At 43.3% G+C, this 144,179-nt stretch overlaps 1 protein-coding gene across 4 annotated transcripts; it reads left to right on the top strand.

The window, feature by feature from the left end:
• The first annotated feature begins 91,314 nt into the window (after positions 1-91,314).
• On the top strand, positions 91,315-121,365 carry SFSWAP (splicing factor SWAP). Of its 4 annotated transcripts, none has more exons than XM_082066067.1 (18): positions 91,315-91,703; positions 94,159-94,328; positions 94,861-94,998; positions 96,384-96,469; positions 97,323-97,548; positions 98,029-98,144; positions 99,022-99,157; positions 99,752-99,989; positions 100,326-100,457; positions 100,800-100,893; positions 103,157-103,331; positions 105,354-105,587; positions 106,972-107,159; positions 114,564-114,829; positions 116,808-116,933; positions 118,703-118,873; positions 119,034-119,106; positions 120,938-121,365. In XM_082066067.1, the coding sequence occupies exons 1-18, from the start codon at positions 91,444-91,446 to the stop codon at positions 121,001-121,003; spliced, it is 2,895 nt and encodes a 964-aa protein (XP_081922193.1). In that variant the 5' UTR covers positions 91,315-91,443; the 3' UTR covers positions 121,004-121,365. The 4 variants fall into 4 exon arrangements, with proteins under 4 accessions (XP_081922193.1, XP_081922195.1, XP_081922194.1 ...); XM_082066069.1 differs by having other exon boundaries at positions 91,563-93,778; positions 94,159-94,281; XM_082066070.1 differs by having other exon boundaries at positions 91,577-91,703; positions 93,642-94,281.
• The last annotated feature ends 22,814 nt before the right edge of the window (positions 121,366-144,179 follow it).

Raw genomic sequence — 144,179 nt, 5'->3', positions numbered from 1 at the left:
GCTGCAATATTCATGTGACTATAGAGCTGTATAACATGCGTTTCAAGAGACCTGAATTGCTGAGAGCATTCACACAGGACTTGGGAGATGTTGAAAGTCATGCAGAAACAGCATGTACTACAAGAACTTACAGTTCACAGCTAAAGAGCAAAATTATTCAGCTGACTTTCTAATCAAGCCATTTAACAAACCTTGATCCAGAACTACAAGTACTGACTTTCTCCGTGAGCACAAGCAATGTAGATTTGATCTGAATATGTTCCTTCATGTATTACTTACTTTTAATAGTGAACTATGAACTTCATTTGTTTTCTTATGGACCTGAATGTTCCTCAGTTTTCACCGCATCTGACTTCCCCTAAATTCACTTTTAAAATCTGGGTTTGAAATTCCAGTACCTGCCTTAGTGTCCAAGCAAAGAGAAACGTCACTGCAGACCTTTAGGAGCAGTTCTGTCATTGTCATAGAACTAAACTAACTTGTCACCAGTAGGATTCCTGTGAGTAACCAACTGTATTCCATATGTTTCTAGTGTTTCCAGCTCTCTGATCTCTCACGCTCATTGTACCGATTTGTTGGCATGTTTAGGTTAAATAATCACAAAGCTCTGACTGTGGTTTCTTACAGGTAATTCAGGGCGTGTGAAGTGACTTGGGCATTTAACCTGTGCCTCTCAGTTGCTGAGCCATCTTTCTATTTCAGCTCCGGCTTTTATTTGTAGCCAACAAACCTGGTACAACTCAATTGAAAGTGTGAGGAAGAAGCACTTTACCCTCCTGCACAGCACAGGCCCGTATGTGCACACAGACAGGATGTTTTCCATACGCACGGCTGTATTTTTGAAGTGCATAGGCACTACAGAACTCCGCCAATATACTATAATTCTTTTCTCACTTCAGAAAATACAAAGTACAACTCTTTAATGCACACTACTAGCATAACTTTTAATGACATCAAATACTAAAAATATTTTAAAGAATGCCTGCTGCAGCTGTTCCTGTTACTTCCCATTGCTATATAATTTTGCTGTAATAGATTAGAGCTCAGTACCTTTTGTGCAGGAAGTGAATTATTCACCGAAACGCTGACAGTATAAGAACGGAAAATAACGTACATTACATCCAAGGCATAAACTAACTATGAAGTTTCCCTTTTTGCCATAGACCCAGAATTGACAGTAAGAAGCACAAAGATAAAAGAGACATAAAGATAAAGTGCGTTTTCCCAAATAACTCTTCTACAAGTACTGACAGTTTTGATGTTTCTTCCAAGCTCTAACGTTCTTTATTTACTATTGCATTTCATTTTATGGATTTTGTTTTCCACGTTGAATTCAAACAGAATAAACAGAAGTTTGAGTTATAGGATATAACACAGACAGGAAGGGACTTTATAGAATTAGATCAATTCTTGTTTCCTATCCACCTGGACTCATAAAGCATTCCCATTGACTCCCTGGCACTATCATCTTTGTATTTGGTTGCTCGTGCTTCACAATCCATTACAAGCTAAAGGAAGAGCTTTTTATGAGAAAACTAGAAGTCTGCATGGTATTTTTTTGAAGTATTGTAAGAAGATTCTCAAACTCTCATTTCTGCTGTGTATGCATGTATTAGATAAAACTCTTCAATGAAATCCAATAAATATATATTTCACAATCAGAAAGTCAGTGGAAATACTTTATAACGCAAGAAATATATTTCCAAAGCAAGCATGGGGAAAATGGATCAATTGTAGAGGTGAGGTGCGACGGAAAGGCAGCGAACGGGTGCAGAGTCCTGCTCTGCCCACTTCGAGAGAGCTGCAAAGGGTTTCTGGTGAGATCCTTAAAGATCTCTTTATAGTTGTATCTTCTAGATTCCTAGAATAATCTACTGTCATTACCTTCCTTTACTTTTCTTAGGAACCTTACACAGCAGTGCCTTGAAATACAGTCTAAAAGGTGAAATTTCTCACTTCTTTTAGTATTTCGGGCAAAACCGAAGCTGCTTGGATTACTTCCAGTCTGGCTCTCAATATAGATGAAGGAAGAAACAACGGTGCCTGTGATTTAATAAAAGTGATTATCTGTAATGAAAAGCTGTGACTCCTCTGTAATTCATCTAAATGAGATCTGCACAATAAAAGGGGAAATTTCTTCTTCCTTGGCTGTGCCATCCTGAGAGCATCATCATCCCAGGGACCTGCCCAGAGAAGCCCAAAAGCTACAGACTGTTACTAAGCACGAAGGTCCAGCTTGAATTCTGACTTCATTCTCTATGTAAAACTCAATATTTTCCCAATTGGAGTAGGATTACCCCCTAACTATGAAGTTCGCTTGTACACCATGTGTCTATCAGTGAAATAAATAAACCAAGCCAAGCAAGTCGTGGGAGTTGGGTGCATAAATCATGGGGGCATTTCAGATGCTGGAAATGTTGTGGGGTTTTTAAAAGTTGTAAAGCTCTTACCTTCCAATCTTTCTATATTTTCTTGTGTTAGAAATCTGCCATAGTTGTCTTTTCTCTGAGTACTGAAAGTCTCCAGAGAAATGCCAGGAGAGCATTAGAGAATATTGGATCAGCTTGAAACGGAGAGGGTTTTACTTTAAGCATACAGAAGAAACTATAAAGCCTTTAGTCAATATAAGATTTCTTTATTATTATTTCTGTGAAAATGCGCTTTATATCTATCTCTATCTATTTCCTCAGAAGTTATTGGTAAGTCACCTATTATTTTCTTTTCTCTTAACTTTAGGTTTGTCTGTTATTATGAAAACTTCTCAGAATGTTACTGCTTCTTCAAGAAAGTTCAGGAAACTTAAATTCATTGCTTTTTTACCACACTATTGTCATGTCAAGGTTTTGGAAGATAAGGATGCACTAAGCAGTTTACTTAAACTTTAATATCTTCTTTAAAAATTTACATCTTATGCCACAGAAAATATAAATCAGAGTTTTAACACAGCACAGTCTCCAAGTCAGCTATTTAAATACGCTGAATAAGCAGAAAAGGTATCGGGCTGGGGGGAAATTCTCAATGTTAACAAATGAAAATCCAAAATGTAATTCGCTTTTAGGGGAATACTGTAAAAATCCTAAAAATAATTTATGAATACTGATAGTCTTGTCAATGAAGACAGACACTTTTAGAAACCCTTCTTAGACATGGCAAGACTGCACTCGGAGGAAATCAAATGACATCTGCAGCATTTGCAATGGATGTCCAGGTTGCCTGACTGCTCCCTAACCCAGTCCCCACCAACCCAGGCAACTCCTCATTGTCCTGCCCTCCCCTGGGCCCTCAGCGGTGCGGGATCCTCAGGACAGAGACAAAGCAGCGTTCAGTGACTCTGCCTTCTCTGTATCTTGTGTCACAGGGCACCCACCTCGTTCCTCAGTGGCCTACATCACCTCTGCTGTTAGTTTTATCTGCCACGGATTGGAAAAAGCTCTTCCTGTCGTCCTTGACCCCTCATCCCTCAGCTGCTGAACTTCCTGACCGAATTGCTAAAAGCCAACGAATTGAGTCCTTCCATTGATCAGAGGTTTGGGATCAGGACACGACCCCGAACAAGATCTGCTCAGTCTGAGCACTGAGCGGGTCTGGGCACAAAGGGCACCGAGGGCTCAGAAGTCCCCGAGCAGAACCACCCTCGATGGTGCTGGAACCCCTGGAGAGGACACTCGTGTCGGACGCCAGCGGGACGTGCTGCTCCAAACCGGCCAGCAGAGGGGTCGGGTCAGGTCAGGTCCCCTGACGCTCTGGGAACGCTGGACGCACCGAACTGATTTCCCACTTTCACTGACTTGTGCTGTATCGAAAAATCATAGGATATCCCAAGTTGGAAGTGACCCGCAAGGTTCATCGAGTCCAGCTCCTGTCCCTGCATATGACAATCCCTAAATTCACACTATAAATGTATATTCATGTATAAAGGTATATTCACGTATATTGAACCCCCCATGTCGTGCCTCCACCAGGCTGCACACGAGCAATGCCCCGTGTTTCATAGCTCCATCTGACTCCTGCGGGTAACCAGGCTGTTCCATGACATCTCTTGCTTTCTACTTAACGGACCTGACACCCTGAAACTTCATTTCTAGCAGCGTCACCTGACGCCTAGAGGGTACACTTAAAAACCTGCATCTTGTTACGCTCACTGAATTAGCATTTATAGCGATAAAATGCCTTTTCGGAGTGTTTGCTTAAGCCTAAATAGCTTTTTTTCACAGACATCTTCGTAATAAAACCTACGTAACCTACCTAAGGGTGCCAGGTGCACCTAATATTGTGCAATTTGGGCATAATTGAGCCCCCTGTTGCTACCCTCCTGCTCCTTGCCGTCAGCAGCTGCTTGTTTTCATCTGTAGCAGAACCACACATGCTGATGGCTCCGGGAGCAAAGAGCTCTTGGATAGAGCAGCATCTCACAACCGCGGATCTCACCACCGACTTTCTGTTTGAAAAATGCAGAAATGCTAAATCCCGCTCTGAGAGCAGCTCGGGCAGAAGAGCACTTCATGGAGATGAGCACGGCCAGAAACCGCTGGCACAGCCTCGCAATCCAGGACATCAATCAATACTCAATCACTGGCACTATTGAAAGTTTTCAGTTCTATAAAAAGCATCGGAAACAACAAAAGTCTTCTAATCCAGACCATAAATTACAACTGCTCCAGTTATCCCTCCGGGAAAAAGACATTTCTGTTTAAAGATCGATATGGAAACCTTTCTCGAACATCAAAATATTATAAAGCTGTATAAATATTGATCTCTCATTTGAAGTTTCGGTTTCATCACCCTGTTTATTAATAAGATTTCCCATTTTTAGAAATTTCCCACTCACACTTTTTAAAATGATGATATTTAGAATGTGTTTCACCAGAGAAGCCATCGCTGAGGGCTGGGCCACCCGCTCCATGTCCCTCTTGGCCCTTTGCTGCCTGTTGCTGGTTTTCTACTCAACTGTACCACCTAAACTAATGTAGTGGTTTGATTCAATTTTCATTACCCGTGACAACAACAACCCTTCTGTTGGCAGCTCTGAGACAGGCAACGTTTGTCCCTCCCTTGGTGTCACTTTCTGAAATTCTCTTTCATTAGACTTTTAAAATACTCGGTGTCTCATGTTGGTCAAACTTAAAGGTTGAAAATCTTCCTGTAGCATTAACACTAGGTCAGCAAGACAGGGATTAATTATGTTAAAAGCAATATGCATCTCATTGCTGCAAATAGAAGAAAGTGACATAACAAAAAGCTAGCAGGGAGTTACAACAGAGTATCTCTGGGTCTAAACCAACAGACGGCTGCTGAGCAGGCGGACACTATTGACCCTCCCCAAACAAGCGCTGGGAAATGTATTGGGTGAGGAAACTAGGGAGATTTCAAAACCAACAGAAAATGGCATATCATTATTTTGAACAGAAGCATTTTCTGGAGCGAAAAAAGGAAGAAATGTTTTATAAGAATGGAGGGTATGGGATGCAGTAGGATTTACTTAGACACTGAATAATTTAGCTGTCTTATCTGCTTTTCTGTAGTTTGTACATCTGTTTTCTGGTAGACATCTGGGCTCACATCTTGAAGCAGACACCTGACTGACAAAAGAGATGTGCTATTATTTCCTGATTGTAGATATTGTCACAAAAATGACACCGAGCTGGAAGAAGTACGTGTTTTTACAGACTAAAAATGTTACCTAGGACCACTTTCTTCCACAATTATAGTTTATCATTGCTTTCCTGCAGCACTCCGGCAAGAAGAACACCAATAATGAAAGAAAAAGACTAAAAGAAGAAGGGAACTTTCCTTTGTTGTCTTTTACATCCAGCAGTTTCTCTGTGTTTTCTGAACTGTATGGTGGAGTAAATAAGCAAAGAAATGCACTCATCACAAATACCTTCTAGGGAAAAAAAAAGCTTGGGCTGGACAAGAAAAACCCCCAAACCAGACAAGAGTACAACAGTAAAGCAACATTGGCCAAACCACTGATCTCGACATCCAGTCTTCACCCAGTCCTGAGCCGGTCTCAGGACAGATAACAAAACCTAGAGCCAAATACCTGGCTGTTGGTGAAACCAGCACAGCGTAACTGAAGTCACTGACACACGGTAGTTCAAACCACCTGAGAATTTGGCCTCTAACGTGATGTTTTGCATCGTGTTCATGTTTTAAATCCTCCACCAGTTTTAATTATTTTATCCATGGCTCAAAGAGTTTTAAATAAAGAGCAGGACTCAAAGAGGAGGAGGATGTTTTACTCCAGACTCAGCCAGCTTTAACAATTCTTGCTAAAGGGCAGTTCCAGGGCACTGAATATTCTCAATATTGTTGTGTGTTTTGTTTTACTGTCAGGATTCTGTAGTGGATTATGCTCCATACGGGTATTCTGATGCCTTACATCTCAAGCTTTGGATTGCCCAAATTTTGAGTCTCCTTTCAGCAAACATGTCAAGGGAAAAGCAGCTCAAAGCCTAAGTGCCAATCTGATCAAAACTCTGTGCAGAACTCTGAAATCACATAAGGAAAGGACTGTACAACTGTCCTGTGCAGAATAGCAGCGCTCTTTCTTTATGGCATATTATACAATCCATATTGCATCGATAGGCTTCACTTCAGCGCTGAGCTGGGCTCTCACTCCCGCCCAGACACAAAAACCCCATCACTGAGCACCGAGGGAATTTTCTGTCGGGTTAATCCGAGTGGTCCGGGAATATAAATGAAAACAAGAACGCTGCTTTCATTCCAGAGAGTAGCTTAGTGCAAGTACTTATCATGTGCCTTCCCTATAATTCATCGCATGTTCAGAGGCCAAACAAATTGTCCCATAATCCAGTGGCAAAGGATCAAAGCTGATTGTTTCTGCCTCATTGCATTTGCTTCCAGAAGTCAGAGAGGACACATCTGTGCTAAGAGCACAGAGCAAACGCTCACACAGTGACTCCAGTAGAGCTTTGAAGCCGGGATAATCACAGCAGAGCTCAGTTAAGCGGGAGGCTGATTCCTTTTTCAAGGAAGATCATAGTGAGTAGTTGGGAGCCGTGTGTCCCGCTGGATGGCCAGAGCAGCACGGGGGCTCTGGGCACCATTGACAACTGGGCTGCGCTCAGGGCCCTGCTGGGCGGGTTTTAAACCGGGCAGAGTGCGAAGAAAAGCTCCGAACTCATATGGGGCGTCCACCTTCCTCTGTGGTGTGACCGTGTGGGGTTTGATTGTGGTTTATGTTTGTTTGTTGAGGCTTTGATTGTTTGATTGGTTTGTTTTGTGGTTTGTTTTGGTTTGTTGGTTTGTTTTGTTATGAAATTAACTTCTGAGGTATTGCTAACACAGCTAATATACAGTTTTGTTACCAAGATGACTACAGAACAGTTGCTGACACTCAGATTCTCTGGTGAAGCTCAACTAAATTGTAGAACTATGGACATATTGAACTACATTTTATAAGTTTTTGAATCCTACTTGCACATGGTATGATTTCATAGGCAGAAAGTAGAGTTACATTTTTAAATCCCCATAATTTCCTGGGGAACTGGCTGGGTGCTGCTCTGCCCATGGGAGGTGGTGAATGATTGCTTTTTCATCAGTTATTTTGTTGTTTTCTTCTCTCTTCTTCCACTCATCCTTCACTTATTAAACTAGTTTTACTTTATCTTGCCCCCCAAGTTTTCTTGCTTTTCTTTCTCCTTTCCCCTTCTTGTGTCTCCGTGGGGGCAGCAGGTGAGCAGCTGTGGGTGAGCAGCTGTGGGTGAGCAGCTGTGGGTGAGCAGCTGTGGGTGAGCAGCTGTGGGTGAGCAGCTGTGGGTGAGCAGCTGTGGGTGACCAGCTGTGGGTGAGCAGCTGCGTGGTGCTGAGCTCCCCACGCGGGTCAACCCAAAACAGCAATCACTGAATAAAGAATAACTAAGGAATGACCCAAAGGGCTTAAACAGGTAGATTTGATGCCAGCTGCTCTTGTCTAATGACAGTGAAAGACCATAGCAACATTCCAAAGAGCCATGAGTAACAAAAACACATTAGGAGAGAAGGCAAAAAAAAAATTGGAATGAAAAATGTGTCAAGGTAGATTGGTTACTGATGTATTCGGGAGGTAGCTTGTTAGTGTGGGGTTATGATAATAAATACGTAATGCTATAATACTATACTACATTTATGCAGTGCCCTTCAGTGACAGACCAAGGTGCTTTTCCAGGTGAAACACAGACAACAGCAGCAAAGCACTGCTGCCACATCAATGCATTTCCAACACCGATGTAAAAATGCTGCATTAGAACTGATTTAATTTTAAAACTACTAAAAAAAATAAGCCATTATCATGGGAAATAAACAGAACCCGCTCTTGACAACTGCAAATTAACACGAAAAAACATACAAGGGAAAAAAGGCTTGTAGGAGTCAGTAGCAGTAACAGCCGAGACCAGAGGTGATCAAAGCAAGGACCCAAACGGATGTTTATGCAGTTATACATGTAATACTGCAACGAACTAATTGAACGTAACAGTTTTCATGCTCCAGGTGTTTCCTAAGGAGTAGATGCAATAGCTTTAATTCATTTTAAATACAAAGAGAGGGCCAAGAGACATGCAACAGCGTAGCAGAGAGTACAAAGGCAGTTGAAACCATACAATATAACATGTCCACTCCCATTAACATTTAATTGTTATAAAACGTGCCTTGGAGTAGGAGTTCAGAGTCCAGGCTCAACTCAAGTGGTTTACTGATACTGTCCAGTTTCAGACACTAGAACCCTTGATACAACTGGAGAAAGGATTATAATAAAGAATCCACAATGGTTGACTTAAGCAGTGTACTCATAACTATTTGTGAAATTTCAAAATTCAAATCAGCCTAATGTAACAGAAGTATAAGCACACAAATCCAGATATCCCACACTCCGGTTTGGGCTCATTCCACTCATCTGACAAGCTAAAGCGAGACGGTCACTTCAGCTCCCCCCACAGCCGATGGAGACAGAGAATTCCAGAGGGCAACTGGGTCCATTGGGGACCAGACTTGGCCTGTGCCTCCAGTACAAATGGCACACTAACCTTACTGCAATGTAGCTTCACATAACGATTACCCTCTTTTCACATTACAATTTAATTGAAAAAACATATGCTCCATCAAGTTAATGACAAAAGACTGATAAGATATTGCATACAAATCTCAGCCTTGCAGTTTGGATTTCAGGAAAGCTGCGGAGCTGCCCCTTGGGCGGGAGGTGAACCCTGTGCAGGGCTTTGCGCCAGGTACACATGGGCTGAATTCTGTGGGAAAACAACTGCGTGCTGAGATCTGACACACTCTGCCCAGGTCGCACCCCGTATTTCAACAGTGAAAAGACTTGGGAGGGATCCACTCCAACTGGGAATGTTTATAGGAGCCTCGGGGCTCTCCTGGGAAGCCAAAACAGACCCGGCTCCCAATGGAAGATACAGCCCAATGACTTTTACACTAATGCTCCCTTCATGCGTTGTCTTTTCGAAATCCTCCCCAGCTGGCAATGAGTGGCAGCCCAGTCTGATTTGCCGAGGGCACTAGGTGGCACTGTGCTCTGTCTTTTGTGCTGCTGCTCACCCTCCATTTGCTAAAATCTGCCCAGGTTTCACCAGTCCGTGTTCCCTTCCAATCGCTGCTCGCACGGTAGCAAAAGGAGATTCTTCAGCACTCATCGTTATGCGTCGCCATCCATCTCTGAGCTTTTTCCATCCATCAAAATGGCCAGCGCTATTGGACTCAACTTCATGCTTATTTTTAAAATGACGTTTGCCTGCCTGAAAACAGGGCTTTGCTCCAGTTCCATTCAGAATAGGAAAGTTCATAGTTTCCATTTAGAATGGAAAATGGAAAAAAATGCATTTCTTATTGGTCAAAATGACAACAAAGAAAGCACAAACAGCCCAGCCCTATATAAAGATTCATTGGCCGTCTTTTCTTCTTAGGCTGCACCAAGAGTGTTATTAGAACACAGGATTGAAGGTTAGAACTGTAAATCTACACTTTTAGCTCTTTACTTTCACCCTTACCGTGCAGTTTGTGCCTAAAAGCTTACACAAGCCTTCCTGTCTTTTGTTGTTACTGTAATGGCCGGATCAACAGGCCGTAAGCAAAAAGTTGATGAACACATAATGTGTATTTATACACACAAATACAAAGACTGAGGGAGGTTTTGTTCAGGAGAGCTTTTAAGCCATTAAACTGTCTGCTCAACAATGGAGCAAGCAGATCAGAATGAAATGCAAGTCTCCTGATTTCCCCCCATTACCCTCCCTTGGTGGCCACATACAGATTTAGGACAGCAGAACTGCGTTGGTAACTGTACCCTATTACTCTTTTTTGAGGTGTATCTGCACTGAACTTTGCTTTGCTTACATACTTGTTTATTATCTTAGCAGAAGGCTAAAAGCCTTTGCAAGCTATACTGATATGTAAATATTTAATCAAAGAAAGCTTTAGTCTCTGAAAAGAACAGCACTTCTGTATAGCTTGCATGATTCATAGACAGTAAAATTAATTATAAATTGAGTTTACTTCTGACAGATAATTTATGTTCAACCTGTGGGCATTTATCACTAAGTTTTCCTATTTATTTATTCCCATGTATGTTGTTAAAGAACGATTTTCAATCAAATGAGTATTCAGTCCTTAGGTACGAGGGCAACACCTCCTCAAACACACACACACACACACACACACTCTCAATGCGAGTTGCACGCCCAGCAAACCTGCCCAGCATGTTGTTACCGCATCATTTCCAGGTCCAGAAGGACCAGGCAGAGTGAGAACACTCTGAAACAGCTACTGCTCGAACCAAGACCCCGTCTGGAATCGCGTGGTGCGCCCATCGGGGTACGGGAGTGCAGACCAAATGGTCTGGATGCTGCTCCATCTCAGCAAATCCTTGCTCCTGGCCAGTCCATCCAAATTACAGCTGGAATTACATTTCCTGAAGCGTATCTACAACATGCAACATCAAAAAGGTTGTAATAATAGTAAGGACTCCCTAGGTACTATTCTAGCTATTAATATGTTAATGTGCCTAAAACAACTTTGCATACTGATCACAATTCTAGAACACATCTGCTTGCTTTCTACTCACTCCTAACATATCTTTCAGCATTTAGTCCAGGTTTAAGGCTTGTAGTTTTACATACCAGTCATGGTTTCAGCAGTTTCGAGTTAGTTATTTCTAGCATTAACAAGATTCTGAAGCCAATATACCCTGAAATCTGGACATGACAGCCAAAGGAAATTAACCCAATGAAGCATAAAGAAAAAAAATCATATAGTATTTCTCATTTCAAGTCAGTCATGAAAGTTCATTAGGGGTGTAAAATAGCAGGAAAGTTTCAGAACTGAAATGGCTTCCTTAGAGCAACATGCTCACTGCTTCCATTGTACTGTTTGTTAAATCCAGAGAGACAAAACCCCCGTGACACAACATAACAGCCAAAGGCATCTTCGCTTTACAGATACAGAACGTGACCAGATACGAAATGGTGCTTCTGGAGCGCAACATCTGAAATTGCATTTTGGAAGGAGATGAAGTTCAAAGAGGAACCATATTTCACAATTTAAGGAAAGTATTTGAGTTCAATTTTTCTACTTTCTTGAAATTATCGAGAAATTAAAAGCTATATTACTAATAAACCCGTATCACATTTCAACACCCTACCTATATGTGGGGACAGATTTTTTTTGTCTTGAAGCAAATGCTTGTTGTGCCTGCTATAGGGATTACAGACTATTGAGCACATACAATAGAACGAGTGGGAACGCCTACGATGCTGGAATTTCGAATATATCCAGCCAGCCCGTGGCTTTCTGCACAGAAAACCGCAGGAATCTGCTCTGGGAAGCCTTGGCACCCGGCATCCTCATTAACAGATTTACCAATCTGCCACTCCTCAATAGGAATATTTTTTGGCACTTCTCTCTCTCATATAAATTATTCCTAATTAATTAAAATGAAATTCTTAAGATGTGTGAGTTCATTAACTCCTTTAATGAGAAAGAACATTTTGGACCTTATTATTAGACTGTCATCAGTATCTGTTAGACAGTTAAATTAATAAAGTGATTATATTCAAATAACTCAGGCATTTGCATTTTATTTTTAACATGATGCGTCTCTCTCGCTTGCTCTGAGACGGGAAATGTTTGTGGTCCCGTGTTAGTACAGTCTGGATGGGTTTCAGTGCATTGCATGCCTGGACCTGTATTCAGGGGTCAGAATAGCTGTGCTCTGGGACGGGGCAGATTTTCTGGAGCCTCAAGGAATTATTCAGACAAGCAAGTACAGTACAGACATCCCCTAAAAATAAAGATATTATGGTGCCTTTATTGTTAGAAAGCAAAAAGCCTGAAAGAGAAGTAGAGAGAATGGACGTTTTGTATCCTGAAAGCACGGGGATAAAGCAGCGCACAGCACTAATTTGGTCCCGTCCTGCACTCTGTGCGCTCCTGACAGGCTGTGAAAAATACCCAGCGGCTCCCAGCAATAGAGCAGGTGGAGCCGGAGCTGCAGACGGCTCCTGGTGGCGTGAAGAGCCATAGGGGTTCCGCAGTGATCTCCTCGCGCAGGGATGCTCAGCTCTGATAGCCCGTTAATGATCTTCTGGGCACTGATTCAGTTGTGGCGGACAGACACACCACCTGCGCTCAAACGGGAAATGGGGCTACTTGGAAAACCACAAGACAGGTGAAAAAGAAAACCTGGTACCCGTTAAAACACTAATTCAAAGATCATCTTAACTCACAAAGTCTAGATTTGGTTTTTGCTAACAGGTGTCTGCCTCATACATATCCCTGCAAATTGAAATGTCAGAACAAAACAATTTCGCTCCTAACCATTATCCGATAGGCAACACAACCATCTGTTTTCCCCCGCCGCCTCAGCGCTAAAGGAAGAAAGTCATGACTTTTCTTCCCTTTCTCGTGTTTACCAAGTCATAAACTTCACAGCAATCGATAACAATGAAAAATGAAAAAGATGTATCCGGTCTGGCTCCTGCTTCAACTGAATTATATTTTAAATTTTGTAATCTTTAGAGCCAAACAAGATAAACTGCTGCTTCTTAAGAGGCTGTTAGATTTCCCATAGCCACGTGGAAAGAAAATACATGAGTGAGATTTGTTGCTCAACAGACGAGCACAAAAGAGGAAAGTGCAAGATTTTTTTCAATTTAATTAAGCAATGGGCTGTGTCTCAGGCTCTGACACCTTCTAGACAAGTACCGCTGAGAAGGAATTTAAAGCACAGGTTCTTCAACTACTCCTGCTTCAGTTACACAGCTTGGACACTTCCAAAGAGAAATTTAACAGAAGAAATAGTGTAACACCGGTACAACCGTTTAAATATTTATACCACGGTTTACTTCTTTCTTTGAGGCTTCAGTTAGCTGCACAACTGAATGCCACACATTGAGATTCAACCCAGAGATAACGATTGAAAGTGTTTCCTCACCCCTTCCTCTAATGTTCAAGTACTCACACTGTATCGCAATCACGTCTTGTCATAAAGCACCTAAAGATGAAGGCATGAGGTCAACGCAAAGAGCACAGATCATGACGTGATGAAGCAGGATGGTAGTAGGACACTTACAAGCACGTGCTATACAAGTGTTTCTATGAGAGAAGGAGCTTCAAAAAGCTAAACTTGGGCATTCACTGCAGCACAGCTGCCATTCTGCAATCTATCCGGCTTATATTGTGCAGCAGTTACCCGTGCAGGAGAAAACTAGTACATCCTAGCTTTTACACTGATTTCACATCCAAAACAATTCTCTCTGAAATAGCTTAGAGGGATTATAAATATGCACTTCAGCAGGCAGGAGACTTAACACTGAATAAAAGGAAGATGCTGAACCGTCTTTTTTCAGTTCTGAACTGTATTCCAGAAGTGTAAAGTGAAGAGTTAAATAACTATGAATAGAGCACAGAGATCACTTTGCTTAGCAGGAGTCAACAATTCTCTATCTGCATTACGAGCCGTTAACTGGGCAGCAGTCTTGGAGGTTCACAAAGATGTTAATGGAACAGCTGCCAGGTAATAGGATGGCTGCAGAAATACGCGTTTTGCCGTTTGTGGTGTTGGTGCTGCGGTGAACATCCGCCTGCAGAGCCGCCAGAGCGCACGGCGATCTTCTCACTGACTTCTGTAGCAGCAGTGTTGGCTCTAGACAAATTCAGATCAAGACTGGTAACCTCTGGATAGATGCTGCTAAATCCTGTTAAAATAGATCAATTAGGCTTAATAACTCAAATTTGTCCTTAATGTGTTAGATAAGTTGTGCTTTTCAGAGTTCACCATGGTCGTTTAATACTGCGGTGGCTTAATATTGTAGTATTATAGCTTTCTCCTCTGCTTAGCGCAATGCCATAATCCTTCACTAAGATCATTGTCATGGCTGTACGTCAAAGACATAATGGTTATATATTATCAGACAAAGTCTTGCCTAATGTTAGATTTGGCAAAAGTAGTTTGCAGTGCTTAAGTAAAGAGGTTCAGCCATATACTTCATCAATTAATTCCTGGCATCAAGCTTTGTGTAAAAATATTTTTCATTTATTTGCAGTTCCTTTAAATTCATTTGATTAAGTGTTTATTATTCGGTAAGCAAAGAGCAATTAGAAGAGCACTTTAGCTGTCTTGTGGGCTATTAAATATCGAGAAACAATGCTATACAGGCATCTCTACCCAAGTTGTCACCATCTTTGTGCTACGTGCTTTATCCTGGCAACATCATCTTTCCAGTTTTAATCTTTTAAGTCCATGTTTTAACTTGCTAACATCTCTTCTCCTCCCAGTGCCGCACTGTGTACCACTGGATACAGCTGCTGCATCCTCTCTGTTGTTATTACCTCTGATAGCACAGGTAATGTCACTGTCCAACAATGGGCAATAAAAGGTAAATAACGAGTAACAATACCCTCCTGTGGATGTGATACACATCAACTATTACTGCTGTGCATACCTTTTTCCTAAATAGATGAGTAATCTGACAACCATGAGCAGTGTACTGACAAAGATCCTATTTTCTCGCTGCCAGAAGTTGTTTACAGGGAATGATAATACGGGGATATCAGCTGCACGAGGAAACGTGAGAGCAGTGAGGATGCCCGGCTGATGCCCCGGGGATGAGCAAAGGGACGGAGCCTGCACTGGGGTAGAAAATCCACCGTGAAAATGAAACCCAGGACAGCACTGAGGACAGCGCGAGCATCCACGTCCTGTTCGTTCAGAGAGACAAATCAGATCTCGTTAGATCTTATTACACAAACCATCTTCCATATCATGTTGCGAGCGCCTGTCACGGATGAGTGGAACGTGCCTCACTCAGGAAAGAAGCAGCAATATGATGTATTGAGGGAAAATGAGTTCAATGGAATCTATCAAAGTTTAACAGGGGTTTACCAAGGATCAATAAGTTTGATGGCAAGGTTCACTTTATTAATATTATATTTCTATACATACTAGAAACAATTTTGTTGAAAATCAACAGGAAGTGATACCTCATATGGAATTCTAAGCTCCACAGAAACCAAATGAAAGAGTATTCTACAGAACACAGTAAGTGCATTCTACAGAACGCTATAAATTGGACAGCCATACTGGATTTTATCTCTCTATATTTTGTAATTCTTTATAATTTAATTTTTACAGCATAATATTACAATATACATAAATTATTATATATCTGCTATATATTTTATCTACAATTATCTAATTTACATAAAATAGCTAAATTATAAAGAATCATAATCTCATTCTTTTTAAGACATGCAGAATGACTGTATATAAATGTAGAAAGTATCTGGCACAAGACTTCTTTTTACAAAATTCACTGTCCTACCTATAGGACTCCACTAGTGATGAGACTCAATCAGTCCAGCCCCAGGGAAAATTAATTAGGCCCCACTGGAGATGGTACCAGCACCCTGTTCAGACCCACACACGGCCCTATTGTACCATCCCTTGCTGTTTATTCAATGTTGTATCTATTCTGGCAGTTATAATAATGATTATAATGATAGAAAATTCTTATCACATGGAGAGTACAAAGAGAAATTGCAATTGAGAGAAAAGGAGCTTAACAGGATGGGAGAAAATGCGTACTGCATCAGTGAAAATTTCTGGGTTTAAGTCACTAAAAATAACTTTAAGCAAGTTCAAATTATGTTGCTAAAGTCAAGACGCACTGAAGCTGACTTTGGTCTTTTAATTGGTCACTTTCCTTCCAATGACAGCAAAAGACACACTCCTAAGCGGTCCTTCCCATGGCTCCCATACAGTCACTATACCACGTACTCCATACATCCATATTGTACAGACTGCAACAGTCTTATCTTCCAGACTAAAAGGCGACTTGTGCTAATAAGCAGGCACTGAAATGGTGTATTGCAACAGCTCCAGATGTCTCTATGCCCAGACACCAAATGCAAATCAAGGCTCCTGTGGAAGCCACAAAAAGTTAATGCTTTAAAAATAGCTATCAACATTACAAAATGCTTAGATATTAAGAGAGATTTACACAGCCAGATTAGGACTTTAAACATTCCAAAGAGATCGTTTGCTTTCTATGTATTAAAATCCTATTAGAAAGGAAATTAACAGGAAAGTACTAAGAATGCTAAATCTCAAAGGCAAAGTGTTGCAAAGCATACGAATCAGCAGGAATTTCGGAGGAGCTGCTGCATCATGGACAGAAGGAGCTGGTGGTTTCCCCAGCGAGCTGGAACAGCCGGGAAGGCTGGACCGGAGCAGAACAGACCTGGGAAAACCCTGCTCAGCACCACTCACCACTCTCAAGTTCCACTTACTGGCTGAGCCAGAATAAGGCAGATCCCCAGAGCTCATCCTCCCTAGTGCAGCGAATAGCTTGTAGTCTTTTGACAGCCACGGATAAAGCAATCTTTAGCATCCCTTTATTTTCTCAGTGGTTCTCGGAGCAGGAGCTCCTGCGGAACGTGCTTTCCCCTGAATTCAAAGATTCCAGAGCAGCCTGAGGATCAGCCTGTCCCTGGGGGAATGAGTGAGAAGTATACAGGGAACAGAATCTAACAGCAGATAACAGTGTGAAAACAAATGCTTTAATTCCCTTTTTGATCTGATAAAATGACTACAGCGAGCCGTGTTAACCACAAAAGAACAAAGAACTCAAACTGCAGCGGGCAAACCATTGGAAATAGGGGACTTAGACAAGGTGCAGTGACCTCTATGGATTTTAAACAGTAAAAGCCAAAGGAGCTAAATATCTAAAATCTAGACAAAGTGCTAAATATTATACTCATAATAACACTGCCAAGCAATGAAAACCTGTCTTCCATATGACTGCTGAAGTTGTCAAACAGATGGTAAAACCAAGGAAAAGATCTTTATAAATCTACCAATCCCTCAATATAAGGTGAAGAAAAGAGGGAATAGGGTGTGCTGCTGCATTAAGGCCCCAGTACTGCCCCCTGAGGCTCTGTGCTAGATACAGACCTCCAGCTGGACTCTGCCCATTGACCACGACTCTCTGGCTCCTTCCCTCCAGCCAGTTCTCAGTCACCTCACTCCCCGCTCATCCAGCCCGCACTCCCTCAGTCCAGCTGTGAGGATGCTGTGGGAGACTGTGTCAATGTCTTAAGTCAAGGGAGATCACCCCTGAACTTTCAGAGTGATCAAATAAAAATAAGAAACTATAGTCTGAGGAGTATCAGGGGTCTTGGTGACATCAATAATGCCACATGAGAGGAACTGCAGACTCAAGGATCCATTTTGTTATGATAGTGCTGGAGTGTGGTCCTTCACCCGTCCCTACTCAATAACCGGCTTCTCAAGAGATCTGGAGAGAGTAGTTTTCAATAGACCAAGACAGTCCTGTGAAAGTCTCCATACTCTTCCTTTGTCACGGAAAACCTACAAATTCCGCAAGGTTAGAGCTTCATCTGACTCACTATCTACTTACTAAGCCTCTTGATCACCTCTTCTGCTATTTTTCTTTTGTGAAATCAAATTACAGGGAAATGCTGTTGCATAAGAACTCTTCTGAAAAATTTGGTAACATAGGGAGTGTTGTTCCATGTAGAGTCTCAGCTCCAGCAGTTTATCTCTTTCAATTGTTCAGAGTTTTACTTTAGAATCCAACACAACAGTTTTTTTATCAGTGTGTGTGGTGCTTAACTTGGAATATAGTGTGGTTTTATAGTAGTTTTAATAGCTTAGAACAATGTTTGGCAGAGGCACTAATTATAATTAGATGGCGTTTTCAGGCAATCATTGAGTACAACTGTGTGCACAGAATGTTTAGTCCAACTGAGTCCTCATTTCAGACGGGACCTGTTCTGTAAGAGAAACACGCACGTTTTCTGGCTCACAACCCCAGGACCGCAGAGCGAGCAATTACCTGCACCACGTACAGCAAAAACCAGCTGGCATGAAGTCACATCAAGGCCAGTTCAGAAAATACAGACCCAATTTTAACAAGATATGGAAGCCTTGTACACGGAGTCATAGCTTTTTAAATATGAACCAATTATTAAGTTGAAATGCTTGTCCTACATATTTTTGGGTGAAAGGAAGAAGACAAAAATATTAGAGCCCTAAAGCTGCAGTATCTTCAAAGTTCTTAGATATTCCCTCCATTAGACTTCTTATATTAAACTATGAACACGACGTTTCTTGCTTTGATTGCCTTAAATATAATAAAAAGAATAATTACCACTTGAAGACTTTCAGTAATTCTCATTTCAGTGTAATTAGATGCAGTGATTAGGATATCTTTTCCATTGCACTGCAGTTCTTCCTTAGCACCAAAGAACAGTTACACAAGTTATTTACGTAATTATCTTCAACGAAAGGAGGAGCACAACTTCACACAAGAGTTGCCTTTGCTTCCGCTAGAGGTTCTACCAGCTCACGCATAACACCCTGTAGTCTTGTGCAATGGCTTTGTAAACTGTTTGTACCACTTCATTATCTGTACAATTTATTCTATTAAACACAATCTTTCCAAACTTATCCACAGGTGCTTCTAGCTGATCACAGGTTCCCTTCACAGGAAGGTCATTGTTACACCCCAAAGACCGAGGGTCCTACCCCAGGTATGAACTCCTGCTGGACCACCTGCCTCACCCAAGGTTCCCAGCCTGGGGGGAGCAGCGTTGGCTTCTCATCGGTTCCTCAGCTGAGAAATGGATCTCTGCTTCCCAATACACCATAGACGTTTGATGTATCGTTAGCATTGTGAGTTAAGAAGAATACTCCTAGGAACCACACTAAAAATTTGTTACAAAGTTCTCATTTATCAATGTTTATGAACATTTAGCTTCTAATTTCTTGGACCATTAATCCAAGTTTTCTTAATAAGCTATGCCAAAAAAAGTTAGGGGAAAAAAGTAATTTATAGAATGATTTTTGCTTACTAACTTTTTTAGAATGGAAACAATGTCAGCACATGAATTATATGCCAATAAAGCAATATACTTGAATAACTTTCCAGTCACATATTAGAAGAAAACAATTTCAGCTTAAAGAAATATAGATGAGTTCTTTACTCTTTGACTCTCACTGAATGTAGCTAAATTACAATGATGCTCTTGATCAAGGTCTAAATTATATTTTGATCTATGTGTTCTATATCTTCCATCCGACGGCTGCATGATAACAACGCATACGCTGTTTTTCACAGACCTTTCTTCTTTCCTCTTGATAATAGTGTTGCTAATTTTTTTCGGCAATTGATCTCCATTTCTGTCTGACTCACTTAGCACTGCGATAGCAACAACGGGCTCACCCTGACAACCGATACAGAAATGGAGCAACAGAATTCCTCACCCAGTTATAGCTCCAGCAGGGCTCTCCAGCCAGCAGCCCGACTTCTGCACATCCTTGTTTGATGCTTCACGTTATGGTCTGGTGTTTCAAACCCCAAATACAGCAAGAATGGCTCTGGGAGGTGAGGAAAGGAGGTGGAAGCTTCTTACACCGGGCCAGCCACATAGTTAGAGGTGGGCACGTTTCTATTCCGTGCCAGCTACAGGTTTTTCAGGCTCACATGAGACAGCAGTAAGTCTACACCAGGCTCTATGTCACTGTTGCAATAGTGCTAATAATATCCAAGACGAGTAATTTCAAGTTAAATATTTGCTAAAAATCCTGGGTATGCTCCACGATAAACACTGTTGTGTTCTTGACAGTTATTATTCAGCTAGTCTAAAGGCAGCTATGAATACTATCTCCAAATTATTTGAGATTGGGACTGTTTGCTGCTGTATTTTGCAAAGCATGAATCAATATATCTCTATTTTTAGTTCATATATCTAGTTTGTTAATACAATATAAATAACATGGGTTTGGTGTATATATTTTTGGACACTAATGTAGCGTTTTCCAAAACTTAATTTCATAAATGCATCAAGTTAAATACAGACAATTTATAACGTTAGGCACAACATATGCAGCAAAAGAACTCGCTCTCCTCCTCCCCACCTTCCTCCCAGTCAAGTGCTGAATTAGCACGAGATATCTAAGACTGTATCTAATTTCTATATTGGAGTCATTTGCTAGAATGGACTCCATTTCCAGATTGAATAAGATCTCCAAAATACATTATATAAATTGTCTGTAGAGAAAATATATTGAAGGATTACTACATTTGTGTGAATTTTCCTCAAGCATGCAAAAAGAATTAAGGAAATCGTCTTTCATCCAGAAGAGCAATTATGTACATTCTTACCTCCCCACAATGAGATTTTTAAACCAAGTTTCAATTTCAATGATATTCCGAATCCAAGCAAGCCTTCTGCTTTTGCTACTCAATTCACCATTGGAACTTCTTTTTTAAATTTACATTTATACAGCTACTCGTCGGAAATTGTTCCAATAGACACTTGTGCCAGTGCAAAGGAGCACTCAAAAACCCACTTGAAAAATGGCTTTTGATGAGGTTACACACCACAACCAAACCCATTATCGCAATTGGAGGAGAATGGAAAGAGTGAAAGAAATAGCACAGCGTCCCACTTGTCATAGTGAAAAGGTGATTTCAACACACACACTATTTTGTTTCTTGTTCTGAAATGGGTTACAGCTATTCAACGTGATTCAAAACTTTTCAACTGTGGGGATGAATGAAATAAAAACTTCAACAACGAGAAGGGAGCAGCTCAAATCTGTGCAGTGCTTGTTCCTGTGCCTTGCTGAGAAGGTTCAAAGGTAGAATTGCTCTATCTAAACTTTATCCTTATATCTACTGCTGGACACTGTCAGAGAAAGGAGAGTGGACTAGAGAAAATGTTAGATGAGTTCACATCCATAAAACCCAAAGTAAAGTGGAAGTGGTGCCTCCTTTTCGTCCTTCCCCTACACAAAACACTAATGAAAGCCAAATCCTCCAGGCTTTGCTTATGTTTACACATGCGAAGAGTGAAAGGAATTTAATTAAATCAGCTGAAGTATAAAAAGCAAGACAGACTGTGTTGTCTTTCATGTTACTGCAGCTTTTTTTAGTAAGAGATCAAAATACCTCCTAACAAGAAAAGCACTTTGTGTAAGTACTGTATCTGTTTCATTGTCTAAACCAGGGCTTGTTGTTATGCATCTCTCTAATTTTTACTGCATGAAGAAAACACATTTTAATGTCCTAACAGGTGCTAACACCTCCCTGGGCTAAGTTTCCAACACAGCTCCCACCTAAGTTCCGCAATCAAATCCTGTGACTAGGCCAATCAACAATTCTTTCCTTTTCTATCATTAAAGGTCTCAAAGAAGCTCGCTTAGAACTGCTTCAGATACATTCCTGTATCAGCTTATTCACAAGTGATGAGATAATCAGCTCTTCTGTGAGATTTCCTTTATTTGCATTCTAATATGCTCATCAGCCTGATTAGGGAATGGGGATCTGAATTCTCCAGAGGACAGTCTGCTCACCGCAAAGTGCTGGATTTCACTGCTGGAACCCGACACGGCTTAAAAACTCTATTCTGAATCAGCCAATGAGTGCAAGTAAACCCCACAGGCTCCTTACATCCACCTCCTATGTCAATCAAGCATTTATATTCTTCAGACATGGTCACTAAACCAGCCAACCTTGTCTGTTATAGTTCACGCTTGATAGTTTAAACCGGATACTTAAGAGAATTTTGTTTCCAAATACCTCGGCTCTCAGGAACAAGGGGCTGGCAGTCTGGCAAGGTCTCCTCAGACATTCCTCGCTCCCAGCTTTGCTGTACTTAGGAAACCAGCAGCGAGCTGACGGAGCACGTATGTGCTCCTTGCATAGCAATTGTGGTTGCCAAACTAATCCCACAAGTAGCTGTGCTTGTTCCTGTTGGATTTAGGACCTGATTTACATCTTGCATGCAAAACAATCACCTGTCTTCCAAAAATATTTTCCCAGGTTGTCTAAGTGCATCTTGGCTACATCTAAGATGACAAAATGCAGAGCAGACAAGAAATGGAAGTGTGGTCTGGTTTAGAAGGTGCCTGGAGCCCCCACTCATCTTCCAGCAGAGTTTCCAAATGCGACTGTAATGGCACTAAAAACTCCTATACCAGTAGTTCTGGTTTTGGAGATGCAGTGTAACGAAGCTCCATGGTCTCTACGTGACAACTCCCACAGTTTCAGGAAACTACTGAGTAGAACAGCCGTTTCAGGGCATGTTGCATACGCCTTAAAAAGTGTTGGTTGCACTATGGTTGCAATGCAGAAATACTTATCCCTTCCATCTTGTTCTACTGGTTAATGTATGTCAAAAAGATACACACTCATGATAAATCTCTAGGAAATAACGCATGTCAGTAGAAAACTCACCTTTGGCTGCTGTGAAGACAAGTACAAGCTCTGTACAAGCAAAGAAACTCTCTTGTTATGTACAGAACATTGCAACTCCCATTTAGGATTTAACTTTCCAGAGGAGTTGCGGAGCTGGAGATTGGAAAAGGGAGAGACCGTGCATTTTAAACCACAGAAAACCTCCTAATTCCTTCTGGCAATTTTAGTTCCTTACATTCCTGCCTTTAAGAGCATTTAATTAACATTATATCTTTTAAAACTGTTCCAGCTTCAGAGTCACCAGCCAAACATGTCAGGTGAAAGCTGGACAGACCATTGTATTCCTCTGCAACGTTACGCTTGTGAACAACTTGCTTCATAAATTAACGAGCTTGTCAATTAAGTTTAAAGCTTCAATAAACCATCTATATTAAATATGACTTAGATATTAGAGAAGACCGTCAGATCAAATGAAGAAGATTAATGTGGGATGCTCAAAGCAGACATATAATCTGCTGCCTTTCGGGTGGAAAATCGCAAGATGCTGTTCATTACCCTTTGTTTAAGGTTCCACCCAGTGCTCTGGGTTTGCAAAGCAGCTTCAGAGCTCGCAAACTTTCTTTATTTATTTTAGCAAAAGAAACAATCTTTTCTAATAATTTCCGAGACTGAACATCGCGTTCATTTTCATGCCACAACTTAATGAATCAAATTGCTAAAACGTTTTTTTTTCAATTATGCCTTGTATTCCTTTGCAAATCAGCTCATCAAAATTCCCGGCCCATGGTTGTTGGGCTGGGTGCTTCTTGGGTTTGGGGGTTGGTTTTTTTTATTATTTTATTTTATTATTTTTATTTTTGTTTTGTTTTGCTACAACCTGTCTCATTATCTATCAGGCAGCACTGAAAAAACACTCAGCATTTTTCTCCCATCTCGAGCCCTGACTCTTCGCCTGGTCCTGTGCATGTCTCAGCTCATACCTGTAAAGAGACTCAAAGTCAACCAGACAATAAGCACATTTGCTGTAACCTTATGGACATGAGAGGTGCTTAACAAAGGAAGGAAACTAATCCCCAGTATTTAAAGCTGATGTTTCCAAGTAAATCCAAAGAACTGATGTGTCAAAATCCCAGTTGTAGTCTGTCTGTGCTAGTCTAATACCTTTCTGATGTGGTCATATTTCCACGTGCAAGTTAATTCTCAGAAATGCATGTTAGGCTTTAAATAAGCAAGAAGGACAGATTTGTAAAACTAATCTGCTTTACCTCACTCAAGACTTTTTACCTACTACCTGCAGCAAAGCAAATGAGCTTGTTCCTCAGCAGGAGCTTCCTCAGCGAGAAGCAACAAACTCCTCACTGATGGGACGCTGCGATGTCTCTCTCAATAGCTCAGAGTTATTGTCAGTTGTCTGACTTTATTTTTGCTTACTTTCCAGTGGGTATTTTGTTGTGTGCTTGCTCCTTTTACAATCCCTTGCAAAAAGAACCTGAGGTAGGAACTGCCATAAAAGTACAAGGAGGAAGGAGACCTAAAGGTACTTTTCTAGGTAACTTTGCAATCCATTTGACAATCAGTCTCAGGGAAAAGAATCCTGCATTTTAATACAACGTACAACACCCCTAATGTTACACCTGGAAATCACCTTATTTTTTACTTAATTACTGCTCACAACATACGGCTGGTGTTCATAAAGAACAATAGACTCTTAACACACCTATTCAGCGGGGTTGTTTTTGACTGAAGTTTTGAACAACTTCTACCATAATCAGTAAATTCCAATAGATGTCTGCCTGTTTCACTGGCAAAGGACGATTTTGAGATAAAGCGTTGGACTACAAGCTGGTGTTTTAAGCAGATCACTACTGGTTTTCCTGGTGAACTAATAAGATCTGAGGTTTCTCCTAGAGCTGAGTGGTCACGCCAGCTCACCCATGGATGCTCTGAAGAAAACCAGCAGGAACTATTCCAACCTGCCACACAACCAGTTCTGCACGGCCATGGCCTTTCTATGGTGTTCCTTGGGAAGCCGATGCCCATCACCCATGGTGCTCGCTGCACCCGTCCAAAGCATTTCCTGGTCAATACTCTCCAAGATGCTATAAATCTTCCCCATTTACCTTGATTGGAAAAGATCTCTAGGGACATTTTCTGCTATTTATTTAAAGCATTGATTGAAGTTTCTGAATTATTTATAATTCTTCCAAATACTTAACCTGATAAAAATGCTAAGTCATTAAAATAGTCTCTCTCTTTCCCTATATAGGTCTATGGCTCTATTGATAAGTTAAGAGAACCATGATTTTTTTTCCCTCCTTAAGCAAAGCGATGAGAGCTGGAAGGACAAGGTGCCCTTTAACTCCATGCTGCAAGTTCACAGCCAGATGAACTGGATTTTTGTTGACTGTGAGCATTAATCGTGTAGTGATTTAATTTACTGGAAGACCACAGGGCACCTTCCTGCACACAACGCAGTAGCAATTTCACTTGCCTGCCCCTTGCAAAGAAACGTATAGGAAACTGGTTTAAAAAATGCTAAGAGATAATCTTTTCCAGCTGATACAAAATGTTAATTATATAAAAAAAAATGCATAATTATTTTGCTAGATGTACATAGATAAAAAAGGCTGAGAAGGAAAATTTAGGCACTGAGATTGCAATCTGCTGAAGCTGGAATCTAGTAAGAGTAACAGGGAGCAATGATGCTTAGAAAAAAGGAGTCGCCTGGGCCTCTGAATTCACACACTGACGCGTTCAGGACGCAGCACAAGGTTTCATCTCAACTGCAGTATTGCCAGAAAAGCGCTACCCACGTTGTTGGTCAATGTTATCCTGAAGGGATGGTTCTTCTGGATCGCTGCCATGCTTTTTCTTACAAGTTTATTCATTATTCTGGCCTTTTTGGTGGTATTTTTCAGAATTGCTCTACCAGCTGTTATTGCTGCAGGCTATGCAGAGGATTTGCACACATCCTCTGCCAAATAGCTGGGAAGCTACTGTAAAAATACCATTCTATAATATATTTGTAGATAAGTCATTCTTAGAAAAGATACCCTCAGTTATGACTTTCATTCTTTCCATAATAGGTATCCTCTTATTGCAAATGATAGCTCCGTGATAGCTCTCACAATACCTAGTACGTAGCTAGTGCACTGTAATTACAGATGAAGGCTAATGATTCCCCTCATCTTTGGCTTTTTTGTACCGTATCATCCTATTTAAGATCATAAGAACAGTAATAATGACGCGTGAATAAGAGGCACAGCTACATCCGCTATTTTAAGAGAGGCCTCTTTCGCCCCTTCTCTCCTGATGGAAAGAAGGAAACAAGGAACAAAGGAACAAACTAAATCTCATTTCACACCTTAAGACAGCCCAGAATTGCTAAGTCTGTTCCCTGCCAAAACGAAAGAAACAATATCAGGTACCACCACCTTAAGGATGACAGATTTGCTTTATATCCTCTCTGCAGCAAACACGGGAGCTGCAGACGCCTGTAAATCACGCTGGTGTGTCAGGTCAAAGGCTGAAGTGCCCAAGGTGCCACAGATACACGAGACAAATGAGGTTGTCACTGCCAGCCAAGGTGGACTCACCCTCAGCACTCAAATTTGGTCACTGCTTATGGCTTTGAAAATTTCTAAGCCCCTGCTAAAGATAACCCTGAATAACAGTTCCCAAAGCTCAACCCAGATAGAAGATACATATTAAAATCCAAGCCTACCTTATAGGGAAGGGCCCGTATTCTTTATTCAGCCTGCGTGGCACATTAGATAGCCCAAAACTCTTAGGGTTTAGCTTTAGTTTGGCATCAGGAAACATTTTCCAGTACTGACTGTCTCCCAAAACCACGCGTCCCTGTCCCCCCCACTGCCCAGACACAGCCACACGGCCCCATTGCTGGGGCAGGGAAACGCTGTGACACAGGCCAAAGGCACTTGGGGTTCACTCCACTGGTCACCCATGGCATGCATGACTACCGCACTAGATAATGCGTAAAGTACAGTTATGAGCCCAGTATAGACATAACGAGAAAGAATATTATATTCCTTCATTAGCCCATGAAAATCCGTTTCACTTATTGGGTTGAAACTCAGTACACATTGCGGCAAAATTGAGTCACACAGGAAATACTTGAAAACACACTATTAGAATTATTAAAATACCAGCGGTAGATAACGTGCCCTGGCTTTGGTCCTTCCAACCATTTAAATATTCATTTAATTGAAGGCTTTGGGACCAAGGAATTAAAAAGAATATTAAAAAAAATGGTCAGAGAAACCTATGCAATAAAACACGATAGTGAATAATTCATGAGACTATTTGCTGCATTTAATGTTTGGTTAGTATAATAGTAGATCTGAGTTTACAATCTTACTTCTCTGAGTAATTTAACTCCTAAAGTCTGACTGATCACCACTGAATCTCTCAGCAGTAGTTAAGGGTGCCTGTACTAAGCAGAACGTTTGCTAACGCTGTCCCCCATAAGCAATGGGCATTACTGTTGGCTCGCGTTGAACGAGAGCCACTCCCTGGCAGATGTCCTAGTAAAACAGCCATCCCAATTCGTTACATTTCCCATCAAAGGAATAAATAATACACTCACTATTGAAATTAGATCAAAATATTGAAAGATTCATAAAAGTCCTCCCACCTCATTTGGGAATAAGTGATAGACATAATCATAAGCTCTTCACAATATATAGCAATACTTTGCTAGCAGCACATCAGTGTCACAGCTGAATTATGATATTCCAGAAATGCCAGCCTTCGGAAGTGCAAAAGTAACCACAATCTCAATAAACTGGAAGGACACATCAAGGTCTATAAAACAAGAGGATGAAAGGAATATGGCATTAGCCTTCGATTTTCTCCCCACCCCTTCTCAGCCATTAGCCGCCTGTTCGCATTTCAAGATCATCAGTTGAAGTGAAGGTGAGCAACAGCAGTTCAGTGGCCTTTAACTCAGCTCCAAAGACAGGTCTCTATTAGATATCGACATAAATCAAATAACTGGGTGGCAATGGTCACGGTGGTTTAAGCAGCAACCACATGCAGTTTTTAACTACATTAGCAGGCAGCTAACGCAGATTCATCAGGTACAGCCCTGCAGCTGAAACTTCAGTGGTCTGGCCTTACCAAGAGGAGCAAAGAGGAGCAAAGAGGATGGGAGAAGCAGCACCTGTGAGCAGGAGGCCCGGGACACCCCGGCAGGGCAGGAAAACGAGCCCGGACTGTGCTCCACCAACTGAAATGAGAACGCTTGTTTTCTGGAACAACTATCATTGTATTGGGCACTTGGACGAAATAATCAGGCTATAAAAATTTACAAGAGAGCATGAATTCTTAGTCTGATTTTCCATTACGATTAATTGTTAGCAATGTAACAGAGTCATAAAGCAGCCCCAGAGAGAAATCTTCTCAAAATTAATTGTGCCATTTGTCTAATAAAATAATGTATATTTCCATTAAGAAAGCTGAATACAAACAGAATTTATTTTCAGCTTTATTTGATGTAAACATAACTTATTCTCTTAATTAATCCTTCTCCAGGCTTTGTTTTCTGGAACACATTTGTCTCAAATAAAGCAACACATAAGCAGTATTTTCATCTTTATAACCTCAGATATAATGTAGGAGTTAAGAACATTCATGTTACTAATGCTAAAAGCACCTTGTAAGTGGGTCTCTGTTAGTTAAAGGAGTTGTATCAGCCCTGGGGCGAACTACCAAACAGCATCAATTTGTGATAGAAGGTCTTAATGCTCTGATCCATAACTAACACGAGGTAAGTGCTCACCAGCAGCAGGGCAGCCCCGGGCAAGCTGCTCCTCGGGTGAAGGTGGAATCTATCACCCCCTTCTCATCTTGAAAAGACCTGCACAATTATCTGTAATGGTCTTTCCAGACTTTGCTGCACTACCTGCTAGAAAAGGTTCCGAAATGGCATCTTGTTCCTTCACCTCTGCACGGGGTGACCGTGCCCAGGGGGCTGCAGGGGCCTCTGAGGAGGCCGACACGGCCGGGTCCAATGGTCCCCCCACAGCCGAGCCCCCAGCCAGGCTGGTGCTGCCTCTGCGGAAACACAGATGTGTGCCATCTCAAGGCAGATCAGGGATAAGAGGGTCATTAGGGGCAGTCAACACGGCTTCACCAACGGGAAGTCGTGCTTGACCAACCTCATTGACTTTTATGAGGACATAACAAAATTTAATGAAATATAACAAGGGCAAGTGTAGAGTCTTGCATCTGGGTAGGAACAACCCCAGGTTCCAGTATAAGTTGGGGAATGACCTGTTAGAGAGCAGCGTAGGGGAAAGGGACCTGGGGGTCCTGGTGGACAGCAGGGTGACCATGAGCCAGCACTGGGCCCTTGTGGCCAGGAAGCCAATGGTACCTGGGGTGGGTTAGAAGGGGGTGGTCAGTAGGTCAGAGAGGTTCTCCTGCCCCTCTGCTCTGCCCTGGGGAGACCACACCTGGGATATTGTGTCCAGTTGTGGCCCCTCAGTTCCAGCAGGACAGGGAACTGCTGGAGAGAGTCCAGCGCAGGGCAACCAAGATGCTGAAGGGAGTGGAGCATCTCCCGTGTGAGGAAAGGCTGAGGGAGCTGGGGCTCTGGAGCTGGACAAGAGGACACTGAGGGGGGACTCATTCATGGGGATCACTATGGAAAGGGGGAGTGTCAGGAGGATGGAGCCAGGCTCTTCTCGGTGACAACCAGTGACAGGACAAGGGGCAATGGGTGCAAACTGGAACACAAGAGGTTCCACTTAAATTTGAGAAGAAACTTCTTCTCGGTGAGGGCGGCAGAGCCTGGCCCAGGCTGCCCAGGGGGTTGTGGAGTCTCCTTCTCTGCAGACATTCCAACCCGCCTGGACACCTTCCTGTGTAACCTCATCTGGGTGTTCCTGCTCCGGGGGGGATTGCACTGGATGAGCTTTCCAGGTCCCTTCAACTCCTGACATTCTGGGATTCTGTGAAGTCTGCACATGAAGAACCACAGTGCACAGATAAGCAGACTCAATGTTTTCTTCATTTTAAACACTATTTAAAGATAATTCAAACTACCCACTAATTTAGAACATTTTTTTTTCCAGTAACTTGCCTTAAAATCAGCCAGTGCTTGCTCAGCACTATAATGATGTTCTTTTAGAAAGAGCACAGAGCAGCAATTCCATCATTAAACAGAATCATAAATAAATTGCCTCAATTTTCTCTGCACAACCTTTCTTTGATTGTTATTGTACAGGTTCTATCATAATTTAAAGATGTAGTTTTAACAACTAAGTTTTCTTCTGTTACTCTTTCACGATTTTAAGGCCGTACTGAAAACGCTGCATGCACAAGAGTGGAAGCTCCTTCTGCAGGAAGAGTTTTATCCACCAAGGATGACTTCACTCTGCTTAAGGCCAGAAGGATTTTTATATTACTTACTTTTATTTTGTGTACATTCCACCTGGTTGTCCCTAGAGGCGAGCCTAAGGACTTCGCACAATCAAACGTATGGAAATTACTACCCATTTCATCCCTTCTCGCTTTTTTTTTTGACTGATATAGAAAAGAACAAGGGGCCGAATACACCAGGGTTTGCACTTGTAGTAAAGCAGTTCTAAAATGTTTCCTGCTCTTTTTCGAGTGGCAGTAGCTGGTTCCATTCATTTCTCATTCACCGCAACACAAAGAACATTTATTTACATAAAACTATTATGGAGGCTTATCTGGTCCCATTGTATTGTCTCTAGAGCATCACCTTTTATTCTCATTAGTGAACGGATGCCACTGGGAATTATTTAATCTCAGAGATTAATCTTGAAAACTATTTGTTTTGAAGGCATTCATCCTAATGTACATAACAAAAGCAGTGGGCTGGCTTGGAAGGGGAAACAAATTCTCTTGTAGTGTTGTCAAACATGACAAGTAAACATCTCTGAGGCCTTTATTCATTACAATTTCAGATCAAAATAGTAAGATAGAAATCTAAAACGTATAAATCCTCAGGCTTTTGTTCCCTCTCACAACCAGAGGAGAAAATTAATTTAAGACCAATTAGGAATGTTATATAATAAGAGGATTTAAACCAATAATGAAAGGAAACTCTTTGAGGAAGGGTTGAATGAGAGCACCATTTTCCAAACACCACAAGCAATCAGAATTTAAATACCTTCACACCCAAAGTTCTCAAAGCATCACACCAAGTATTATTTTGCCCCTTGTGTTACAGATAAGGCAATTAAGGCACAGAGTGAAAACCTCAGAAGCTTCTTAAAAGTTTGGCTTTCATATTTTTATTAGAAAAAAAAAAAATCCAGTGCTTTTGAGGAAAAGCTGAAAACGTAAAATGTAACAGAATGAAAATGGAAATTACAAATCACTATAAATATCTAAAGATCTAAACTGAAGTCTACCTGCAGCTCAGCCCCCTACTAGAAACCCTGGTAAACACATAGAGCTGAGCTGACCCACCGCTCCTGCCTCGCTGCCCCACGTTTGTTTAGATCAGGGGGTCACGCTCATTCTCTCCGGGGGCCACATCAGCCTCCCATTTGCCTTCAAAGGGCTGAATGTGATTTGGGGACTGTGTAAATGTAGAAGTTACATTGATACGTGAGGCTGATGTGGCCCCCGGTGAAAATGAGTCTGACACCCCTGATTTAGACGCCTGTGTGTACAGTTCCCAGAGCATTTTATGGATAATTGATAACTGACTATGAAGCAAGTATTTACAATGATATTATTGAAAAGGTACAAAGCCACAGCCACAGAGTGAGAGTATCTACAAAAGCAATTCAATGTTGTATCCGTGAATTTGAGCGTTGAGCCAGGACGCACTGAGGTTTCCTTGCATTTACGGCATTTTGTAACTGTTCAACGCTTCTTTTAATCTGACATGGAAGGTTTGCTCTGCTGGAGTTTAGACCAGCAACACTTTCAGGTTTTGCTTTCCTAGATAGATTCCTCTTTAGAATTCTTAAGGTAAACTTATCTGAGCTCACAAAATCCTTTTAACTCCACAATAGCGTTGTCAAGGGCCATTGCATTTCCTCAACAGCCTCACAACCAGCAGTGACAGCAAAGACGTTCCATATGCTTTGCATAATATAAAATAGGATTTTCCTTTTCATTTATGAATTTAGTACAGGCTCAAGACATCAGCTTTATTTAATTTCACTTACTCTCTTGAACAGAATTGATAGTAAAACTGTTTCTCCATAACAAAAAGAGAGTTTTGTAAAAATACAGTCTTTTTTTCAGGTTGTAGTAAGTTCTATGCAAGCAATAAGTGTTGTATTTTGCAATATTTCAGCGGGGTGTTTTTGTGTCTCCTACAACACTTAGCCCCTCTATCTCAACTACAAAAGTTAACTATTTGGACTCACTATCTTGACTTCATGTAAACCCTTGTGAGCTTGGTCATAAAAGGTCACGGCTTGGCTGTAACTACAAGTGTAACAAGTCCTGGTAAAGAGAGGGGAAAAGGTTGCCATAAAAACATGGCACCTGCTAAAAACTTGTGGCACTTGTCCCCACCTCGTCCTCCCTCCCTGGTCCTTCCCGAGCTGCACTAAGCGGGGTCTGCAAACCTTTCAAATCATTTTAAACGAAACCAGTAGTCGTGTCACCACTTGCATTGGAGCGATGCTTGGAGTCCTCCTCAGGAATCGGACTGTAAAACTGCTGCTGGATATATCAAAGAAATAATACTTAGCCGTTACTAGCTAGAAGGCAGAGGATGGAAAGCAGATGTTCATTTGACAGCTGGAAAACAATCACTACAAGGTTAAGTTATTTGCCCAAGGTCAGTGCTGGAGACTGGTAAAACTGAAAGCTACACTATTTGGATTATTAATACTAGGCTAGCAATCAGTCCTGTATAAAAGCCATTCCTTCACTATTATTGGAGAACTGTTCTTAATATGTATTTAATTGGCATGCATAAATTGGAGGAATAGCATGGTACATATGCAAATATGGCTCCATTCCAAGGTGCCAGAGATGATGGCTTAGAACTTCCACACATTTAATAAGGAAGTTTTAGAACCAGAGTCAGTCAAAAAATAACTCTTTGAAGTTTAATGTAATAACAAGATGCAAGCCCTGTTCCCCTCCCCAAGCAATGATCCAGGCATCTTGGGATATCGGGGACCACTTAGTAGGAAGAGGGCTATTGAAATTACAGCAGAGCTGCAGTTATATGATGAAAGATGTTTCGTTAGCAATAGCTTTACTGGTACATATATGGAAGGGTCCACTCATAGTAAGATGAATGAGCAACAGCATCTCACAACAAGTCTACAGCTGAAACTGAAGTTTCATCCTTTTAAATGTAGAGCTATGGTAGAAATTCATTTTATGACCTTATTTAAATGTGTCTCAGGATAATCACTATTGTTTTGTCTCACACACACCAACAGATGTATCTGAAACATCTATAGGGACAAAATCCAGATCATATACCTCATATTGTGGAAGACAATATGACAAAGACAACCCAAATGTTCTCCCTGTGAGAGCGAGCGGATTTCATGTCTGTAATGCCCATTCTCCCCCTGCTCCACTCAACTATGAGGAAATCAGTATTTCATAAGAGCCAACCATTCAGTCACTTCCCACCACCATAATTTTTCATGGGGTAGGTCACACTATCACAAGATGTCAAATACCAAATAGTTATCAGTTCTAGCAATACAGATTCAACTTGAACTCATTAATTTCACCTTATTGTCAGTAAACTAAGCTATCTCATTCCGCAAAGTCTCTAGCTCATTCATTTCTACAGGATTGGGGGAGAATAGAGTATTGCTTGAATTGATTTGAAAATTGAACCAACATCTAATTACAAAGCACTACATCAAAACTGTCAAATAAATTGTTCTTACAAATCATTCAGTTACTTATGGTCCTCTCTAAAGAGCAAATTCCACTGCCAAAGCGCATTCCTTGCAGCAAACCAACAGTATTTGTGACAGATTAAATCCCAGCACTGGCTGGGTCCGTATGAACCCCAGACCACGGGGCAAGGAGCTGTCTGTCTGTCCATCCCTCCTGTTCTCTTTCCCCTGCTCTCCCTCTGGGGTACAAAGACTGAGCTGACTCTTTGTTAACTTCAACACTTGAAAAGAGCAGCACCATACTGTTATTCACCTGAAAGCTACAACAAAGTTACTCCACATTCACTCAAAACGCAAAATTAAGAATTTTATCATCAGTTTGCTGACAGACACTTCATTTCGCAGAGAATACACATCATCGACTGGTGATACACGATCAGAAAAGCCCTTGTTATTTAGGTCACTTATCTCCTACAATCAACGCAAAATACACAATACAAAATTAATTTTTAAAATTATAGTTAATTATCAGTATCTTCATTGCTCTGAGATTAACTATTAACCATTTTTTTCCTTGTGCCTTCTGAAGTCAACACCAACTTGGTTTGAGTAAGAGCAGAATAAGCATTAAACAAACGTTGCATGACTGAAACAGTACTAATGAGCACAGACTGCATTGTTAACAGATCAGTGCTACATAGACCAGGAGACAGAACTTACACCCAGACACTATCATTACCGAAATACTGCTGGCACATTCAAACTGTATAAGCCACCAGAAAAATTCCTAACCAGAGATTCAATATACAGAAGAAAATCCATTCCTGACCACCGTATCTCTCTCCTATCACATTACTGTATCTAATCTGGGATTCTGGGGAGATGAGAGTTTTCAAAGCTGTCTTCTGGGGTGACTGAATGTAATAAATATCCTTCGGAGTACAACTTGGTATTTCGCTCACAAGATTTACTGTGGCCGGCTTCGCTGCCAAGGTGTATTTGTCAGGCATTTATTTTTTCTCTGCCCGTCACTGTTAAAAGATTGTGAGTGGTTAAACAGAACAAAGGAGAAACAGCCAGAAATTTTGTATGATTTAATTAAAGAAAGAAATCAAAGGGATTATTGCCAGCTACGGAAGCTTAAATGAAAAATTTACTACCTCTGGAAGTAACTCCTTGTGTAAGGTAATAAAATACCTGGCACTTGGGGTTCATTGTGAGATGAATCATGTATCTTCTGCTGCATGATACACAATTCTTCTCGAAGGCTCTGAATAAAATCATCACTTCCAACAGCTGCAGCTGGATCTTGGTTTAGGCTGAATAATATTTCTTTAATATTTATCTCATCTTTCTGCTGATACACGAGACCTGTCTAGACTCTGCCTGCCAGACCAGACTTCTGCCTGCAATTTCCTCTTGTTTTTCTAAGTCACCAAAGGCAGAAAAAAGTCTGGGTTTTCATGCTCTCTAGCTAATTCCCACCCAGGGAACATTTGTCATTTCATGATACTCACTTGTAGTTCTTAATTGGCTCCAGCGAAAGAAAAAAGTGAATATTAGAGTCATTTTATTTGAATTAGGTGGTGGAAGAAATTTAAAGTTTTTAAAAGAATAATGTTACATACATTGAGAAATTGCATTTTCAAAATATTTTTGCTTGGAATGGGGCCCAAGATTTGGGCAGACAGACATTTAGAGGCTCATTACAGCTGACATCGTGCCATCGGTGCAGAAAGCAACCCTTATTCTAGAGCACAGGTAATAACAACCCTTATTCTAGAGCACAGGTAATAACAACCCTTATTCTAGAGCACAGGTAATCCAGGCTTTAAAAATACACTCCACGCAGATCTAATAAGTGCTTAGTGTTGGCCTCCTACGGATGGGTTTCTATGTGCAATCAGCATGGGTTTTTTCACTGACATCAAATGGCAACCTGATCAAAACCACTCCTGTCTTTTGCTTAAGATCTCACATTTTATTAATAAATGCTAATTGAAAGAGATCTGCATTTCTGTAAGTCAAAAAATGAGAAAAGCAAATCAAGACAACTGGAGAGTTAATATATCTATGAGAAAGCTCATGAGCAAAGCCAAGAAAAGAACCAAAAGTTAGTGACAAGCAACCAAAATAACTGATAGAAATAACTGAGAAAGCCACGCTGTATTCCAGTTACCGCTGCCAAATGTCATTTGCACATAAAATTGAAACAGAACGCCTGTAAAAATCCATATTTGCTTGCCAAGTGCCTAACAAATCTTTGGTTAAAATTAAGCTTAGATTGCATTTCTTATATTATGTTAGTGAAATTGATTTTTAACCTAGTTGACCTTGTTTCTGCTAAAAGTTTTCTCTACATGATTAAAGGCTCTTCCTCTGTCCTGGTTTCCCACTGAGCTCTATCGCATTTGTTTCTCAATTCTGTTATTCCATTTAAGAAGGTTTTTCCTCATTATTCCTCTGCAGGAGTGTGGGATGGACACATCACATCCATTTCAGTCAAGCCAAGCTTCCCATCAGCCTTAATAAGAAAAACAGTGGGAACTCTTGATTAATGTGCAGATGGAAGGCCCGAAATCACCTGAACAGAACTTTCTCTATTAATTAGAAGCTCATTTAAAGACGGGAAAGCCATCTATGCGGTACTGGTGCAGCTGCGTCAGGACAGTAATGAACACCAGAACATCTTCGATTGCGCTCTGCACAGATCAATTACCCTTATATCCTCTGTACCTGTTAAATTTTGTTTAGGGTTTTAATTATCTTCCAAAATACATACAGCACTGTGGTTTCTGATCTCTAATTTCTTTTAATGACTTCATTTCCTTACGTTGTGCACCAGCCCTCGGACATGACAACCCACAACGTCCATCTAGTCGGTGACCAAAGGAAAATAAGGGATCCAAAGAAGAGTTTACACCCCATCGTTGATTTCCAATGAACATGAAAATGAGGAAGGGGGTAAATTAGCTGCCTATTTCTGATTTAAAATTAGATACTGCGTAAGCATGTAAAAAGGTTTGATTACAGCATTTGATTCATCTACAGCGATGTGGTTCCAGACATTTTTGTGCATTTTATAGTTGTTTTGGAATCCTGGTGCTTTACAACTTTCTACTACAAAAGTTTCCCAATTAAAATAGAACAAAATAGATCACTATGTAACAATTTTTAAATGAATTTACAATGTAAATGTTACTGTTTCTTCCAAAATGAGTCTCTCTGGAATATACAACAGTGCTGATTTTTCAGGGGAGTAAGAAGAATATCCATAATACGGCAGTTATAGCTAACAAACAATACGACTCTGTCAACTTTACAGACACAAACCAAGAAGGTTGCAGCAGAATTACGGGCAGTATTTTTAAAAGAAAACTCTTGGCTAGAAGCCTCATCTGACGTTACATATTCCTGCTAGTAAATAGCTCTGGACCTGCTTACCACAACTTGCATGGTTTGCATATGAACGTGCAATCACCAGAACTGCAGAGTGCACCTCGGCCCGCGCTGGGGGGGACTCGGGCACAGCACTCAACACCAACACAAAGCATCTTGTCCTTGGGGAGCGGTGCTGCCGCCCCCCAGCAGCAGCTCCATGGCCAGCTGAGCGGGCTGGCACGGGGACACCCCTAAATTAGTCTTGGGGGGCAAACAAGGTCCAAACCAGACTTTTATTCTAACCAGAAGAGTCCGGCAAAACAACCGACTAGAAACAGGGTTTATACAATTAGTTAGCACTCCAGTAACATAAAATACAGGTTCGGATATCAGTTGAGGAATTTATTGGGGTGCAGCAAAGGAGAATAATGATGATCCACCGCATGCATGGCACACTCACAAGAGACAAAGCCTGAGCCATCTGACTCCAGGATACTACACTCACCTGAACTAGGCAAGGACTTGCACTTTCTTATCCAGCAAGGAATACACTTGCCTGTCCAGCAGGGAATTGTTCAAGGCTATATTTAGTAAGTTACCACTCACCCAGCCGAGGAGGTGAGGCGCTCCCAGTCCCGGGAAGTTTCCTTAGACCGCGTTCTAGTCTAAGGGGAGGGCTCTGCGGCTCAGCAGACCCGTGGCTTCAAGACGACCGTGCAAAGGGGATCCTCGGCAGGCACCCCGTTTTACACTCTGATCAGAGCTGGCTATGGGTGCCCAGAAGCTTCTTGGCTTCTCTGCAAACCGCCCCCCCCCCCCCCCCCCCCCAAAGACCCTGGCCAATGGACTTGTGGGTCTCACAAAAGAAGCCATTAACTGCCCCATTGAAGGAGAGGGGGATGTGCACGCAGCTGCCCCAGCAGCTCTCAGGTGGGGGAAGTGCAGCTGCCACACTGACAGCTGTCAGTCAGCATTTCAGAGATCCCCTGTTCAGTGCATTCCACCAGGATGCGTGTGTGAAGGCACAAACACCCCCACGCAGCCTCCTCGGGAACCAAGGGGGTCACATAAACCATCACTGCAGTCCTGGCTGTAATTAAACTGGCGTAACTGCCCCAGCCTCTCTGACTAATGTCATTAGAGGTTTATAAAAGCCAAGCCAAGATGCAGTTACTATCCTATCCTTCGTTTAAATTCTTTGTAAAGGCATTTCCCTGTGACACCGTGCAGCAAACAGATCAATGGTGTCGTATTCTTAACGGGGCCATTAGGAATTCCAAATGCCTCAAATAAATAACTAATTGCCAAAGCCCTCTCTTCTCCCTGCGGTTTTTACAGCCCTGCCCGCTGAGTTACCTGCGCTCGGTGGGTCTCATTTTGTGAATTAATCAGATTCTGGGTATTACACAGACAAAAATACAAATTCAGGTCTCAAGAACTAGAAATGGATAGACAAGAGGCGTTACAAATTTCTTAATAGAAGGAAAGCAAGGAAGAATAAGGCAGAGGAAGCAATAACATTGTGAACCCTGCTCTAGAGACGAGTTAGCCCAAATCAGACAACACAGGGACTTCGGATCAATTAGAAAAGCTTTTTGGCTTGTTTAGGATTTTTCCACATTAAAGAAAAAAATATAATAAATTACTTCCCATGGTTCTCTCATTTCATGTTGTACCCAATTCCAGCTTAACTGCCATGAGGAGAGAATTGAGTTTGGAATGGCGTTCTGCTCCTCAAAGCCTAACACAGGCTCAGACCCCAGCAGAGGCACCAGCTACCCGGGACAACAGAACTCAAGAGAACAATACAAACAAACAAGAGGCTCTTGCAATACAAACACTGGACTAAGGGATCTTTGTAATAACTTTAGATGTTGAAAATGACAACATAGATGCGGTGTTAACTGTAGCTTATATTTTCCCACCTCATTATTATAATTCTGCCCCCCAAAAACTCACAGAATTTCCTTACAAGGTTTTCTTGAAAGTTAATAGAGAAATCAAGTAACCACCCAGCAGTGCAACAGTGTGATGCGCAGAAAGAGCTAAGGGGAAAGGTTTACTTTCTTGACGGCCAAAACCAGCAAGAATGAACTATAAACCATCTCAGTATATCTCTTGCATTTTACAACTAGAGTTCCACTGATGCTCTTCTCGTGCTTTGCCCACGTCCTCCCCAAGGCGTCCCGAGCCCGGCTGAGCTCAGGTGAGCATCAGCCTCACGCAGCGAGGGCTCTTCAGGGCCTCCACGGATGCTGCCGTTTCAACTGTCACAGGCAGAGTGCTCCTGCAGAATAATCAATGAATGATTGATATAGAACACAGACATCTGTTGTTTTGTAGCTGGTAAGAACCTCCCACTTCTCCCAGGGAACATTTATCTAATTCTTCCCTTCTATATGCATCAACTATGGAAATCAGTAGGAATCTTTTTGATGACACCAATGGGGTCTGAGTTAATCCTCCTTATTTACTATGAAATTTAGCCTGTCAAATCCCTGCGGTAGTATTTCATGTAATATGCAAACTTAATGCGTTATGTGGTCAGAAGATTAAGTTGGAAACACTGGCGACGTAAATATTGGGCCTAATTTAGCAAAGCACTGAAGTGCATGCTTAATGTTGAGCATATGAGTAACCTCATTACAGTCAGCTGGATTTCAAATTAAGCACATTTTTAAATACTTTGCTGGAAGCACTACTCCAATCAGTGTCCTGGAACCAGCTAAAACACGTGAACTGTCTCTTTGTCAGAAAAGGATCAGTGAGACAAAGAAAAACTGTTCGAATGGGATTTACAGTAGAGAGAGATCCGCTGTCAGGGTAGAAAGCATTGTTTGCTCTCACCATTACATTTCTTTTGAGATACAGCTGTCACCCCAAGTATTTTCACATCTTGCAGCCTTTACTCCTGCTTTTGTTTTATTCTCTTTTTTGGAATAATCACATCCCATGGCTTCTTATCTGTTCTCCTTTATATATTCCCCCCATATTCTTTGCCTGCTATTCTACCCTGCTCTTCTAGAGAAAGGTGCCAAAGGCAATGGAAAGTTCACACTGTACCAGGCCCTCAGCTCCTCAGTCCCACGGTATAAATTTTGCTTGTTGAATGTCTCAGACTCATTATATTTGCCTTTCTGTATTGATTCTGGATATCTGACAGTTGCAGATTATAGATGGCCCACGTAGTAGCCCCCTTAGCAGAGATCCCCCCCCTGTCATAGGCATTGCTGTGACTGCTACAGTTCTCTCCCGTTTGCACTTTCTGCAAGTTCTGTGGATGTTTCTTGAACACAGCTTTCACTCTACTATTAAGGGCTAATGTTCTTTTCTAAATGGTCCCATTTCCCCTAGGATGTGAACATTTCTCCCAGGATCTAAGCCACAGGGTTCACTGAGGCAACATCAGCTGCCTCCTGCGACTGGGGAACTGAAGGGGGACATTGGTGACCTGCTCCTGCTGGCAAAGCAAATGTCCTCGGCTCTGCAGGCTGATACCTGGGTGCAGGACCATCTTCTTCATAGCAGGATTCTGCAGGACAGCAGGTGTCTTTGCTGAGGAATACAGCATTCAGGTGAACTTATAGTATCCCTCCAGTAAGCAAAAGCAGAGATGTTCACCACAGAGACCGTACATCATGTTTATGCCAGTTGGAAATTCTCACTGGGAGAGCAAGGAGCATTCATGCCAACCATTTGCAGACACCTCACATGGGCACCTACAACCTATTTCCCAGACAGTTAATGGACACAAGCGGAGGCTTTTGCGTTTGCAATGACCCGCAAATGACAATGTTAACTTCCCTGCACTCTCTGGTGCTCCAGGTCTCAATTAAATGCTGAATGGAAAAAGGAAACCTGCATGCAGAAGGGATTATACTTGGCAGTTTTTAAGCCATTTGTCAGGAACTGAGTGACTGGGATGACAATAAAGAAAATAGGCACATATTGTATCTTTGTAGCAAATAAAGAATTGAAGTGCCTTTGTGCAGACAGTCAGTGTGACTGAATTTAACTAGCGGCGGCTCTGAACAAAAGCAAGGTCTGTGGAGAGGCTGGGATCAGCCTGCACCAAGACCGAGACTGTTTTAGTGTTAGGAGTGAACCCTTCCTCAGCATCCCAGCCCTACGCTGATCTCCTGTGCACCTGCGATCCCCTTATCATACTGCAGATTTGCATGTTGTATAAACATTTTGAACTCGAAGCTGAAGAAAAAGCTTTTAAAACTGTCAGCTGCTTGAAAGGTCAATGAAATGAGGCACTGAGCGTCACACATCGCTGTTCCTTGCAGAAACAGCCTGTACCGAGGAAATTTCTGACAACCTCCTTTCCTGCTGAGTTCTCATTTTGCTAGAAAAAGTCAGTTGAAAATGGAGGTTCAGGAGTTCAGCTGAAAGAACAATATAATGCAGATGATACACAAAAGGAATACAAGGGATTCAGCCTGTAAAGAAGGAAAGCTTATCAGAGTTAGTATGGCAGAGATGCCATATTTGTAAATACTAAATGTTAATTAACGAAAATCTTCTTTTCTGTTTTAGAATAACGTGGGGTTTTTAGATCCAGCAATTTCAGCCACGACCCTTCCATGATCAAGCTCTCCCTGCCCTGTAGGATTATCTGTCATATTGGTTCCAAGACAAAGATCCTTATTTTCCCCATGTATCATAATCTCATACTAACACTCCAAAACTAGCTTAGGGCAGGTTAAACTAACAGACGACTTATAAACCTCAGTCTTCCATTTTACTGGAATCAGACGTGTTTACTTACGACTGGCCATGTTTATGAGGTGAGCCTTGTATGCTTTAATTTTAATTCATTCTTAGTACTCAGGTAATGCAAGAGAAATTACTTGAAAGCAAGTAGCAGGATCCATTACCTGTTACATAAAATGCAGAGTAACAGTAAACTACTGGAGTGGAACTGCAAAGGAACCTGGAAATTATAAGTATATTGCAATTAAAATAATGGTTTTTTACTTCATTATGGACTGTAAGAAGATGTGTTCAAAATTACGAGAGAACGTTCATTTATAGGAAAACCAGCCAATAGCAGTCTATTTTACCTGCAGTATTTATTACTGTGACAAAAATACTATTGAAAGCAGGGCATAGCTGTTAATAGCCATAGAGTCGTCTGTACAGTATATTAGTGTCACCCACTTAAACTTCATTACCAAGTTTTAGCAGACTACATAACGCATCTTTCTTTCTATACATTAAACTTCCACATAGGACACTATTGCAGTGTTATTTTTTCAAGATACACAGTTTAACAAATGAATCTTCTGCCTGAAGACCTCGGCGTATTGAGAGGGTCATGCCAGGCCCAGTCATTGTACCAGCTTGAGAAACGTTTAGTCAAGTAAGAAGCAAACATGGAAAACCATGCTCTTACTTCCTCAAAATGTCTTTTACTCCAGCACACTCAAATCACAGCATTTGCAAGTGCCAAATACCTCAACAGAACTAAACCTGCAGAACTTCCATGCTGGCTCTGAAAAAAAGAGATAAAATAGTCTGTAGAGCTGGGTTTCCTAAGTAGGGGCAAATCCTCTCTTCCTCCACTCTTTAACAGTGATTTGTTTTATTCTTGTAGACTTTGCCACAGCAACTTTACTAAATCTTTCTGAAATAGGCAGAAAAAAACCCTCACGTTAATCCAATTTCATAATAAATTACGCCATTTCGTTAAGGAGTATTCAGAAAGTACCTCAGGGACAAGCCAAAACTCCATAGCAGCAAAGTTAGACTTGATTTTCTATTTGTTGACTTTAAAGCTTGGTGACTAACTCGTAAGGTCTGGGATTCAGCTGGTCGAACTTTAAAAGGTCTAATGATCTTTTCTTGTCTTCCAGAGCCTTATCTGCATGAATTGCTTTCTTCATATTCTTCTGCCCTTTCCAATATTACTTGGAAATGATGAACACAGGCTGACTGTATAAAACAGGTGGCAAAAGTCAGAGATTTCATATTCTGTCAGCAAGACCCAGGTGTGGCTGTCAGATGAAAAACTCCAGCACGAGGCGGCATTTTCACTGAAAGTATCCGTAAATACCTCATTAAAAAGACTGAGACATCAGTGCCGTAGCAGTACTGCAGGTCACATACGGCTCTTTTCTTTATAAAACTTGGTCCATACCCAAGCCAGATAACCCACGTTGAATTCCACACTATTCAGCTATGGCTGAAAGTTCAGGCTTTATACTTCTAGAGGAAATCAGACCTGCTTTAGGCAGCCCAGCCTATGTGCAAGTGCTTTGAGGCCATGCATTAAAACATACTTAAAGTGAAGTGTTGCTCAGTGTTTAAAAATTTATGAAATAACGCTGAATTCTAAATTTCTCCTTTCCTCTTCCCTTTGTTCCTGTGCCAAGTGAGGAGGCAAATAACCCTCCTGCGAGGTACCAACGTATTACGTGCTGAACACCACACATTAGGCCGATGATCAGAGTCGAGGGCACACTGTAGTTGTGCTGAATTTTAACCATTACCAGTAGTTTTCTCTCGGTTCTAATGGACAGGTTTATCTCTTCGTATCATTATACCACTACAAAGGTCCGTACAAAAGCAAACAGAAGATAAAGACATGAAGGGCAATCAAAGCCCAGCGGTTTAAATCCAGCCAGCCCGCTGTGTTTTCCAATGCAGTTTGCTTTATTTCCTTGTGTACCAACACTATAGCACTGCATCACTGGGCTGAAGGGGTGAATTGGGGATCTGCTCAGCTCCCAGCGCTGTCCCTAGCGCACTGCAATTACAGAAACACCTGCTTTGAATAATTTCTCGGCACTCTACTGTAAAAATTCAGTGCTCAACAGACCAAAATTTCACCACAGTCTGCAATATAAATAATGTAAGTATAATGGACTCAGATTTGTAGAGGGATGTGGACTTCTCCCCTGTGTCTCCAGCTACCATATTCATCATGGAACAACTTAAAAGGTGAAAAGAGATTTGTTAAACTTTTTTCCTGACGTTATGTGCAATAAGGATTTTTAAAAAGAGGTTAATTTGGGGCTCAGCCAAAATCTGTGTGTTCTGGAGACCAGCCTGGAATTGTCTTCTGGGAACACGGCAGCTCTCACTCCTGACAGGAGCAACCGAGATGCATCTCAGCCTTACCCACCGTCGCTCGATGGAACTAACATTTTTGCAGGCATATCTGAAAATAAAATGGCTTTCATATTTCTGAACTACTCTCTCATTTGCTTGGAGTTCATTTTTCTGATTGCATTTTATCTGCTGCTCATTTTGTGTCTCTCCTATGCGAGTTTTATTTGCAGAAGCTTGTCAGACTACACTCACACGTTACCGTTGGAACACTCACACGGATGCAGAGCAGACCAAAGATTTTTAAATGTCCCTCCAGTAAACCCGACACTAAGAGTTCACCAAACACTTCCAGATCCGATATTCAGAAAATGAAGTCCGCATACTGCGAATTCTGAAATATTACAGATGCTTAGAGCAACACAGACAGGGAGCCTCGCCGTGCCACCCAAAATGACTTGAATCCAAGGTCATTCCTGGGCAGGTCGGCCTGGCCGGCACTGCCAGACCCATCTGCATCTGCAGCCATTTCATCTGTAGCTTCTACCATGCCTGGGTCTATAAACTCATAGCTACATAGCTACAAAAAATTACTTCTCAGTCGCCATGGAGTTCTCCAGCCAGTTAGTAAGTATTTTCACGTTTCTAAGGTGACAAAAATATATATCATACACACACCATCACCTAGAAATTGGATCACAGGGTAGTGGACCAAGACGAGAAGCTATTAACAGCAGAAATGGAAAAGTTTCGTCATGGTACTTCACCTCCCCTCTCACCTTACCTGTGACAATCTGCTCCACGGTCAAGAAAGCTTCCTCTGAGTTCCTGCCGTGTGCACAAAGATTACACCAACCAGTGCCAAAAACCAGCAATGGTACAAATGTTATTTGGTTGAGCTTATTAATTGACTTCTTTGGGAGCACTGATCAGCAAATACTAGTGGCTGTTGGGTCCTATTGGAGCAGAGCAATAATAAGCAGCAACAAATACCACTGTGTATGTTTGAGAGGGTTGTGATTTACATGGGAGCAGAAGTACACCCATCCATAGCCATTCTAGCGTTAAACAAACATTTTAATGAAAATTTCAAAAAAGGAAAAAGAGAAATTGCCACTTCCTGGTGCAGACCTGATCAAACTTGGGCTCCTCGTTGCACTATGTAAACTAAACATCAATTGTTAGTATTTTTATGACTATGAAACATTCATCTCACGAGCCTTCCTACTGGCCAAAGAATTGACACATGTTCTGTTAGTTTGGCGAGCGCTGAATCTCCTCTGGCTCAGCTGCTCCGCACACAGATTTTCCCTGATCCTGGCACCACGTTGCTTTGACTTTCCCGAGAGCCATTGAAAACCAGCAAAGTTATTCTCTTCCAAATGAATACAAACCGCAAAAATACCTCCAGGAAGTTTATTTCTAAAATGCAGCATAAAAGTAAGTGTCTTCCTAGAGCAAAATCTCCCCTTCAGAACAAGCACCACAAGCTGCTTCAAGGGAACACAAGAAACATAAAACAGAGTTATGGAAAATGGTTTTTAAATCCTTTTTTATAGTTCCCTTTGGTTGTTGTCTCAGCTCAGGGCATGAGACTTTGACCACTGCATTTCCTTTTAAAATACAAAAATCTCTGCCCAAAGGAGTGGGACATTCAAATTAACGTGAAGCAACCTCTGTTAACCACATCTCTTGGGAGCAAGTCTGGCGTGTTTGTTATATGGATGCAAATTATCTCCTATTTCTTTGTCTTATGGATTTACCTCTTACGTGCATATACTGAAAAAGGAGAAATACAGTCTCTTTCGTTGTTATTCATTGCCTCCTACATCATCGCTACTAATCTTTTTAATTACCAATTACAGCTGGATTTCTTCTGATGATCTAAAATTTGGGGGGGGGGGGAAATGCAGTGTTTTCCAGAATTTTCACCTATTTAATTCTTTTTTAGTACATCTAAAATGTTGACTTTTACGAGACCTCCTGGAAGAGCCTTTTCTGCTCCGAGGCGGTTTAGAACAAGCCCAGTTTGCGGTGCCTCCTGTAATAGCTCCTATTGGAGAAATACATCTGGGGCCGATTCCTTAACTGTTGTGATTTCATGGATTGAAAATTACTTTAAGCATTTGGTTTTCTAAAAAATGTGACTAGGGACACAGAGGTAAAAGAAAATTGACATTAGTATGTAAATTGACATTTAGCATGGGTGGAAGTTAATGAGCTCCATCCTGTCAAAGCCTGAAATTGCCCATGAGCTTTCCTAGAATATATTTCAACAAATGAATGTGAACAATTTCCAACAAAAGAAAAGCTTCTGCGAGCTCAATTAAAACTTATCTTCAGGCTCTGAGCATTGCTAAACATGAGATGGAATTTTATTCCAACGGCTGCTGTGGTATGGAGGATACGTACACCATTGACTCCTCGTGTCTGTGAGCAAAACAAGGCGTGATGCTATGATAGACCTTGCAGGAGCCAACCGAATGGAAGACCTGTCTCTTTGACTTGTGGTCATTCAGATAGTAACACATCTATTTCCACTCTGGAAAAATGAGCCACAGCATCAATAGATGAAAATGTCACAGAGCACAGTCTGTGCTTGAGCACCCATGTCCTTTCAGAGAACCGCGTTGCATGTCAAGTAACAGGTTTTGTTATATTTAGTCTTGGATGACAAATGTTCTATAGCTATATCTGCTATAAAAACTTTCTGACAAACGAACGGACAAGAGATACAATCTTTATAGTAATATCATTAAAGAGACTGATTGCAGCCCAAGTCCTCCTCAATCTCTTTAGTAACAGTTGGAAAGACCCATGAAATTCTGAAAGTCCCATTATTCAGCACAGCAGAGTGGCAGAAAAGGTCCTGAATGCCCCAGAGAACTGCGTAGTCCTGAACCCCCGACAGAAGGCTCTTCTTGTGCAGCCAAGGTTTCTTCACTCACTGTTATTTGAACTCCTGCAAAAGGCTGATCTCACAGATACTGGATTCTCTGCAATATTAATAAGAGGAGCTATGATCTGACAGGGCTGTCAGTAGCAGATTGCTAACTGTGCCTTTCAAACAGGTCGCTGGAAATGAGATGGCAACACTCTTTTGCTTCCTACTTAGGTTAAATGTGACACGGAGCCACCTTCGCATGTCCAAAAAATAGGCGCATTTTAACCCCCTGGAAGAACGAGAGGAGCCGTCCCGCCTCCCAGAGGCATTCCTGAGATGGCTGGGGATCCCACCACAGGCTGCCACAAACGGAGCTGTTCTTAACCTAACCACAAGCAAAGAGAAGTATTCCAGATACAACCCGTAAATAGCTCCTGTGGAGTGCCCCGAGGGCTGACAGGCTTTCAGGAAGGGTGTTTCTGAAGCACATGTTTCTCATTAAGCTGGAGCCTTCTAGTAGAAAAAGAACCAGGAAGAATCTTTTAAGTGAGAAGCAACAGTTTGTGACAACCATCTCAGCCTCAAAAATGCACGTGTTGGAAACTCTGACAAGCCCCCTTCTTTTTCCTTCAATGGAGAACAAACATGTCTCATTCTATTCTTTTCCTGGTATTGTTCCCTCTAAAGTGACAAATGAATGAATAAACAACATCTGGGTTGCAGAGTAGCCATCTGGAAGAGTCTTGGGGATGGAGCGGGGAAGAGCCCCCAGAGAACGCTCAGCAGACAGAGAAACGTGAACGGAAAATCACTGCAGGTGCCCTCACGTGTGTCTGACGAGAAGCCCATGGCTGCAGCGGCACCGGCGTGGGCTGCGGGACACACGGACAGGCCGGACCCGTCACCAGCGTGGGCTGCGGGACACACGGACAGGCCGGACCCGTCACCAGCGCTTGGCAAAACGCACAAATTCACATGGACGCACCATCCCCCTACCAGCCATCCTCTGCCAATTATTTCTTTAATACAGCTCTGCTTTAGACACACATTAGAGGTTTTTACACCAGGGCTTTGAACAGCAATTCATTACGTGGTTTATTAGACCTGAAGTGCAGTTTCATGGTCAAATGGATTTAATGCTGATCTTGCCTTTTTCTTGCCCATCCGCGAGCTCGCACGCTCTCCCTCCCGTGCTGGCACCATGGGCACACGGGCCCTGCAGCCAGCTCAATCAGGAAATTCATTAAGCTGAATATTAAAGAAAACTCGCTCTGGAGCCAGATCAGTTTCCTGAACTGGCTGATGGCTTCGGCTGCACAAACTGCTGCTGGGAGAAGGGAGAGGATGAGCTGCTGGTGCAGGTTCCTCCACCCTTCTCAGCAGCGCCACAAACCGAGATCATCCAGACTGCTCTGGAAGCCACACGTACAAGCACAATACTCACAGCGAACCCTCTTCAACCTCCTTCCCTCCTCCCCTGACTCTGCTCAGGGCCCAGGTGACGATACAACCGCACCAAGGCTGGCTCTGCTGCTTTGCTCCAGATCTCTATTTCGCAAGCTTCACCACTGTCACTTCAGCATGGGGAAGTTGAGGACAACGAACCCCAGCATGCAAGCGATCAAAACAATTACTCTGCTTATTTTGTTAGATTATCAATGGACAAATGCTTTTAACAAAAATCAAGATGAGTTCTGAATCACCATTCATTATAAAACCAACAGGAATCTCTCAGCCATAACAAGCAGTTGAATTGAGATGTAGGTGGGAAAACAATATTTAGAAGTTCAACTCCTTGTCAGGAATTTTGTTCAGATAATTTGATGTAAATGTTAATTTCAGGTAACAGAACCGTAGGATTAGGTTATTTCTTCTTTCACGTGTTTTCAGCTGCTATGAGGAGGTGACAATTTTCCACAAACCTGCCAGCAATAAATAAGATTCCATGGTTTATTCTTCATGTACCAGAGTTTCATCATTACACCCTGACAAAGAACCAGAACAAGGCTGCCCTGAGCCCATGGGAGGAGCAACATATTGCTGACAGTTTTGTTTCAGTTTTTCCCTTGTTTATCAAATTGTGCACTCTGGTTTCACAGCTCATTATATATATATATACATATATATAAAACATATATACACACACACACCAGATAGATAAATACAGATTTTACTTCCTAGTCCCACTGGCTCCATTGTAGCACCCAGCTACTTAATCCCAATGCTGCCCAACTCTTAACAGGTCTCTGTCATAAAAGATGACAATTAAAGCAGTGCCATTTATACATTCAAGAACCAGATACTAAGGTAATAATACCCTGTTACTATGAAGAGTTGGAAAAGGCATAATTTACGGGCTTATTGCTCATGGGCATAAAGAACAGATTATACCATTGCACCTTTGTCACCGCTATTAAGTACAACCTTGACTAATCCAGCATAGCACAACCTGTTCCCTGGAAAGAAACTCCTGTTCTTGTGCCTTTTGCATCTTCTGGGTCAACAGATCGTTTAATAACCAATAGACCAGCCAGTGGGTAACGTTCCATGGGAACCTGTGTTCAGCTGGAGCTGGTGCATCAGCTCAGCCCTGGCCTACCTGTTCATTTACACACACAAGCTTAAAACTGGGCCAGAATCCAACCCCATGCGAGCACATTTGCAGTTAGTTATAGCCTTCCTGCGCCGCCATCGATGCAGAACACAGCCTGAAATACTCTCATTATAATTTAATCTAAACCAATTGGGTTTATAATTTATTGCTTGTTTTTTTTTTTTTCCTGGCTTGCAGAAAAATAACTCACAAATTAAAATGAAACCACTAACAAGCAAGTATCTATTTCAGCATCACTTCATGGACTTTTAAACATTTCAACACTTCTGACTTCAGTTTCATATTTGGAAATTGCCTGCTTACATTTCAGCAAACCCATCCATTATTGAGTCTAACTACCAACCATGAATTCATTTACGTCAATCAGATTCTGCATGATATGCAGACTGGCATTAACAGATAGCAAATACATTCTTGAAATTTCAGTTACAGGTTGATGGGAACAAAGTCCATAAAACAGAATGAGATTTTTGGCATGCTATTTCTGCTGCTCCTGAGAAAATAAAAGCTTTGTAACTGATTAGAGACTGAGAAGCCACCTTTGTTTTTCCAGCTGTGCCTCAGAGCCTCCTGATCACTGTCACCAAGTGCTAAAAACTTAAAGGGGGGTAATATTATAAAATGCCACTAGAAGGTAGTGCAGTCTAGGACTGAATACAAGAACTCTTGGGCTTAATTCCAGTCTCTAAACATTTCTGGGGCTGCAGTTCGTTTATGTGCAGACGGCTGTCGCGCACCTTTTACATTCCCACTTTAATATTAAAAATAAAGGTTAAGGATGCGTTGGCTGCCTGCACCGTGCACGGAGGACAAAGTGTGCGTGGGGTGTCCATAGCCTGTGCTGCCGCTCCCCTCCGCGACCACCGAGCACCACAGCAGGACAACCCAGCACCTCCGTGGGACACACAACACCCGGCTGGAGGTCATTGAGAGCACCAGCCAGCACACAACCTGCAGTAATGTCCTGAAACCCAGAAAAAGACAGAAATCTTTGGGCTGAATTCCAGGGAAAACTGTCCATGTGACTCTGACTCAAAAAAAAATCACCGGTAACAATGCTTCATGCAGAAGGGAATAAATGATTTGCTTCAATTCCTCCTCCGCTGCATTCCCAGCTGTGCTGGCAGCCCCGGCTTCGGGCACCTCTCACTGTGCCTGTTGGGAAGAGGGACCCACGTGGAATGCTCAGGAAGGGAAGCAGGAGCATTTCCTTCATTTATAAACCCCAATTTTGAGTTCCTGGGCGTATATGCATATTCATAGCAACACTTTAAAGACAACACAACAATGCAAACAGTTTCAAAGGTTGCTGATCCATGACATACATGCACCCAATAATATCAGCTGGACAGAGAACACCAGTGAGTGTTTCTCCCCAGCAGATGCCCTTGAAATTCCCTCAAATGCTGAAACCCCGTTCTACTAGTTTACCTTATCAACCCTGCCTTACAAAGCAAGGAAATGCATTTTTCTAAGGTTATTGACGTGCTGTAGAATGGAAATCTAAAGGGGATACTGTCAAATTCATATGGTTAGAAATAAGCAGGGTAATCTTCATAGTGCTGAAGTTACTAAAACAGATGTGATACTTTTATCTGTGGCAAGGTATATACACAGTTTATCAGTGGAATTACAGGTAGGGAAGATTATATTTATCTTTGCTTTTCTGTGAATTGGAAAAGCAATAAATTATTTGTCTTCTGAAAGGCTTGTATTGAGCAGAAACTGAAGACCTATCTGCTTTCATAAACAAGCTATTTTTTTTTCTCTCAACTATCAAGAGAGGAATGGTAAACAAATAGCTACAAATTATATAATTAAACTAGCAAATCAAATGCATTTTAAAAATAAAACCAAATATTCAGTTGTGTTTTTTTTTTTTTAATTTAGACATTAAAACCAAACATATTCCTATTGCTTAGCAAAGTACACAGCCATTGCCTTTCCCAACACTCTGCTAACACCACTGGTTCACAGCTGCGCGCCGAGGCAGGACAGGAACCGTGTCCCTCAGCAAGCAGAGCAGCTGCAGTTGGCCGGTACCAACTCGACACCACAAGCCCACGTAACCAGTGTCTCGAGAGCACTTCTAGTCCAGCAGAGCCATCTGTCACCCGGCCCGCCCACCCCCGCAGCCACACCGCGTACACAGCGCGCTCTTCTTTTAGCGGTCAGCAAAAAACTTGCTGACAGCTATTCGGGAAAACGTTGCATTCCCAGGTCACCAAACACCAAAATACCTGATGCTAAGCTCTGCTGCTTTGAGTGGGTGACCCTTCTTCCATCAGAAGGGGCTGCAGAGCTGCTGCTCCCCATTGCCTCTTGTCCCCTTTGCCATTACATCCACCCTCCTGCTTAGGATCCATATTCCCTGTGTTATTTTCTAATATTTAATTCTCTGCATTTCTTCCATCCACCAAGTGGTTATACGTGGGTAAAAATTACACAGAGGGAACTATACCATTGAGGCACTGTGAGATTAATCTTCTTAATAACGATAGCAGAAGAACAGAAAGCTTACTATACCAAGAAGATACATGTGCCTTTACAAACTGTTTATTGCATAAGTTCTTGAAACTGGCATTACCCAGGGATTGTGAACTCAGGCCCAGAGATTCCCTTCAGGATTTCTGACAATGACCTTCAATAGACCTGAAATTCATGACTATGTACACAGGGCTGTCTGCGGCTCAGACTTCAAAGCTGCCTCCGGCTTTGATGCCCGGGTTAGACACCTGGGGACAGAACTTTAAAAGATCTCCAGATTTCAAGGCTTTCTGGGTTGACCTTGTTTATAACAATTAAGTGACCAGATTTTCAAGTAAGTTTACAAGGTCAAATGGTCACAAGGAGATAATGGAATTTAGATGGAAGCTTATAAGCTTAACCGCGGGGGGGTTTAGGACAGGCCCGTGCAGAGGGAGCCCTGTTCATGCCACTGAGAATTTGTAAAGTGGTACATTGGGCACTTTGGTAAAAGGTACGTGCTGGAAAGGATTTGGGGCTTTCATCTGTCATATAGGGAAACGGACATGCATCAGACCTTCTAGAGAGGCTTTTGAGCTTGGTGATGAAAAACACGCATAAAGACATGTAAGACACTGACACTTTAAGAACTTCCTATGGCATGTAAGTTTTCCCTGTGTTTCAGATCAGTGTGACTCAGGACTCCAGCAAAACTCAGTCTAGCTAATGGGAAAGAAGGGTTTATGCAGAAAGGGATTGCTCTACTTCCCTGGAAAGCTTTTTGTGAGGGTGGCAGCACAGAGATACGTTCATGGCGTCATTTTTAAGTATCAGAAGTTGACAGTATTGAAGAAGTTTGTTTCAAGACCAGTACATTAGTTATCTCCTGGATATTCAAGACTTGTTTGCCCCTTGAGCACCCTTGAGGGAAATATGACTGATGGCAATAAAACTACTTGCAGAAATGTGTTATTGCCGACAGACAGTAACGGAGTTGCCTATCTCCCCACAGGCAGTTGCCATATATATCAAGATGTTTCTTATGAGCAACTGGCTTCTCTAGAGGAGCTTAAATCCTTTCTATACTCCTGTCAGGAGATGTTCAGCCATGCCAAGAAAACTCACTGTGACATGCACACTAATAGGACTCATTTTAGAGAATCACAGAACCGCGGAGGGCAGGAGGGACCTCTGGAAATCACCTCCCGCAGTCCCGCTGCTCCAAGCGGAGCTGAACTCAGGCTGCGGCTCAGGACCCCGTCCAGCCTCCGGCAGGGAGTGCTCATTGTCTGAACTTGGGTGCAGCTCAGTGTCCTGCTCCTCCACACAGAACCTCTGCCCGAAAGTCTTGGTGGTAAGACAGCTTTGCAATTTCTCAGCGCTTGTCCAGCCCTGGGTTATACATCCACTGCAGTCCCCTATAGGGAATAAGCGGGAAGAAAGCCCTGAATATACATGGAGATGGAGAATGAGAGAGGATAATAAAGAATTCACAAGTGCACCATTCCAGTGGCCCGGCCTGACAATCTGAACTAGAGGGTGCCCAGTGGGATGGCTGTAGAGCAACCAGTTTTATTGCTCCAATTATCGGAGGGCTGACCACGACTCCATAAAACCCTTCCACAGGAATTATGTGCTGATCGGGCAGGGATATCCACACTTCACTGGCTTTATACTCCTCACTCAAGCTGACAACATCAGTTCCCACTGAACAAATGTCTAGTGTGTCTCTCACTCTCCCTCTGTCCTGATAAAGATTTCGGGGGGTTTCTTAGTGTCATGCTTAATTTCACACTGTCAAGTTTGTTTTGTCTTAATTGCCAGGAATTTCTATGTAAATCACTGCACCTTCAGTTTGGGACTTGCAGTTTTCAAAGTGACTTTTGTCTGTATAGAAGTACATCAAATCTGTTATAGAATATATTTTTAAAGGGGTAGAAGACTTCACACTGAAAACAAGGTGCTGCATATTCACACAATACAAAACTCTATAATGACAACCAAAATATTTAAAATGAAAATAGCCAAAGCACAGGAATTTTTAGAATGTTCATTTCAGTAAAGAAAACTTATTAAAAGTAAGTTTTTATCTCTATGATCCAACTAATTTCATAGCTGACACAGCCTTCATACACACATATAAAAATCTTTTATGAAAAAAGTGTCCTTCTGGGATACCCTCATATTTCTGGGCCAAATTCTCAGCTGGTGTTGGCAAAGGAAGCTCCTTCAGTGCTTAAAGCATCATCTCAGTGGAGAAACTACTTCACAGATTTGAGACTAGAGCAAGAGACCACCCATCAGCGCACAGAAGGGCGGTGGATTGCAGGTCCCTGCAGGCTCTGACAAGCGTTAATTAGGTGCTGATGGCAGGATCAGCCAGATCAAAGGCCCACGTAGCCCAGGACCTGTTCTCCAGCAGAGTGCCTCGGGAAGCCCATGAGAGCCAGGTCCTCACCTCCTGATGCTCCTCTCAGCTCAGGCGGTTCTGAGGTCAGAGGAGGCGTCTTTGGGTTTAACAGCCTCAGATAAATTCTTTTTGCCGTATTTTTTTCCTCATTCATTACTTACACTTTGCATTTCCTAGATAACTTGTAGCCAGTGGCCAAAGTTAACAAGAATATTGAGAGAACATCCTAAGCATCCTCTGGGGTGGATACTCTTGGTAAACGGGGGTACAGCCAGGAAGAGAGCTTGAAGTTCAGGTCTGTGATCACCTGGAAATCCAACTGTTCCCAAACAGATGCAAACAGAAAGAACAACAAAACCCAAAGCTTAATCGACACAAACAAGGCAGGCAGAATTCAGCTTTCAACCTCCTTCACACCGAGCGTGTGCTGAGGCAGATAGTGCTTAAAATTCCCAGCTAATCACAGCCAAACCAGCTCATGAAAATGAACCTGTTCAAGCGGTGTTCCAGCCCACAGGTGGTATTTAAAATCAAACCCAATCCGAGGTGGAGGGAGGCTTTGGATCCTCAGTGGGTGTTGTCAACACTAGAAAGAGCTGAAGAACCAAACTCATAGTAAAACGGGGTTCTGTGCTGTACCTCTTATCTTATTGAATGTGTTTCGCATTGGCATTTAATTGTATTTGAGCACAGACACTTGAAATTAATATGGCTTATTTACAGTTAAAGTACTTTTTCAACTGGCAGTCTTTATAAACAATATATTAATATTAATTTCTAAACTTGCTTCTAGATCAGTTAAGCTGCATCAACAAATTTGACACTAATGGTAGCAGATCTATGAAATACATGTGTTGAATATTTTATAATGTTGATATGATATCTGGAAATTAAAGAAAATGAGTTAAGCTGTGACTGGGTACAGAAGTAGGCCATATTCTGTGTATTTTTAACTCATTTTCCACTAATTAGAGCAGAGGGTATGCTTAGTTAGGCATATAATTAAGCAGTAATACCCTAGTGATTCAGTAAGCACTGCTGGTATTTTGCTAATTAACAACTTTATGAAATCTAATAGTAGTTCTCGTATCACTTCGATCAATGTGTTATTGATCTTAAACAATACGGACATATCTGAAGAAGCAACTCTCTCCAACTTCACTCATATAACCTCATTTAAACAATGTGAGAATTGGTTTTCTTCAAGAGAAAATTAGCATTTTTTATATAGCATTTTCTACTCTTTGCAGCAATGTATAACTCTATCACATTATAGTTAAGCATGAAGACAGACAATCTGCAAAAGCAAAGAGAAACTATACCAGCCTAAATTTATTCTTGCTGCAAATCTTAGATTCAAAGAGTATATAGATTTAAAAGGCCTATTATATCCACCAGATTTGCACTTCATCGAGAACAATGATCACATAGTATACAGGATTAAGTTGGATGAGTATGGATGCTTATTCCTGTTTCTAGGTCTAGACTATCTTTTAGGCACTGAGCAGAACTGGGTTTCTTGGGAACTGTTGCATCTTTATAAAAACTGTCCATGAAAATACAAAGAAAACGGGAAGATCCAGCAAATCTAAGCCAATGTGACCACAGCTCCTGACCCTTCCTGCGCCCCGAGACAGCGAACGGAGAGCATCGCAGCTTTCCCCGAGAGCGAGACCAAGACCAACACTCACAGCACCACTTCCTTTAGCGTTTTGCCAGCAGCACAAATAGATACAGCTCAGACATCTCTCACTTGATTTTGAGCAATGATTTAGTTTCGGTTAATGAAGCCTGTAATATTTAAATAGTACCCTTCTTTGCTACATTAAGTGGTGCAAAAAGCCTAATGCATGATTAATTTTTAAAAATTATAATGGTTCCAGAATATTTCATCACTGAATGATTCATTGGACAATGCCAGATTTAAATATCTGGCAAAGATTTCTTATAAAGAATTACACTCTACTAAACCCTGAACATCGCAAGCCAAAGATGACCGTTAATTCTTTCTTCAGTTTCAAAGTGATTTGTCATTCAATATTAATCTCTACCCCAGAGGATCTAGAGCACTTAGGCACTGCAGGAAAAAAGGGGATTCTTGTGATTTCTTCCAAGAGCTGGGCAGTCCCCAAGGATTAAGGTAAGTAAAGAAACTCTCTGTTATCCCCTCTTGGTACTGAAAACCCCATTTTGTCCAACACAAAGTCACCTCCCTGGTGTCTTAGTCACAACCTGTGCAGTTTAGGTGCAGCACGTCCAGGCTGGACCGGGAAACCCAGAACCCCTTTGATCCCAGGACCTCCCCACCCGTCCAAAACAGCAACTGCGTCCTCCTGCCTCTGCTTCATTTTAAACCTTTGCTTTCGCGTTCTGCCTGGGCAGCTCAGATCGAGCCTCCATCTCCCCATCCACACAGCCTCAATCTGCCTCATATTTCTATCTAGGGAATTCTAATAACTCTCTCATTTGTCTCTTCAGCCAAAGGAATCCCTTCGGATCCCAAATGGATTACCTTGACAAGCCATTTATTCCACGAAAAGAAGCCGAATATTTATTTCCTATTATTTAATGCTTTTCTTTATTTCCAGGGCTCAACTCCAGCTTTCTACCAGGGTTTTCCCACCACTCATTGCTCCGTATTCTACCAAATTACCTCTCTCCTACCCCTGGGCTGCACGACTTGGTTTTACCAATCGCTGCATGGAAGTTCACCACTACAGACCCAGCTTTAAAACACTCCTCCCGAGGAAGCAAATACATTGAATTTTGCAAGGAGTGCTGAAGCCTCAGGAAACAAATAACTAACGCCTGCCTCTGGAAGAGCCATGGTCGGGGGTGTAAAGCAAATTGCTCATTAGGGAGGAGGCAGCAAAGAACAAATGTCCCATCCTGCAACACATTCACATTGTTGCCTCACATACCCATCAAGGTAAACAGGAGGAATGGGTAGTTTCTGGGTTTGTGTTTGCAATATAAAACAATAACAGCCCTTGCATGCTTAAGAAAAAGATCAATCACCCGTACACCGGGTACCTGAAAGTGCTGGGGCTGCAAGTGTGGTGACGATACCCCATTTATAAAGTTTAGAGGTGAACTGGACAGTGAAGAAGAATTTCCTCACTTATGTTTGAAAGATCACATTACGCCCAAAACAAAAGACTAGTTTTCTCTTAATATGAGTAAGAGGATAGTGGTATACATTCCATACATCCAGAGGGAGATGTAATTCACGCTGCCATTCCATAACCATATCGAAGAGCAGCTACAGCTAACAATAACACACATAAAGATGAAGCCAACAGCACAGCAAGGGTGGTGAGCTGAATTGCAAAGCACTGCATTGCTGAATTACAAAACACCGCGTTCCCGGCACTGAGCGAGCGCTGGAAATTAAAAGGGAATTCAGCTGCTATGGTCCATTTGCTCCTCCATCCTTCTGAGACTGTAAACCGGCTGGCGTGTGCAGCACCAACCTGCTTACTCGTAGGACACAAGCAAATAACAACCAGCACAAGCCTGAGGTGCAGACCAGGAACTAGAACATTAAATGCTCCGGAGCTTGTTACCCGTTAGGTAAATAACCCACTCCTCCAAATAATTGTTTCAGAGGCAGCTTAAAGACCTTTTGGGTAATTGCTATACTTGGTTCCAGCATCAACAGAGCCTGTTGCTAATGAATTACTTGTATTAGGAATTAGATCCTGTGTTCTTTGGTTTGCTGTAAAAGAAAATAAAATCTATTGCATCTAGAGACTGCAAAGAAAAACAAGGAGGTGGCTGCGTGTCAAGCTTTGGACCGTGCAAGTCCCAGCAATGACGCTACAAACTTTAGGTTGGTTAAATTACCTGAAGAGAAAAGCACCATAAAATGGTGTTTTCTCTTTATTCTCCCTAAATCCAAATGGTCAAAAATAGCAGAAGATGTTGGAGGAAATTGTAAAAAGCTGACAGTTTCCGCCCAATTAAGGGGAACATTTAACTCTAGCCAAGGACAGTTAATTCTAAGGCCACATCTAAAAATCAAGAAGAGCTGGAACAAAAGCGACCATAATTATATTAAAAATGCCTCATTAATGTAGTGTTAAGCATCAGAATATTGTAAGGAGGGGAGGGTGCAAGAATTAATAGTTTTATTGTAAAAATAAATTGCTCTGTCCTCCTCCTTTTTGTATTTCTAGCTAAAGCTTCCACTAGTAATTGAGCTGGCTAAATGTATCCTTTGTTAGATGAAAATGTGGCCAGGCTGTTCGCTCCCTTTTTATCTGACAGCTTAATAGAGTGAAGCTCACGTAATAAAAATGAACACTGCAAAGGAAAATTAAGTTGGAATAATTTACTAAGGATCACACCATGTTACTTTTTAAGGTAAGTCATTTTCAAAGGGCTTCAATCAGTGTTACTGTTTCTTTTGGTTTTAATAGGATCCATATATTTATATATTACATATAAAATCATGATAATGGGATTTCCTGTACAGAGTACATTAAATTTATCACTGATACACAATGAAATTGATGAATTGAGCCTCTGTTGTAACATGTGACTGATTTTGTAATGACTGGCAAAAGAGCAAGCTAATAGGATACTATATTCCTTCTTAGTGATCTTTTTTTATGTGTTGTAGACACAGACTGGCCATTTATGATACTTTACAGCTTTGTAAAGGTGAAAAAAATATATGTACTATACACACTAAGGGTTAGCTATTTTCCTACATGGTTGCTGCTCGGTGCTCTACTTGGAAGATGCTGTAGGCAGAATGAAGATGCGCTTGGCCCCAGGCTCACAGGAGACCACACGACTCTCAAGAAATTCACCCACAGAAATTACCAATATCAACCACATTCTGCAGAGCATGTGTGAGCTGAGAATATTCCATTCTGAGTCTCCCTGTGGGGCCTGCGGTGTCGTTGGGCATATTCGTCCAAAACAAGCCGGAAAGTTCCCTTTACCCACCCCACTGAGATATCAGCACCTTGGGCTGCAATGGAAGGTTGCAGCAGAAAAGCTGCGATGGGCCGGGGGGCCATGGAGAAGAGGAACCCCCAGCACAAAGTGATGTACCCCGGTTTCTTTCCGAAATTCGGCAAAGCAAGCAAGCCAAGCAGCAATATATGGAGATTTAAAGACAAGTGAACACGCACTTTGGTATTGATTTAGTTTTCAATACAGTGCATCCTGTCCGCAAAGATACCAAAGCCCCATTCTCACAATGCGATGCTAAATACTTTTAGCCTAAAGAATTTGATTTCAGTTGTTTTTACTTGAACTCATTACCTGTACGAGGACTAATACTGAGTCCTTGTTAGGCAGAGCCTGTCATGAATCCAGTGAAAGCACTGACTCATTTCAGCTGTTTGATGTTTGTTAGATGTAGTCTCATCAGGCTAACGAGCTCCACAGAAACATTCAGGTCTCCCTTCATCCCTAATGGGTGCAACAAGAGAAAGCAATACACCGGAACAAATTCCAAAAGAGCTCTCTTGGAAAAAAAGTCTTCCTTATGCCACGTAATTAACAGTTTTCTTAGGCTAAGATCTAATAAACCCCTTCGCATGTGCTTTACCTTAAGTGAGCATGGCATGTTGTTAACAGAGTCGACAGAATTACTTAGAGCCTAAAATACTGGTGCATGCTCTAGCAGTCCACTAAATCAAGGCTTTCAAGAGTTAGAAGTCTGCGTTTTACTGCTTCTCGGTATCAAATTGTAGAGGGAGCTCTTACAGAGGTATATTTTTGCTTTCTCTTTTATGTAAAGGTAAATCCTCATGTCACCTAATCCAGCACTTCTTCCAAGAAGCAGGAGTTATTTATGTGTTGTGTATTAAGAGCATTCTCTTCATTGGCTTTTGAATTTGTCATCTTCAATCTGGCTCAGAGTCTCCCGACTATGTGGACAAAGGTGTATCCTTCAGTAAATCTGGTGCCTCCCAATGTCCCTGGGTATTTCTCTGCTTTCTGGAACGCTTGTAGTCTTTTCAATCATTCTTCAATTTATGTCACCATATGCCTGCAAGCGTTAACTGAAATTACATGACGTGAAATCACTGTGTGAAATGGAATTGAGCCAGAACACAGGAAGCAGCACCCTTTCTGTGTTAAACGCGTGGGATTTTGGTGTATGTGCTGACATCAAACAATATTCTTTCTACCATCAGTCCCAGAAGCAAATGTCCTGTAACCTGTTATTGAGGCACTGGCTGAGGAGGAAATAATTGCAGAATGACTTGGAGGAAAGGAGGAGGAATCGGTCCCACGCAACAGAGAATCCGCCTCTTCCCAAATGGGGACCAAGAACCATTTCCAGGTAACCACCCACAGTTCCCTTGCTATGCCACAAGGTTTCTAAGCAGAGAAGATGTAACAAGGCTCTTCTTCCAGCCAGCCCGCTCCATGAGTGATGTGAGCTACATCCTGCACATTCAGTGTCACGGTACTTGTGAATGCACATTTCTAACACACTCCTTTCCTGTCCTGCCATGGGAAGAGTCACTGGCCATGTTCTCCATCAAAGAGATGCCGGAGCAGAAACAACCTGATGTCCCTTCACACACACAACGGCTGGTCCTGCGCCCACACAGCAGCAGCTGGCACGCAGCTCTAGACAAGCAAAAGGCATTTGGATTATTGTTCACACAAACGAACGTCATTGAAAAATTACCCCTCACAATCACGCACTTCAGAAACAGAAAAACATGGTTGTGATTTAGACATCAAACCTGACAAACTTCCTAAACATTTAGACTGAATTACACCATGCAACTTGTCACGCTATAGTCTCTGTGCATCTTGCGGCTTTGGAAAGTGCTTTTTATTCCACAGAAGAATGTGAAGAGAGTTTTTTTCCACATGTCTGTTAGAAATATGGGACGGATCCTCCTGGGACCCAGCTGCTATTATAAAGTTATAAGAAAACTGTGGGAGACTTGAGACTCTTTTCCCCAAATTGTATTTTTGTGCTCTAAGCTTTGGGCTGTTCTCTCTGTGGCTCGCGCTTGCAGGTAAATCCTTTCAGCAACTCAAGACCACAATGACCCCTCTACTTCCAATTTGCTTTGTAACTTTACACATTTCTAACTTTCTTGTTCAGCTCAGCTTGTTTCCCTGTTTCATCTCCAGCGCCTGTGGAAGATGAAGACAAATCAAAGCGAGGCGGAGGAGCAGAACCCCGGTGTCGGTGTTGGGGAGCCCACGTCTCGCAGACACGGCTCCGCGTCCTCTGCCTCGGCCCAGATGTTGCTGTTTTAAGCCATTCCCACCTGCAGTGTCATGACGCTGCAGGCTCTGCAGGCTCTCCCCTTCATTTCCCACCCTAACGCAACATTGCTAGCAAGAAAAGCAGCATTTTTAATCATCTTTTGATTCTGAGCTGTCTTTCCCATTGCTAATAGTGTTTTCTGTTTCTCTGTGACCAGAGCAAAAGAAAATTTTATATATACATATATATATATATCTCAACAATCATGCAGAAAACTGCACATACAATCATTCACATTCCTTATTCATGACTGACAAGAATTTTAACTGGCTAATTTTCAGTTTTATCAAAACACCAAATTACAACTGCAATGGCTTCATTGATTTTCAAAGCAATTTTTCCCCTCGAGAGGTGGTTTGCTTTCGGCCATGAAAATTCATGTATTTCAGAACCAAATCTAACAACTGATATCTTCCTATTGTTACCTTGCTGTTGGAGCTCTGTAGTTTACTCCTTGCCATTTGAGTAGTGATTAACATAATAATTAGATTTTTACATAAAGCCCTGATCATCCCAAAGGAACTGCAGATATTCAGCTGAATATAAGCTATTCAATTCTCCTTTAAACAAAGGCCAGAGTTTGCAAGTAGCTATATTAGACCAGCTGAATTGGTTGGACAAATGAGAAAAGCATCTAGTTATACAAGTTGTTCTTAACATCCCTTCTATAGACAAGTTCTGGGTACATTAGACTTACTTGTCCCACTTCCTCGCCTGATCTATTAAAAGATTTTACATCTGCCCACAACCTTTTTTCTTCCTGTATTCTTAAACAAAATGCCTAGTGCCATCTCCAAATGAAAGTATAACCTGAAAACTAGACTCTTCAAAGTGGGTTTTCTACTTATTTACTTCATGTGATCTCTCTGCCTTTTGAAGCATTTATCACCAGTGCAGCTTTAAAGACATGGCAAGTTTTAAGACTACCATGTTGATTTAGCTATTCCTAAGCAAATATTCAATATTCTATTAATGCCAAAAAAACATTTGTGTTGCATGCCAGCTCTTTAATATTAAAAAGCCTGTGTCCCTCTGTGATACCTTTGGAACACCTGCCCAAAATCCTGGCTTTGATGGGCCGGTAGATCTGATGCTGTAGCAATTCCCTACCAGCCAAGTTTGTCACCTCCCATTTCAGAGGCATCTGTTGTGATGAAACACGTAATTTTGGGTCTCTTTTATGGCAGAGACTCCTGACTAGCGATGGGTGTTAGTCAGATACCCCAGGTGAGAAGCAAGGATTCTCTTCAAGAAGCTTCGGGACTATTTAGTCTCTCCTGACCTTTGCCAGCTCTTCTGTGGTGTAACTCTCCACCCGTCAACCTTCAAGGAAAAATTAGCAGAGGAAAAGGAGACCCACAAAGACAGAACAGATCAGAAAGAGAGAAACCTCCTCCTTCCCTATGGTATTCAGGATAAAACAACACACACTAATGGACCCTGAAGTAGCTGGATTGCAGGTAAGACTTCCCAGGCTGCGCAATACCTGTAACAAGCACGTATCTCTGCTGTGGGACAGACCTTTTATCCTTTCTTCTGGGACCGGGCTACTGAGAGCCACGACGACAGCTTTCTTCACTGTGAAACTGAAAGGGATGTCATGTGGAATAAATCATTGATGTAATGGAAAGAAAAAAAAATACATATATATATATATCCTCCAAGTAACCCAAATTAAAAGCCCAGTGGTATTTTCTGGAAGAAAAAAAACAAACCCACACAACTCACAACCAATGCAGCCGACCCTAATGTTGAAAGCACATCCTTGCCTTTGGGGATTGATTTTAAATAGACTCACGACGTCCTTCGACTTCATGTAGAAGTAATCAGCATTTGTTTTCATGAGGACACTAGAGCAGCACAACATCCCTTCTATCATCCTACTATTGACACAGTTTTTTTGAAAGATCAGAAGCAGCTGAATGCAGAAAAAGCCTCCAGAGACATGAAAGCGGCTGCACTTGACTTTCATTGCAGGGTGCGCAGCCAAAGCGAATCAAACGCCTGGGATGTGCAGAGCTGCCTGTGTCGGGCTGAGGTGCCTGTCAGAAGGTCTCATGCATATGCAGTTGTCCAAAATCTGCTCTCCCTGGGGTGCTTTACGTTATTTTGACATATCATTCACAGTAAAAACAGAACAGGAGCTGGCGATTCGTATTGCAACGCGTCACAGTAATCTTTCTGATGAGCTGCCATCTGCCTTGTCCTCGCCAGCAAACTGTGTTCCCACCCGCATGGAGCCCTCGGAACGGCGCGGCGGTCGGGGAAGGTGGATGCTCAGACACAGCCCCGCTCCACCGACCCCAGGGCGCTCTGGATCACCCCGCACGCCCGGTGCCCAGGGGCAGGACGGACTTTGCGCCCGCTCAGCTTCCCATTTTTCATCCAGTGTTGTGGTCAGGAGAGATTCCTCCACCCACAGCAGACACTGAAAGGGACAGACAGACAGACTTGCCGGTCAAGCAACAGAACAACCGTCCCAGTACTGAATCGCACAGTCGCACCCCTTCAGCTTTGGCTGATGGAAATTCTGTTCTTCCTCCCCCTTGCCTGCATCCCTAGATTCAAGATGGACAGTGCGAGCCTGCAATGATGTCCACAACTGCATCTTGCAAACTGTATTTGAAAGAATTTGAGAAGACTAATGGCAGAGATTCAGTGTCAAAAAAACCCAACACGTCAGTGAAGATTTGTAGCTTGAACTGGTCCCTGCTTTATTTTCAGGGAGTTACTCACACTGCCCTTGTCAAACTCACAGTAGAATTTACTTTAAGAAGTAATGATTTTACTAATACTATAATTTGTATCACAGTAGTTCAAGCCCTCATTCCCATTAAACCGAATAAAATATGGTCCCAGCCCCTAAGATCCTGCAGCTGCATCGTTTGTTTCTCTCACTGAGCCCTCAGGAAGCTTGTTAGCGCTTTGTTGTAGGAAACACTCTTACAGAAAATTGATCTTTCCAAGCTTGCTATGAGAATTTTCTTCCAGTGCTGCTATTCTCAAGCTATTATTTTGAACAAAACTTACAGAGTTTGATAAATCTTTGGGCGCTATTCAAGAATGGTCATGAGCCAGTCTGGGCACATTTCTTTCATAACTTCTCTTATGAAAGGTTTGTTGTTTTGGTTTTTGAGTTTTTTTTTTTTAAATCTTTCTATTATTTAGACAAGTCAGCATGAATAGTAATCACAGTACTGGTCATTAGCATCTTGTGCTTAAAGGGACCCAATATATATCACCCAATACATCCAAGGGAGCCATTAAGACAACAGAGCCAGGCTCTTCACAATATCCCATGTAGAAGGACAAGAAATACTGGACATAAACTTGTCTGACCTCACAGCCAACAATGATTTGAGCAAGAGGTTGGACTAGAGACCTCCCGAGGTGCCTCGTAACCCAAGTTATCCCATGATCCTGTACTTCATTCTCCACACCCCTCTTTAGCTGGAGCTTTTGTCCAACCTTCTCACCTCCACATGCATCAGATCCTAAAGACATTTTCAGCATCTTAACTAAGGAGCCCCAAGACCTTTTCAAATCCTTATTGAAAGCATTTCAAAACAAGCTAAAATAACTTTTGTAATGATTTGAAAGGTGTGGAGGGTAACTTTTTGTTAACATTCACGCATGGAAAAAATGACCCCCAAAGGTTAATCTTCTCTTGAATTACATTATGTTACCTTGGGAGTTAAATATACCTACCCACAGCCATTTGATACATAAATGGACTAAATTATAGACAGAATTTTTTAAATAGCGAGGATCACTTACTGCCAAATGAAATCTAGGAGCATAGTGGGAAGCAAAACAAAGTGAAAAACTAGTATTAATAATAGTCCAGGGTTTCTCAGGTGCAGCTGGAAGCAGCAGCAGCACCCAGCACTAGGCAACCCTTCCCATTCACTCACTTCAAGGAGATCAAGGAAGACAGCCGGGGGTCATATTATGCAAAATGGGTTTTCAGCTGAGTTGGGTGCCCTCTGTTTGTTCAGTGTATTCAGTCTGAACAAGATACATGATACAAAAACATTCTCTAAGGCAAGTTTCATATATAATATACAAATGTCTCCACCCATGGGACCCAGGCTACATAATCAGACATTTTCCTAACCAACACAAAATGACCGGTCAAAAAAACTCTCCTAGAAGCAAGCAGAAGCTGCAGTGTGAGCAGCATAGCTCAGAACAACTATAGTATCTTTAACTTAAAAAGAAACAGTTTCCTATAAACTAGTGTTAATCTCTCAGTAAAATGGAGCGTCTTTTAGCTGGAGACTTACAGAACTAAATACAACATCGGTAGACTGCTAATTCCATGCATTAGCTGGATTTTCTTATAGATCTATTTTAACAATATCCCCAAAATGAGAAATTCCATTAACAGCATTATTAGCCCTCCTTTAAATAGCTAATTGCACCTAACTCCAGTCATAATGCCTAATTACTGGTTTATTCACTCCGAGTGGTTCATAACAAGAAGAGTAATTACCAAGATGAAATTAGATCAAAGGGTACCATGGATGTGTCTGCAGAGCTGGAGCCGGGTGGATGGGGGCAGAACGGCAGCACGGAGCTGCGCCCGTTTCCAGCCCAACCTGCGCCCCTCGAGCCTCCCGCCCATGGCCACGGCACCTCGGAGAGACAGGAGGGAGCAGGGCACTGAAAACATCCCCCGGGGCTTCAGAATGTGCCAAGAGATGGACGCAATTCCTCCTGTTGCCTTTGGAAGATCACAATAGGAAACACAAAGCAAAAGGGCCGCAGGAGAATCATGGGGAGCTACATTAAACTAAGCCAGCTCTGCAGTTTTCAAGGGCCTTTGTAGTGTTACTATAATAAAAATCTGCTACCTAAAATGTGCGTATAATGGATGGATAATGAGTTTTACCTCTTTATCTTGCACCAAAATGATGTGGCTTTTGTATTCAAAATTTTCCCTGTAAAAGTAGAACAACTAGCACTCCTGGAAACTGAAATTGTTTCTCGATATACATGGGAGCTGATGCTGGGATAAGGATGGAAAGAGTTGTGTCAGGAGACAGGTGGGTGGAGCGATTTCACAAGGCACTAGTCTGTGAGTCTGAGGAGTCCTGAGATCAAACGGGGAGCAAAGCATTCTTCACAACGTTCTCGCATCTAAACTTTCTCACAACCTTCTCATTTGCGGTCATAAGCAGCGACAAGTTTTCCTTTTTCCACTTACCAAAATTGTATGAAAAGCACCTCATCAGCAACAAACTAATGTCAACCCAAAATTGTTCCTTTTTTTCTCGCAGTTGAAAGGATAACATGAACATAGCCAGACTGTTCATTATCTCTGAGTGGAATGCAACGTTCGTTCCCATCGCTGAGAAGATTGCAGCAAAATCCTGCTGTCTTTTTAAAGCAAGGTGGGTTAAAGCCATTCCCCTCAGTTCAGAAGGACAATGCCCTGGGTGTTGTGCAAGGGCACCTGTCTCCTCCAGCAGCGGGGACGCTTGATGTGAATTCTCCTTACATCAAATTCCACTTTCACTGGCCAAAGGACCAACTCCATTCTAATCAAGACTCTGACAACATCTTGAGGGCAATTGCTTATGCAAGCTCTGTTGCTCATGATTTAAAGCAAGGGAGACACTGCACAACGGTTTAAGAACACTTTGCTCGTCTTATTCTTTGCCACAGTGTACAACATCCTCATCATTCGGATCTCTGCCCCTTCAGAGACACATCAGGATAAACACTGTTTCAGTGAGTAGTAGGAAACAGGGGAGTTGAACTTCATGCATGACAGCATCAAATTAACAGAGACAGGTCATGAATTATACAAACTGTTTGTCATTCATTTCCTTTAGACTGTACAGCTAATTAAGAGCTGCACTTTTCATATGACTTCTGTAATTACTCTGACATATGCTAACCAAGCATCCCATCCCTGGCTTGTACTGTGCTCTATTACTGAGTGAAAGTTAATGGTGGTCTGTGATCCTGACATTAGTCTGAACCATAAAAACTAATGGCTGAAACTCCTCATTATTGGTGATTCTCTTTTGTGACCTCTTGCTCACATCTGTTAAAAACACACATCTTCCTTCACGAGAAGGAGTCTGTTCGAAAGACAGGCCCTTCTTAGGGTTAGCTGGGAAGGCCATTTCGCAAAGAAAATATAAGCCTTTTGCTTATTAAAAAAAATGCAGAGAAACTGCAAGAAACAAACCTACCGATCCGAGCCCTTCCGTAGCGCACCCCGCTCACAGCTGAGCCTCCCCCGGCATCGCACGTGTGCGATGCTACAAACCCAAACCAAACTACAAACTAGCTACAAACACAAACCACAACACTTACATGGTGGCCCATTGCACCCTACAGTCATCAGCTATGTCAACAGTTATTAATTAACCTACTCTTGCACAAACAAAACCATGCCTTTCAGACAGAAGACTGAAGGGTTAAGGTACAGATACAGTGTAGGACAAGCAGGATTTAGGCTGGAGCACAAGCCCAACAAGGTTTTACTGGGAAGCTGCTGAATGCAGGACTGAAAGAGGAAGAGACCTTTAGGATAACCACCCAACTTTTACTGTGTTCATACAAAATTTTCTACAGTGTAATTCAAACCGATACTTAAATCTCTAGTCTTTGCTATAATGCAAGCAACAACCCACTATGATTGCTAGCAGTGAAAGAAAGCACCTTGGCTGTGTGTTTGCGACACCGACTATCAGCTCCGCTTGATGCTGCACAGAGCTGGTTCTCCCGCCCGCAAGGTGGTAGAGCAGAAACCAGCACTAACGAGTCATTAAGTCACATTAACTAAGGACCGTGCCCAAACTCGGGAGACTCATACTCTGTGTGACCTTAAACAAATGACCTCACACTCTCACCCCTCTGTGCCTCAGTTCCCAAATGCAACACGGAGATAAAACTCATTCCAGTTCATAGGAACACTGTGCAAATTAACCTTCCCAAAATACAGCAAAAGCTTCCGATATACTGCTAGGTTTCTTTAGAAATACAGCATCCATAGCTATTGCTGTTCAGGAATGGGTGGGCTTTTTTTTTGGCTGTTTGCTTGCTAATAAGGAAAAAGCTGAAAGAAATCAGAAACACTTTGCTATCCACCCCAGTTATTGTCTTCTGTCACTTTCTCTGACTGCTTCTCATTACTCAACTTCCATCAGCGAACGTGAGCACCTATCATTGCTCCTTCGCGCTGTGATGAGTCACCTACCCCTTTAATCCATTCTTGGAGACTGTCAGTTTTGATTTCCTGCCTCAAAACGTCATCTTCGTCTTTGGTGTTCTGTCAATCCACAGTGAGCTTAAATACACCATTCTGGAAAGCACACTTCAATTTTAAAATAAGCAACCATTACCGTATGTTAGACTCACTCCCACAGGACAACTGATTAATCCAGGCTCCCAGTTCAGAAATCTTCGTGGTGAACATCTAACACATCATGACAACGACCAGAACCAACCCACAAGGCTGATGTACATAGGGCTGGAAACAAAACTGGCATATTTATTGCCTGAGAACCCACGGGCTTCGCAGCTTCACAGGACTGTGCAAGCTGCTCTCTTAGTTGATGTGACATGCATCCAGGAGCCTGACTGCCAAAGAAGTAGAAAGGCAGTTCAGTCAACACACTGGTCATGAGCACATCCCAGGATTCTGCAGGATAATCTCATTCCCCAAAGCATTTCTTCTGCAAATGTAAGAACGAAGCAGATCAGACATATGGACAGAGAATCACCAAAGATGGAAAAACAGCCATTGTAACATCCAGCCCAATGTGAAGAGGAATCAGCAGTCTGGGGACCAATAGAGTCTCCTAATTGGCAACAGAAGCTGCAAAAAGCTCGAGGAACCTGTAACACAGCAGCCACGTGTTCATGATTCATGCGGCTGGGATAAGACAAGCAAGGTGGCCGACAGCCTGACCCTCGCCCACGGAGAGCTGACGGACACCGTCTGCACTTGAAACAGTTCCCTGGACGGGCAGGAGTGACGGTGCATCTTTAACTATTGCTTCTTATCACGGAGCTGCACCTTTAACAAAGATTACAAACACAATGAGAACAGAAAGCTCTTAAGGTGTCTACGCTCCCTCTTTCCCCCATTAATAAAAGCTTTAGTTAATAACTCAGCCTATCTGTTGTTTCAAGGGCAAAACAGCAGTCACATTTTCAGGTGTGTAGACAGTGATGAATATTGGAAAGTTCCTACAAATAAACTTTTTCAGCCTTTACCATATTATCCTTTTTAGATTTTCCTAGTATCCTTCTTAGACTGTCTTTTTCAGATAAAAACCTTTGCTAGAAAACAGGAAAGCACAGCGACTGTTAGAGTGTCTGTCCAGTTCTAGATACCAACTTAGAGACGGTACAGAAAGACAATTTTTGGAGACCAGATGTTCTGTGCTTTCAAAGCACCTGAACTGAAGCACCCCAGAGCCAGCAGCCACACTGGAAATCTTGTCTGAAGTACCTCATTTCCTACTGCTTGGTCTCTTTAGGTCCCCATTTATTCCTCTGCAGATGACACTATGCATGACATGATGTTGAAATATCCACAGCTTCGAATACTCAAGCATGTCAAGGTACATAATTCAAAGTGTAACAGAGAAACTCGTGCATGAAATCAAGTAAAGGAGAAAGCAAAGCAGCAGAAGAGGCCTGTTTCAGCACAGCCCTAATAACTGCTCCCATCAGACAGGTGTTTTCCTTGCAAGGGAACAGAGCAGCTGTGCTGAATCTTCACTTGGAATAATTATTTTTCACACGAGATTGCTATGACATATTCCTCTTACCCACCACCTAGAACCAACACCACAGCTCGAAGATCAGCCTTCTCGCTCCAAGAAATGAACACACAAAACCAGCGCAGTTTGCAACCTTTTTCCTGCTCGTGCCCTTCAGAAGGTGAAGCCAAATAACAGAGAGTAGTGAGTACCACAAGGATAACATCTCAACGTTTTTGCCTTTGTTCTGCTATAACTGAGGGGTGCAGGGTGACAACTGCAAGGTTATTTTCTGAGCACAGGGTTAAGGAATAAGAAGTCCCCAATAAGAGAGTTGTGTCCTTCTGGCAGGTAAGTTACCCTCCAATGTTTCAGAAGTGACCACTGACATGAAAGGTACACTCTGTAAAACTACCAGCAAAGCAAAATAGAGTTCCCAAGGGAGCCTGTAAGTCATTACATGTTCTTGTTTCCAGAAGTGTCAGCAATCCATCATCAGGCTTTGTACCACAGGATGTACAGGATGAAGACTAAACAAACAGCACTTCCCAGCGGCAGTTAACACTGCACAGAGGTGACTATTGCATCAATAAGAAAGGTTTCACCTCATATATTCTAGATAACCTCTGTAGAAAACTTTCTTACAGGTTTTCACAGACATATATTAATTTTCTCCTCCATAATCCATCCAGCCCTCAGTCACAGTAAATTAACCTGTTTGCAAGAAATCCTGTGTTCCCAACATACCCCCAGCACATGTTGATGGCCAAATGAGAACAAGAATACAAGAACTCCTTCCTGTGGCAGAGCTGTACATCATTTCTCACTCCTCTCATGCCAAGCTGATCTACAAATCTCAGGTTTAAAGAGCTGATGAGGCTCGCGAGCCCCAGGGAGGTCGGAGCTCTCGTGGCAGAGCAGACACATCTGGTCGCACTCCAGATACGCTCCACGATTCCTCGGTGTCTCTTTGGAGGATGACACACCATTTGTCACAGTCAGTTAGGAGGACGACACCAAAGACTAATTCTTTCACTGCATTTTGGAAACGTTATCTTGTGATGTGAGCAAACTGTTGACACAAAAGAAGCCAGGTGGGATGCTGAGTTATCCATTCCTGAAATGTATGATCTGTGTAAAAAATTATACACAGTAGCTGTATATTTATGGCACGTGGTTTCTCAGATACTTTTATCATATCAGTGCAGTGTCAAACCATTTCCAAACTATGAAATACAAAGGAACTGCTCACAGCTTCTGCTTCCATTGTGTTGGGCATAAGAAAGCAGGTGACAGGAGACTTTTGCAGAGATTTTTCCAGGGAAATTTTGGATTTGGAACTGGTTTATGGCCAGGTAGATATTTCACAGACGGTTAAATTAATTCCATTTTTCTCTCTGATCGCCTGGATTTAAAAGGTTTTGCCTGGTTAGTTCATGTGACAGGCTCAATCCAGACCTAGACCCCTCAGTGCGATGCCATCACAGCACAAATACGCCCTTTTAGTGACAGCAGAAAGGGCCCCTTCCTGGAAGAGGGAAAAATTCCATCGCAGAGCATGTGCCAACTTCAGAGAGAAGGGAAAAATCATACGGGGAGATGAAAAAGAGAGATACAAACGCTAACCAACATCAGATTGGTTCTGCTCACCTTCAGCACTACCCATGGCACATCCCTGTACCTCTTGTGCAGAGAAGCACTTCAGCTGGGGAGGAAGAAGTTGGTTCTTATACACAAATACATGTGAAGGAGCTTGCAAGAGTTTTATTAAAAGCAAAAAATCCAAGCATTCAAGCACTGGGAAATGCCAGAACCAATGTTATTTGTACAGCCCTAGTTACACCATCTTGTACAAATGCGTTATGTCAGTGCCTTCAGTTCTGTGGCCACACACGGGTTTTCCACAGGACCGGCCTCGTTCAGCGCACAGAACAGGCAGCAGCACTCGGGCTGACGCGCAATCTTTGTTCTATTGCCTGGCACCTGACCCTTCCTCCTGCATCGTGGGCAAACCCATTTGAACACAAAATTCTGTTTCCTCACCAGCTTTTCAGTAGCACTTCTTACGGGATTTTTGTGAAGCTAAATCTCCAGTGCTGACAGGAGGTAAGAGCAATTCCCACCCCACAGACGGGGAATGCCGGCACAGAGGCAATGCTAAATTTAGGAAAATGTGAGTCACTTAAGAACAGGCCTTTTCTAGTATATGTATTATTCACACACCACTTAACTATGCATAAAGACTAAGGCATCGCATTGAAGTTCCTGCAATTTACAGAAGTTCGCTTCGAATGACTTCCCATTAAATGTTTCAAAACTGCAAGTTTCTGATGGAAAACTGTGTCTGGTTTCCCACAGGAAATGAAACATATACAGTTGTGCCATCTGCCTATTCATGTGCTCTTAATACTCCTTCCACCTCATTTCTGAGCCCCTTGGCTGCCTTCAAACAAAATTGGCAGAGGAGAAGGTCTCTAAGTGAATGCCTCTAAGCCTGAGAAAAAACAGCAGCTACAAGGGAGTGAGACCCGAACGACAGGCTGCGATGGTGGAAAGGAGGTTCCAGCTCTGCCGTCCCTGTCCCTCAGGCAGTGACAGCCCCTGTGGCCTCCAGCCAGCTGCTTGTTGGGGACTGGGGGCACGAACGTGTGAGCTTATATCCACATCCCCCTCCGAGAGGCTGTGTTCTCGTCTGGCGATACAGAACAGAGCAGCAAGAGAGTAAAATCATTTCCAAGCTCCGCAGTAACGAGCACATCCCCGCAATGATCGCTCAGCGCGGGGCTGGGCTGCGCTGCCAGCCGAGCGGCGCCCTCTCCCATCACCGCCAGCACAGGCGCTTGGATCCAGCGCAGCCTGCGCCTCCAGCGCTGCCAGCACAGGCGCTTGGATCCAGCGCAGCCTGCGCCTCCAGCGCTGCCAGCACAGGCGCTTGGATCCAGCGCAGCCTGCGCCTCCAGCGCTGCCAGCACAGGCGCTTGGATCCAGCGCAGCCTGCGCCTCCAGCGCTGCCAGCACAGGCGCTTGGATCCAGCGCAGCCTGCGCCTCCAGCGCTGCCAGCACGCGTTCCAAAGGATGCGCCGGTGCTCGTCTGGCAGGACACGAGCATAAAGATTCAGCACCACTTAGCCAAGAGTAAAAATGGCCCTGTCTCAAAAGAGAAATCATATCCCAGTCCTTTCCAGAAGCCGCCCAAACACAGTGCAGCTCGGCAGAGGTGCAAGGAACGCTTTTGGGAAAGCAGCTGTTGAGCACAGCGCAGCTTTCAAATAAACAGAAGGCTATGCCGCTCCACACAGCCAACACTCTCTTGGAAAGCTGGTACTCGCCATTACCCCCTTCCCGGCAGTTTTGTTTCCTGATGCTAGTGGAGTGCTTGAAATAAAAACATAGAAGTCATGTTAAATTACAACATCAACAGTTAGCGAGACATTCGAGAAGATCACAGAGCAGTGAACTGTGTGTCACTGTTAGGAACCTGAAACAGGTAACTCAGAGTGATTGTCTAGTCCTACGGTCAATGTTGGGAGACACACAATCAGGGAGAAGAAAAAAGTAGTTCTAGAAGGTTCAATTGTAAGCTGATCCCCGGCACAGCAGTGTTGGAGGCACCTGCTACAAACAGCCAGCAAATGCTCTACAGCCTCATGTTCAGACCTGCAAGAACATTCAATGACAAAACAGTCTGTCCTGTAACCAGCCCGTACACGCACTTGCTAAAGGCTGGACACACCGCGTTTTCCTTTACAGAGCAAGGCCTCCGCTGATTGAAGTGGAGGGTGACAAATCTATTTTCTCCTACCCACAGTGATTAAAAATTATTTTCTACTACTTTAAATGCACCAAGTAGATCAAGACAAGCAGCATGATCAGTAAATGTCATTCTTCCTGCCCTCATCACAAGTGGCTTTCCTTAGAAACATTTCTGCTGCTCCCTAGGAAAGTCCTCCCGTTATGCACAAGGAGAAACATCTGCTTCTAACAGCACGGAAACAGGGATGTTTGTGTCTCTGCTGGCTGAGGGCTAATAAGAGCAAACCTGATTTGGCTCAGAACATCACCAGCACCAGGAAAACTGATGTCTGCGCAAGCTGCCTTGGCTGCTGCATCCCGAGCCCAGCGGGGCTCCCGCTGCGTGGTGCTGAGCGCCGGTGGCTGCTTTACAGCACGCCCTGCATGCAAAGCTTTCCACACAAAGTTAGAGAAAAACAGCTCAGTGAACACTACGAGAAGCAGAGTTTTGCTTTGAACACAAGGGAGAAGCATAATGAATGTTCACTATAGCCCCCCTCACTATCATTATTCACCAACACAGCAAAACGCAGACCTTGGTCAAGAATATTTGCCGATCATTTTCTTTTTTCAGTCATACCGTATACATTTTGGGATCTTGGATAATCTCCACCTGGCTTTAATATTAAATATATTGCCTCAAAAGGTCAGCGTTCTCCCCTTCCCCTGGGTCTGGGGGGGTTTGCTCTTTTGCTCTCTCTCCGACCTCTTTTTCGAGGCCGTTTCCAGGTTTTCTGGAGGTGCTGCGGAAGGGGACGCAGGTGACACCGGCCAGATGGGCAAACTGCACAGTGAATATTGTTGCCCTTCGGGCCCACAAGATGGTGAAACAGGACAAAACTGGAAAAGCTCAATGGAGCAACATTCAGTGCTGCAATGCAACTGAAATGTGGTTTGTTCCTTCCCTAGTCAGCCTAATGGGCCTGGGGGGAGGATTTGACCCTTGGTACTGTAGGAAGAAAGCACTAATTACTCTGAAAGTAGAAAGAACTTGTCCTTTAGGTTACATAACCTGCGTTAGCTGCTGTCCTACATAACTACAGGGGACTAAATAACATGTAACCGAATGAAAGCCGCAACTCTGGGCTGGGAAATGTTGCTGGAATAATTAATACCAGCAGACAATGGTCTTGATTTACACATTCAGTATTCCAGGCAGCGCTGGCCACTGTGGGTTGTTATTCGCAGGAGTCAATGTATTCAACCACCATGCAAAAACAAGGGGAAAAAGTCAAATAATGTAATTCGTAGCATTTGCAGATGAAAAAACAGGAGATACCGACCGCCCAGTGTGCGCTGCATAAGGAAAAGTCATGCTGAAAAACAAATGCAGAAAGAGAAGCAGACATGAAGGATTGCTTAGCATACAGCCAAAAGTATAATGCAATACTAACTCCTTCAATATATTGTTATTTGCACAGTCCTTTCATTTTGCCTCTCTGGTAGTATTTGAAATCTGAAGGCAGAGTTTCAGCTGTGTATGACCATGTAGATATATATAAAAACACACACGCGTGTACACACATAAAACAACTTTACAAGAATGACTATTGGGTCTCTGAGGACTTCAGAGTACGACGCAATGCAATTTCCACCTGTATGTAAAGTTATCATGGTAATGACATTGTCAGTTAAGGATAAAATAACAATTTGCATTATTATCCACTATAATGCAAATTGTTATTTTTGCCAGCAAATACGTGGCTGGCTTTAGCCTCGGTGGCAAGACGAATGTTAAATCAGGGCTGATGAATAATTCATAGATCTTATATAATGCAATGGCTCATTCTGGGATTCGTGTTTGAAGAATGACTTCTCCTGGTCTAGATGCTGTTTAGATTCTGGGCCAGTGACACCCTGCCATGACCCGCCTGCAATGAGATAACGATCTGCTGATGAAAGGCTTGGCTGCTTTTCTGAGGGGTTTTTAAACCATTAAATTTTTATTGAGTTTGTGTTACACAGCCGTATCTACAGAAGACTGAAATAAGCAGATACACAAATTCAGCGAGCGCGTTCCACTTGCTACGTGGATCGCGGAGGTAATGACCGTGCAGAGGAGACTAAAGGCCCATTCACATCGCACAGCGTGCAAAAGGTGGCGAGGAGAACACTGCGCTTGGCCTCGGGACATCCGGACCCCCCCAGCTCTGCCACTGCCTGGGACACCATGGGACACAGGGAAGGGATTTCCTCAGTGTCCTGGGGTGGGAAAGGCAGGAAAGGAGCAGAGACTGGAACCTTCGGAGGACAGGGGCTGAGCCTGGGGGCGTTACAGCTGCACCAGATACTCGTCTGAAACGCTGGAAACAAAGAGAACCAGCATTTAGCAAGGCTGGGGAGGATCAAAGGTCTGTGGCTCTTCACCTCCAGCATGATGAGATAGTGTTATTCACAAACACAAAAGCAGCAAGAATCCCAAAGCTTTGGGAAATTTAGCATAACTGATTAGACATTTTTTGAAATGTCATGGGAGGGGATTTTTTAATGGGGGTGGTGGTAGTTTCTTTTGGGTGGGTTTTTGTTTTGTTTTGGTTTTTTTTTACATTCCTGTCCCAAATGTTATAAATAACTATACTAGTAAAATGCTGCTCTGAATGTTCTTGTAACTAAATATACGCTCAGACAACATCACACATTACAAAACAGATAAACCTATCCCTCCTCCAAAGGCATTTTGGAGGGACAATTAGTTCATATGCCTCAGAGTGAAAAAAAAAAAAAAAAAAATCAAATCATAACAAATCATCATTGACGTGAGCTGAAGGGCTGTATACAACCCAATCTCGGTTATTCCATGCTGAGCTGCTCCCCTCAGTTCCTTGTACCTTTCTTCCAGATCGTCTGCTAACAACCAGTATTGATCTAGAGCTCTAAACAACACAGCAGTTCCAACAGCCTTATTTCTGTACGGGATGTATCATCAGTGGGCTGCATGGATAGAAACAACACTGCCCGGCCACCTGCAGCTCTCGTGCGGCTCCGAGCGCTGGCTCGAACTCGATGCGGTTTCTGGCAGGATCCCCGCACCCCTTTGCTCATGTCCACAACCAGCGCATCTCCCACCTCTGTCCCACACCGCGTGGTTTAAGGGGCGAGTATTGAAACAACTGGGTTTCTCATTTGAAGGGATTACTCATAACAGGGAGAAGTAATTTCTTTCTAACCTTCTAGATGACCATGAAAATACATAGAATTCCTCAGAGTTCCTGCATTTCTCTGATTGCAGGGAGCTAATTTACACATACCTCACACCTTCAGGAACTGATTTATAACTGCCACTAGCTTTAATAAATTTTGCCTCACTGTAGTAGTTAGTTTTCAAGAGAACTTGACAAAACTCAAAGTGTCAAACACCTTACAGCCCATATCACTCCAGCTGCTCCTAGAAATGAGTTTACATGAGCTGTTGTGCTCCTGCTCTGAGCCAGGTCCTTCAGCATCTCTGCCCCAGACCAGGCAACCCTCAGATGTGCGAGCGCCAGGCTGAGTAAGGAGCGTTACAGGGTTGAGCATCCCTGGATCTCCACAGTCATCAAGTGGCTCAAGCACCAGCACCACCACCCAGGTATTTCAGGTGGATGCCCCAGAGGTGCAGACAGCACACACATCAGTGCAAGCTTGCGCCTGGAGCTGTTCCTCCAGTATCTTCACTTTACCTTGCCTAGAGTAGCTAAGTTACACTCAGACCGGGTACATTACGTGAGTTGTTGCTGCAGTTTGATCAGTGCTCTGTAAGGTCAGAGCTGTGACAATTCAGACCAAAACAGGGACTAAGCACTTCTAGTTGGCTCTTATTCCATTTGATGAAAGTCCCTTAGATATTAAGTCTGTGTTTGGAAGCCTTGTAGATTTTCAAGGAATTACATTTATTTGATGGCGTGTTTTGTTCAGACATGCCATCTAAGAATAAATAGGGTGTGAATGTAAAATAACTACTCATAGAAAAAGTGAATCCAGCCTAAACTTACTAGCGATGCTGCGCTGTCTCCAGCTACACAAGAGCCTGCTGGGCATCTCCAGCCCCAGGAATCCTTTGCTTTGTGAGCAGCGAGTCACAATTCGAATACAAGTCAGACGCTTCACACTCTGCTTTCCATGTGCGAGCAAAGCAGCTGCTCCGCCGCGGTCACTCCAGAGACAGGGAGGAAAGGCAGACTGCAGATGGGTATGGGTCTGGGATGAAAAGCATATTCATAGAATCATAGAACCATAGAAGGCTAAGGATTGGAGGAGACCTCAAAAGATCATCTATGGTTTAGGTCCAGCAATACTGAAACACACACAGTGCTGTCATTTGTATCCAGCACTCTTTTCAGTTTAACCACAATGACAAAATGACAATCGTCTGGCTATGAACACTTCCATTTAAAGGGGTTTATAAACTGACAACCAGGGGAAAAAAATAAATAAATAAATAAATATATATATATATATATATATATATACACTCCTCTCTCAAAATCAGATACCAATTTGTCTAAACCATGTGGTCTGCTATAGAAGTCAACAAATCACCCAGACCTCCCCACCAAGCAGATATAGACACACCACTGTGCAGGCAGGGGACCCCTATGATACACCTGCAGCACTTTATGGAACTGATAACTCACCATAGCTGGTAAAATTACTTGACATCTGAATCTGGTTATTCTGTATGTCATGCTAACAAAGCTGTTTCCCATTGAATGGGACACTTGTGATGCCCACTAAGGATCTCAAATTACTGTTACCAACAGGAGATCCATCAAGCCAAGTACTCCGTGAAGAGGTTTCTATAGATGTATGCAACAGCTCACACAGTGACATTGAAGTTCATCATAATCTACAATTTCCTTCTAGCACAATCTTAAATTCCTCATTAAGAAATGTGCCTGCAGCTCATCTGTCCACTCGTGTGTGTGAGCAGCCGGGCCACATGCTTGACAAGTGACACCAGTTTGTTAGCAAAGTCATCACCTCTATATTCTCAAAGTGCAGGAAGTGTTCGGAGAACCCTCCAGAAGAAAGCAGGCTAGTATAAACTACAACATAAAAATCTGTGAATGTCGTTTGTTGGTGTTTTGTTTGTAGGTTTGGTTGTTTGGTTGGGTTTGGAGGGTTTTTTTTGACCCTGATAAATTTCTTTATGTTGCACTCAAACACCACATCCTTCCTTTAGCTGTTGAAAATCACTCCATGCTTTGCCCAAGAACAAGTTATGAAGCCAAAGGGCAGCAGGGTAGCAAAACCACTTTACAGAAACAGAGCTACAAAAGTTAATGCTAAGAAACTAATTTTTTTATGCCACTTTTCAGAGACTTTTTCACTTGAGTACTGTACACAGATACGAACAGCTTGGCTGATAATTACTCTGCACATAATATAGGCACCTAAAAATAGGGCAGGTCTACCACTGACGCTGGGAGAGATGGAGTTTAAGTGCCTTAATGAAATTCCAGTTGTGTTGTATTTGTGTCGGTCTGTGATGCTCCGTTCAATAGCTCTCCCCGCGCAGCCAGCAATAAGCCTCGCTCAAACCCAGCTAAATCAAGTTACTATGAGACAGGGAAATTAATAGTTTTAAAATTCAATCCATTTCTGTCCATAGTTTGAGATTTTGCTGCCAGGTTTTAACACGTTTGTTTCCTGAATGCTGAGGAGCAGAACAACTCGTATTGATTCGAGTGTTCACCCTCCGTATGAGATCACTGACAGCTTCATTACATGGGATGCTAATTTGTTTTCCCGTGTGGTCACCCTTAATGAGATTAAATATACTTTGTATTTTAAAGTCATTTATTTGGAAGGAATTGTGATTGGATTGTCATCACATCAAGGTTATTTAACCTAATATACAGCAGGAGAAGAAGAAAAAAAGGCAAGCGCTTCTGAAAGAGAAGTCATCAACTGATGTTATTCAGAAAGTACATTACTCCAGTATTTTTTGTGAGATATTAAAGAGGTATTTTATTTGCAATCCTATGCTGTTTGGGTTATCCAGAGGTGCTTTGCATATTTATAGTCCCTGCACTTAAGACAACTCATTTCCTATTTGGAATGAGAATTCAGGTCCCACTTAAGTGAATGGGAATTTTGCCATCAACTTTAATGAGATCAGGATTTGGTTTGTGCTGTATGTAACTCAGCTTCAAAATGCTCCAAAATACATGGATTATCACCAACTTCTGCCCCTGTTGTAAAACCATTAACACAATAACCAGGCTGGAGGTGTAGAAGAGGTGACAATTGTGAAAGAGGGTTAAAGTAGCACAATGTAAATACTGCGGCATACACATTATAGTGTTAATTTGCCTGAGTCTGCGGATTAATGTCTAGTTTCAGTAATTTAATATGTAACCTTCAGGCACAGAATATTTTGTTGCAGATAAACATGCTGTTACAATCAGCATATTTTCAGGCAATTCATACATAAGAAATGTCACTGTTGTATGAATGTATAATATAATGCATACAAAGAAACAGATTACAGCTATTGCAGAGGCTTTTCTTTAAGACAACATAAAATTCTGTACCTCAACTGGTACTTCAAATAACAAAATCTTTTCCTGATCCACTGCATAAAACAATTATGCTGATTTCTACTAGTTCTGTAATGCTTATGATGGAGTTCGACAAGATCATAATTCGGCTGACTGTAAAAGAGGCACAAATAAAGCATCATGCCAAACAAAAAAACCCACAGCTAGTAAGACAGACACTGCTCATTAAGAGCTTCTTCCCCTCGCAGGGCTCCCTCCAGCCGGCACAACCTCAGTCTCGTTTCCAAGGGCCGCGTGTGGTTCCTGCACAAACTCACTTCCTCGCTTAATTCTGTTCCACGTAACTCAACCATTTCAATGGTGATCATTTGCTGGCTAATCTCCTTCAGCCCATCCCCTCGCAGGCACGGAATATCGACCAAGGGAGCATTTATCAAGTGCCTCTAACAAAGATCCTGCAAACAAACCCGGTCGATGTAGTTGGCCTAAGCCAGAAAGCTCATCACAGCCCTTGTGCAGTGATTTCCACGCACACCTCACACCCGCACCGAGCGGGGGATGTGGAGCAGGACAGTCAAACAGCAACGGCACAGGCGTCTGAACTCACACTCCTGACCTCCAGCCCTGTCATTTAGTGACACATTACACTTTCCTTTTATTATTGTTGCAATATGCAAGCACCTATACAGCTCCATAGCAGCAGAGACTAGTGGAAGTGGGTACGTGTGCCTGTGTTCACAGCTAGAGAGATCATGTATTATTGTGTCCCTCAGGAGAGCCTCACTCCTACAAATCACTGAGTTTAACGTGTGCTTCATTTTAGGTAAACTCACAATAACGTCAAGCAAGCCTGACGCTCACAGGTGTATGTTGCAGGGTGAAGGAGAGTAAGGTGTGTATACCAGCTATTAGATTTGTTTTGGGTGTATTCCAAAACTAGATCATGTAAAGAGGAAATACGTAGGTTCTCAGTAGATTTGCGAGGTTCACACCTGTTATTAGAAGCAGAGTTACCTGCTCAGCTGAGAACTCCCCTGCCCTTTGAACATTGTGTAAACTCTCTCACAGGCTCTGGTGTGTCTGCTCTGCCACCGCTGCACTGAAAACAAAGCACAGAAATTAACTGATGGCTTTTCATTGATTTCCTTAATTACCAATCACAGCAGCTGCTTGGCGGAAGAATAGCAAGCTTCCTTTTCTTTTTTTGCCTCATTTGAGAAAAATCCTAGGCTTGGTGGGGCATAATTCTGCGATGTTTTTCCTCCCCTCACAACACTACTACTTGCTGCTGTCAAGAGCTGCTTTTGTTTTATTGTTTTAGCTAAGGACACCAAGGCAATACAGTAAATAGGACATAATTGGATACATCTGTCCTGCATTTATTAGTTATTGCTGACATACCCAAGAACAGGCCTGGACCCCAGGCTGTTAGGCTGGAACTTGTAGAGCATCTCACTCTTTTGACCTGCAGAGATGCTCTTCCTCAGTATATACTGCCCGAGGAAGCCTCTAAGGCAGTTAGACCCAGCCCTGTTTCTGCAGAACAGAACCATCCCCAATGCCAAGAAGGGGGGGCTGGTGGGCTTTATCCAAGAGAACACATTTGCTTTTTTTTGTATTTTCACCATACAATCAGATTTCTCTGTACAAAGCATCAGTACATTTTTACAAGGGCTTAATTCCCGCAAGTTGTACAGTAGCAATGAAATAAATCTTAAGAAATAATATGCTTCAGCTATCGGGAAATTTGGCTTTTATAGAAGATCAGAACACATTCATAAGTGTCTCAAACCATACATTATTCCTATATGGAAAACAAACCAGCACGCGACCAAAGCTGCATCTGGCCGCGCAGTAAGGCCGCTGCATCTATCACTTAAACAGATGAGAAAAGTTGCCAGTAAGTCCTGCCAGCTCCTGCTCTAATAAACAATCTTCCTCTCAACAGAAAGCCAGCACCATGTGCTGATTTATAGTAAATGTGCCATTCTTTCCCTGTGCTATCAGCACTGAAGACAATAACAAGTAGCTCAGAGCTCAAGAATACATTTTTATAAAAACAACACAATGGGTGTTGGCGCAGCACCTTATCTGCTGTATGTGAGCGCACAAGCATTTGAGTCGCCCCAGTGGACACCTTGAGTTCCTTTATTACATTTATTTTGTTGATTTCTTGAGCGTAGCTTTGGGAACGAAGACCCATACATTGTCAGCGAATAGCGTTTAGCAATATATTTGACATATTTGGATCTATGGACAGGCAAGTCAAATCAAAGGCTGTGACGGGGTAGCAGAGGTTATGCCCTATTGCGGAGGTGAGTCGTACGTAGACACTGAATCAGCCTGAACACATAACCAGTGGAAGTTAAGAGCTGAGTAAATGCTCTGGTTCACAGATAAATCTGTAAGAATTCCTTATGTGTCTTCCGAATGCCTGCCGTTCAATTACCAGCACTCGTAAAGGGAAAAGGAGTCTCTAGAACAGTACGATCCCTCTTCATCGTTAACGGCTGATGGGGAAACATCCTGTTTTGGAGACTGCATTAGCTTACACAAGTGTGAAGCTGCAATGTTCGCATCTCCCGTCATGTTCAAGATGTTTTCACAGTAGGTTATTAGCCCGGTAGCTATACTAACACTATTTCTGCATGGTGTGCGATGTGTACACTGCTCAGCCTCCCCAAAATGCTCTTCGATTAGCTATTTCCACGTACACAACACCGTCCTGGGGCCCGTTACAATTTTCCATTCACATTTTACTCAAATCTAATACAAAACACGCTCCTCATTCAGAACCGTGTGTCTGCCCAACGCCACAAGCCCTCCACCCCCAGCCCCCCGGCTCCATCACCCCCAAAGCTCTCACCAAACGGCTTCATGGAAAAGCATCACTGCCAGACCTGGCACAATTCTTTACATTTGAGTAAAGCTTAACGCATATTTTGCTAAAGTTAATCTTCCAAAAAGATACTTAAGCTTAAATCAAAGACATTTCAGGGCAGAGAAGTATGGATTTATTGCAGCAGTTGTGATGAACGTCTAATCTTTCTCAATTGGCATATGTCTGCCTTCAGTTTCCACCTGCTGATTCTTACAGAAACAACATTTAGGACCCCACACTTATTCTCCCATGAAAATACTACTTCACTGCAATTGAAACCTCTCTCAATCTCTTTAATAACTACATCCACTAAAAATTGAAAAGCTCAGCCTATTTCCAGCATCACTTGCAATCTCGGTTATGCAAACATCCTCCCGCCCCGGACTGGGAATACACGCACACACACACACACGCACGCACTTTGTTTTGGTTTCCCCAAACAAGGAGGTTTCAACTGGTGCTCGGCAGCACTCACCACAACCCTCCACACACACCCACTGATTTCTCAAAGTCCTGTATTGAGGGCTTGTGCTGAATCTCTGTGCAGGCAGCTGACACTAAAAAGGCGGCTTTAAAAAGACAAGGAAGAGCAATTTTCACACATTGCATTTAAAAGGGAGCGTTCCTGGACAACACGGCCTTTTTACATCACATTGTCAAGCTCTGCCTTTTCTGTTAAGGCTTTTATGTCGCCCAAACACAAACAAGCATTTAATTACAGGACAGTTCTAAAATAACACATGAAGAATAAACTTAAGTTAACTTCACTTTTATTAATTGAAAATCATAAGAGGCCATGACCGGCTAATAAACTATTTCTTCTTCCAACTTGGCAACTTTTACCTGGTGTTTTAAGATTTTTTTAAGCAGAAAATTGACTCTACAATATGCATACACTAAAGTATAATCACGCAAGTACTTGCTATACAAATACTAATTTGTTTGAAAACACAGTTGGTTCTGTACATAAATTTACATTTAATGGAAAACACATCAAAGAATGAAGTAACTAATTACAAGGAAACATACTTGGGACTTACCCAAATCACGAATAGATCTGGGCAGAGAGACACGGGATCCTTTAAGTGAACAGCAGAATGCTGTAAATTAAGCTCCTTTCCCGGTATATTCTGCAGATTTCTTGGGTTGTGTTGGGTTTGGTTGTGGTTGGCTGGGTTTCTTGTTTGTTTTTTAGCTTTCGGTGCAATCCTGACCAGCGCAACCCATCATCTTACAGAGCTGATTGCACACGAGGTGTTTAAACAGCTGCATGCACAGGGACATGGAAGCTGGAGCTGACCTGCGTGTTCTGCCCTCCCAGAGCTCAGTGACCTGCCAGCAGGCAGGGCAGGCTAATTCAACTAATTAAGTTAGTAACTTTCTCCACAGCTGGAAAAAAGAGCTGGTGACTTCAGAAGAAAAAGGGTTTGGACATTCCTAAATACCCAAGGGCTGGAGAAGAGGATATAACGAGCCTACATAGCCCAGAAATCAAGCAGACTACTCAAAACCCCACTAAAACCGAAAAACAATGGCAGGCTCTCACACACTTAACACCTTGCGACACAGAGAAAACGTTTCTTTAATAGCTTTGCTCCTTCTGCAGTAAAAGTTATGATCGCATTCTAGAAAGGTGAAAGGGGCCTATTTAAGAGCTTTATTTTTTTAAAACAGTTGAAAAGAAATCTCAGTAGTGACCAATTCCTTGACACAGGCAAAACACCATTAGCAGGATTTTCTTTCTACGGAAGACTCCAATGACATTACCCTTTGTTTATACAGAAACTGTGGCTCTTGTAAAAGTTGAATAACTTTCACCTGGAAAACAGAGAAAGAAACATCCAAAAATACGAGAAAGAAGCTGCGGGCAACTAAATCACTAGAGGAAGAGAACAGGACAGGCACAACTTGGGGAAAAATAAGGAATTTGAGAGTAAAAAAGTGCTAATTAGGTGATGAAAGAGCCATCCTTTGATGCATCTCAGATTGAAGTATTTGAGATAAATCATTGCATCCAAGTACATGCCATCCAGTACAGGTGTATTTTCTAACTCCATCCACCTTAATTAACGGTCATTATCTCAATCACACATAGCAGAGGCTGAAGCACAGTGCAATGAACAGGGCCACTGAGGGGCTTGTATATGGGGTTCTGGGGTTGGTTTGGGGTTTTTTTGTGTTGTTGTGTTCTTTGGGTTTAACTTTAGATTGAAATCTCAGATGCTGCCATCACAGGAGCACTAACAATTGATACCCAGCAGATCAGTGGTGAGGGTACAACAGCTCCATCGGGCTCCCATATTCCTCACTTGATCCCAGCCAAAGCGTGAATGGGAAAGACAAGAGGTTTGCAAGGGATGATGCTGAGTTGCAATAGAGGAAAAAAAACACATAAAGCGGAAAATTCCATGTGGCTTCAGGCTGGCTGGAAGCGCCAGGCTGCAGCTCATGCCGAAAGCACCAGCTGTTCAGCGACAAACACTTGACACTGCTGAGACATTTGAAAGACAAACATCGAACGCTGAAAGAGAAACTCAAGGATTTCTCATCCAAGGAAATTTGAAGCCTTGGAGGGAAAAATTAAAGGGATTTGGTTACTGAGACTAACAATATCAATACAAAGAGCTTCAGCCTTATGTGGCGTCTCTGTGAGTCACACAGCCCTACAGAAGCCAGTGGTGCTGAAAGTCTTTGCGCAACAGTCGGCGTCAAAACACAGAGAGACATAAGCAACAGCACACAGTCTACTGTGCCACTTTAATTTCCCATCAAACCTAAGCAAATCATAATTGTGTTCAAGGCTCACATCCTATGATACAGATGTATGTTCTGCTTTCCAGGGTGGATCAGCAAACCCCCGTGACATGAACAGCAGTCAGCAAGCAGGTGACTCGCTGCACAGATGGATTAATAGACTTAGCAAATTGCAATTTGTGAATGTTGACAGGGATTAGAAAGTCATTGTGAGGAAAACAACAACTAAAAATAAAATGAAAATCTTCGAAAAATACTTTGTAGAACAGAGGATCACAGAACGTTAATACACTATATGCTAATACACAATACAAACTGCTGCTGCTCCACCTTTTTCCTTCGGAGTGAGCAGCAGCCCACCCAGCCCAAAGCTCCAGTGGTTCTTTCCAGCCAGGAGCACAGTGCTGATTTCTCCACAGCACCCGGGGAGCCAGAGCTGCTTCAGCAGCACCTGGAAGAGGAGCCTCGAAAAGCAGTGGCTGTTGATGAACAGCATTTACTTCTTTTGCACAAACAACGGCTTGCCAGGGCCAGGAAGTTTTCAAGTAAGTCTTCCCCCAGCTTCTATGTTCATTTTATCATATAACAGCCATTAATAACCTGTATTTCTCTGGTTTTATTAGTCATACAGCCTCCCAATTCATTAAAGCTAATGAATCTGTGTTAGGTTCTTTAAGCGTGCTACTGTTATAAATGAATGACAGCAGCTTTAATACAGGGTTAGTCAAGGGCAGACTTGGAGCTTTCAATATCTGTATATTCCCCATGATGTAACATACAAACAGCAATAAAAGCATAAAGCATTTCCTTCGTTGTGCATCAAGCCAAGTCCTCTTCAGGCAGCAGATGAACGTTCATCACAGTCTGGTTCGGAATGCTATCACACCAGCAGACGAGCAACACCACTAACAGGAAAGATAAGTTTATGTTCTGCATGGAGCACACACGCTCACCTCCGAGCTTCTCCTGCAGAGAGTGGCCTCCAATGGCCAAGAGGTGATTACATACAGCTGGCCAGACTGTAACAGGGGGGGCTGCTCTGTAGCACTAAGAGTTCAATGTAAAATGTCCCTGCTATCAAACAAATACGCCATCAACTCTGAATGTTGCTCTTAAACACATCAGTGTGGTCTGCAGAGTAGCAGTTCAAGAGAAAGCAAAGGGAAGAGGGACAAGCTTTGTATATTGTTTCCTGTTTATACTTAAGTGCATCTTTACATCTTACAACCCCTCCCCAAGAAAGGAGCCCTCTGATTTAAAGACAGTAACCAAATAACTTAGAGAAATCAGCAGGCTGGGGAACACACGCAAAACCAAAATGAAAGAACAAAAGCCTTCCAAAGGTTGGCACATGCGTGCAAGTTGCAGAATGAGAAAGGCTGCCCATAGATAAACACTGTGCTAAAGAGAACGGGGTTTACCTTGGTTTTTTAAGAGAGAGGAGTAAATGGTATATTTATACAGTTCATACAGGAGGTAAGAAATTCTCTGGATAGAAAGTGAGCGACTGAGCTATGAATTACAGGAAGTTTATAATTAAAAAAGCTAGAAATCCTTAACCACTGCTCTGTGTCCAGTTACATACTGCGGTCATTAACGTTCCCATGAATTGTTTACCTGGCTACTGTTGTACAGCAATTCCATATTTGAAACATGATTCCAATTCAATTGGGTTGGAATTACCGTATGCTTTATACATGGATGCTACAGTAATAGCAGAACTAACAATAAAATCTGCTTAAAAAGTCATGAAAATTTAGAGAATGTCTCATGTAAGAGAATAACTATGTGCAATTCTGGGAAACCTCGCGGGTTCTGTGCATCCTTCCCTCAAGAACACAGCAACGAGACATCACCGAGATAGAATAAAGAAGTCGACGTCAGTGCAGGTTCATGCCAAGCTCCATAATGAACAAATGCTGAGCAAAACAACCACCACTTAAATCTTGGTTCCAGCCTGACTAAGCAGAGCGTTTGCCACAAGAATAATGAACCTACTTCAGTAGTCTGAGAGAGCCAATGTCAAGATCCATAGAGTGATATGCAAGCTTTCTATTTTTACTACGAAAAACATAATACTCGTGTTGATCAACAAAACCCTTTATGGTACTTCTCTTGTATACAGTCCTGTCCCCTGATAAGCAATATAGAATATTACAAGGCAGTTCTTTCAATTTACACCAAATCTCATTCCCAAATTATAGCTTCTTAATTATCACAAACTTGCACGTGTTTCTGTAGGGAACTGCTTACCCATCCCGCGCTGTGTTTCCTGCAGGGTCTCTAACTCCAGAGCTCCAGATTTCCCATCTCCCGTGTGCTCAGCGGCACAGCTGATGTGTTCTTTTGGTGCGCTGAAAATTCCTTTAGCTTATTGGAACGTGATATAAGCTGCATTTCTCTTTAGAATCAGCACAGCGCATGTTTCTCTCAAACCTACTTCACAACTATTCTATACTCTTTGCTAAACTGCAAAACAACACTAAATTACTACAACTACACTTCCATTATGATTTAAAAAGAAAAAATAAAGGTATTTGCCTAAGCAAGAAAGGCTGGGTTTACCTGCTTTGTTCTTGCTCTCCTGCCTATAGCAAAATGAACGAAGAAGTGAGAGGGAGCCTAATTTTGTCAATTTGTCCTGCTCCAGCTGGTTCTCGTTTGCACAACCAGGACAGCTGGGACTAATCAAGGGACTGAGTGAAATAACCTGGGCACCCTACCATATAAAGACTTTAAAACAGAAGCCTATAGTATTTTTTCCTATTAGTAGATATTAAAGTTGGATAGGTCTTTAAATGAAGTAAAAAAAGCACACTCTGTATTATGATTAGCACTAAGTTTCCTTCCTCATGATGATGTGCACTAAAAACAACAAGAAGAGTAAAAAGTCTACTTTTTTTACACATACCAGGGGAAAAAAAGAATATTAACTGTCCAAAGGGAGAGGTAGATGCTTTTTTTTTACTACAAAACAAATCTATGATTCACTATGACAGGTTTTCTTAAATACATTAAACATCACTGTATGTACACTGCTTGTGATCCTACTTGTTCTCCTCAGGTACTCAATAGTCTGAAAATAACTGTTGTGCTGTATTCCTGTTCTTCCAGCAACCTCTCTTAATTTCTCTTCTGTTTACAGGTTAACTACATGTGAACAAATCGCCCCGAACATCACGGGCTGTAATCAACAGCAAGACACTGCCCCAGGTCTCCTTTCTTCCCCTTTCTCAAATTTACACGTAGTTCCCCTTTTCCATTTCTTTACATCATTTTCAAACCACCAAACTAACATAAAATAGTTTTTGTAGTCTTATCCCCTCCTGTTCTTAGTAATTCAGCGGGAACATTATCGGCACCTGGTGCTTTCTTGTTCCTGGGTGTTCTGGGGGACTCTTGGCTCAGCTGGCTGGAAAATTGCTGTTTATTTGCCTTTATCCATTTCCCAGGATCAGTAAAATGCTCCCCCCAGATTTCTGTAATTGTGTTTTTGTAACTAAGGTTTCCATTTTCGTCCTGGATCTCACTCACGCCCAGTTCATGTCCTTGTCTCACACATCCCAATAAAACGCTCTGAAGTTTCCTCCTTACGCTACCACCAACCACACAGCCCTTTTTGTGCCATTACCGTCTTTTTGCTGAACCGTTTGCATGACCAGACTTATGGACACCACAAAACCCCCACCCATCGTTTCTAGCGCATGTGCGTTGTCTGTCACACCGTTTTTTGTATTTCACTCCTGTACAATGATGCCAGTAAGTTGCTCACAGAGGAAAACCCCAGGAATTCTGCGTGTGCTCTGGGCATCCGGAACCTCTCACAGCAAAGGCTGTGGATTAACTCCCACTGGGAACTGCAAAACACAACATGCTTCATTGTGAAATTTTATTGTAACATACACAAACCAGCATGTTTCTTCAGACTTCTTCAACAGTGATGAGAACAATAATCCTGAGGCAAACAATATAGGAAATTTTGGCCGGGATTACATAGCTTTAGCAAAAATAGCCTCACATTTCTTTAAAATCCCCCCTGAGCATCCTTTCCCCGCTCGGCCCCCGTGCCCTCCAACTCCCCGGGAGGTGAATCCCGCCGCCCCCACATTATTTAGACTTTTCGGTATGCACATACATGCACACACGCAGTTTTTGTTCCCAACAATTTCTGTAACAATGGTAAATTGGGTTATTGTTGCACAGGACCACAAAAATGGCCTCTGCCCACCAAGGAAATCTGTCCCAAAAGTGATGCGGACGAGAGGTGCGCATTGCAACCCTTCTGTTCCCTTCTCAGTCAGAAATGCAACACAGCTACAAACATTTATGGTTGTTTTTTTGTGTCCTTGTGTTGATTCCAATTCAACAAATTATTTGCAATCGTAAAAATCATTAATGGCGCGAACCCCAACATAGCACAAGGGCTTTTAGTTTTTCCCAGTCTTATAGAATAGAAAGGAATGAGAAGATCTTCCCTCGCTGATATCTTTCCAAGCCAAATACAGCTGTCAAGTCAAAACAAGAAGGATCACGTATAGCACGGTACAGCACGGCCGACATTGCGTTCAGAGCTCCATGGAGGGCAGGGGAGGCTGCTGGGCCCTGGGGGCGGCAGGAGCGTGTGTCACCTGCGGGGGGGAGCCCCGCGGGTCACGGGTGACACGGCGGCGATGGGCAGACCGGGGGACGGAGGGTCAGGAGACGTGTCCGGGGGGTCTGAGCCGCAGCCGGGACCGCGAAAGCGGCCAAACCTGCCCCGGCCCCAGCGACCGGGGCCGCGCTCACCCCCGAGCGCCTCACGGCCCCCCCTCCCCGTTCCGCACTTTCGTCACGCCCGTGGCGTCACTGTCGCCCTGCCCGCCCGGCAACCGGCTGTTGCCGCCGAACGCCGCGCTGCCCCGCCGGAGCGCGGAGCCTCCCGAGTCGCCTCCTGCGGCCATTGCTCCCTCAGGCCGCCCAAAGCCGCGGCGAATCTGCTGCCCCCGCCGGAAGCCGGTCCGGCCGCTGCTCCGCCAGCGGAAGCGGAAGAGTCGCCATTTTGTTTCGGGTGATGGCGACTGTGGTGCTGTGGAGCTGGGGAGTGTAGTGCGGGCCCGGCCTGCGGGGGGACTCGCTTCTCGGACAGTTGTTGTTACTGTGAGTTCCCTCCTCCTCGCTGCATCCCCTGGTGATGTACGGAGGGGCCGGAGGTTCTCGCCGGACCGCAGAAGAAGCAGGCCCGCCGCCCCTAATGTTGTTGTCAGGCGGGGGAGCGGCCCCCGGGCCCCCCGGAGGAGGTGGAGGAGGAGGTGGAGGTGGGAATAGCCGTGTGGAGCTGCTGGTGTTCGGCTATGCCTGCAAGCTGTTTCGAGATGATGAGAAGGCTCAGTACCAGGAGCAGGGGCGACACCTTATTCCTTGGATGGGAGACCCCAAGATCATGATCGATAGGTCGGTGTAACACAACCCCAGACTCTGCTGCGAGATCTCCTGTTATAGCCTCTTTCTGTTCCCCCCCTTATGCTGTGGGCAGGTGAGGGCGGGGGATGAGCCCCGGGCTGGCTCTGGCAGGTGTGTGCGGATCTTCTTCCCTGGCAGCGCTGGAGGCCGCTCCTCCTGGCGCAGCGGTTCGGGTGCTGCTCTGGGGACTGCAGGACCGTCCCCCGGCAGCGGGAACTCGGGGTTCCCCCCTCAGGCGTGCTGGGAGGTTCCCCTCCTTCTGCCCCCCGTGTGCGCTGGGTCTTTCTGCTCCACTTGTGTAGGGCAGGGCTGGCAGGGGGGCTGGAGAGCAGGAGTGATCTGTTCATTCTCAGTGCAAACCACAAACATCATCTTCTCTCACTTGGAACCAAGGGAGCCTTATTCCATGGGAACGCTTATTAGGCACTTTATGTGTTCTCTAAGCGAGAAGAGTGCAGTGCGAGGAGTAGAAAGGTGTTTATCCACCTCAGGGAGAGTGAGGTTTTCTTATTTTTCCTGTGTAATATACCTGCAGGCTGTTGGTGGGATACCCCAAGAGCAATTCTTGGCCTAATTACTTTTTATTGTACTATCATTCACTGTATTAGGCAGAATGGCTTTGATTTTGGATGCTTGCTTTTCAAATTTCACGTCAGGTGGCTTTTTTTGGTTGTTCTGCATTAGGTACAAGTTCATGGCCAGAGAGAGTAACAATGTGCTTTGATGTTTCTTCTGGTCTTTAAGTTGTTCTGCAGTGCAGGGTGGGATTTGGAAATAAATTCATTCAGAATGAATTTTCTGAATGTTTTCCTGGAGAGAGGGAAAAGTCAGGCTGGCTGTGTTGGAGGGGAGCACAGGAAGTGCAATGTGAGAGTTGTGGCTGACCCTGAAAACCTCAGTGGGGAAGATGGAAGGATTTTGGTTTGAAAAGGATCACATGACATACTGCAGATATTTGTTCCCTCAGTTTCATTATTGCTTTGGTGCTATACATGGTTTTTCTTGTTTTGATTTGAGAGCTGTATTTGTCTTGGAAAGATATCAGTAAGGGAAGATCTTTTCATTCCCTTCCATAAGACTGGGAAAAAAGAAAAGCCCTTGTGCTATGTTGGGGTTCACGCCATTAATGATTTTTACGATTGCAAAAAATTTGTTGAATTAGAATCAACACAAGCACATGAAAAAACAACCATAAGTGTTTGTAGCTGTGTTGCATTTCTGACATAGAGGAGAGCAGAAGGGTTGCAATGTGCACTTGTAATCCGCATCACTTTTGGGACAGATTTCCTTGGTGGGCAGAGGCCGTTTTTGTGGTCCTGTGCAACAATAACCCAATTTACTGTTGTTACAGAAATTGTTGGGAACAAAAACTGCGTATGTGCATGTATGTGCATACCGAAAAGTCTAATAACCTACATTTATAAATTAAGGTAGCTTGCAATTACTAATCTTATAGGCTCCTTTGGAAGCTTAGGTTCCTTCTTATCCCCAGGAGCAGGAAGCCTTCATATTCACCACTTTGAGAAAAGCACATTGCTATGAGAAGACTTGGGTTGAAGTTTGCCTGTGGACAGAGCTTGATTAACCAGACCTCCGTGTTTCATTAACTTTTTACTATAAGAATATTTACTTTCTTTGTTTTTGGTCTAGCAAGTTGGCACAAGTCAAGAGTTGTGTGTGGGAAGACACCTCAGCGGAGTCGAGTTTACTGTCACTTTACTTTTCAATCAGTTTCTCTCCCTGATGCGTACACATTATCCCAATGCAGTGCTTTTCCTGCAAAGAAAATTATTTCTGCTTAGTAGAAAGGAACTGTACGTCATTGATCTTTGCCGTTTTTACGGTGAACCTCCTTAAATTGCATGTATATGTTACTGTTCCTATGTATGTGTGTCTCTCTATCACATAACCCAGAACTTATTTCCTCAGCCAAATGGCTAGGGGCCGAGCCTAGCCATGATTTTACCTCCAATGGACGCAAGTTTCTATGGTGAAGATATCTCCTGAGAGTTCGGGACTAGCAGAAAGAAGCGAGGAAATTTCGACCGTTTGGTTCTTACGGATAGGTATTTATGTATTCGGGTTTGTGTGAATGTAAGCTATTTGACTTTCCAGAAAAACGTATTTTGCAAGTGACATTGATTGGTTGGTTGAAGCACGTACGGTAAGAGCTGTTAAGGAAATGGATCCCACTTAAACTATTAAAGGATACCTTTGCCTTTAATTCTAATAATTTATTAGTTTCTTTGAGAGGAATTTAGACTATTAAACAAATTTTCGATAGTTGGTGACAAATGATTAGCAAAATTAAATGTAACTTCTAAAAGGAAAAATGCTTTAACATATAAGTACTTTTTTTCTTTTGTTTTTAATGGGTAAGTATTTAAGTAGTCGCATAAACCCAAGCCCTAAGTTTTTTGCATTGACCAGCTGTTTCATCTTGCAGGTATGATGGACGTGGTCACCTGCATGACCTTTCTGAATATGATGCTGAATATTCCACGTGGAACAGAGATTATCAGTTGTCCGAAGAGGAGGCTAGAATAGAAGCCCTCTGTGATGAAGAGAGGTATTTAGCCTTGCATACGGACTTGCTTGAGGAGGAGGCGAGGCAAGGTATTGCTCCAGGAAACTTCCTGAGTTTAGCACATGTTTAAATAAATAATTATGAAATTAAATTTACTCCTAATTTTATACTCTCTTTTTTCTGATGTTATCTTGACAGTACCCAGTGGATTCGAAAAACGGGAGTCTTTGCGTATGTGAGAGGACCTCGGGATAGTTTAAATATAGAGCCACACAGAAATTGCCCAGATTCTGAGGGCAGACTGGGATTTCAGACCCAAAACCCCCAAAATAAACACATTCTGCTTTTGTAGTGTTGTATAAATGCGATTTTATGCTCTGGTATGCCTAATTACATTAGAGTGTTTTAATCCACAGCCTTTATCTCTTCGGGAAGAAATAAATGGTCAGCATATGTACATGCTGTGTTTTTCTATTCAGTTTTTAATGACAGCTAAAATGACTAGGTGAAAACTTCTCATTTAAAACCTAAAGTAAGAAATACTACTTTTCTTTTCTTTTTTTTTTAACAAATTAGCTTTTAAATATGTTCTAATGATTGGTAATTGCATTTTTGTTCAAGAGGAGGAATATAAAAGACTGAGTGAAGCTCTGGCAGAGGATGGTACCTATAACGCAGTGGGGTTCCGTTATGGCAGTGATTATTATGACCCTTCAGAACCCACTGAGGAGGAGGAGCATCAACCTGCGAAACAAAGAGGTGAGGAGTAAAAATAGCAAGGGTGCATTGAGAGGAAGAGCACAGCACCTCTGTTGAAGGTTGGAACTGTGTGTTTTATTAAAATGCAAGTGAAAGAAGTCTCAAAGCATTTCAGCAAAGTCTCTATGGAACTGTGTTACGGAGTTTTTGCAAACTTCTCTCTTGATGTGCTTAGATGTTTTCCTGCTGCGGCACAGTCGATACTGCAGTAGACAGCATAGGAAGTTTAATTCTGCTGTCTTGCAAATTCTTGTTCAGAAAAAAACTAGTAATTCATCACATGGCTGGCTGTTAACACTGTGTTTCTGGTCAATAAGGAAAAGATCACACACATAAAAAATAGATGTTCTTGTTAATTACTGTTCTAAGTTTAGATTTTTGTCATGTTACTAGCTATAAACGAGTCTGTCTTCAACATAGTGCACCCCTCTCTGTGGTCTTAAAAAATGCAGAATTCAGGTTCTCGCGTTCCCATCTTTAATTACTATAACTTTGCATTTTTAGTATGAAGTCTCAAGCTCTCAGGTGTTGTGTCAGGGCAGTGTCCGTGCCGCTTGCATTCTACCAGGGGTTCCTGGGTTCCTCCTGTACTCTTGAGTACTGACACTGAATTGCATTGTCTTTCCTGGGGTTTATTTTGTTTGATTTATTTCCACTTGTCTGGTAGGTTCTATAATCAATAACCAAATAGTTTCTAAGTTCTCTTTACATATGGTTTGTAATGTTTCTTGTCACAGGGGTGTTTTTCATGTTGTGTGGATCTGTGTATATGTAGGAATAAGCCTACTTAAAAAGTGGGGGTGATAGAGAAGAACACGTTTGCAGTTTGGCTCCCACACCTATTTCTGCTGCATAGCGATTAAAAAGGTGAATGTCCCCTCTCTGTTGGTCACTAAAAATGGAATCTGATGAACCTGATAGGGTGTCTGTATTGTAAGGAGACTTTGTTATGTCCTCTTAAAAGTCAATGAGGTTGGTCAAGCACGACTTCCCCTTGGTGAAGCCGTGTTGACTGCCCCTAATGACCCTCTTATCCCTGATATGCCTTGGTGCCATCTCAAGGCATATGTCATGTGTGATGAGGCTGTTCTGTGTGTGTCCAGAGCTCCCGCAGTCAGGTTTTCACGCAGTTTGGGCTCTCTGATTTGTTTGGATGAAACTGGGATACGTTTTTCTTAAAGCTAGTAGAGTAGATAATACTGATAGTATATAAATACAGTATATAATACTGTATTTAAATGTCTTCAGTGCAAATGCTGGCTATAGATTCATTTGAGCAATTCCTTGATTGCACATGCTTTTCATATACTTTAATATTTTTTGTTAACATTTGGGTACTTTGATGTGTTTTGTGCTATAGTATTTTATTCTGTTGTTTCCTGTAGAAGCAGCTCAGACAGAAAATGTAGAAGAAAATGAAGAACCTTTTGTGGCCCCTCCGGGACTGAATGTACCTTCTGATGTGGAGCTGGTATGTGTGGACATTTAACTCAACCTACATTTCTGTCAATTTTCAAGGAGTTTATGGTGCTTTATTGATTTTTTTTTTTCCCTAAGTCTAGTGTGGTATTTTAAATGATTCTAAAATAGTAGCTTAATTTCAAATGTTCTTTCTTGAATTCTTGAGTTCTGTCAAGTCTCTTGAATCTTTTTCTCATTGAAATTACTCCAGTTCTTATGCTAAGTGTATTTAATATCACTTGTGATATAATTTCAGATGATGTAGAAAAAAGGCAGTTGTTTTTGGAATGGAGACTTACTGAGATGTCAAGGTTGACATTCCAAATGTGAAGGACCATTAAGCCAAAAGGTTGCTTCTGTTCAGGAGTTTTTTCTGAATTCTTTCTGAGTCCCGATGTGAAGGGGTCAGGAAATGATCAGATGTCGGCTGTTTTTAAGACTGGCCTGGGAGAAAAGCAGTGGTTCATTTCTAGCAAACTGAAATAATTTGGAAGTCTTGGCATACAGAAGTGCTTTCCTTCCTGTGATGTCACCAGAATTTACCATATAATGAGCCGTAAACTTAATTGCAACTTGTCTGTTGTTCCTGAAGGGATCTGAACAGTGCAGTGGCAAAAATATTTATGCTGATAGGAGAGGATTTGCAAAAGGAAATGAATGCGCAGCTGGGGAGGTTTGGGACTGGTTTGATTTTTCAGTGCTGATATGCTTCCACTAGTTGAAAGTGATTATGAAGCGGAGTTGTTAGAGAAAGCAGAGCAGAGGGGCAGGGAACTGCTGCTCTTCTGCATTCCCTCTGGGGCTGTAACACACTTCACAGGCTGCTTAGGAAAATACAAATATATGTTATTTTACTCCCACAGCCACCAACAGCAAAAATGCACGCGATTATAGAGCGAACTGCCAACTTTGTCTGCAAGCAGGGAGCACAGTTTGAGATCATGCTAAAAGCCAAGCAAGCACGCAACTCCCAGTTTGACTTCTTGCGATTTGATCACTACCTCAATCCCTACTACAAATTCATTCAGAAGGCCATGAAAGAGGGACGGTACGCTGCTCCTTCTGAAAATAAAGCGGACGAGAAAAAACGTGAGTTGTTGCTTGTCAAGTGGATGATTTCAGGATGTGAATCATTAAAACACCCACTGATTTGTTTTTGGTAAAACAGCCACATCTTTTTGTTGTGTTGCAATGGCAATACTCTTATCCTACAACTGAGATTGATGTGATGATTCAGAATTTTGGTTAAGTTGGGGAAGATTCTTGAAAGAAAATATTGTTTTGAGAAACTGTCAGGTACAAGAGCTGCTATGATCTTGGAGTTTTTGGAAACACTTGAATGGCTCCAATGGGAAGCTGCTCTGAGCACATAGGTTTTAGTTTTATTGCTGGCTAGCAATATCTTGTGTCTTTGTTTTTGTGAATAAGCATTTAAAACAGTATTTATTAAATTATTAAACTATTAAAACAGTAGATTCCTAAGAACATGTGCTTGTCCTGTACTGTCTCTCTCTCCTAATACAAATGCATAGCAAACCCAAATAAAATTCAGACACTGCTTTTGTTTAGACTCGAGAGTCAAATCTGAGGAAGAAGAGGATGATGACGATGATGATGATGGAAATTATCTGCATCCGAGTCTCTTTGCATCTAAAAAATGCAGTAGGCTTGAAGAGCTCATGAAGGTACTTACTTATCTTACTGAAATTGCTTTCTACCTTGTAAAACAACTGATTCCTGGACACAAAAATTATAATATGCAGGTGTTACCATCTTTTGTTGACAAAGATGATTTTTTTCCTGGTTTCTGTCTTAGTAATTTTAATCTGCTTTGGTAAATTTTCAAGTCAACTTTCCTCTAGTACATAAATTGTTATTTTTCCATTTGTAAGGAATTATATTTCTATTTTTGATGCCCTCTGGTATTGAGGGCATCACTCAAGGATTTATCCCACAGAACCTGTATTGAAGCTGAAAAGATTAAGATATTTAATGCCTTCTGTATATAAGCTGAGAGGGAATGTTTTCTTTTTAGATTTTATCTGCTAAAGTGTTGACATGAAGTTATAGTTTCAGCAAATAATATTTCAGCGGAATTAATACTACTCATGAAGTGTAAATTTGATTGGATGTGGGAGCTATTTTTATTTTCTGAGTTTGATCGGTGATGTGATAAAGAGAATGACAGATGCTGGTACGCGTTTGAGGCTCTCAGAGAAATGCTGCTGTCACTGTCTGATATTTAGTCAGGTTCTTTGTCTTATTCCAGCCTTGACAATAAATGACTAAGAGCAATAACCACCTTCTTGAAATATGTATCATGGATTTCTGTTTACATTAAAGTATTTTTGTTTAGTTTTGTTTTTTTTTTTCCTACAAATTTTCAGAAAATAAGTGGATTCTGATGTGAGAGCTACAACAGTAACTTCAGTGTTGGTACAATATTACTGATATGTATTAACTTAGATAGATTTGCTTTCCAAATTGGATTGATGCTAACGTGCTTTAAATATGTACTTCAAATTTTAATCTTTTTTTTTTCTATTCTCGAAACGTTTTCAGCCTCTGAAGGTGGTAGACCCCGATCATCCCCTCGCAGCGCTGGTGCGCAAAGCGCAGTCAGATAATAGCTCGTCCACCCCCCAGTCAACAGACGGGGCAGCTGTGCAGACATCCCAGGCAGAATATTCCTCTGATTGTAAGTGCTTGTGATGGGGCAGCTGGTGTGTCTGCAGGGATTGTGTGGGGATGCTGGCGGGAAGAAAATAACACTCGCTTCATACTGATCACTCGTAACTGATACTTATTCTTTTTCGATGTCCTGAATCCTTGAAGGTGCATTTTTCCCTAGTATCTGTTGAACCATTAGCTGCGTAGGAAAACCAGCGCTGGGTGGAGGGTGGGCAGGCGGAGGGCAGGTCTTGGTCTGTGCAATGGTGAGCACTGGGCCCTTCGTGCTTTCTGATAATTTCTATCAGTTTCTACTAATGAAACCTAATGAATGCCTCCACTGCTGAATGTCAAACTGTCCTATAAAGTAATGTGCTGTAAGGTCCCTTCTGATTCTGTCTCTTAATTCACATATTTCTTATTTATTCAAAGTGTGTTAGTAAGAGCATTTTTTTCTTTCCTTTGTTTTTTTTTTTTTTTACACAAGAAATTAGATACCATTTCTTAAGGTGTGGTGTGAGTCTGGGTTCTCAATGTGTTTGTACTGCTGCAATAATTGGTGTTTCTTATTGTGTGTTTTTTTGCTAATTAGAAAATTGTTCTTACATTTCTCTTTTCATAGCAACTGTGGCAGCCATGTATTATAGTTACTATATGCTGCCCGATGGAACCTATTGCCTCGCGCCTCCACCTCCAGGAATAGACGTTGCCACGTACTACAGCGCGTTGCCCGCAGGGGTGACGGTATCGAGCGCTCCGGGGGTGGCGACCGTCCCCCCGCCCCCCGGCACGACCCCCCCGCCTCCCCCTGACGCCAGTGACAGCAGCACCGGCCTGACTCCTACCACAACCTCCACAAGGTACCGCTCACACATTGGCTTGTTGGCTTGAAGGGGTCTCGTTCCTGCACTTCAATATGAAATATTTAGTAAGGGGTTTATTATTGGGGATTCATCAGGAGCGTCTGCCAGGGTTTATACAATGTGGCTTTGATGGCCTCCACTTTGGTCTTTGATATTGTACATGGTTATTATTACTCAGCTACTATGAAGTTTTTGCGTGATGAAAAATAAAGTTATTTTAACTGCGTAATGAACCCAGAGGGCAAAGCTCTATGTGATGTTTTTTGTTAAAACAGGACTCTGAAAGATACTTATGTTCTATTTATAAAAATGTTGTACTTTTGATGTTTTCAGCACAATTACTCCGGTGGTTGCCATTATACCCCCACCCCCAGATATCCAGCCTGTCATTGATAAGCTTGCTGAGTATGTTGCTAGGAATGGGATAAAATTTGAAACCAGCGTTCGTGCCAAGAATGATCTCAGGTAAGAGGAGATGTTATTTTAACTTCTGTTTTACAAGTTGAAGTTTTCTTTTTTAAACATATTAGCGGGACATATCTCAAGAAGAGATGTACTAGCATTTTTTTAATTGGAATTCAGGGTCCTAGTTAAAGGTAGTGCCAGAGCGTTATTGTCCAAATCCTCACAACAACCAGGCTAACAAAACATGTTCTGAATGTATATCCTCTGGAAGGTTAGACGTAAGCTACAGTGCTTCCAAACATGAAATAGTGTTCCATCTGCTAGAGAAATTCAGATGGCAAAGCATTGTTGGCATTTACTGTGTTCATGTGCATTTTCATATATTGAGTTTTCTTTTAACAGATTTGAGTTCCTGCAACCGTGGCACCAGTATAATGCTTATTATGAATTTAAAAAACAGTTCTTCCTTCAAAAAGAGAGCAATGACAACTGTCAGGTATGTGTGTTGTTGTATATACTTATATTAAAAATGCAGTGTGAAAAGAGGACTTGCTTATGTGTTGTGTTACCATCAGATGTTTTAAAATAGAGCTCTGATTTATGCAGAAGCTGTTCAACAAAGGATATGAATGCTTGTTTTTGTTGATTTGCAATGTTGTGTAGCATTTATGGAAGGATATGTGAGGTGGTGTGATATTTAGTTCTTGCTTTTTAGTATAAGCAGACACTCAGTGCAGTTGTAATATAAAATAGCAACCTGAGAATCCTTTGGTTTTCTATACAAGGGCATATATGCTTTGTGGAGGTTTAGAGCTGTGTAGGATTGGGATTGGTGTTGTCAGAAAGGGTAGATGTAGCTTCTCGTATGCCTCATGGGTCTTTGTAGAACAGTAACACAGTAACTAAACTACTTTCCTGACCTGCTTTTTACTGCGGGAGGTTTTGTTAAAGGAGAGTCCTGTTGTAAGTGACTGAAACAATATTGGAGCTTCACAGTCTCCCATCAGATTCCTACTTGCTTTACTTCTTCTAGTCCATGTTATTAGAAGATGATACTGACTTGTATCCTTGTTTTTAACTGTTCTTGTGTGAGCTGATCTCATTAGATTGTTCTCTTACTGAAAAGAAAATTGCAAATAGTATCAGAAATACATGATCTGATGTTAACTTTTCATGGGAAAGAGCTATTTTTTTTTTAGGCCCTATGTCATTTGTCATCTCAAGGCTTAGATTGGGGAGCCTTAAACTGAAGAAGGTAGGCCTGTGGGTAAACTCCTCAAAATCGCTTCGTGGAAAATGAAGAAATTCAATACTAGTTGCTCATTGAAAAACTTGTGTCTAATATTTTGTTTCAATAGTGAAAATTTTATTGAAAACAGTATTTGTAAAGATAAGCTGTGGAAATATGATCTTATTCAGTTGATAAATTGTCCTGTACCACAATGCTGACTGTTATTCTAGAATATCTTAATTGCAGATTTGAATTCATAATACTTACATAATTAATAAGGCCTTGTTAACATTTATTTTGGGGGGAAGTTGCACACTAAGCAAAGTGTAATAATAAGGGATTCATTTTAAGCGTTAGAATGAGTTGCAGTTAACAAGCAAGCAGAAACTGGTTTGAGTCCCTTGAGCTCATGTATAGCAATACATATTTTCCTACTGCATGGTTCTGTAGGTAATACCATTCTCTTTCATTTTTTAGAATAATGACTTCAATATTATCTTTATGCTTTAGTAATGTACATACAGGCAACTAATGCAATTGATTGTTCTCCTTTTGGCCATTAAAGTTAATAAGAAATTTGTACTCCTGGCTTCAGCAAATACAGGGTGAAGTCCTTGATTTCCTTGTGTTTTTCTCTCTGAGGTTTTTCAGAAATTAGTTTTTTGCTCAGGGAATGGCTGCAGGCGGCAGTGAAAGGGTCTCTTCCATACCTGGTATTTCAACATCGAGAGTACTTAACAGCAGCCAGTGGAAAGTGGCCAAACTCTTTATTGAGAGAGGCTCATTTAAATGTTAAATTACTTAATGTCATCCTCTGCCTCACTATGTAAATATTTTTAATGTTTTACAATATCCATCTGAATTATTTTTTTCCACTGTGAGTTTAGAGGCTGTCTTGAATGATTCGGTCCTGTAATACTAGACCAGTAATTCTTTACTCATTTGAAAATCTCAGCACATCTGTACTGTATCAATTTAATGCCGCAAAAAGCATTGATAGACCCAATGTTCTTCGGCAGAATGTTGGAACAAATCAAACACCTTAACCTCTGTTGATCCCTGTAAAACTTAATTTTGTAAAGAAGGTATCATGCAATTGTACATTAGGAAAAAATGTCATAAGCTCTAATTCTGTCACTGTGAATTAACTTTAATGGATTTTGTCCTGGACCCTGGAGATCAAGACCTAAAAGAATAAATGCTTTTAGGGTCTAATTTTAAGAACATAATTTTTAAAACAGCTGCTGGCAAAAGCGTACCAGCTGAAGAATTTCTTTGCTGTAAAATAACAGCACATTCTTACTGTAGGTCTGTATTTTTGCAGCCTGTGGGGTTACGTGAAGCAGTTCATTGTTTGTAAGAAGCAGACTTTTGGTCAGGAATGCTTATTGATGTCAAATTAGCTGTTACACGCTTAGCTGATAATGTGATGTTTTTAAATGGCTGGGAAAATTGCAGCTCCACAGATACTACATTAATTCTTTAATGAACTACACAGTTAGTAAGTCTACACATTTCTTTTGAAAAGGGAGTATCCTCATCTGAAGATGTTCCAGCAGAAACTGCCGGGGATACATCCAGTGAGCCTCAGTTTACAGATGAACATGCACCCGAAGATGCGTCTGAGCCAAGTGCTAAGGGACTCCCAGGAACTAAAAAAGATGTTCCTCCTAAAGCCGTCAGTGATGGGAAACTGGTGAAAGGTATGTTAGCGCGATTGTTGGGTGTGAAAATATTTGTTGGCCTATATGTAAGGAAAAAAAAAAAAGCAGAGAGAGAGGCAGGGGGAGAGTAAGGAAATGGATTTCATGATGCAGAAAATATTTTCAATGGAAGCATCAGAAAAGGACTGAACTAGGTAATTCGATTTTTTCATATTTCTTACCAGACTATCAAGTACTTATGGTCTGACAGAATAAACTGTTTTGTGCAAAGTTGAAGGCTTTCAACAGTGACCCCAGTAGAATCTTATTTTTGTCGTTTTAAACTCGGCAGTTAGAAGCTCTGTGCAGGAAAGGAGTTGTTCCTCCAGAATAAAATCAGTGGTCTTGTTTGAGACCATACCTATGGAGGAAGTACCCCAGGCTTGTTACTTAGTTGCTCAGCCTGTTCACGTCTGTCATGCTGGAAAGACAGACCCTTGTCATGTGGCGTTGCAGTGGATGGGCACTGCCTTCCAGCCACTGCACTGCTGTTAGCGCTGGTGAGTCTGGGGTTTCTCTCTTGCGCTCCTCGCTGCTGTCTCTTCCCCCGGGGGCTGCAGGCCCCAGCTCTTGGCTGTGCTTGTCTGTCTGTCTGTCTGTCCATCCCTGCTGTGCGGTTTCTTCTCTGGGCAGTTTGAGCAGCTTCCCCGGGGAGGGAACAAAATTCCCTGTCTTCAGAGATGCCCTGTGAAGAGAATATAGTATACAGCAGAAAACTGTATCGTTGCCTGTTGTTATGTCATTAACAAATGGCAAACTGGAGCCCATGCTTTAATAATAATAAACTGCTCACATTTAGATGATGGAATGTAACCAGTGAGTCACTTTGTGACAAAATTATTCCTGTAAACTTATTTTCATTTCCTGTAATATGGTACAAATCCCACTTTCTTGTAACCTAAATAGAGTAGTTGGCTACAAGACAGACATAACATCCACACTAGATTTTTCTTCTGCCCGTGAGGGAGTAAAATCCCATTGAAATCTTATATATATGCAAAAGACATTCTGAGAAAGACAAATACTGCAGCAGACCATATGGAAGTAGGTTGCTTTGCCTGAGATGTCTGAGAAATTCCATTCTTTATTCTTAGAAGATGCATTTTGGCTAAATGGTTTAGAGATTAATTCTATATTTTTTTTCAGACTACGTTCCAAGGAAAATTCCATGAGGCAAAAAGACTAGTTTAGGCTCATAGTTAAGTATTGGCATGTTTAATATTTTTTTTGAGGATCCATTAATACAGCCTAGCTTGAAATGATGCACAATTTCCTTTTTGTGATGGTGTTCCATGGTTTTTAGAGGCATTCTCTGTCCTTGGCGTGTGCTGTGTGTGTTGTGCTGCCCTTCTGTTGGAGGAGCAGGGGCTGCCTGACAGGAATCGTTGACCACCAGTCTTGTTACTGCAAGACTAACTGAGACATTTGGGGAAAAGCACTTAGCTTCTGCAGTTCTATCTCCTGTAATGAAATGTTCTTAACTCCCCGAAGTAATTAATTTTCATATAGTTGGAAATAAGTCTTTAAATACTGTTCTGTGAGCCTGCCAAGTGCTATTGTTGTGCAAAGCATTGATTTAGTGTGAAGGAAACGTAAGGGACTGTATCATGCTGTAGTGTGTCAGATAGGAGCCTGAGCACAGAGCATTTCTATCTTAAGCCTGGAAGAGTAGATTGTTCATTTGGGAAAATAAGAAGTACTGAAACTAAAATTTATTTGGGACAGAATATGAAATTATTTCTCTCATCTCAGGAAATGTAATTCCTGAGATGGTTTAGAGTACTTTTCTTTTTCCCTGCTGCTGAAGTAGAAAAGACTTTGAGATAGATCTTGACAGGAAAATGAAATTCCCAACATTTACTTAACCTTCTTTTTTTAATTTTTTTTTGTGTTGTCCTTTTTCCCAAAAGAAAATTAGCATCATGTGGTGTAGTCTGCATCAGTAAAGGATAAAGTCAAGAAGTTCAACCTACTTTCTGCTGTAGTCTAATGATGTGTAAAATCTTACCCATTCATTCACAGCATCATTTGCTCCAATAAGCTTTGCAATCAAGGCCAAAGAAAATGACCTTCTTCCTTTGGAGAAAAACCGTGTCAAATTAGATGATGACAGTGATGAGGAGGAAGAAGAGGGCAAGGAGGGCCAAGAGAATGCTCACAGTGCTTCAAACCACACTCCAGCCGTGCCCGCGCCTGCTGCTGCTGCTGAGGAGAAGAAACCTCAGCTGACCCAGGAGGAGCTGGAAGCCAAACAAGGTATCCCGGGTGACACTGAACACAGAATGAACTGGCGTGTGAATAAGTGTGGCAGGTTAGGTATTGTGAGTCTTCACTCTGTCATGTTAACAGGTATCAGAATTCTTTCCCCACACTTTCCTGCTTGTTGTTAAGAATTCAATCTTCATTCTTTGCTCAGCTCAAATCTACTTGTGGCACACTGGAGCTGAGTACTTTGCCCTAATGCGTCACCTTTCTGAATTTTATTTTGTTTTTCCATTACAATCTCTGACTAAATCATTAAACTTTTAGTTTCTAGATTGCATTAACAGAGGCCAGAAAAAGGCATGGCCATTTCTCTTTTTCTTCAGAGAATAATGGAAATGCTTCAAGCCATTTTTCAGTTCTATAGCACTCTCCTATAGACCGCCATCACCTTGTTGATGTTTTGTTACTCTTCTAATGCAATGCTATTAGGTCTTTGTGTGGTTTTTCCAGTGCCCGTGTTTAGGTATGTAAGGCCAGAAGGGTCTGCTGTGGGAATTTGAATAAAATGATCTTTTCAGGGGATCGCATTTCCTCCATTCCTCCCCCAGGCTATTTCACAGCAGAGATTGTTTAATAAAGCGGAGATGCTGTCAGTATTTACCAGCTTAAAAACTTACAACTATGAGTATGCCACAGTCATTTAATTTCTCATTTTCAGAATGTTTTTTTCACTCCTAAGTAGCAGTTCTTCTCTAAACTTCAGTAGCACAAAGTGTGCTTTGGTGATACATATCTAAAGCAAATAAGAAATATTTGGTATGATAAAAAAAATGAAGTGCAAAATACATTTGGATAAAGCTGTGTGTTGGAAGAACTGCAGTTGAACAAAAAACCCAGTCACCTGGAACATGCACAGAATACAGAGGTGGAAGTGGAAGGTGAAAAGGGTTAGACAAAATATCCAATAGGTGCATAGTTAAATCAATGGGCTTATTCTCTTTCTGTGATCATGTAACAGTAACTGTTGGTTCTAACAGTGTTTAAGATAAAGATCAGACCTTCGGGAAGAGCAAATTGGAGAGTTTGCTTCATTGTAACAAGTAGAAGAAAAAGCTTCTGAGTTTACAGTGTTACTTCTTGAGATAGCTTTTGTAAATGGGAAAGGACAAGGAGTCTGAATTTTTGGGGTTGGATTTTCATGTCATTTATTTCACCTGTACTGCTCTTCATCAAGCAAATGATATCTCTATGAATTAAGATGTTTGGAAATGCATAATTTCAAGCTGATATGTCCTTATTATGTCTTGGAATGGATGTATTTGAAAGGGTTGAGAGTGGTTGGAGTGTGCGTGTGTTTGTGTTGGAGTGTTTGTTTGAAACCCAAGTTCCCCAAGACCGACTCACTCTAAACTTTGTGCTTTATTGTGTTTCTTAGCAAAACAGAAGCTGGAGGACAGATTAGCAGCTGCAGCAAGAGAGAAGCTTGCACAGGCTTCCAAAGAATCAAAAGAAAAGCAGCTACAAGCAGAGCGCAAAAGGAAAGCTGCACTGTTCTTACAGACTCTGAAAAACCCTTTGGCAGAGGCCGAAACAGAGAAAATTGAAGAGAATTTCAATAACGAGGTAAGCAGAAAGCAATGTCTCTTTACCATAAAGCTAGCAGAAAACTTACCTATAGAGTGTGGATCTGACAGTATGTTAGGAAGTTGACTGAAGAGACGGTTGAATTTTAAATGCTGTTAGTCTTTATCAGTTATCTTACATATGTCTCTCATCTGTCATTAAAGAACTGGTAGAGAAATATGATGCATAATTCAGAGGTCAGTTAGCCAGCTACAGAAAGGAAAATGAGCCTGCAGGTTTAACTCTGCACTAGCCTAAGCATCATTTTATCATAAGCACATCCCAGCTGGTGTGACCTGGTGCCTGCTTGCTGAAAGACGGAGGAGTCTGTGGTTCCGCACCTGTACGGACACCTCCAACAGGTCCAGACAATCTCTTTTCTTAGTGGAAGAAAATTGTCATAACCCATTTTCAACAAAGTCACCTGAGATTTATGTCTTCACTGCAATACCTGTAAACAGTTGTGTAGGAATGGGATTTGGTGTAGACTGTGTAGTTTCCTGCCATTTAATGTAAATCGGGCCAGAAGTTTATGCAGCTTGGGGTGTTGTTGCAGGATCCTTCACAAGCCAGACTGAAGTTCGGTGTTTGTCTGTATATGCTGCTGTCACACGTTTTGTGCATATTGCAAATACAAATATTGTTGGGAAGTAGAAGCTCAGTTTTCTAGTTTTGGAATTACACTGCTTCCAGGAAAGCCACTATATCACTCCTGGTTGCGCTGTTCAAGAAAATTTCATCTCTGGATACCGATGGAAAATTCCAGATATTGATTGTGACAGGCTGGTTACAAGAATGAATGACTGGTTTTCTATCTTTTTCTTTCTGATAGAAAGATTTCCAGTACCTAGCATGTCATTCATTGCCCAGTTCTTGATTTTTTTCCAAATAAATCATGAATGACACCTCCAAACACTTCCAACAGAACAGACGAGTGAAGGAGTCATACCTGCAGTGCAGGTAATCATAGCAGTGGAGAGCAGCAGCCATGTCAGTTGAATGCGGTCACGGCCCAGAAGAGACTGGGATTCTCGTTGCCACTGCTGACATATTTTCCCTGGGTGGCATGAGTGTTCAGTACCTTTTTCCAGTTATATATTGAAAACTGAATGCAGAGAGTCAGTGACAATGCAAAACTCCCCAGACTTGCAGTTCTGCTCCACTTCTCAAGGGGATTTGTCAAGGACATAGATATTTCTAAGCAAAGGTTCTTTTGATATTTTTCTTTAAGAGAGTGTCTGAAATAACCAGTAGCAGCTGACTCTTTTTCAGAAGAGCAGATGAATGTCCTCACTCACATCTGAACTTACTGAAGTTCTAAGCTGAATTTACTAAAAAGCAAGTGAACAAAACCTGCACCCTAATCCCACGTCTCAGTAAACTTAGTTGCTCCAAACTTGTCTTTCCTTCTCCCACACATGGGCAGTTTCTGGGTCAGCATCTCTTTCCCACACAGAAAAGGTCCAGTGAATTTAAGAATTTTAAAGCAACCAGTTTCACTGCTCCTTCCCGATAGAAATGTTTTGGAGATGCTTCCTTTATAAAGGGGTTTGTTTAGAGTTGAAAATGTGACCTTGCTTTTTAAAATCAAATCGACTGTTGGGAGTGTTGGTACTATGTTAATGAACAGTCTAAAATGCCATAATGTCTTCGGAAATAATATTCCTCCGAAGTGCAGTTGCTTACTTGACATGCTTAAATATGTTTATATAGATACACATCTTAAGATTGTAGCATGTAAGTTTATTTTGAAACATGAATGTTTTCAAGCTGCTGTCTTTCCATTGGCCATATTTGAACAAGCTGCCACGTACATTCATTCCAATGCGTAATATGCCTTTGGCTCTTCTTGCCTGGTTTGCCTGTACAGAAATTTTATTGGGAAGAGATGAGCGAAATCATTTTGTGGATTTGTTAACCTCTGTTGTGTATACACTGAGAATCCAGTAAGCTGCATTGTGATGTCTGAATCAGTTTATAAATAAATACATAGCACAAGGATTTTTTTAAAGCCCTTTCAGTCATGTTTGGGTTTTTTTTTTAAAAAGGCATATAAAAAAGTTTTAAGTCCACTGAAAATGTCACTTAATGTATTTCATCGCCATTTTGAGGGGAAGGAGCATCCAACGAGGAATCCAGGAAACAAAGATTAATATGCCGTGGTCATAGAGTTAGTGTAGTGGAATGATCTTGGTAGCTTAAAATGTGTCTCAAAGAACAGAGTAATGATAGAGATGTATAATAAAGCATGAAGTGGAGTTGAGAATGTCTGTAGATGGATGATTCCCATGAGATTGCCCCTGCCTAATAACTGTGTAAAAACTAGTAATGCTATTTATGTGTATACAGTGTACACTGGTGCTGAAAACCTGCTTATCACACTGGGTAGAAATGCATTAAATGGGCAAAGCTTTCTTGACCTCTGTCAGATTTTCCTGATATCTAGTATTTCTTGAAAGAAATGCTGGTGCTGAATATATATTATACCCTTGAACAGATTTATTCCACTAACTGCATGTAAAGGACAGTTGATACCACAGACCATAGTGCTTTTAAGCTTTTTTTGGCCTCAGCTGAATCTTAAAAATCATCAGATGTACTTTATCCATAGCTGAATTGTTTGTTTCATACAGTTTCCTGCTTTTCCTGAGAGTGAAATCAAGCACGAACAAAAGGCTGAGAAATGAGCTTGAGCAGTGAAGCAGCGCAGCTTTGCACGGGTGGCTCCTCAGCGTTCTCGCGTGCGTTACAACAGCACGGTTCTGCAGAGCCTTGCCTCAGACCAGGCCTTGGGAAGCGTGGCTTTAGCTCCCTCTGCAATACTGAGCAGCTTCCAGTAATGTTGGTGCAGCAACTTGGTATCATAGGCCTGTAACATTTCTAGGACCTTTTTGAGGGGTTAAAATGTTGTTTGTCTGCAGCTGTGCCAATTCCCTCACGCTGTCCATCAGAGCAGGGTTGTTCTGAGGTGCATCTGGGAACAAGAGGTTGAAAAGAGAAAGGAGAAGGATCTGCTGGGAGCTGCGGTTCTCTGTGCTGCCAAGGGGGCGGACAGGTTCTGGTCTGGCTGGTGAACACGCGTTTAATGCTCGTGTTAGCTGTGGCTGATCATGGTACCAGTTTAGAGGAGTCTTGCAGAGGGAAAATGTGAGCTGCCAAATCACTGCTTCCAGCAAAATGTTTTGGTAAATATAATTGTGTGGGTAAAGTCCCATCCCTGCTGTCCATGGCAAGGGAAGGCCTGCAGGCCTGCACTCTGGCAAAGGAGATGGTCGTAGGTGACCATTAAATCATTTAATTGATGTGTCCCAGAATCTGCTGGTGCTGGTAATACCTGACAGAAGGAGTGTTCGACGTCTTCAGAGAAGTTACTCGGTGTAGTGACAGGTCCTTGCAGGTGTAGTGCAGTCCGGTTTTCGTCTACAAGGCATAAACTAACTATAATTCTGTCTGATGGGTTTGTGATACAGATTATTCTGCTAATCTCCCTTATTTTATCCTATGTCAGGAATGTTTTGGGGGTGATAGTGCTTTGCTGTGCATGTAAAAGACAGTTGGTTTTACCCAAACTGTTACCTGTCTAAGCTGCAGTATCCAATTTAAAGGATAGAAATCCAGTCATAATGCTGCAAAACGAGACACACGTGATTTGAAAGGAACTCTGTTTTAATGGCTTGTCCCAAATGTCATCTGCTGTTGTGCCTCTGAATATAAAGATTCTATAACACAAAGCAAAACTTCACTTTTGGCCCTTTCATCTGTTTTGAAGCCCTGTTTGATGGTGGGTTTCTTTAGATGGCTTGTCCTTACACTTGTCCTGTACATAACCATTTTTTTTCTATGGAAAGTAGTCTGTTTACGAGAGAAATAGAAATGTGCCATGATTAAAAATAAGGCGCTATTCAAGTTTTGCCAAGGAGAACAGGGTTATCAACAACTGTGGGTGGTGTCTGTCTGTCACCCTCACTGCTGTAGCTGATCCTCTGCTCTGTAGCAGTGGGCTGTACATATTAGTGCACGCCTCTCTGCAATAATAATGGAACAGCATTTTATTTCCCTTTTTCAAAAGGACAAAAGAAGACATAAACCAGAATGTCATGCACTAATGTGACATTGGGAGGTGGATAGCTTGCTGGCATTTGCAACTTTTTGACCGCGAGAACCCTGCTGTCAAAAACTACGTGAGAGTTGTAGTTCCTCATGCTGTAGATTCTTCAATTATTATTTAATAGGGGGGGAAATGTAAATATCAGGAACTGCCATCTTAATTAAGATCGGTAAGAGAGCTAAGAATCTTTTGAGCCTTGATTTTTACTCTTCAGAGTGCTCAAGGTACAAAGGCGTATTGATCCGTACTTTTTCCAATTTGGATCTAAGATAGGATTCAAGTTACTACAAAATTCAGCTGTTCAGAACAGAATAAATATTAGCCAGTTGTAGGAGAGTTAGTAACGTTATTGCTAATGTTCTTTACCAGCTGACTTTGTTTGTACCAGGAACATGACCAGTGTTTTGTTCTGTTGCAATAAGCACCTTACGGTTCACTTCTAACGTTGGCTTTGTGTGTTGATAAAGTAGCAGAACCCCAGAATAACTCACGTGTGTTCTGGTCTTATGAATACTGCAAATATGCAAATGTCTTGTAATGACTCAAGTGCTCATTTGTGTTCTCGTAGAGCTGTCAGTTCTTCCTGATCCAGAGCTCGTTCCTAACGCATTCCTGCTCAGCGGGACTTGTTCAATCATCTTTGTTTTCCAAAAAGGTATCTCTGAAACATTTTTTATGCCAAGTGTTTACTGGAGGAAGCATTATTTTCATCCGCTTTGCTTCAGTCATGCAAATAACACACTGAAGAACAACCATGTCAGTGAAATTACCTGACACACAGCATTTAATAAGGGCCAAAAAAATGTGCTGTTACCCAAAATGGGCAAAGCATTGAGGTTCAGTGAATGTTATCTGAATGTCTGCAGAGTACCCTCACTCTCGGAAAACTGTGATCTCTCCCCCCTTGAGGGTGCGTGGTGAAGCTCCCCAGGTAACCCGTGTGCTGCTGTGCTTTGCAGAAGGGTGTTCACTGCTCTGCAGAGCCTGCTAGGAGAACAAAACGTTTCTGCCTTTTGGAAACATGTAACAACGTCCCAGTGTCCGTGTTTGCTTTGGGTTTGGGGTTGTTTTGTTTGTGTTTTTTTGCTGTTGTGTTTGGTTTGGTTTGTTTTTTTTTCTGCATTTGTGCCTCCAATTGAAGTTCCCATTACCTTGGATTGCCTGGGTCAGCTTTCCCTGGTAATAACACAAATGACCAACAGCTTCTTCTATTTGCCAGACATTGAGTTTATTTTTTTTCCAAAATATTTGGATTCAGCAGCATTATTTCTACACCTAGAAATTGTCTTTGTGGCCTGGCAACCTGCTGGCGCTAAGTTCTTCCACTGAGCTCCGAGTTCTGCTCTGATGGTGAATCTTGTCATTTTGCGGGTGGGTTTTTTCTTGCAGGCAACCAGGGAATGGGCCCGTCTGTTCACAGCCCATGGCGCCGTTGGGGCCTGACCGGGTTCGGCGTTTTGGTGGATACATAGGGGTGCTTAGTGTTGTGGGGTGCTTAGTTCTGATTGCTGAGAGAACCTCTGTGTGTATTAACTCATGTATGAAGTTCCTTTTTGGCCGTGGTACAATAGCTGTGGTTTATGCGGCCAAATGAACTTGGGCACTGAAAACATTTGTTTTTTTCTTCCTCTCTTTTTTTCCTCTCAACTCCACTTTGCCTACAGCTATTTCGTTTCAAGCTGTTAGAGGTGTCTACTTCAAGGCAAACTGGCCTGTTGCATATTCAGTAGTGTTCAAAGTGAAAACTAAGATACTGCAAAAAGAGATGAATAGCATTGTCAAGGAACACGAGTGGGCTGCGCTGGTCTCTTAGGAAATCCTTAGGGTTGGAGATGAGGTGTCTGCAATTACATGTGGGTTGTAAAGTTAGTGAAATTGGAAATGGGCCTCTGGTAAACCAGTCACTCAAATGATCGTGCTGTAAAATGTTTACAGTCCTTGAAGCAAACTACTTTAGTACTGCTTTAATGCTATTTTTGTAAATATTGTGATAGCGGTTATCAGTTCAAGCTCAGCAAAGTGTCCTGGGTCTCCTGAAGCAAAGCTGGGTTTCTGGTTGTTAAGATGCGCTCAGCTGCTGCCTTCACATATTCACAGGAGGAGAAGGATAAAGTAAAGGAAAAGATCACCTGTGTCTAATTTGGGTATTTCAGGTTTTAATGTATTACTTTTTATTCCAATCACGGTAACATCCCCGTATCAGACGCTGAAAGTGTCAGACCAGATGGAGCAGAAATTATGACAGAGAGAAAGTGATTTCCTCAGTTGCCTTGAAATGGCAGCTGGGGGAATGACAGGCTTGGAAATGAGGAGCATCTCTGTGGCACCTGACTTGGATTGTTCTAAACACAGTATTGAGCAGAATTCTCTCAGGTACAAGGTGATAATTTGAAAATTTCTTGGAGCGTGGTATGTTTCGCTTAACTGACTGCAGTCGGAATTACTCACTGAGCATGAATTGTACATGGACCTCTTCCGTCTTTGAGATTAATCACTTTTGTGATCTTCTTAACCCTTTACATTTATTTTGCAAAGTATAGGAATAATTTGTATCAGCACTAACTCATTTTGCTGGTTTTGAGGTTGTAATCTAAACAGCACAGTTGGGAGATGAAAGTGACACTGAAACTTGACTTTGAATGCCAGTAGTTCCTGATTGTGTTTCCAGGTTTATCCCTTTTAAGTCAAAGGGATAAATAGAGGAAAAGAGATCTGCTAGTACCTGATTTTTAAAAGCTAAAGATGGAAACTTCAGAACTATGTCCTAGTTCAGGTGACAGTCTGAGCGTGCGTATCCCGACTTGCATACGTGTCTGGGGGGAACTGCACAGGCCTCCAGTAGATCCTCCTGCCGCGTGGGTTCGAAGGCGTCAGCCTCAGGTGCGCACACTTTCTGCAATATTGATGCAGCACTGGGAGCTTTTAAAGCGTTCATGGGACTTTAGATTGTTATTGATTTTACAACTTCTTTCCTGAGATGGATGTATTTCTCACACAGTTTCGTGAGTCAAAAAATGTAAGGTGATTGTTAGTTACTATTTTCTTTGCTGTTGTTATCCAGCATTTCTCCAAAATCCTGTATTGTATATTGGCAAGACTATCGAGCAAGATATTTTAAGTGTCTTTGCCAGAATGTGCATGTATGTGGCATACACAGGAGTAGATGTAGCTCTCTGTTTAGGGTAAAGGACTAAAGATGCTTATCTGTTGTCTATACTTGTAGGACTTTCTCAAACTAAAAATTCACATGCAGCTTTGAAAACTGACCACTGTTCTCTGTGTGCCTTTGATTTCAGAGTGTCAACAGTATACCCTGTCCTGTGGCCGCAGTCAGAGCTCTGCCCACATTAGAAGTTAAACAAGCAGAAAGGCCTTCCAGCAAGGGCAGAGATCCTCCCAGGGATGAAGAGAAGGAAAAGAAAAGAAAAAAGCACAAGAAAAGATCTCGGTCAAGATCTCGATCACCGTTCAAGTATCATTCATCGTCTAAATCCAGATCTAGATCCCATTCAAAAGCAAAGCACTCACTTCCCACTGCCTATAGAACTGTCCGGCATTCAAGGTGGGTTCGGAAACCAAACATATTCTTTAGAGTTCTGTGTGGGCTAACGCTGAAAGCATTTTTGCACTTCTTCCATTATAGAAACATCTCGATACCCATTATGAAGCGTTATAGTCACCTTGAAGACAGTAAATAAGCATCATCAAATGTGGAAGGTTTTTGAAAATAGTTTCAATGAAATAATGAATCATTAATTTCTAATTACGTAGTGCAAAATTTGTATCAGCAAATGCTTTTTCACTCTGGTCTGTGAAACACTTGGCAATAATATGTAGGAATGTGATTATAGCAGGAAGAGAACTTGCTAATAAGTCTGTGTCTGTTGCTGTAGTAATGTAACCAGACAATATTAAGATAAGAAATAGAGGTAGAGAAGTGCCTGGTTGAACAGCAAAGCTCAGAAGGAAAACAGGCAGTTGGGTGGCGTGCGAAAAAATCTGCTGGATGAATGACAGGAGAGGAATGAGAGGAATCCAGGAAGGATGAAGGCAGAGCTGGTGAAGAAAGGAGACCTGAGAAGAATGTAGCCCAGTGCAGCTGACTCTGGTGTTAGTCACTAATGAGATTAAATTCACTATATTAATTATCCACCTATAAGATTATAGATATTGTAGTTATCTTGGTACTGTAAATTACATCTAAGACATTTGGGTCTACATGCCTTTAAAGTTTCCTGTCTGTAAAATGTGTCCCATGAAGTGCCCCGTCCCATGGGAGTTTGTGCTCAGCAGGAAGGGCTTGTTCTTGGGGTTGTGTTCTCAGGGTCACGCTGCACAACAGTCCCTAAGGAACTTGTAGTTCAAACAAACTGTGCATATCAATACTACCGCAGCTGTACATGTGTGTCATGCATGCAGAATCATACATTCCTTTATCTTTGTGGCCATGCCTGTGACATGTGCTTCCTGAGAAACACCTTCTAGCCCTTTACAGAGTCACAGAATGTCAGGGGTTGGAAGGGACCTGGAAAGCTCATCCAGTGCAATCCCCCCATGGAGCAGGAACACCCAGCTGAGGTTACACAGGAAGGTGTCCAGGCGGGTTGGAATGTCTGCACAGAAGGAGACTCCACAACCCCCCTGGGCAGCCTGGGCCAGGCTCTGCCACCCTCACCGGGAACAAGTTTCTTCTCATATTTAAGTGGAACTTCCTGTGTTCCAGTTTGAACCCACTGCCCCTTGTCCTACTGTTGGCTGTGAACTATTTGTAGAGGTTAACATGTTCATCTTGGATCAAGTGGATGGTGCTTAGAGAGTCTGTATCATGTGGATGTCGATGCTCAAATATACTGGAACATCTCTGTTTGGAGTAACTGCTTTACTTGAGTGTCTCAGTCTGATGTTGTATGTTTGAGATTTTGTTGCTTTATTTTATTCTGTTCAAAATGTGTATTCTAACCTACAAATCTCAATATAAAGTGACTATCGATGCCTTATTTTACCTCAAGAGTGAACAGAAAACAGCTGGAATTTTCCATTTCTCTGGTAATCACTGCTCCAGTTCCTGTTAATCAAATAATGTAGAATAACAAACAAGGTATTTTTCTTAATAAACTTTTGTAACTTTCTTAGAGAGTAGCTTATTAGGTTTGAAGTATCTGTACAGTGAAGATAAGTATTTTGGATTTGAAGTTATTTAAACTATTATATTTAAATTAACTGTGACAGCCAAAAGATGAGCTGTGCTTATTTCATAATTTTTCTTTAGAGTATATTGCATTCAGATGATAATGAATTGTGATCTCTAAATTGTCAAAATGACCCCTCAACACATGCCCTGAATTTAGGAACAGTCTTAAAGCCATAGGTTTTGGTGAGGTGGGATCAGCAGAACAGTGAAAAGCCATGGATAACCACATCCTAAACGGCCTGGATAGGTAGGACATTTGGTTTGCATTTGGTGACAGCACAGTTCCACTGAAACAAGGGTAATCAAATGAGTAACAAGAGGCAAACTTTTGGCTGCTGTTTGTGCCCAGGTCTCGCTCGAGGTCGCCCAGGAGGCGGGCGCACAGCCCCGAGAGGCGGCGCGACGAGCGGAGCGTCCCCACCGCTTATCGCATCAGTAACAGTCCTGGGAACAGCAGGAAGCGCCCGCGGTCCAAGTAAGTGCTCTCGGCCAGAGGTCGTACATTGCCTGAGGGGTCGTGCACTCCTGAGGCAGACGGACAAATACTCATGGAGAAAAACAACCTTGGAAGCCCTCACTCTTCTTCCCCCATTCTTGCATATATTTGAACACTAAACATACAAGCGCATGAGTGTTCAGATTTCCCTTGGACTTCCATATTTCCTTCTTGTTGGTCATTTCCTCCTGCTCAGCCTGTGTGAGGTGTGTGACCTCTGCACAGAGGCCGTGCAATGGTATGATGTTATTCCTGCTGGTGCTGCCTGATGTCTCAATGCACAAATCTGAGATTAAAACACCAAAAAAGATTACTGTAAAATATTCTTCTTGCATGATGAATGTTTATTGAGATGTTCAAGAGTTGCGTATGAAATATGTTCACAGCCTGATTACATTATAATGTTTTAAGAAACTGAGCAATTACAGTACATAATTAGCTAGTCACGGAATAAATGACTGTGTAGCTGATGTTTCCTGTATAGTCATGACAATGTTCGAGGCCAGCAGAGCTGTCATTCCTTCCATTGCTTCTGCCACTTAATGATGATTTATGCAAGAAAAATATAAGGAGGTTTTGCAATTTTAAATCTTGAATGTTAAATTCTATATAAAAATCAAATATCTAAGCCTCAGGGGTGTACAGTATTTATATGGGAATTAAATATGCTATAGCATAGCTGCTTTTAAAGTAGCAAGTTCCTAAGAAAATCAAAATAAGGAGCCAATGTTGTGGTACCTAAAAGATGGCTGAACGTTTTCCGGTGGTTTAAGATATTCTAGAAGCTTCAACACGGCTCTTGTGAATAGACTTGTAACTGCGCATGCTGGAGAGAAATGCTTCCGATGAGCTACTGCCTGACTCTAAGGCATTATCCCCGTAATCCTAATTACAGTAATATCAGTGCTGGTATGTAAATCATACATCCATAAATTCATAACCATGTATAAAGATGTTCATAGTTCCATCTCTAGTGTATTACTAATTGAATTATCTTTGAGCTTAATATTGTAATATATGAGGAGACTACCTCTGTTTTCCCCTTTTGTCAATAATGAGCACATCAGGTACCCGTAAGTCCTTTGTTCCAGCTCACATAGCGGCAAATATTTGTGTATCTATAATTTTCAAGTCATAAATAGTCTGCACTTAAAACATGTTGCTAGGTCTGGGTTCATTTGAGTGGCACACAGGAGCTGGTTTGTAATTCTGAGCCTGTGGTTTGTTGCATTATAGTTCAGCTCCGAAGGAAAGGGGGATCTTTCTTTTGAAAAGGAAACAACCGAAGCATGAATTTGCCTTGCAGATCTTTTGCATAGCTATGATTCCATGGTTTGTTCATGAGCCAGGAAAATTGTAAGGGATCTAAACTCTTACATTTCTCAGTACATTCTAAGTGCCTGATGTTGTTTGCGAAGGAAGTTCCCTCTAGCAAAGTGATTCTGCACGTCTCCAGTGGAAGACTCGTCTGTCAAACTGTCCAACGCTGGCCAGTAATTCCTGTGTACCCATGGAGCAGTGTCCCAGGGGAGACCCTCAGGGACTGGTAGTAGCCCAAAAAGAGCTTCTGAGGAAGTATTTTGCACAACCATAGAAGTGCAGTGGTGGGGTAAGACTAATTCTTGCTGAGGGCAGACGTATCCCATGGGAGAGGGTACGTGAGCTTTTAGAAGTGTGAAAAGTAACTTCAACTGAGCTACTGTAATATTGCTTTAAGTATCCTTCAATAAAATATTTTTCTCTTGCAGAAGTCCCCATGAAAAGAAGAAGAAGAGGCGGTCTAGGTCACGTACCAAGTCCAAAGCTCGGTCTCCGTCACCATCCACGTCACCGGGCAAACCATCCACACACAAAAATTCTGTACATTCAGCTAGTGTCTCTCCTGTGGAGAGCAGGGAATCCAGCCAGGAACGCTCCAGGTAACAGCACGTGTACCGAACGCTGCGGGGCTCATGGCTCCTGACTCTCGGTGTCTTTTGACCTGACTTGGATGGTGAGGAGCTCTGTGTGTGTGTAATGTGTGAAATGTGTTTTTAAAACATGTACAATAATTTTCTACTTCTTATTCAACTTTTCTAGGGGAGTTTCTCAGGAAAAAGATGGCCAAATCTCTTCAGCAATTGTGTCTTCAGTGCAGAGTAAAATCACTCAGGTAAGATTAAAAGAATCACATTATGTTGCCTGATTAAGTGTGCCCATCATGCCGCTTTCTTCTCTACCTACCCTGTACCATTCGGAGCTTCCCATACGCTGTGAGCTTTCCCCTTGCTGACCTGCCCCGGCTGCTCGGCCCGTTTCTCTGTGTTCCCTGGCTCTGGGCCTCCTCTCTGAGCGCCCATCTCACCATGTGCTGCTCTTAACACGTTTCATGAAAGAAAGGAGGAGAAATACCTTGGCAAAGGCTGAGTTTGTAGTTGGCAGTAGAGGAGAACTACGTCCTCTTGCAAACGGAAGTGTAGGCTTTGCATGGAGCAGTAGCTTCGACTCCCATGTCTTCCCCTTGTTACTGTTTATGTCTCTGATCTTCCACTGTTATGATTTCATTGATATATTCAAGTTTGCTGTGAATCATGGCATATTGAGTATGTGCCTCTATACGCTGTGCAGTAATGTAAATGCATTCAGTTTCTCTAGCACAGTTTTAAGATGCTCAATCTCTGTCAAAATAATTCCATTTCTGTTTTAAAAGCTGCTGCAAGGTATTACTTTTCAAAATTTTTAATTTCAGTCATCCTCTTAGAGTCTTCATGCATATTTAAGTTTCCTTCAATTGAATGTACCAGGTTTAGAGGAGGAAAGCTCTTAATTATGCTTTGGCAAATTTACAATATAAAATCAGAATTGCTTTTTATATTCTCATTTTTTCAATGGATAGATGATTCTTTCTGTAAATTAACATCGTTCAAAGATTTAGTTCCAGTAGGGAAATAGTGGTAGCTCAGAATTAATACTAGTAGACTAGTACTGTACATACCATATTTGATCCGTTTGTGATGAGAAAACAGGGAATATTCAGGAAAATAGAAAACAGCAGTTAGAAGCACCGGAGAAAGAAAATGGAGCATTAAGGCCCTAGCGCTGCTTATGCTGCCAAACACATGGAAATTCCTGGTAGGAGGAATGCGATATGAACTATATGGTCTTGAAAGGAGAGTCAACGTTGCACCCTTTAAACCCTGCCCGTTTCAGCCAGAGGTGCCGGTTGCGCGTCTGGGTTCAGTCATTGCTGCTGCCATCCGTAAAGTGTAATCATGATGCCAAGTTCCCCTGTGAAGTGTTTTGAGAGCTTCAGATGAAATGCTTTAAAATAACTAAGGATTTTATTCATTTGTATTGCATTTGTGAATAAATGTTTAAAGTAACTTTAATTCATAACTTATCCACACTTTTTGTGATCATTTTTTGCAACCTAATTATCGATGCCATTTACATGAAGTTTCATTTCCTTATGTAAAGCTGTTCCCACTGGAGACTTGGACAAGACTGAGCGCGGCTGTTTGGTTTCTCAGCAGTCTCAATGCTTCAGTCACTATGTCCGATGTGAATATGCTGCTGCTATGTAAATTCTTCATTCAGGTTTACAAAGCAAAATTAAAAAGCTGTGTGTTATCCAGCAATTGTTAGAGCTTTCTGCCTACCAGCAGACTCCAGTGCTCGCTGGTTGTGTGTTCATGGCAGCTTTTGTGAAGATACAGTCATGGTTTCTTTCCATTCCAGTTGCAGTGATTTCTGTGTGTTGCTGTATAGAAGCTGCTCTAAATATTAGGCAGAGCACTTGGTAGCATTGTAGTAAAAGCAGACTGTACTTGCTGTTGTACAAACTTCCTGCAGATTATGTCGCTCGTTTAGCCAAGGTCTCTGTAACACCTGCCGCTGGTGCCGCAGGTGCTGGGCGTGTGTCCTGAGCCAGCCCTGCTGCAGGTTCGGCTTCAGCTTCATCAAAGCCCAGACACGGCTGATCATTTTCCTTCTCTTTTCTACAGGATCTAATGGCCAAAGTGAGAGCAATGCTTGCGGCTTCCAAAAACATCCAAACCAGTGCCTCCTGAGACCCGTTCAACTGCCCCCAAGAAATCGTGTGGAAAAGAACCATTTTTTAAAGAACTGCCTCATGTCCCGTGCACGGCTGAGCTCGCTCGCCTGCTCACAGCCCGTCTGCTCCGCAGCTCGTCTGGCGCGGCCGGGCCTGGAGCAGCTGAACCTTCCTGTACAGAAGCGTCTCCTTGAAATTTCATTAAACTTTTTCAGCCGGAATATCTTTGGAAAGTTTTTGGTTTTTGTAAATTGATTTTTTGACTAATTCCTCAGTAACATTTTATGATCAGCGGTCTATATGTGTATATTTGTAAATATCATGTTTCTGTGAAAGAAGTATTACACAATAATAAAGAAGGAAACATCTTTCATTAGCTACTTTTTGTGGAGTCTTTAGTTTTGCAGCCTGCCCGCCCACCTTAAGCTGAGAAACGTTCCATCTCCATTCATGCTTGGGCCGAGCTCAGCAGAACTTTGTTTGCCGGGGTGCTGCAGTGAGCCGGTGGGGAACAGTGATGCAGGATCCCGTATCCGGCGCTTACCTGCTGCTTTCAAAGGTATTTGTCATGTTTTGACTAGAACAAATACAATTTCCAACCAGTGCGAGAGAGGTGACGTTTCCATGTGCTCGTTTATGAAATGGTGCTAATAGAGACAGAGATATAAAAGGACATAAAGTAGATTTCGCAAGCAACTCTTGCAGATTGTTGCACGATGTTAAATTTACAGCAGCTTTATTTTTCGCTCGTAAATGGAGTCCAGAGGCTCGCCGTGGTTAAATAACTGGCAGCTTGGATGCCGGTTGTTTGTCATGTAGTAGCACAGAAGCCCCTGTGTGATGGAATACGCTGGGCAGCTTGTTTCGCTGCTGCTTTGCAGATTTATTCTCTTTGGGAAGGTTGTTGCTTTAGTGACTTCTTAAAATATTTTAGCAATTCTTTTTCTGGTTTTGGGGGGTTTGAGTTGGTTTTTTTCTTCTTATTCCCTTTTGTCGTATGAAGCGAGATGGAGGGTTTAGCTCCAGGAAAATGTAGATTAATCTGCATTTTTGTACACTATTGTCTGCTGAGGCTTGTTTGTATTTAGCACTCGCAGGGGTAGTTGTATTCTCCAGAATTTACAAAGTATTAGTGCTTTACTGTGTTATTTTTTTCTCTTTCCAACCAGAATGGGCATTTTCACCATACTAAAGGGCTTTGAACTGCTGTACCAGAAGAATTGCTCTGTATATATTCACATTTAGAAATGGGTGCTGGTTTTTGGTCCATCACAGGCACCTGCTGGGTCATAACTGCTTGGAAACGGAGCATGGAGCTGGTGATGCCATCGCTACGATGGCTGGTGGATCAGAACGTGTAACCGGTGTCAGGAGAACGTGTAACCGGTATCAGGACAATGTCTTGAACTCGGAACTGGAAATGTTGGGATTCCTGTTCCAGGTGCAGATTTTGGGTGGCGGCCCTGGGGACCCGCTGGGACCTGACCCGAGAGCTCGTGCTCTCTGGGGTTTAACGCAATGTCCGTTATCTTTTCTGAAGAAATCTGATTGGAAAATCCTATTTAATTAGATTTCTAATTAATTAAATTGTGTTTATCATCTATTCCTCTTCCCCTGTCCCTACTCAGCAACTAATTACATGAGCCAAAGAAGTAAAAGACCTGTGGATTGAGGTTCCTAATATGCTAAAGCATCTTCTTTACTTTTCTTTTGCCGTATGATCTGAAAGCATGAAATACAGCACTGCGCTGCTCTAACATCCTTATTTTCATCTTGTAGGTTAACTTGGCTATAACTTTATGAAAATCCATTTGAACTTCCCAATGCAGCTTTTAAAAGTTGAAAGCTCAGCGTTTGATTCTTTTTCTGTCGTAATTTAGATACAAACACGTTCTGAATATTTTGGTTTGCTTTTAGACAGATCCTTTCAGCACCAAACCTGTCGTTAAGTATTACATATAAAAGGAAAAGCTTTAGTGGAGCGGTTGGTTGGAAACTAATACCTGCCTGCACGCTAATTAGGTTTCGATTTTTCTGGTGGCCAGCTGTGTGATATTGCTTTGTTACTGTGCTTGAACCAGCCGAGGATTCGTGGTCGTTCTCCATGCTAAACATGCCTTTGTTTCTTGCCTTCATTTTCCCCTCTCTGGGCTCCCCTGGGTGACCCGAGGTGTGGGGACACCCCACTGGATCTCACATCATCTTCAAGCAAGTCCTGACTGTTGATAACAAATCCACTTTTACTTTCCAGTGAACTTGAAACTTCCAGGGTATTAATTTAATACCTTTAATTTGAACGAGGATGCTAATCTCTGGGCAACAATTAATCCTGAACATATAGCGTGAGAAACATCACGGGAAGCTCTGCTGGAGCGGTTCCAGAGCGCTGGTGCTGATCCGCGGGCTCTGGATCGCTGCCACCCTGCCCGGGACACGGTGCTGACAAGGACATGCTGGCCGCTCGTCTGGACGCACGCGGACAAGCTCATTTTGCTCCTTAGACCGAGCATGGAACTGTTGATCTCTGAATAGAAAGCGTGGTGGTTTCCTGATGATAGTTGTTGGTGTTGTAAGTCCCGCTGGTGCTGGGTGAGGGGGTTCCCGTGTGGGACGGGGAAGGACAGACGCCAATTTCCCCGGGGAGCAGGGGGCGCACACCACACGGTACTTCATGGGAACCGGCAGAATTTGGGGATCCGTGCTTGTTCTTGTCCTGTTTCTTGTAAAACAAGCTCTAAGGATGTGTTCTTCTAGGAGGAAGTTTGGGGTTTCTTGTTGAAATGCAATCCAAAGGGGTTTATCTGCAAGTTCATTGGTTAGGGCATAGTAGCCTTGGTGATTGTAGGACTGTCTGTTAAATTATTACTCTTGCTTGTTATAACAGCTTTTTTTCCTTCAGAAATTTCAAAGTTGGAAAAAACCCCAAAACAACAAGGACAACAAAAGCCTGACGTTAACTCTGATCGAGAAACAGGTCCCAGGGTTTGGCATCACAAGGAAGGAAACACGTTATCTGTAATCACTGCTCCTCCTTTTTGAAGCTGTAATAATCCGTTTTCTAAAGAAAAATGGAAAGGGAAAACGCATTTTGTAAGGACTGCTGGGAAGATGAGTGTTTTCCCACCTTGGGTAAGTGTGAGGAGCTACTTCAGCCTCAAGCTGCTGTGCCAGTCAAACGTGCGCGGTGTGCAGGCTCCGGTGCGCAGGCTCCGCGCTGCCTCCTGCACACTGAGGATCATGAGTACAACAATTAAAAGCTTTTAACCGAAATCATGAGATGCTGCCTTACAAATGGGAAGGGTGACGTGTGTTCCAGCGCCGTTCTCAGCGTTGGCGTCCAGCGAGCGGTCTGTGCTGCGAGAGCAGCGGGAAAGCTGCGTGGCCTTGACCTCCCCGAGAAACCTCCCCATGGATCCTCAACACGGAGCGACAAGGCAACTGCTCCAGGGTGTATTTCTAACGGGAAGCCTCTTATTCCCTTGGATTTTTACAGTGAAATATGTGGGATTTAAGTGTGATGGTGGAGGAATAAAGGTTCTTTAGATGGGCCAATCTATTGTTTAAATTCCCAGGACAAAACATTTCATGTATTTGCATAACAAGGAGCCACCAGTTTACTCAGTTGAATCGTGAATTGTGAAAGCCTTTGAGTTTGTAAGTTAATAGTTTTCTCAGAATTGCCGTATCAAGGAGAGAGCAGCCGATCATTATTCTTTTGTGCAGGTCCCTTATCTGTTTGGGTTCACGCTGTCCCTGTGAGTTGTGCTGCCATTTGTCAGGGGGAAGATATTTCCAGCTCATTTGTGTTCTGTCTGGCAGGGCCCCGAGTGCAGTAATAGACCCTCCTGGTCCCGACCAGCCTGGTTGGACTTTCGCCGCAGCCTCCGCTCCCTGCCGCCGATGGAGGTTTGTCCGTCTGCAGGTCCATCGCAGCCTCTGCATGGATGGGGACCTTGTTCACCTGGACTGAGACCCACAGGTGACTCCGGCGTCACCACGCGCCCGTCTGGTGAGCTGGGGGTCCCTGTGCAGCCCCGTGTGGTGGCTCCGCTCCTGTCCTTCGGGGAGCGGCTGGCAGCTCTGGCTCTGCTTGCTCACGCCCGGCTGTTGTCATTGTCCAAAAAGGTGGTGGAGTGGAGTGCCCATCCCTGGAGACATCGAACCTGACTGCAGGCAGAGCTGGGCCCCTGCTCCAGCTTTGCGTGGTCGTTTCCAAGCCCTTGGCTCCATCTCCAGAGGTCTCCACCAGCCTCTGCTGCCCGTGGTCGGTGTTGCTGATGCTCCAGGACCGCTCGTCATAACCTGGTGGAGATGACGGGTTTGCCTCCCTCTGCGTGTTCAGGTGGAGATGTCCCGTGTCTCGAACAGCTTGACAGGGCTGTATTCAGTCCGAGGGTGCGTGTCCTGCCGCAACACCAATAGAAATTGTCTCAAGGACTGAAAAAAGGCGTTATACTGAAGTAGATTTGTTGAACTGCTTCCCCTTTATAAAAAAGTTACATTTAAAAATATAATAATATGCTATGTAATCTGGGAAATCTTTTAGCTGAACATCATGATCCAACTAGAACACCCCCTGAACCCAGACATCCCTTTGCCAAAACCTTCCTATGCTTTATACATCACGTAACGATTTGTCTTCCATTGCATCTCCTGTTTGTGCTTCTCCATTGGCTGTAATCGCGTCTGATGGTTTTAATCAGGAAATGGTGGAGCTGACAGCCCCCAGCTGGCGTTGCGCACAAGCCCGGCTGAGACCTGTAGCCATTAATCCTGCAGAAGGAGCGCGTTGAATTCCCGCTGTTCATAATCTCCCGTTGGAACCAATATTGGTTAATGACTTTAATGGTATCACACTTGGCAAAAATTAAACGCATCTTTCATCCTTTCCTAAAGCTATTTCTATTTTAAGGCATTGTAGATAAGGAAGCGAAGTGGACAAAGAGTGATATTATATGTTGAATTTAAGGGAATACTGTAAAAATGAGTGAGCTGTGCTGGCAAATCTGATGGCACTTGTCCAGTGTTACTTAACTGGCAAAGAGACAGTCCCTCAGTTCTGACAGGCAGATGATTTTGATGACAGTGTGATGGTTTGTTGAGCAGGGGTACAATAAGTGGTGGTGTAAAGCGCTTGTTCTCATATTGTGACAGGGAAAATTTGCTGGGTTTTAGGGCTGGTGCAACTTTGGCAGCGAATGCAGTGTTACATCTTCGGAGGCAGAAGCAATTCTGTGCTTCCTTCCCAGGGTAACAACTACTTTACATGGAGCTGAGGACGCCAGGCAGCGCCATCACCGCTTGCTTTACAGAGATGATGGAGCCACCAGCCTTCAACATCATTGACCTCGTCTGACAATCCTGGGAGCCCGAAGGTGTGGTCTAGAGAGCTGGGATTGTGCCTTCTGTGACATCTGCGTTCGGTAGGGCCTTTTCTGTTGAGGGCAAATGGGTTGAATGCCATTTGGGAAGTGGGGGGTTGGTTTAATTGTCTGTGTCTCTATTTGAAGCAATAAGCTGTTCACTGTTCCTGTGGGTAAGTGGGAGACGTCTCAGAGAGAGACAAACAATCAGCTCCTGCGGGTGTGCAGGGGTGAGACGCTGCTGTGCAATGGGCTGCTCCTGTTGAACTTCACCTTGTCCCCCAATTGTCACCAAAAGGGAGGGCTTGGGTCTGCTTAGCTTCGCAGCATTTATTGTGACAGCACGTAAAAGCACGAGCGCGATGGTCGTATTCGAGCCACAAGCAAACGCGAGATACCAACTATAAACAAAGAATGTTCTTTGCCTTTATGCTTTAAGAATATGAAGATACAGTAAACATTGCTATTTATCCTTAAATAATAGCTGTGTTGTGGGAAATCTTCCATAAGTGGCCTGTCTGCTTGGGAGGAGACAGTAGAATATGTTCTAAATGTCAATTAAGACAGTGTACAGAGTTAAAAATGGCACAATGGGTTCAAATGGGTGTTGCAGGTTGCACACAGAGGCTTGTTCAGGTGCAGGCAAATGTAACTTATATCCCACAGCTGCATCGTTTTGGAAGTCAGACCATAGCTAAAACTAAACCACATGTGATCATGTCCAGTTTCAACTACAGTTCAAGATTATTCCACTACTGGGCTTTCTTTTTCTAACAATAGAAGGTGCAGTCCTGTATTTGTGTATGGCTCAGATTTCCTGGTGTTCTGTCTCATTTGGGAGTGAAGAAGGGACACGGTACCATGATTTAATGCATTCACAGATTTCAGAACAGAGCTGTGAAAAACCAGAGTCGTAAGAAATTAGTAACTTGGCTGAGGCATCATCTAAACAGTGGCAGGTGATTCACAATGAACTGCAATGTCAACCCAAGTCGTTATTTACATACACTGCGCATCTAAAACCAGTGGTAGTGCGTTTGGCTGCTATTTGTCGTGCTGCCAAGTCGTCCCTTCCCACTTCACCTTGCGAGAGATCAGGAGAACATCTCGTGGAGTCTGAAAATGCCACGTTGGGGCAGCCCTCAAGTGATCTGGCCCTCTTGGGGAAATGCTTTCTTGGCCCCTTAACAGGCTGGTGGCCAAATATCTCTGTGCGTTCTCTAACGTGTTGTTGTGTTTGTGAATGGGTCTCTGCTGGATGCAAACAGCCTGGCCACAGATGCTTATAAGCACTTTTTTCCTTGTTGCATGAGGTTTCTGCTTGGCTGGTCCAGGACTTGTGGCTGGTCCAGGACTTGTGGCTGGTCCAGGACTTGTGGCTGGTCCAGGACTTGTGGCTGGTCCAGCTTCATCCTGGGCCTCTTCAAAGCCCCTGTCTGGTGCCAAAAGTGACGCCATCCCCTTAGGGGAGACAGAAGCAGCCGTGACCCCGAAGCAGCAGCCCCTGCTGAATGTTTGTGCTTCAATAATGAGGATCTCAAAGCTCAGTTCTAACTCTGAACTTGGCAGCCCATTCAAAACCCTTTTTTTTCAAGGCCTCACATCGACACTGGAACTTTCAAGACCAATGTTTTACAGCTTTTAGCCCTTTGCTAGTAATGAGTTTTACAGCTTAATAAAAGCTTCAGCAAAGTGGGATCTACCCACAATTTCTGTCAAGTCACTGAAGAGTCACTGATTTCATTCAGGTATTGTCAGCGCTACAAAGCAGCTTCTCAACAGTCTGCTATAAATGAACTGTTAGCTTAGGAAACAGCTTCCCATTACGTGTTCTTACATAGCTACTTTTTCTATCCATGTCACATAGTTGGAGTTCAACTGCAATCTCGTTCGCTCGGTTATAAAGAGCTTTCAATACCGTTTCTGTTGCCCAGACAGAAATTAGCAGTGGGGAGGTTCCGCAGAACCTCCCTGAAAATGCGCGATCTTAACAGAATGGCTGTAAAAATCCTTCCAGATCCCCCGGTTCAGAGGAGACCAGGACTCTGAATGACAAAAATGACAAGTCAAACACCGTCGCTTTTCTCCACGCTCTTAGGGGGGTATTTCAGCGCCCAGTGCACAGCTGAGCTCTCTGCAGAGCATTCCAGACCGTCACTCCTTCTGTCACGTTATGCTGTGTTGTGTAGATACGTGGCTATTTGCTGGTGTGCAGCTGTAATTTGAGTTGCGTGTGGGTTTGTTGGGCTCAGACAATGGCAGGAAGAGACAAGTGTTCTGTATTTAACAACCAGAGCAGTGTGAAAGTGATAGTCAAGAGGTGCCAGCTGGGGATGGGGCCACTCGCCATGGGCACGACTGGTGGGGCAAATAACTCAGGGCCATGTTGAGAAAGCAGCACGGGCAACCAGAACATTCCGGAGACTTTAATTCTTTAAGAAGAGAGAGGGAGGTAAGAGTTAAATCTTGAAATACTGAAGAGCTGGTTGGAATGTGCGACTGTAAGCGCAGCTACGTGGAGACCTGGTTTTATGGAGAAAATGAAACACTGTCATTGTGATGTAAAAATGTCCCTTTCGAAAAAGTCAGCAGCCTGGAAATGGAGAGGAAGTCAGCCCCAAATCAAACCGCGTCGGTTTTACTCTGCCAACTGTTGATGTTATGAAACAGCAAGGAGAAATGCTGTAAGCAGCGCTGTATTGGAACACTGAATCACCCAGCCTAACTTTTCTTTTAATTGGGCTGTCTGCCGTGTCTGCAAGTACCCACGCAAACCCAAAAGGAAGCAAAGGAATAGTTGAAGTGGCTAATTTGTAGCGTGGTGCCAGTCTGCCCTTCCCGTTCTCCCTGTCAACAGAAGCCACAGCAGCCCCGTTCCTCACTGTCCGATGTCCTTTGCTGTTTGTACGTCTGAAGGTACCGGCGCCGGGGGGGGAGTGGGGAGAGGGCTGTGCTGGCAGAGAACCTCAGCATCCTCGGGGCAGCACGGAACGTCGTTCTGGGACAGTCCTCCCGGTGGGAAGGGAACAGCTCTCTGCTGCACAGGAACCGGGGGAATTTGCCATTTCTGTGTCATATTTTAACTTATATCACTTAGAGATGTAGTAACAAAATTCGGTGAGAAAGAGGAGCTCTGTGTTTCAGAATCTCCTTTTATCTTTTGTAGCAAAATTCAGGAGGTTTCCTGGGGAGGGACCCCGGGCAATGGGGCTGGGTGGTGCCTGCGGGCTCCATGGGGCCGCCGAGGCGGGACAGCCCTGCGGACGCTGTAAACGATGCGAATGCTGCAAACGCTGCGGATGCTCTGAAAGCTGCAAATGTTCCCCCTTCTCTGGTCGGGCTCTCGCCTGCCTTGTGGACTTGCAGCGAAAGACATTCGGCTATTTGTGTCCTTCAACCTCTGTCCTGAAACCCATAGGTGAAGGAGCACGTTAAAGGTGCAGGAGTCAGCGTGTCCCTGCAGGAGCCGCCCCTGGCTGGGGTTTGTGTTGTGAGGCCGTAGGCAGCACAGGGGTGCAGACATTACAACTAAAGGCAGGAAGGACAGACGCTGCTGCCCCTGCTCTGTCATTCCTGGCTTGGCTGCTACAAAATTGCAGGTTTTGAGTTGAAGAAAAGAAAGAGATGTAAGCCTAACACCAGCAGCACAGGGCTCTGCTGACCCCCACACTGCCGGTCACAGAGCGCTGCAAGAAATGCCTCTAAGAGCCTTTGTTATAGCTCCAGATTTAATTTATATTCATTACAGTTTTTATCTGTGCACAATTTAGCCCAGCCTTGTGAATGTTATTAGCTGCTGGATTTAATTGTCAGGATTTGTACCAAAATGTTGCTGTTTGACTAATTAAAGTGTGGCCAAGTGCACAACATCAGGCCTTGGGCTCTTCCGCTAATTGCGCTGAGCTTTCTACCTGTTAATTTATTGGGATAAATATTATCAAAAGGCTTTGATAATTAACAAGTGTTCATGAATTGTACCTATCACCTGTCACCATCCTCTGCGTGTTTCCAGACTGGGAGGCTGAAGCATTGTCCTCTATAATAACACGTTAACATGCCAAGCGGGGCCTGTGAAAGGGGAAACAATGAGGCTGAAGTGTGGGCTCTGGAAATAAGGTGGAACCGCGGGGTGGTCGGAGCGCTGGGCTGGCACCGGGGGAGCGTGTCCGGGTCTCAGCCCTCTGGCTTCCCATGCCTGATCCCGTACGGATCGGTTCTACGGGAGAAAATCGAGGTAATGTTAATCTTTGCTTTGCCTGGTGGTGCGTAGCCCCGGGTAAAGGGCAGTGTGTTGTTTCTGAGACCTTTGAGCGGATCTCAGAGGTGACAAGAAAGAAAAGCTTGAACCGAGCCCACCAGGGGGAACACGGTGACGCTGCGGCTGTGACTGTGCTGAGGGCTCCTGCTCTGCCCAGCAGCCCCTGTGCTGCTTGTGCTGAACAACAGGGCTGAAACTGTCTGGAGATGAGACATCCGCTCCTGCTCTGCCCAGCAGCCCCTGTGCTTGTTGTGCTGTACAATGGGGCTGAAATCATCTGGAGATGGCACCGCCACATGGGTGGTGCCCCTGAGGTACCGCACCCTGTTCCATGAGCACCCTGTTCCGTGAGCACCACGTTCCACGTGCACCCTGTTCCATGAGCACCCTGTTCCGTGAGCACCACGTTCCACGTGCACCCTGTTCCATGAGCACCCTGTTCTGCGTGCACCCTGTTCCATGAGCACCCTGTTCTGTGTGCACCACATTCCATGAGCACCACGTTCTGCGTGCGCACATGTTTGATGAGAAATGTCCCACGGTATCTAGAGATGAGCTGAGGTTTCCTGGTGCCAGAGATGCTGTATAAGGCTTCTCTGACTTTTGAGACCGCGCTTTCCCCCTTTGCTAGAGCTTAGAGTTTACTCGATTTTCAGCTGCGTCAAGGCATTAAAATTGGCTTTGGAGTTCAATTTTAAATAGATTAAATTCTTGACTATTGTAATCTTTACAGCAAATGCACATAATCTAGCGTAGCAATTTTCTTTGGTTTTGCATCTTAAATACCTTCACATAGATAAAGCAACACTTGGTACTTTTGTTTAAGAAAACAAGCTCGGTGATGATGTATAAAGGAGCTTTTCTTGCCTGGTTCCTTCTGATGTGTGTGCTTTTTCTTCCTTCAGCAGCAAGAGCACTGAAGGCTTCCTTGACTGATGGGCTCATTCAAGACATCGCAGAGGTAGGTGGGGAAGGTAACTATTGACTTAACAGATGATGGTGGCTGATGGGAACCAAAAAGATGAATGCATAGCTAAAAATGACACCTCGGATCTTGAAACATGTGGTTTTTTGGGCTGTAAATAGTCTCTATTTAATACAAAAAAAAGGTGAAGCTGAACCTTAGTAATAATTCTTCAGCAGCAATCAGTCTGTGCTGGAATATTTTTATAATCCTAGCTATTGATCTTCTGAAGAGCTGGTGTGTTTGAAATAATTATTTCAAAGAAAGATTGAAGCAAAAGCAAGATTGTCTGTGCACAAGTTTTTTCATCACTTCAATATATGCTCGTTGTAGAAATGTTTCCCTCGAAAGAGGTGAAGACCGTCCCAGCATCCAGGGCTGCTTTTCTTCTGCTCCATCTGCCAGAAGTGTTGCAGCTGGCACAATTCATTAATTCTGCTCAATCTGTGTTCTCCTAAACCAGCAATGAATTTGATAATCAGCATGCTGGGTTTTGAACATACGGTTTTCTTGTTGCTCGGAGCTGCTCATTGAGTGTCACCATGGAACACGGCGGCGTTTCCCAGCCTTTCTGCGGGGAGACGGAGGGCCCAGCAGCACGTGGACGGGGTGATGGGGTCCCCGTCTCCTCGGTAGGAGGCTGGTTAGTGCTGGTGGAGCTCCCGGGAATCGGGCGCCGTCTTTAGCCGTTATTACCCACATCAGCTCAGAATCTCTGCGTGTCCTCCAAGCTGCAAGTCCACCAGGTAAGTCAGTGCAAGCAACAACCTTCTGGTTTTGCACACTCTTGAGAAGCCCATCAGCATCCAGAAAGCCGATACTGGGAGGTACTGACCCTAAGCGGGGATACAGGAGATGCTGCTGTGCTTGAGACACATGCAGAGCAGTGAATATGAGTGACCGGCTCTGTTGCTGGCTGACGGGTTTGGTTTTGTTGATCAAATAACACCAGCAAGAGGCCAGTCCCATCACCTTCCTGAGGGAGAATCCTCCACCGGCCACGGCAGCCGCGGGACATGGAGCAGAGAGGAGGGAGGAGTCTGCACCAGGGCAGCCGGGAGCCCAGGGACACGGGGTGAGGAGGGGACACGGGGGCAGTGAAACAGGGAGAACGGAGGAGCCGAAGGAGACAGAACTGCGAGCCAGGGAGGAGCTGGTGTAAACTGCCATAGATGTGACTGTGGATAGATATAAACAGGGAAAAATACAGGTATTTATGACCATCTCCATAACATGTTATACTATTGTTACAACCTTCAAAAACATACTGCCTATCTCTCCTCCTTCTTCTGAAAATTATTATTTCACGGCAAAGCCCCGGTCCTACAAAAGCTCCTGATCCATAATTCATGTAAGTACAGGATTCTGTGCTATTTTGTTGTCCCCTCGCAGCTCTTCCTGGAGGACTCCAGGGAAATCCGTTTATCAGGGGCAAAGCAAAGCTTTGTTTTCCGTCTCCTCCTCACTATCACCAGGTGCCAGCGCTCAGAGCAGCGTGTGAACGGCCCCGGGACCCCCCGTCCCGCCACGTTCCCGACAGCTCTCCCATGGGTGACAAACTGCTGCCGCCTGCATCTCCACGTCTGTGTAATATTAACAGCCTGCTTGTTGACCCTCACATTTTCTTTAAATGTGTCTCGGTGGAACTGAAACAACGCGCACAATATTTCTGGGAGGAATAACAGGCAGGTGACTTAATGGGGAGAAATCCACCTCCTCCTTTGAACACCCTGTGTGAATATCTTGAGGCTGCAGGTGAATTCACACTTGCCAATGGGCTGAGAGCAGCTTGCCCAGGCAGGAGCCCGATCCTGACCCCAGGGTTGCCCCCATGTGTGGGTGAGCGATGGGGACACATGGGTGGAGCTGCTGTGCCCCACAGCACCCGCGCTCCCGGGGAAGCAGCTTCCAGTGCGCTCAAAGCCAAGGGAAATCCTCCCCTCAAATCACTGCAGACACCCCGTGCCCCCGCCCTACACAAAGCCAGCAGGACACCTTATCCACACTCTGGTCCATCCTGCACAGGGATTTTTATTGCATTTCTTTTCCCTGTGTCCTTTTCATGTACCCACATTATTTTGCATGCAGCATGGAAAAACAATGAGGTTCCTTCAGATAATTGTATTATTTCCTCTGCTAAATGTAGATTAGCTTTCTCCGATGATTATTGAGAAAAATCATCCTAATTTAGACTGCTGATCTCAGGTTTGTGGGCATTCATACAACTCCTACTGTCAATATAGTTAAAAAATGACATCAGAGGCATCTGTTCTGTTGCCTTCACTGGCATTCCAGCTGCTTTTCGGTGGCCGGTTAAACCCGTGTGCTGCTGGGGATGGTCTCGTTGCCACAGAACCAGGGGGGGATTTGGGAAACCGGAATTCGGTTCTGAGGTTCCACCTCAATAGATTTCCCCAGCACCAGGAGCAGACCAGCCTGTTCCAAACAGGGACACTGGCGAGCAGGGACCCCGTCCCATGGCCTCAGCCCAGGGCACCGTGGTGTCTGACCCTCGCCAGCAGCCAAACCCCCACCAGCCCCTTTTTCTCTCTTTTTCTGGTGTTTTTTACATGCACAAAGGTACATTGCTCAATTCTTCACTATTTCAGTCCTTTCAATCAAGAGGCATTACCAACCAGGCAGGGCGCAGAGTGCCTCCTCTTTGTTGCTGGCCGTTGAACGTGTCGTATTTCCACTCTAAAATCCCAGATAATTAGCTAAATGTACCCAAGGAAACCCTAATTTACACAAAGTTGCCGAAGAATTGTTACCCTCATTTAAAATTAGCTAAATAGGAGCATTTTCTGTTCTGCCGGTGCTGACACCCCCTGGAAATGGTGGCGATGTGGCTGTTTGCTGCAGGGACAGGTGAAGCACGGCCTCTGTGTTGCGGGGGCACGTCCTTGCACCCAACGCGCCCGCAGGGTCTGCGCACGAGGGAAGGGAGCTGGGCATGAATACGGCAAGTTTCTGATCATAGAATTGACTTCTTTCTCCTCCCCTCCCCCGTGTGTTGAAACACCTGTAAAAGTGTCTTACCCTCTGCTGGAAATAAATGAGAGAAGCAGTCTCTAACACCCAATTATCTCAAACTGGGAGAAACAGTTGTGATTAAGGTTTTAAGGCGGCCTTCAAACAGGCGTCGCTGCAGACGTGGGGTGTGGGGAATGTGGATGTAGCATTGACTGGGGTAATTAAAGAGGTGTTAGCAGACGGGGGGTGAAAAGAAGGGATGTGGGAGAGCGGAGAAGCCTGTGAAGCAGCTGTCGATGGAAAAGTGGGGAACTGTGCTGGAATGGAGATGTTTGGAGGAGTCGTCCAAGGCCACCAGCTTTTGAGCAGAACAGGCACGGCTGGGTACAAGGGCCGGTTTGCCTTCTTTGGGGAGGAGAGAGGGAAACAGGGTCACTGAAAGCTGGTTTAGGGAGAAAATTCAGCATTTCCAAGTGTGTTTTGTTCTCCTCTAGAGCAAACCCAAACCGTTTCTTGCAGGCTCTGTGCTGGACTGTGGTAGGGGCTGCACTGGAGCTGATCCGGGCTCTGGCCTGGGCCAGGTCCTGCGGCAAAGCCCTGGGCTTGAGCTGCTCCTGTAGTTAAACACGCATTTGATCCGGGGAGGGCTGACAGTGTAGAGGTGATAGAGGTGTTCGACTGACAGGCAGTAACCCGGGCTGAGCAGAGCAGGGGCCCCGAGCCGCCCCTCGCTGCCGTCCCTCCCTGCAGAGCCCCGTGGACAGGCTGTCAAGGCAGATGGTTTATTTCTGTCTAAAACGTCTCAGGCAGCGCTTGCTGTGCTGCAGCCCAAGTGTCTTTGGTGCGTCCATTCTGTGTGCGGAGATCTAAACACAAACCCGTGTCTCTCCTCAGCTGGGCTGCTCGCTGTTGAGCTCCAAAGCAGCCCAGGAGCTGGAGCAGAGGGGCCGCGGTGGCTGTTCCCAGCCGGGGCTCCCCCGAATGTCCCCAAATAGCCTCTGAGCATCCCCAAAGGGTCCATCACGGGCACGGAGGCTGCTGGTCCTGCCGTTTCCCTGCAGGGATGTGCGTCAGTCTTGGCCAAGACCTCGGGCTGGAGCCCGGTGAGGAGCAGCCGCTGCAGATGTGTTCTCGAGAGGTAACACCACCCGCCCTGTGCATGCCCGCTTTTAGCGGTCCTTGGCACAGGGTGCTCTGAAACCCTGAGTTCTGCCCAAATCCAGGAGCTGAGAACTAGTTGAATATTTCCACCACCCCCCTGAAATCCCACTGTTGTTTCAGTGCCAATTTGCACTGTGTGAAGCCTTCTCCAAACAACTCCCTACTTCTTGGAGGCTGAGCAGGTGGAAAGACGCAATCCATGTCCCCCTGGTGCTTGTTGTGACCTGAGGTACCTGGTACACTCCTGGCTGCTGGAGGCAACCGCAGCAGCTCAAGTGCCTTTTTATGACACTTGCTTTTCTTGTGAAAGAAGCAGCATCTTACTCTTTCTCAGTAGCAACCCCCCCCTTCCAGAGCTTGAGGGATTCACTGAAATTGCCAACACGCTTTTGTCGAGCACCGAAACACTGGGAGGGTGGCAGCCGGGGAGCAGCGCGGCCACGGTCCCCGCGGGGCTCGGGTTGTCACTCCCTGGTGACATCCATCACAACGCGTGTGCCGGGCCCAGAGACGCTGAGCCAGAGCAGCGAGGGAGCGAAGATCCCAGCTCATTTCTGCAGGTGTTTTGCAGTCAGAGCAGGCAGAGCTTCATTTTGTGTTATCAGATCTCGGATGTGTAGAAGGTACCCGGGCCAGGAAGGGCGATGCTGGCAGAGGACTCTGCTGCTCGTGCTGCAATCGGAGCTGAGTTGTGGGGACAAGGACATGGAGCGATGTGCCATCTAACCCAACATGTTGAAGGCAGGAGGGGCTTTGGTGGTGCTTAATGGACTGGCCTTTAGAAACGCTGTTTGCCCCTGGGATGGCGCGCTCACCCAGCCGAGTGCTCAAAATGAATTAGGCTGCGTAATTTCAGGTTGCCTTTGAGTCAAAGAAAGTTTTTGGAGATTCATCCTTTATTTATTGACTTGTTTTCTTTTGCTTCAGAGAAAGAAAGGGAAATTTCCCGCAAGATTAAAAGAAAAAATAATAAACCACTTTCCATCTTGCCTGTAAAAAGTGCCTCAGGATTTTTATGAATTCTTTCTTACAAATTGCCAGCGAAGTTAATTGGAACATTGGACAAAAAGCCAGATATTTTTTCCTATACATGAATTCTTGCCTTTGCTTTCCTAAGTGCGCTCGGTGCTGCAGTGCTGAGAGCGTCCCTGTGCAGAATAAAAATGGGTCGCTTGGGGAAAGTTTGTTGTTTCATTTTGGTTTTTTTTTAAAGCAACAAAAAGCAACCCTGAATTGCTCAAAATAATTCTTGCATTGTATCCCATTGGCAAAAGGCCAATGTACCTAAGGGGTACAAAAAAGTCAAAGCAGCTCTCCTTTCTCTAGTGAAGCAAATTGGAGCCATAAGCAAGGACAAGGTTTTGTTGTGCCCTCGGCCCCGGCTGGGGCTGAAAGCTCCCGATGTTTCACGCTTCCCTTTTGCTAATTCTGGTGGCCATTTCCAGGCACCAGGGATCTGGCCTTTCAGAGCCTCCTGTGCCCGGTTGTATCTGCATCTGCTCACAGACGTGGTCAGTTTATTAGATGCCTCTGCTGGGAGAGCGCTGGGTTTCTTTGGGCCTGGCTCTCGGTGCTGGAAGAAGCGATGATCCGTGCTGCGAACAGGCAGCAGGTAACAGGTTTCAACATGCTTTGCTGCATGGGAATTACAATGGCACGGCAGCTATTATCATTCATTTAGGGACACAGAGACTGACTGGATAGGAGTCAGCCTCTAAGGTGAAACCTGCTCCATTATTTTCAATAAGAGATGTGCAGAGCATAAACAGGTTGGTATCTTCAATAGAATCAGCAAAAAAAGCCCTGGATTAACTGCTGTGTAATGGCCTGCCTTATTTACAACAGCTCTGGATGTGCACTCGTATAACAAACGTCCCCGCGTTTAACAAGTGTCCCCAGCTGCCGCGGGGCTGGTGGCCCCGATGGCTGCAGGGCTGGGGCAGTAAATCGCCCCTGTCCTGTCCCCCGGGCTCCTCTCCCGGCTCAGCCCAAGGCTCGTGCAATTTATGTCAGCCCTTGGCAAACAGCTTCCACACCGATAAACCAGGGTGAAAATAACTCCTGTCTCCTTCCTGCTGCCTGATTAAGGTTTTAGGGTCAGGATTCTCTCTTAATAGCTGTGTCATGTAGCCGCTACCGTATGGTCCAGTCTCAGGGCTGTTTTCATATGGATGAATACAATCACATGCAGGTTGGCTTGGGACTGGTTGGTACGGTTATATCCCAGCCGCATTCTTGAATGGCAGCCAAGGTTTCTTGCCTGGTAAAGAAAATACATAGCAGCAAGTTTTATGACTTACTGAGAGTATGGCAAAGGATGCAAGGTGGAAAGTCTTTCCTAGGGCAGGTTCGTTTTCATGTGAACGCGTGGCATTTTAAAATGAAAAAGTCATCCATTTTCCTGATGTGCTGGAGAGCGTATGGGGTGTGTTTTCAGCACCAGGGACTCTGTCTCGTCTGCTGCTGTGAACTTGCCTGGCTGGGCTGACAGCGCACTGACTCGGACCTGCGGTTGCTGCTGTGCCCAGCTCGCCCCAGGGCAGGTACCCACTGGAGCCCGGCACCCCACAGAAAACACGTCTGGGGTGCGAGGGGAAAGAGCACGGGGGTGGCTGGGGAGGAGGACGGTTGGGTACCACAGTCTGGCGGCCACGGGATTAACGCTCAGCTGCTTTTTGCCTTGCACAAAATACCCAAGAGATGAGGAGCTAAAGGCGCCGAGCGGTGACTGCACCAGTGAGTGTGCGGTGCTGGCACAGCCGCCTCAATTGTGTCACTGGCTTTTGAGCATGAGCGGAGCTGTCAGGCAGCCGTCAGCGAGCGGGGAGAAACGTGGCTCAGGTTCTGCCCCTCAGGATGCGGCCAATGTGTGGGGAGAAGCGGCGGCCGTGCCGTGGGACCCGCTGGCGTGGGTGGATCAGAGTGTGGGGACACGACAGTGGCCAAAAGCCCCACGGCAGGGAGGGACCGACCCGGCTCCTGCAGCATCTCGGGTGGGCAGAGCCCCCCGAGCTTTGCCCAGCCCGGGGCTGCAGGGCTGAGCGGAGCCGCCCGGGGCGGCCGGACACCCGCACCCCATGGCCCAGCTCCACCTCCTAATTATTATGTGGTTAATACAAAACCTTGCAGTACAATTCTCCATTTTTAAGAAATTTGGTGGCTTTTTTAATTCCTTTTCTCTTTGGCCTGGTGGGGAAGGAGAAATAGTAACACCCAACTTCTGTCCCCTCCGCCAGCCTGGGCGGCTGCGTCGCTCCCGCTGCTCGTGCCCTGTGGAAGGGGAACGGTCCAAATTCTACGCTCACACATGGTGTCGGTGTGTCCTCCCTTCTGAATCCACTCCTTTACCTCTGGGCTCAGGTTTTGGAGACAGCTTGGCCCAAACTGAACACACCGCATTAGCTGAAGTGCCTTGTTTGACATTAACACGATCAATTCTTGGTGTAATTTCTGCCAGGCCTTTCTCATCTGCATGCTGATTGCTGATATTCACCTCCCGTACACCCAAGCGAGGTGCGAGAGCCCTGTAATCCTTTTCTCTCGGCACATTAGTGTAAAGCCTCATGAATCTCTATTAAATTTGAGAGAGAACATGAAGATGGTTTGCAGCTGCCTTGTTGATTTTATATTTCCTCTCATTGTAGTGCCTTGCCGTGAAGCTGAGAATTAAATGGCTAATAAGGCATCTGCTCCAAGCAGGAGCCTCAAGATTGTGACAGAAACAGCTTACATCAGGGTTTGGATTATTGGTTTTTCTTGCCATCATATAATAATGTTATTAAAATCTTTGGGATACCCGATGAGAGGCCGTGGCTGTCAGAGCCAGCTTAGCTGGCAGAGCCCACGCGTACGCAGCACTTGGGACACTGGAGAACACAGATGGACCGACTTATTTTGACTCGGGTGCAGAGGAATGAGACTATTTTCCGATAGTTTTTTTTAAAATGTTAAAAAAATATAGTGTCGGACCTGTCGTTTTCATGTTCCTTTGAACTCCAAGTTCATACTAATTCAATTAATTAAAGCTACAGCTTGATGGAATGGGTCTTATCCATTGTGACTCTGGCCTTCGTTGCTGTGATTAGCAATGCCTTGCAGATAAATTCTCTTTTCAGATATGCTGGTCATTGCTTCTGTTGTTTCCAGTTAGAAAGTGTTGCTTATTTCAGGGGGTCACAAAATCACTGGGACTGCTACAGTAATGTGCTTAGGAAAAAGCAAATATTTTTCTTATTAATGAAATTGCATCCATTTTCATTAAAATAGCTGTGACCCACTTTGTTAGAACATTTTCCTATTTTTTTTTTCCTTAATGGGAATTTACTGTAGGCCGGTAACACACACTTTTAAAGAGGAGGTGCAGGTACTAATGCACTGAACTGCCATTATAGGCAAAATGAAGCTCGGCTCATCGCTTCCAGAAATGAGGCCACTTTGGCTTTCCAAGTTCAAAAAAACATTGGCAGCAGAGTGATGATGATCCCATGCGTGAAACAGGGTCTGTCTCTGTTCCGTGCTGTCGATGGCTTTGTACAAAAGCCTTGTCTGCTGGGGACTTCTGAAGCTGGATGTTCAGCTGTTTCTTCCTGGTGTTCCAGATGTGGTCCCAGAGCAGAGATGATGCGGCAGCTCCATGCCGCTGCACAGGACGGGCAAACCCGGGTATTCATGGTCATTCTAATGATTAAACCCTCATTAAAGTTCACCTTGACCATCTTCAGCCCCTAAGTTTTTCAGTGCAGTTCTAATTAATTTTTAAATGAAGACTAATCTCTAATAAGCAACTGTGTTTGCCGGGTCTTTGGCTGCATTGAAATCAAACTGACGCATACGTGTATTCTTTCTTTTCCTTCCCTCTCCCTCAGGCTTAGCGGGCAGACTCACCCCAAGGGTAATGTCAGCAATACAGGGATTAATTAGACCCACATTTTATAGTAAACTTAAATACCATCCAAAGAACTCTGCAAGAGATTTTCCATTCTGCCCTAAACTTCTCGCACTGTGTGAATGAGAAGGATGCATGTGTGTACCAGCAAAGGCAATTTTGACAGTTCCTGGTGGATTCGTGTGATTTGGCACTGCCTTTTTCTTTTTCTGCAGATGAAATTCACTGTTAAAATGGGAATTTTCTTAAAAATCATTCCAACACATAAGCTTATCTCTGCTGCTTTCGAATTTCTCACATAAGCACTGAGGAGGAGGCTGGTGGGGACTGATTTTGGGGAGACTTGCCTGCTTTTCTGGGCCCTGCAGAAGGGGCCGATCCTCGCTGGTCCCCTCTGTCCCCTCCAGCCGCTGCCTGCAGACTGACTGAAGTGCTGCCAGCCCTTGGGTGGATTGCACAGGTACATTTCACTCCTATAAAACTCTGCGGATGGAAAGAAGCGTACGCTTGTTGTCTCTCAGTGAGTCAAACGGTCCCATCTCTGCCTGCTGCTTGCTAAAACCCTTCCTCTAGCTTTTGATTTCCCCTCTCCATGGGCTACTAAAGCCTGTGGGGTCATTTCCTGCCCCCTCCAGAGCGTGGGCCCCGGGTGAGTCTGTTTTGCCAGGGACCATGGACGTTGGCACCAGGCAATGAATGTGGGGCTGGTCCTCCCTTCGTCTTCACCTGAGACAGCCCTGCTGAGCACTGACCCTCCACTGCTGGTTATGGAAATTATCTGCATAGCTAATTGCTGTTTATTGCTTATTAAAAAAGGATTTTGTTGCCTGACCTTGAAGTTGTGCAAAGGTCTGACTTACAAGAAAAGGATGTTCAAAATAACAGAGAGTCTGAGTGTCTGTTGCCTCAGCTCATGGTTTTCAAAGTGGCTACAAAAGGTTTTCCCAGTGACCTGACAGCACTGTGCTCTGCAAACACTGTGCAACCTGCTTCTGCGGCTTTCTTACCCTGGATCTCCCACAGTTTTACACATGTGAGCAAGTATCCATGTTTCTCATGCTGCCGTTAACTCCACAAGACCATCGATTCTTCATCTCTTCTCAGTGGAGAGTCTTTGTGCCACGGCCATGTCCCCTGAGCTGGAGGCAGGTACCTCAAGTCCGAGATGGATAGTCCATTCGCTTCCATTTTAAACATCTAATTCTGCTTTCAACAAGACTGGTCTTCACCCCTTCCCCTTTGCTCCCATCACGTTAGCGTTAACCACCTTCCACGTCTTGTCCCTTTTGGTTTTAACATGCTCAGATTAACAATGACGATGTTCAGTGGGTAGGAAAGAATAGATGTATTCCACTTGACTTTGCTAGTGCTCTTCAGGTCAATGGGAAGAAATTTTGCTGGTGATAAAGGGAAAGGCCATTTAAAAATAAAGCTGTGACAGCCCGTGCTGCTAGCGCATGAACTGAAAGGATGAGTTGATTTAACTCCCCTCCTAAAATGCTTCACTATCTGTTTCTAGTCACAGCAGGTGCATGTCTGGCCCCATCAGCTCTCAAAGAGGAGGGTGACGTTGGTGACAAGATGAAGAGCGAGGGAGAGGCTGAGGGCTAGCTGGCCTTTCTGGCTGCTCACCTTCCCATATTCTTGCAACCGTTTCTCCTTCCTCTTCCCCTCCCCACACTTATATTTTTATGGCATAAGGTGTTAAATCACACGGTAGAAAATCATGGGCTGTCTGGGCCAGGGGCCACGATGCAGGACAAAGCTCCCACAAAGGGCTGAGATTCGTGCAGTGCTGCGTGCTGGCCCGGTGAGGATGTCCTGATAGCATCAGGTGAGGGGGGAAATGGAACAGGGCGTGAAATCCATGTCAGGCACGGTCAGGAACCCGTGATGGGGCTGGCTCGAGGTGGGATGAAATGTTCGGTGACAGCAGGGTGTCTGAGAGCTGCACCTCTGCCATCTGCCTCAGGTGTGCGGGGAAAGTGAGAGGAGAAAAAGGCACAGTTCAGGCCCCCTTTGTATTGTAGAACAGTTATAAAACCCAGGTCTCCCGGCCTGGGGGAGCAGCGAGCGCTGAGCCTGCTGCCGCGCTCGGGTGCTGACCCACTCGCTCCCCCGCTGACCCCGCGCTTTACGTGCTCGGGCTCTGTAGGTGGCGATTGCTGGAGCTCTGGGTGTCGCGGCAGCTGGTGACGGACAGGACAAAGCCTCTGAGCTCAGCGTCTGCTTTGCTTGTCGCGACCTGGGCTGATGGGGCCGTCCTGCGATGCGGGGCCACTTAGTCTGTCCCAGGGCAATGTCCTCGCTGCCCAGGGAGCTGTGCTGCCTTTCGGGAGAGACCGAGCTGCTTCTTTGAGAGCCACAAAACAGAGCTCTTAAAACACACACGCACTCGCCAAATCCCCGCAAAGCTCTGTGCGAGGGATTAGAGCTCCCGACACAACTGACCTGAACAATTCAACTCCACTTTGGTCTCACTACTGGCACTCAGATTTATCACACTTGTTTCTCCCAGCTCCACACCCATTGCTTACACTGGGAGATGCCGTGGTACCCAGAGGATGCTCAGGATAAGTGAGGATTCGGGAAGATACTTCAGTCTGTGGCCAGCTAAGAGTCCTCGAGTGGTCACAAAATTAAACAAGATTTGTACCTTAAGTACCTGAAAGTCTCATCAAACAGAACCCCTTCACACAGGATTTGTGAGTTATGTGAAGTCTCTGAATTTAGCTCTTAAACTTTTGGGTATCAGACTGATGTGCCCATTCTGAGGAAGGCTCAACAACACATTATATACCAGCTTGTCTCTTGCTGTTTACAATAGCATTCAACAGGATTTAAATTAGCTTCAGCACTCTAATCGTGTTGCTTTTATAACAGCAGCGAGATAACTCCCAGACGTTGGTTATGTAGCCTCTGAGGGAAAGAGATTTCAGATGCGTTCAGCAGAAATGCACTGTGTGAGCCATGGTTATAATTTCATTAACGGGATGCTACTCCGCTCCTACTGGGAGTCTGAGCGACACCGCGTCACTCTCCGTAGGAGATTAGCATTATAATGGGGATTAAGCGCCTTTCCTTGCGTTCACACCAGCTCTCCAGACTGTAGGAGGCTGAGCTGTGGGAAGAGGTGATTTTTCAGACCTCCAGCCCAGGACTGGACCCATGCAGGAGGTTTATTGGGACAGGCCGAGTTCTGCACAGCCCCGGCCTGGGGGTGCGCGGGGACTGGACCGTCCCAGCCCTGGTCCCAGCAGGTCACCCAGCGCACAGCTGTGCTGAATTTCTCCATCCACAAAACACAGCGACCATCCCTGGCCCTCCCATCCGCTGCAGAGTCCTGATCTCTGTGCAGGGAGGACATGTCCCAGAAAGAATCAGGTTTTAGCACAAGTTTAGCTATAAAACACAAGGCCAGCAGGAGCTTTGCTCATATTTTTAAACAATAAAGCCATGCATTTTGGTAGAAAGCTCCAAATAGTTGTTTTGTTGTGGTTTTTTTTTAATGAACAGCTCAATGCATTTTAAAAAGCAGGAAATAAATTGGTGCCCTTTGCCATGTCTATAAAGCCTTCAGCAGTGTTA

Source organism: Streptopelia decaocto, assembly GCF_964273445.1.
Source record: "Streptopelia decaocto genome assembly, chromosome: 15".
Lineage (NCBI taxonomy): Eukaryota > Metazoa > Chordata > Aves > Columbiformes > Columbidae > Streptopelia > Streptopelia decaocto.
The sequence above is the reverse complement of the archived record's forward strand: the minus strand, read 5'-3'. Positions and strand labels throughout refer to the sequence as shown.

Bases quoted from the DNA above. Each gene is read 5' to 3' on its own strand.
- SFSWAP (XM_082066067.1), top strand. From the start codon at position 91,444: ATGTACGGAGGGGCCGGAGGTTCTCGCCGGACCGCAGAAGAAGCAGGC. The intron at 96,470-97,322 runs GTATGTGTGGAC...TTACTCCCACAG, and splicing joins TACCTTCTGATGTGGAGCTG to CCACCAACAGCAAAAATGCA. The intron at 98,145-99,021 runs GTACTTACTTAT...AAACGTTTTCAG, and splicing joins GGCTTGAAGAGCTCATGAAG to CCTCTGAAGGTGGTAGACCC.